Raw genomic sequence first — 144,179 nt, forward strand, 5'->3', positions numbered from 1 at the left:
TTGGTTAAGTTTATTTACTTCCTTGACCTTCAAATTTCTAATTTTGTAATGCCTTCTAAATTTGTGAAAATTCTCTGGGAACTGGAAAATTCTCTACAAATAGAATTTATCAATATTAACTAGGCTTGTGTAACTATTATTTGACCTGCCTGATGCTACAAATCCTTAGGGAAATAAGCACAATTTTCATATAAATAGTACTGACCAATATTTTATACAAAATATCATGATATACTGTCTAAGTTGAACAATAACAAAGAAAGCTTCCAATATTGTTTCTGTTTTACAACAATTGAAAAATATTATGAAATAATTTGATTGAATATTGTACCTTCAGGAAAATAGATTTTGAATATAAATAATAATCAAAATTTAGTTCACTAGAATGCTATAGATCATTTATAAATTGTTCCTCTCAAAGTGAAATGCTTCATTTGTAAGATAAAAAATAGAACACATCTAATGGACGAAGTCAGTCTGTGTGATACAAAATTTGTAAAAAAACAAAAACTCACAAAAATATTCCCTCTCTAATCAATATTTGTATGTAAGATACTCATTAACATTTAAAGTAGCTTCAAAAACTAAGTTATTGTTTGGCAGCTTTTTCTGAATTATTAAAAAGGGAGAACAGGGAAAGAAGTTGTACACTTTTATAAATCCTAATGGACAGTGGATTATCCAGCATTATTAATTTCTAATATGAACAGAAAATGATATATTTCCTTGGTGAACCATGTGCCAACCATCTACAAAAGCATGTGATAAAGAGTTTGAAGATGGTCCATTAACTTGATGGTTTATTTCTCTGTGCTGTATTGATGCTATAGTGATGCTTAAGAATTTTTTCTCTTTTTATATCCTACAAATAATTGCTCTCTGATTGTCAAGTAATTATATCTTTGGGGCATATCTACTTAAAATATACCCTAATCTGAGGGGCTTTGATAGCTCATTGACATGACGGAAGCTTGTGATACATGTTGCACACATGACTTCCTCCTCACTGTAACCTGGCCAGGTAGAGTTGTTCATCTGAATGACTTCCAAATCCTTCAGCCCTGGTCAACTGGTTCAGGTGAGTCAATTAACACACTTGAAAGCAATAAATGACGTGATAACCATATGGTTTTGCTCTACTTAACACAGAAATATTTTTATTATAAAAGGTAATATAAGCTCAATTTCTATGAGGCAATATAATTCAAGGCAATATAAGATCATTTCTATGTTAGCATATACCACCTAGGTACAAGGATCTGATGGTAAAATGTAATCATTTTAGTTTTTTGTACCTTAGGACCATTGTATGGAACCTAACACCTAAGTGGTGCTCACTGAAAAAGAAACAGACATGTTAACCAATAAACGAACAAAATAATGGATAGGACATTTAGTCTATTCTAATAACTCTAAACCACAAAGATCTTAAATATGGAAAAGCAATGCACACTTCTTGATGTAATTTATACTGTCAGAAGAAAAGTAAAATTAAAAGAAAAAAATCAACAGGGGCAGAACATTATGTTGGTCTGTAATTTAGAAGATGCTACTCACTGGGTGTGAACTAGCAGAGATATGGGATGTGTGGTCTAGCTGAGGGAAAAGGCCAACAAACAATTCTAGTTCATAAAGAGCTGAACTTACCTCTTTGTTTCTCCCAGCAGACTACTGTGACTCAGGCACCATTTGGATTTTACTGTTTACTCCCGGGTCATAATTGCCCAAGGAAAACATAGAGTAGCAATTCATAAACATTTGTTTAGTAAGTAGAAAGAGAGGCTTATTATTTTAAGATGCCACAATAAACACGTACTAACTTTAAAATGCCATTTATAAATAGGTGGTTTTATCAGTCATGTAAGCTTATGAGAGGTCTTATAAAAATGACTTTTCTGAAGTCCTTTAGGATCTTGTACCAAAGCATCTTCAAACCAATCATAAATATGAAAAGCCACTAGTATCATAAGGCTCTGACTCCATGGTAAGTATTTGACTATCCAACTTATCAGGCTATCTGAAAGCCTGGTAATGAATTCCCACTGAGTGACATTATTGCTAAATAAGTTTTCCAAAAGCTTATTTTACTGGCAAATAAAGGAATAGCACAAACATTTATGATGTCACAATTGCTTTCCAAAATAATTATGATCAGGGTCCCTGCGGTACACAGTGTATTAGAGAATGCAAGGGAGGGCAACACCACTATTAGTAATAGCTTTTTATTCAGAGTCCTCATTTTCCAGATAGGTCACATTAAACACAGCCATTAAACAATAGCGTTGAGATAAATCCATACAATGTATGCTGCTTTGTTGTTGTCCTTGTTCACCAATCACTGGGTGCAGCTAAGAACCTTATGGAGCAATGGGGCTGATAAACGGGGATAGCCAACCTACGAAACACTGGAGCCAGGAAAGTCAGACTTTATTCAGGTCTCATTCAATTACATTTCGAATCAACACATCTTGATAGCCAAAACTCTCATGTGAATTGATGCTCCGATAAGTGTTGTGTGTTGTCAAAAGAATATAATTAGACAATAATGAGTGGGCATATATTATGCCAAATCTCAGTCTACTTGTTGACCTCAGCAACTTCTACTCCATTAGGCAACAAACAGCTTTTAACCTGGTTCTAATAAAGCATACTGCTCCATCACGACATTACTTTTTTTTCTTTTTTATGGTATCATTTTTTAAATTGAGCAGTACCTAGATCCTTTAAAGGGAAGTCATGTTTTACAAGATCTCAGCTAATTTAGAAAAACAAAACAAGTCAATTTCCCAACCAGGAATTCAATTAATTTATGGAGTAGTGAGCCAATATTTGCATATTGCCTGCAGTAAGGATTAAGTATGCCAGGTTAAGAAATAAAATGAAAGCATTCTTTGAAATTGTGTGATACATCTCTTTTATGTTTACTTTGGTATAGGTACAACTAACACTGATTCTCACTACTTTTAATTTTAATGAAAAGATCTTTTATCATTAACACATTAACATTTAATGGAAACATTGCTTTGTTACCGGTACTTTTTTTAGTTCATCAGTAAACAATTTTTAGAACTTTGACTTTCTTATGAAAAAAATTCTATAGATTCTTTTTTTCTGTGCTTGATACAGTTATTCAAGGACTTAAAAGACAAAGTATTTTTATTTATTTTGAATGTAGGGGATTTTTTTGAGGGGCCAGTAATTGGAGCATATGAATTAAGATAATTTTTCACATTCTGAATTGCGACAAAAACCCCTTGAAATATCACTGCATCACCCCTTGGAGCAAGTTGCTCCCCAAAGGGGTAATTTTGGCATCTCAGAGACTTCCATGGAAGTCAAGCACCAGAGGTCTGTAATAAAGGCATTTGCCAGCCAAATGAATAAAAGCAAGATTCCCTTCAACTCAACTATAAAAGCTTAGAGTCCTGACTGCTGAATTACCACCAACTGGTAAATAAATAATCACTACTAAATACAGATAATGTGTTAAACAGCTAAGGCTAGTAAATCACTGGTGACAGAGAGCCTAAAGGTAATCCCTCACACACTGGCACAACCAATTCTTAAAATCTGATAGTGTTTTAATGTATTCAGACACTTTTAATAAATTGAACAACTGGTTACTCAGCATTAAGAACATTTTAAAAATAAACCCTACTCTCTTTGTTGATTTCATTTACATACTGCCTTAGATTTTACTACTTGGCTATTGTCTAGTAAGAGAGAGGCAACACTTGGTAAGACTAAATGGAAATCAGTTTTCCATCAAATCATAGCTATCAAGCTAAATCAACCTGTAGTCTCCTGGCAAAAAATAACATCATATAACAGAGAGGACACATTTCAGATACATAAATTGTCCAAAATATAGAGAGTCAATTAAGTTTCACATGTACAAGATCCTTTCTTTTCTAATTTAAACATTTATGAATAATAAAAACCAAGAGTAGAGCTTTGGAAAGGCTGTTACTAGGAACCAAATACAGTTCTCAAGAGAATAAGGCTGATGGGAGTTGTCCACTCTTCCCTTTCAAAGAAGTTCTGCAAACGAGGTACAGTCTCAAATCTTGACAGCATTGGACGGAAATCTTTTCAGTTGGATTTTTCGAGGTTTAAAATTACAAAACTGAATTCACCTCTGTGTTTGTTTTTGCTTTTGTTTTTGATATAAGGATTTTATGACATTTACGCTGTTACTACACTGGCTTGGTGGCCAGGAAAGAAGGCACAGAATTCTCCACCAGTTTGCAAATAATGCATTTTTCTGCTCCAGTGCACAAACAGCCTTTATTTAACTCAGCACCACATATTCTAAGGTATGGGCTGGAAACTGTTTGTCATGAAGCTGTAAAATGCCAGAATTTTTAAACGCTGAAGGAAAATGTCAATCAAGGCATTTTCCCATCTGCTGCTGCTTCTGCAAGTGCTAATTTTACTTTTTCCCAATTCCTGAAATTTGAGGTTTCCTAGCCTCATATGGAAGTAAGTTTGAAACTTGCTAAATGTCACAAGGAAAGGTGCAACAAAATGAAGGAAGAGAAGGTGTATTGTTCTCAAAGGACAGCGATAAAAAGAGGCAGAAGAGCACTGAAAAAAAAAAGGCAAACCTTTTGTTAAGACCAAGACCTCTTATAAAACACTACACAATGCAAGTAACCAGTGCTGGTACCACACATGCATTAAAGCATTTTGCATGGTTTTGAAATATAATGGGAACACACATCTTGAACCACTTAGGATACTTTTGAGAACCAATCAACAGTATGATATCTACATAGGCAGAAGCTGCAAGTTATTGAAAAACATGAAGAAGTTTCAGGTATTGGTACAAATGTAATTCTTGTGATTTAGCATGACTTTAATAAAAGCTTCCACAAAGGATTTGCACATAACCGTGACTGACAGATGTATTTTCTGACCTTTCAGTTAGCTCCATCAGCTCACTCAAACACATTTTGAACAGATTATGTACTGTAGTACTTGGTAGACTATACATTAAACAAGAGACTTTGCTCTGAGGCACTGCTTCCAACACTCCATGGGGAAAAGGAAGCAGGAAAAAACAAAACTCATAGAGTTCGACAGCTACTGAGGCAACACTTGCCATTTACAATATAAGCCCAAATATTTTTGCAACACAACTATATATTAATTTAATAAAATACACAATATAGCTCTTATACACTCAACAATTTGGCTCATATGCACTGAATCTGCAATAAATCAATAAAAATATGTCATTTGATGTAAACACATTTAATTTTCTTACATTTGCACATTTAAATGGTCATGTGATTTGTGTATGTCTAAAACATTTTCACGTTCCTGAGCTATTTTAGTGTCCACAAATGAATAAAACATATCAATCATGTTAATTGTCTCTGAATATCAGCACTCAACGGTAACTATTTTTCAGAACTTTTCTAGGGCAAATTTAAAACATATCCATTGTTATGTGTATGTTTGTTGGACACTAAAATGCTAAAGAGGCATTTTAAACCTTTAAATTTACTTCTCCTTTCATGAAGTGAATTAGGCTATGTGTGTGCAGGACAAAATGGAATATATCTTTTTACATTTAACTTTTATACGACATGAGGTGTTTTACAAATGACCCAGTTTTTAATTTTTTTTTCGACTAATGATACGGAATGTTCTCTGTGTTTATATGTGTGGCAGGTAACTTTATACAGAAATGTTTACCACAAATATGTGTTAATGTTTGGTGTAGCTTGGACTACTGCAAGGTCTTTTCGGGACGTTCAGTAGAAGCCTGTGGTGACTGCTAGAAATTCTACCACAGATCAAAAATTATGACCCTGCTTTGACTGGGGTTTATAGGTAAACAGTTAAGTCAGCATAAACCGTGGAGGACAGTCTTAGAGCAATCAGAAAAATTCTTCCATTCTCACTCTGCATACCTTCCTAACAGATTGTCAAAAGGTAACTTGCTTCATCATCCTTTTTTAACTCCTCTCCTTTTTCTTCTTTGTTTGTCTTTCCTCTTTGAGCATCATTAATTCTGTCCTAATATAAGTCTGGTCAGAAAAAACCATCGTTATCTCTGAAAAAGAAATAGCAGTGAAAAGAACGTACTCGTGGGCACTTCAGATGTTCACTAAGAGCCTGAAAGCAGCATCGGTCTTTCTTCATCCCTGTACAATGAGGTTGTCACCAGGAGGGATCACTTTTCAATCAAAAGAAGAAACAGGAAGATGCCAGTGCCTTTTGTTCTTTTTCACTTTCTCACAGCCACAGGGTCATTTCCCCGGCAGTCCTGCAGAAGCTTGTCGATTTCCCTCACAACCTCCTCTGCATCCACCGCCTCTCTGCCCAGATCCTGGCCGGGGTGGTCAAGTTGCTCCAGGACGGTGCCCATCTCGCTGGAATCCCGGCTGGCTCTTGAATGCACATCTGCAAAGACCCTTGCCATCTGCTCAGAAGCCAGGAAGGGAGGGTCTCTTGGTTGCTTGCTGGGGGACAGATACTGACTGTCAGTAGGCAAGTACTGGCTGCTCGCCTCAGCCAGGGCTCCTGGCTTTGCTTCGCAACCATCCAAGGAGCCTTTTGTGGAAGTGCAAGGCTCGATGCAGGCCTTGGTCGGGCTGCTTGATGCTGAAGGGACCTCTTGGAGGAGAGGGCTCAGGGCACGTTTGGCTTTTAAATAAGGTTTCACATTGGCAATGAGAATCGTGTGCTCTCGCTTGTCTTTTCCAAATGTACAAAAAGTCTTTTTCCCAGTGGGATTCACAGTTTCGTAAGTCTCAGTCTCAACATTAGCTTCAACTGTGGGTACAAAGAGATTTGTGCGGTAATCTGCATTTTCAGCCTGATTGGTTGCAGGGAACTGTGGCATCCAGCACCTGTCAGAATGACCAAGCACTCGGCATTCATCTGTGCAATTAACACACTCTTCCGGTTCTGCAAAACAAAAGAAAGACAGCAAAGCCAATCACTAGGGTCGCCTTTACATTTCTACCGAGACTGTGATCCACTCTCCCTGGGTTTGCTTGACCTCTGGTCTCTTAATTAAAAAGAAAAGAAAACAATAATTAAAACATTTCAGGATGGTTGCATAAACCTGCTGGTTGAGACAATGGTTTTATTTAAGTCTATTCTCTAGATATTAACGAATTCCCATAGCCTGGAAAGAAGTAAAAAGTGGCCATTGGAGAATCATTCTCAGTAGAATAGAACATCATTGTAAACTAATCTCCTGGGGATATCAGTTTGTCTTTGTTCTGTATAATCCATCCTGGAAACAGGGAACTTCAAAAAGGATTACCAGGATTAATTTTTCAAATCAAATAACAGTACAGAAACTGAATTGCAAACTTCCATACCAAGTCCTAACCTGATTTTTTTTTTTCATGTTTTATCCCTCTTTTGCTTGTAATTGTTATTTTGGTAACAGTCATGAAATAAAACTTTTCTTTTAAAAGCCTACTTTTCCTACTGAGAGTAACAAATAGAATTTTCTATCCAAATGTGTTATAAACAGTCTTGTCAAAAATGTACATAGTCCTATCATAGTAGATTTGCAGACGGATCACATAATCAGGTTTCCTCACTTCCATCTTTTTTGTTTGTTTTGTTTTTGGTGTAAGTGAAAATGGATTTAGTCAAGAGAAATAGTTCAGAATGAATGACAAATCTTGATTTCCTAAACATTAATGCTCTGGGAGAATTTCACTTCTCTTTCACGATAACATGTAGATAATCTAAATAAACCATTCTTTTAATTATGACTCTTTCAAAGATGCTGAACAAGAAAATATGAAAGAAAATTCCTTCACTATGACAACAGTGCATGAATTCAATATTTTAAGCTATAACTTTGAACTATATCTTCCCAGTTTTCCCTTTCATCAACAAATGATTGTCCTCCTTATGTTTAATGATCCTTTTTAAAACAGGGACTTTTTTTCAGGAGAGGATATTTACAATTTAACTCTATGTGATGGGAATAGAATTCCCTACACATTTGGGAACTCTTGGGATTACCATTTAATTGATGCAAGAGGATCTCTATAATGTATAGTGTCCTATGTGCAAGGGGAAAATCAGCAAATTTAATAGCACTGATACATTTATACAGTTGCATTTAAGTCATATACAAAATCTGTTTATATTTAGAACACATAAATCATTCCTTATCCAAAAAGAAAATAAATAAACCACAACTTAACTTACCTTAAAAGATTTTAGGATAAAATAATTTTCTATGAAACTAAACTCTTAGAAAGGAATCAAGATGGTGTTTTGACAGAACAAAAATTCTATGATATTTCATAGCATGTATCATGCACACAAGAAATGTTAAAAAGAAGTATCTAGGTGGCTTTTCCCTATTTTAATTGTCTTTCTTCTTAAAATACATTTACGTAAGCAGTGAAAAGAATATGTTAAGCTTATTATGTAAAGCAGTCAAGAATGCTGAAATGTAGTCTCAAAGTAAACTATCTACTATGTACTCACAAACTCAAATACTATCTATGATTTGAAAGGTTGTCAGACAGATGGACACAAACAGAAGCAGAAGAAGCTAGGAAATTTTCTGGAAAGCCTCCCTGTGCAGATTTAAAGTAGAGTAAGATTTAAACAATAGGATATCGAAAATGTTTAATATCAGGTGTCTGTTTATGTATTCTGAAAGTAAATCATCAATATTATACCTGTGTCAGTAAGTTTTAGAAAAAAAATACATATCATTTCACTCAACTAATTTTATTCTTCAAAGATCCAGTGAAAAACTTTACCATCCATTTCACTTGGTAATATTTCTGTATCTTTTAGAGTTGTGACTTTTAAAAACTATTTACAACTCATACGTTCTCTTTGAAATACACTAACATAGTTTTTTTTTTCAATATTGAATGGTCTCAGTTTCAGCAATTTGGATAGCCCAGCTCTGAATGAATTTAATATGAATTTAAGAAGAGAGTGAAAAAGATAGAATAATGCAGATGTATGAAAGTATAAATCAACCTTGGATTTGAAACCATCAACATAAACTCTGCAGTTCTACTACCCAACTTCATGTCACAACTGAGGGAGAAAATTTCGAGTACTGATTATGACACATTACATGCTGTTCACCTTGGGATTAGACTGTAATTTTGATAGCAGCCACTACCCTAAGGAAACCACAGCTCTGTGGTTTCCCCAGTTTAGTGGTTATCATGTTACCCTAACATGTGCAAGGTCTCCGTTTGGAAACTGGGTGGAAACAGCCTCACTTTTGGGCTTCCCTGGTGGCTCAGCTGGTAAAGAATCTGCGTTCTATGCAGGAGACCTGGGTTCAATCCTTGGTTTGGGAAGATTCTCTGGAGAAGGGAACCGCTACCCACTCCAGTGTTCTGACCTGAAAAATCCCATGGGCTGTATAGTCCATGGGGTCACAAAGAGTCGGACATGACTGAGCAATAGACTTGATAGCAGCAGTTCACAGATGGTGAAGAAAATTAAATGGACACTTTTGTATAAACAGCAGAAACTGTGAGCATAAAGTGAACTATAATTGCCAAGGGTCAAGTAATTTATAAAAAAGTCAAATTATTTCTGAAATAACACAAATAAATAGATGATTAGGTTGGTACATAAAAGAGACATTGGTAGTAAATAAAGAATGACCAGCTAGACCAAAAAAAGGAAAAAAAAAAAACAAAAACAAAAAACAAAAAACTGACCAGCAAGACAAAAAGAAATAGAGAGGAAAAAAGGAATGCTAAGTGAGAGGAGAGAGAGATGGAGGGAGGAATTAGAGGATTAAGGGAAGAGGAGTCATACTGGGAGGATTTTTCCTATGCACACCTTCTATTATAATTTTTTAAATCCCCTCAATAAACTAAGTGTGTATAATAAAGGATAATAACGTGGAGGATTTTCTCCAGCTCTAGAGCCTTAGAGGTAGATGATAAAACTTATTTCTGTACCGTGGGGAAATGAATTCCAGAATAGATATGTTGAATTATGAACTATAAAAATGAAAAAAGAAACAAGTTACATAGACAGCCACTATTTACAGAGTTTAGATATTTGCATCAAAAAAAAAAAAAAAATGTAGGCATCCTGGACAGAAAATAAACTTAGAGAACTTTGACCCAAGATTCACTTTTTCTTCTGGGCCAATCTGGTATTACAAAGAAATCATTTACCCTATTTTTGTCCTTTCCTCAATATAACATGATAACTCTTTCACAAAATCACCCTTTGCCAAGAAAGATCGGATAATCCAAAAGGTATACAAATGAAAATAAAAACCATATGATTATCTCAATAGATGCAGAGAAGGCCTTTGACAAAATTCAACATCCATTTATGATAAAAACTCTCCAGAAAGCAGGAATAGAAGGAACATACCTCAACATAATCAAAGCTATCTATGACAAACCCACAGCAAACATTATCCTCAATGGTGAAAAACTGAAAGCATTTCCCTAAAGTCAGGAACAAGACAAGGGTGTCCACTTTCACCACTACTATTCAACATAGTTCTGGAAGTTTTGGCCACAGCAATCAGAGCAGAAAAAGAAATAAAAGGAATCCAAGTTGGAAAAGAAGAAGTAAAACTCTCACTGTTTGCAGATGACATGATCCTCTACATGGAAAACCCTAAAGACTCCACCAGAAAATTACTAGAGCTAATCAATGAATATAGTAAAGTTGCAGAATATAAAATCAACACACAGAAATCCCTTGCATTCCTATACACTAATAATGAGAAAGTAGAAAAAGAAATTAAGGAAACAATTCCATTCACCATTGCAACGAAATGAATAAAATACTTAGGAATATATCTACCTAGAGAAACTAAAGACCCATATATAGAAAACTATAAAACACTGATGAAAGAAATCAAAGAGGACACTAATAGATGGAGAAATATACCATGTTCATGGATCGGAAGAACCAATATAGTGAAAATGAGTATACTACCCAAAGCAATTTACAAATTCAATGCAATCCGTATCAAGCTACCAGCCATATTTTTCACAGAACTAGAACAAATAATTTCAAGATTTGTATGGAAATACAAAAACCTCGAATTGCCAAAGCAATTTTGAGAAATAAGAATGGAACTGGAGGGATCAACTTGCCTGACTTCAGGCTCTACTACAAAGCCACAGTCATCAAGACAGTATGGTACTGGCACAAAGACAGACATATAGATCAATGGAACAAAATAGAAAGCCCAGAGATAAATCCACACACATATGGACACCTTATTTTTGACAAAGGAGGCAAGAATATACAATGGAGTAAAGACAATCTCTTTAACAAGTGGTGCTGGGAAAACTGGTCAACCACTTGTAAAAGAATGAAACTAGATCACTTTCTAACACCGCACACAAAAATAAACTCATAATGGATTAAAGATCTAAAGGTAAGACCAGAAACTATAAAACTCCTAGAGGAGAACATAGGCAAAACACTCTCAGACATAAATCACAGCAGGATCCTCTATGATCCACCTCCCAGAATTCTGGAAATAAAAGCAAAAATAAACAAATGGGATCTAATTAAAATTAAAAGCTTCTGCACAACAAAGGAAAATATAAGCAAGGTGAAAAGACAGCCTTCTGAATGGGAGAAAATAATAGCAAATGAAGCAACTGACAAACAACTAATCTCAAAAATATACAAGCAACTTATGCAGCTCAATTCCAGAAAAATAAACGACCCAATCAAAAAATGGGCCAAATAACTAAATAGACATTTCTCCAAAGAAGACATATGGATGGCTAACAAACACATGAAAAGATGCTCAACATCACTCATTATTAGAGAAATGCAAATCAAAACCACAATGAGGTACCACTTCACACCAGTCAGAATGGCTGCGACCCAAAAATCTGCAAGCAATAAATACTGGAGAGGGTGTGGAGAAAAGAGAACCCTCCTACACTGTTGGTGGGAATGCAAACTAGTACAGCCACTATGGAGAACAGTGTGGAGATTCCTTTAAAAATTGCAAATAGAACTACCTTATGACCCAGCAATCCCACTGCTGGGCATACACACCAAGGAAACCAGAATGGAAAGAGACACATGTACCCCAATGCTCATCACAGCACTGTTTATAATAGCCAGGACATGGAAACAACCTAGATGTCCATCAGCAGATGAATGCATAAGAAAGCTGTGGTACATATACACAATGGAGTATTACTCAGCCGTTAAAAAGAATTCATTTGAATCAGTTCTGATGAGATGGATGAAACTGGAGCCGATTATACAGAGTGAAGTAAGCCAGAAAGAAAAACACCAATACAGTATACTAACACATATATATGGAATTTAGAAAGATGGCAATGACGACCCTGTATGCAAGACAGGAAAAAAGACACAGATGTGTGTAACGGACTTTTGGACTCAGAGGGAGAAGGAGAGGGTGGGATGATTTGGGAGATTGGCATTCTAACATGCATACTATCATGTAAGAATGGAATCGCCAGTCTATGTCTGATGCAGAATACAGCATGCTTGGGGCTGGTGCATGGGGATGACCCAGAGAGATGTTATGGGGAGGGAGGTGGGAGGGGGTTCATGTTTGGGAATGCATGTAAGAATTAAAGATTTTTAAAATTAAAAAATAAATAAATAAATAAATGCCACATTAAAAAAAAGAGAGAGAGAGAGTAACCGAGAAGTAAACATGTTTCTATTGCAAAGTGAAAACAACTCTGAAGTCCAATCGCTGGAAATATGGGCAGTTCTGTCTGTAGAGCAAGTTTACAGCGTCTAATCTTTTAAATGAATAATTATCTGAAGGACTGTGTGACATCTGCAGAATTTAAATTCTTGTTTACTATTAAGAATCACTTTCTATACTACTATGGACTTCCCTAGTGGCTCAGATGGTAAAGGATCTACCTGCAGTGCAGGAGAACTGGGTTCAATCCCTGGATTGGGAAGATCCCCTGGAGAAGGGAAAGGCTATCCACTTTAGTATTCTTGCCTGGAGAATTTCATGCACAGAGGAGTCTAGTGGGCTACAGTCCATGAGGTCACAAAGAATTGGAAATGGCTGAGCAAGTAGCACTTTCTTTACCACTATAATCACATTTGCTATTATATAAGATCCCAAGGGGAGGGATCTAAACATAGTCATCTTAATTAGGTCAGTTTTAATGTATATTATTTTTTTTTTGCAAAAGATATAGTCACTCCAATTACTAGAAGTACTTGCAATTCAGCTGCCACCATAAACTACACACACAGACACACACACGCATACAAATCTCTATTTGTATGTGTGTAATAAAATGAGCTTACTCCAGCAGATAGTCCAAACAAAATTTTAAAACTCAAATGCATTTCCAATGTATTCCTAAAAATTAAAAATCAGTAACTACCATAAAAGAAATACAGATGAATGAATAAAATGGACAGAAAAGTTATATATTAGTAATATAAAAGTTATATATTAGTATTATAAAAGTTATGTATTAGTAATATAAAAGATATATATCTATAAGCATATATATGAACATTTTTATAACTTACAAAACTTTATATATAATTTACATGCATAAATCTTTTTATTTAAAATCACCAATAAACAATATTTTAATCTTTCTCTTTTCCCTTCAACTGAGTGTGAAATCTCTGACTGAATAAACAACTTGACTACTGATTTTAAAATTTTATATAATTCAAATTGATTTAGAAATAAAGATGCTTGAAATTTGCATGTTCACACTGGCTGACAAATCTGAAAGCTCTTTCGATCTTTTTTTAAACCTAGACTAAGCTGTTTAACAACTTAATCTTAAAGATATTAGGCAAGCAATCATTTTCTGCCAAAATATACCTTCAAAGGAACAGTCGCTGTGAAAGTTACATATGTGTGAGGAAAAAAGATTTAGGTAATACATGAAATTATCTGTTCCCAAAGTATTGGATTTTAGCAATCTTCCACAAAGGTTACCAGAACTTAATGTTCATAATGTGATCTTAACACTGTGATGTCACTACATCATTTAGAGCGCACAGCCATTTCAAGATGGGGAAGAGGTGTCAACAATCGCTATGTATAAGACTAAACTTTGAAGTCAAAACACTATTTAAGCCAGCAAGGATTATTAAAGATTAAGGGGCATATGTTGAATATAGTTATTTTGGTAAAAGTCAGAGGAAAAAAATACTTGCGTATTGTGACTCTATAGTGCTCACCGCAAAGGAAACATGTTAAGGAACCAGTCCATAAAATTTCTTCCTTCAGAGTAAATCTATCTCTTTATTTTAATCTGTATCACTCAAGAAGTAAATTATAAAATAAGCTTATTTTCCCTGTCTTCAAAGCATTATACCACACTGCCCAAAGAGAGATATTAGCAACTAATTTGTTAACACTTAGGGAAATATTAGAAAACATAAAAGGGTTTCCTCCCCTTAGTTTCAGCTTTGCCTGCTGCCTCTGGATCCCACATATTTGTACATCTGAAAACATGCATATTATTTCTGGAATAGGAGTCTCACATATGCATCTGATTTATTTTTTATAATGATAAAATAAAGTCTCTGTCATAGAAATCTGAAAACCAAAATCCATAAATCAGAACATTAAGTAAGGAAGCTCTGAAGGGCTGTGGTTGTGGGGGAAGGCCATTTGAAAGAGTTTTCTGTGCTTCATGACTGTCAACAGAATAGTTTTATTTCTGTTTTGTAAATAGCTTTAAATAGGAAAAGTGCTTCTTCTGTTAGTGTCGTGGTTGCTCCTGTTTCTAACAGCATCTTAAAATTAAAATTGTTTCCAAGTAGACAACTCTATAAATGGAAGTTCATTTTTCATTTGTTCTCAGTTTTCTTTTTTATTTCTAGTTTACCTTCTTTCGAAGGTGGCTGAGATGGTAAAGCGTCTGCCTGCAAGGCGGGTGACCTGGGTTCTACCCCTGGGTCGGGAAGATCCCCTGGAGAAGGAAATGGCAACCCACTCCAGTATTCTTGACTGGAAAATCCCATGGATGGAGAAACCTGATGGGCTACAGTCCAAGGGTCACAAAGAACTGGACAGGACTGAGAGACTTCACTTCTTACTTGACCTTCTTTCACCAATGTAAGCTTTTATAACAACTAATCAGTTGTCTGGGAAAGTAAGGAGCTGGCACCCATCTATATTTGTGGCTGGCCCAAGTGTTCTGAAGATGAACTCTGCAGAATCTAAACTGACCTCTCTCACAGATTATCTGCCAGTAAACAATGACAAAACAGAACCTGAGACAGACAGTTCACATATACCAGTTTTCTACTGAAAGTTTTTAATGATGTAACCACATCTTGCTTTGCTGTTTTTTTCTTTCTTCAGCACAAACACACATACACACACACACACATACACAAAATTTCACACAAGCAAGCACACTACTCTATGAACACAACAAATTACAATTAATCCAAATACATTCCAACAGAAAAAACACCAACACTAAAATACAAATACTGAATACCAATACAAAACACCAATACTAACTAAAATTCTAGTCAGAAAACAGTTCAATAACCTCAAATAAAATGTATCTTTCAGTAAATTGATACAATTCATAACATCCTGTGAACTGACAGCTTTCTACCATAAACCGTTCTCTCCTTTTTTGACAATGTTGATGATTATCCACTTATTTCCCTTTACCATCCTGTAAACTCCTTACACTTTTACAATGATAAGGTGAGTCATTCCATATAAATAGCACTTTAACAATCTATTCATTTGATTATTTTCATTTATGATTTCTATGTTCCATTTACTAGCACATTAGTTAAAAATAAACCTTCTGATTTCCCTCTATCTAACTATGAAGGGGCTAAAAATTCTACTTTGAATATTATTTCTCAAGACTGCTTTGGAAAGTTGTCTCAAAACATCTTTCTCTGTGTCGGGGGAAAAGAACGAGTATCCTAATAATTTTATCACACTTTTTTTTCTGCTAGTGTTCACATGACTGCCAGGATTAATTTTAGCACAATTTTTAATACGCTTGGTGTATCTCTTATGCACGGAAGAAAAGGGAAAAATGTGGCATCAGAGAACAGTCACTTTTCTTTATCTAAGTGATCTTTCATCCATTGCCTTGTATTTCCCGTGTTTCTCACTTGTGCACAATGATCTAGGTTGTTCTACTCATCAAATAACAATACACAAATACATAGATGTGGGATGTGTTTTTGTTTCTTTTACTTTTTAATGTAAGATCATGTATTTTATTACAACATGCTCATTTGCTCATTTCCTGAGGATGCTTGTTACATTTTGCCAGTGATATCATGATATAACATTGTGTATAGACTCCAGGAATTAAATTGTTTCCTAATAATTGGCCATAAGCGATCAGGATTTAGGAACATAGTTTACAAAATAAAAATACTATGAGATAAACATATATTTTAGGTGGGTGCACTGCCAATTTGGCTTCCAGATTTTACCTCAGTTGTGAAATGCCATTCATCTGCTTTTGATAGGCAGAGAGCACATTTTGAAGAGGAAGTTGGCATAATGCTATCAAATAGTCAAACCGCGATAGCTTTGAAGTACCAGTCCTCCGGTGAGCACTTGCATCACACAATGTTTCAGAATGTATTGTCCTGGCTTCATTCAGATACCAGAAACCACTGATCTATATCACATTCAACGGAATCCAATTGCAACTGGGTCTCTGGAGTGCCTGGAGCATTCATATTTACTATTCAAGGCACCTGCACACCTTCAAGGATGGTTTCGAGTGTTTGTGACCCTTTGGACATAATAATAGGTCTCCCAGAATGAATTTTCTGGTATAAATGTTGACAATCACAGATAATGCTCTGAGATGAAGAAAAAAGAAATTAAAGGGGAACATAAATTAAGGGATAAAAGCAAAAGAATTTTATTTCCTTATAGGAAATTTAATATGGAAGCACCAGAAATTAAAAAACAAAAAATGAGAGTCTAGACCATGCATCAGGAACCAATGTGACTGTGTCTTGTGGCACACTGTTCTGAAATTAACTTTCAAAACATAGCTGCTCCCCTCCCCTGATCCCATACTGCAGATGCAGTCATCACCTGGGGCAGAAGCAGAACCCTGGAAGTGAAGTTACAGATAAATGGGGCCATCTCTTTCTTAACAGGTACCCTGAGGAGAACTGACTCTGAAGCTCAATTCTATAGTAACTGGAACAAGGTGGGTTTTGTTTGTTTGTTTGTTTTTTGCTTTTGGTTTTGAATAAAGGACTCTGACATGACCTCACAAGGGAAAACAATACAACTCAAATGCTCCACAAGAATAAAGACAGATCAAATTCAATGAGAGTAGTAGATGTGTGTGATTCAGCAGTTTAAAAAAAAAAAGTATATTCAATCATTCATAAGGTAAGAATGAACTAAACACCAACTTTGTGCATTGGAAGTTTCTAAGCAAAGGCATCTTCGTTAGAATTTTGTGGAATAGGTGTTATGTCAAGAAAAGCTGTGTGCTAAATGAACTCATATTTATCCACCTCTAAAATTCACCAATCTGGAAGGCTGAATCTTTTCACCAAGGAGTTTACACTTTGACTGGAAGCTAGAAACTTGATTTGAAATTAGGATAGGAAAAATAATTCATGAGCAATTATAATTTAAACTATGTTATAGGAAGACATATATGTTATAGGAAGACAAGACTCTTGAGAGTCCCTTGGACTGCAAGGAGATCCAACAAGTCCATCCTAAAGGAGATCAGTCCTGGGTGTTCATTGGAAGGACTGATACTGAAGCTCAAACTCCAATACTTTGGCCACCTGAAGAGAAGAGCTGGCTCACTGGAAAAGACCCTAATGCTGGGAGGGATTGGGGGCAGGAGGAGAAGGGGACAAGAGAGGATGAGATGGTTGGAAGGCATCACCGACTCAATGGACATGAGTTTGGGTGAACTCTGGGAATTGGTGATGGATAGGGAGGCCTGGAGTACTGCAGTTCATGGGCTCTAAGAGTCAGACATGACTGAGCGACCGAACTGACTGAACTGATTGGAAAACAAACGACAGAAATGCAGAGAAAAGCATAGACTATAATATTGTGAAAGGCTTTGTACAAGAGATAGTGCTTGATCTGCAGCTCCAAAGATGATCATGGTTTCAACAGACGGTGGAGAGCAGGGAGAGGGTGATCTAGGTAAAGAGAGCAGAACGTGCAACAGTCAACACAGAGAAATGTGCGCTTCATGGGATAATGAGAGACCAGCTGCATAGGTGGAAGGACATAGACTGTAATACCAAAAATAAAATTACATAGGAAAAATTGGCTAGAATTTAAAAGAAAGTGGCAAAGCTGTGAATAAAGGACCAAATTTAGTGCAGCAGGCCATGGAGCACTAATGTACGTATCTGAGCAGTTTACTGCATGGATCGGAAGATTTCTAAAATACTTAGGAGCTCGATTGGAAAACTCCTGAGCAACACTTATGAATATAAAAAATTGGGATGGCCAGAGGGCAAGTAGTACTCAAATCAACACTATTTCTGGAAACAAATATATATCGTTTTGGCTGCAACCAGGATATGTTTCCAACAGAGCACCAAGGACCTGGCATGACTCTGGCACCATCATTCCAACTCCAGGGCTACCCCAATCTGCTTACATCCCACTTCTAAACTAAAGAAAGCCTTAATGTGTTATGAGTCAACAGATATTTATATTAACAACATAAATCCTGCATTTCATAATTCTGACTTAGAAAAATATCTTTTCCTTCCCACATCTACTTTATCTCTCTTCCTGCTTTCTCAAATTTGCTGTTATTATTTAGTTCAGTTCTTTCGCTCAGTCGTGTCTGACTCTGTGATCCCATAGACTGCAGCACGTCAGGCCTCCCTGTCCATCACCAGCTCCTGGAGTTTACTCAAACTCATGCCCATTGAGTTGGTGATGCCATCCAACCATCTCATCCTTTGTAGTCACCTTCTCCTCCCACCTTCAATCTTTCCCAGCATCAGAGTCTTTTCCAATAAGTCGGTTTTTCTCACCAGGTGGCCAAAGTATTGGAGTTTCAGCTTCAGCATCAATCCTCCCAGTGAATATTCAGGACTGATTTCCTTTAGGATTGACTGGTGATTTCCTTGTAGTCCAAGGGATTTCTCCAACACCACAGTTCAAAAGCATCAATACTTCAGCACTCAGCTTTCTTTATAGTCCAACTCTCACATCCATATATGACTATTGGAAAAACCATAGCTTTGAATAGGTGGACCTTTGTTGGTAAAGTAATGTCTCTGCTTTTTAATATGCTCTCTAGGATGGTCTTAGCTTTTCTTCCAAGGAGCAAGTGTCTTTTAATTTCACGGCTGCAGTCACCATCTGCAGTGATTTTGGAGCCCAAAAATATTAAGTCTGTCACTGTTTCCATTGTTTCCCCATTTATTTGCCATGAAGTGGTAGGACTGGATGCCATTATCTTAGTTTTCTGAATGTTGAGTTTTAAGCCAACTTTTTCACTCTTCTCTTCCACTTTCATCAAGAGGCTCTTTAGTTCTTCTTCACTTTTTTGCCATAAAGGTGGTGTCATCTGCATATCTGAGGTTATTGATATTTCTCCCTGCAATCTTGATTCCAGCTTGTGCTTTGTCCAGCCTGGCATTTTACTTGATGTACTCTGCATATAAGTTAAATAAGCAAGGTGACAATATACAGCCTTGATATACTCCTTTCCCAATTTGGAACCAGTCTGTTGTTCCATGTCCAGTTCTAACTGCTATTTATTAACCAACCATAAGATTGCATATGATCCCATATCAAGAAGACTAAATATTCTGGAAGGTCAGAAGATGGAAGGACTAGAAGAAATAAGATCATTATAGGTATCTAGGAGAGAAGTAATAATACTCCAACAAGGTAAGGAAAATGTTACAAATGAAGCAGATGTTAAATGTCTAAAACTTTTCAAAATTTATTCTGGCTACTTAGAAAATAAATAATGAAAATTTCTGAAAATATTTTCCAAAATACATTTCTCTTTTGGACAAAGATAATGACTCAATTTTCCTATTGTATTATTTTTTAAGCATTACTCCATGCCTCTTATATTTTAATCTATTTGCCTCATTGAGTTCCCTATACTCCTTGAGGATCAAGACTCTGAGGTCCTGGTATATTCTTTCACTCTCTATTCTTTAAAAACACACTCAACAGTCTCACTTCTGAATTTTAACAAAATGCTACCATGGATATAAAGGAAGATTAAATTGAAAAAGTATCAAATACTATTGGCTGTCTATAATACAAATGACCACTCCTTACAAATTACTCAGCTCATTTATGAGAATGTAATGTCAGTTTTCAGAACAATCCCAGGACCTAACAAAATTATGTATAATAGCTCTCTTCTGCTATGAGATACACAGTACTTAAAGTAACATCAGATCTGTTAAATACATATTTATATAAAATTCCAAAGGTCTCTATTTATTATTGAGAATTATCTTATTATTATTGGCACCATTTTCAATCCTATAAGCAAATCCTACCTGACATATATGCACTGAAACATGGAAGTCAGAATATTTTCCACTTAAGATAATTTTTTAAACTAGCGATACTGTTATTGACATTAAAATCTATATTTAAATAATCATCTCTTTAAATTTTAAATTACAAAAACAGTGAGTATTCTACAAAAACCTACATGTCAGCATCTATAAGTTTTCTTCTCTCCTATGTTCTCCTTTTGTCTTTTTTTTTTTTTTTTTCCTACTGCATGGTTGGATCAAATGTACCAGTTTCTCTTTTTTGATTTAAGGTGGATGCCTCAGTGTTTTATGGTGTATCTGATAGCTTCCATCAACATGAATTAATTAATAAGTCCTTGTAATGTTAGATTCTTAAAAGGGTTAATGCAACTTCCAAAATTCCTGATTTATATGCAGTGAGAAACCTACACTCTGGCATGCAGTAGTTAGTAAAAGCTGTTTGGTTTACAAGGACAAATTTAAATTTCTAGCAACTTAAATAATACTGTGAATTTCAGACCCAAGACTATTCAAATATACTACGATGGAAGAGACATTTTCCTTCTGTTTTATCACCTGTGTAACTAACCGTATCTCTGATAATGACACCACTGTTGATGACATGGATGAATACATCTAAAATTCAAGTCGTTCTCCTAGCAAAGTGGTAATTCTGCAAAGAAAGTCAATGAAAACATGCATGTTAAGCCAAACTCTTTGTAAGAAGCAAGCAAGATCGTCTTTGTAGTGTTTTTCTCTCCTGCCTGCTATCTGATTTCTGTTCAGATGAACACCTATTTACCAGTGTAAGTCTCACTGTTCATTGTTTCTATCATTGGTTTGTTTTTAATTGCTAGAGACAAATAAACAGAATTGGTATCATTTTTAACATTCTCAGAAAACAGTTAACTCAGATGCAACTAATCCTCTCCTACTTATTATTTAGTAATCAATGCCTGACAGTAGGATTTGGGCGCCCCAGAAGGTGGATTTTTTAAAAAAGATTTTAATACTGTTATATTTTAATGATGTTCTGATCTCCAAAAGCTATTCATTAAATTCTCAGAACTCTACTCTAGAGATAGAACTAAAGTTTCAATTTGGTTACCTTCAATTAGGTGGACATAGTTCCAAAAGAACAGATGAGGGTCTTGTTTAGGTCAATATTTTTTAAAATGTAATTTTTAAAAATAAATAAGTAATAAAAAACATGTTTTCTTTTAAGATTTAAAACTGGTGAAAATAGATGAAACTATGATTATCAATATATATAATTCCTATAAAATTACTTATTACAATCATTTAAAATAAATTGAATCTAAATATCCTCAATATGAATGTATCTAGATGCACAAATGACAATAAATATGTATTTTCACCAAAAAAGCGTACTATTAGAGAAATCTTTCTGAGAGAACTATTAAACTTGACAACGAGTCAAGGTAGATTCAGAAAAACAAACAGGTCTTTTGAATCAAAACAATTTGGCCCTCATCATACTAAAACAACTCCTACCACGAAGGTGCTAATACTACCGCTATAATTGCTACTATTATTATAGTTCAAAACATATAAACAGTAGGAAATGAGACAGTGACATTTTAATTGACATTTTAAATAAACCCTGTTCTCAGAATTACATCTCTAAAATCATTAAGTTAGTTCTTATTACCTTTATTATAACTGCAAGTTTACAAAGCTGGTGTTTTTTTACTCTGTAAGAGTAGGTAACCCCAAGAATGAATATATAAGCAAAGTCAATATACTCATATCCATGTTCTAGAGTAAATATACATAAATGCATGTTATCATGGGTTTTACTGGCAATAAGAGGCCATTTTTCTAGTAATAGCTTTAACATTTTGTAATCATTAAAACAGACTGAAGCAAAGATATCAGGGACAAAAGTATGAAACTCACATACAGAAAGAGAGGATACAGGGTCTTCTGGGTCACCCTGATATGTAATGAAACCGAGTGTCAAAACACTATTGGAAAAAGCTATTCTGTATCAGAACAAAGATTAAAACATGTTTTAAAAGGATATGAATATATGCACACATAATGCAGTATAAACATCAAAAGGTGTCTGTAGTGGTGTTTTAGGTACTTTTTTATCTTGGAGAGCATTTTCTGGTGTTTAATTAATAATCAACTAAACCCAAAGCATAGAACAGATGATAAACTTAAAGTGCCTGAGTAATAATAACAGGGAAATAACTGTAAGTATATGAGAACTTATTTTATTTTCAGACCCATAATCTAAGCAAATCTAAAAGGAAATCCATATTAAAATCATAGGAGAAATTCATAGAGACAGTCTTTTTTAAATTGAGCATACTATATTTGAGCTTTTCCCTTTAAAAATGCATATGCTCAGTCTCAGAAAGAAGCGATCCTTTGTACTGTCAAAGTCATTTTTGAGTAGCTGCTTAACAATTCCATGGTCATAATGAAAATAGTCATAATCTGAACTACTCAGTTTGTTGTTCAAAGCCCTCCTTAATCTGGCCCAAATACACTTGCTAGATAATTCTATCACAAAAAAAAAAAAGAAAGAAAGAAAGAAAAACAACAACAACAACAACAACAATACCACCACCACCAACAAACAAATTCTAACAAGTCTAATCTGCACACATTCTTTTTCAGCAAATCTCTGTAATCTTTAGGAAATGGCAGCGATTTTGTAACTGAACTCTAACATTCCTTTAGAGCATTATAGGATTTAAGTCAATTGGAAAATGTATTAATACAATCTGTCACTGACACATAGTCAGGAAGATAAACTGTCTGCTCAAAGGAGAGGAAACTTGAATTGAGAAAGCATGACTCTAATCTTAAATGTTTCAGTTCAGTTCAGTCGCTCAGTAGATTTCTACTCTTTGCGACCCCATGGACTGCAGCACGCCAGGCCTTCCTGTCCATCACCAACTCATGGAGTTTAGTCAAACTCATGTCCTTTGAGTCGGTGATGTCATCCAACCATCTCCTCCTCTGTCATCCCCTTCTCCTCCCACCTTCAATCTTTCCCAGCATCAGATTCTTTTCCAGTGAGTCAGCTCTTCACATCAGGTGGCCTAAGTATTGGAGCTTCCGCTTTAGCATCAGTCCTTCCAATGAACACTCAGGGCTGATTTCCTTTAGGATGGACTGGTTAGATCTCCTTGGTGTCCAAGGGACTCAAGAGTCTTCTCCAGCACCACAGTTCAAAAGCACTAATTCTTCAGCGCTTAGCTTTGTTTATAGTCCAACTCTCACATCCATACATGATTACTGAAAAACCCATAGCTTTGACTAGACAGACCTTTGTTGGCAAACTAATGTCTCTGCTTTTTAATAAGCTGTCTAAGTTGGTCATAACTTTCCTTCCAAGGAGCAAGTGTCTTTTAATTTCATGGCTGCAGTCACCATCTGCAGTGATTTTGGAGCCCCACCAAATAAAGTCTGACACTGTTTTCACTGTTTCCCCGTCTATTTGTCATAAAGTGATGGGCCCAGAGGCCATGATCTTAGTTTACTGAATATGGAGTTTTAAGTTAACATTTTCACTCTGCTCTTCCACTTTCATCAAGAGGCTCTTTAGTTCTTCTTCACTTTCTGCTATAAGGTGACTTAAATTTTTAGATGACTTGCTTTCATTTTTGAGGTTCAGATGAGTATGTTTCTCAACCTAATGTTACCTAGTATTAAAATATAAGGTCCAGGCTAAATTAAAACTAAATTTTTCTATTTAACTTGGCAAATTTCTAATAAAATGTTTTAATGTTTACTAACTGAATCAATAAAAATATACATGATCACAAAAGAAAATTATCTAGCTAATTATTATAAATATGATTATAGTGTTAAGTACTGTTACACACTGGGAAACTTCTAAATTAGGAGTATGCAGAAAAATAGAACTTTCCTACCTATTAGGTGGTCATTTTATTATTAAAAACATATATCTGTAAATAATTTTGCATAAAAATTCAAATATAAATGATGTGTTTTGAGATTAAGCATTTCTTTTAAAAGTATGCAGTCTAATGTTAGGTCACTGAACTACTTATTATCCGTAAACATAAGAGCTGTAGCTATAGAAACCACACACTTTCAGGACTTCCCCAGTGGTTCAGTGGTTAAAAATCTGCCTTGCTATGCAAGGGATGTAGGTTCAATTCCTGGTTGGGGAACTAGGATCCCACATGCCAGAGAGTAAATAAGTCTGTGCACTGTAACCAGAGTCTGTGAGTCACAATAAAAGGTCCCTCAGATCTGAGATCTGACACAGCCAAATAAATAAATATTTAAAAAAAGAGAGAAACCACACACTTTGGAGGTAGTAATTTAACAAAAAGAGAGTTATTCTGATTACTGAATAACTTACATATATATGATGATTCTATTACATATAATAATTGTAGTATAATAATAAAGGAAATATATATATTCTATGTAAAAGTAGAAAAGATTGCATTCAGTGAGCTCCAATAGTTGAGTTCTAAACTGAAGAATTTTATACTAGCTTCACTATTTTGATACTTTAAAAGAACTATATAAGTTAGAAAGAGTAAGATAACCCCAATATGTCTGATAATAATAAAAAAATAAATACAACTGAAAAGCAATTGTGCATACCATTATGCATGCACCCTTTGTACACACAATAAAGGAACGCATTCCTGTATCAGATGGAAATGAATGGGAGAAACCTTGCTTAAGGGCGCAAATCTTCAAGAATCATTTAGTGAATATTAAACAAAAACGGTCTAATCCAAGTAACATCACCTACTGGTTTTCCTGGTGCTCAGTCACAGTGCCCAGATGGCTGCATGTTTCAAGCTGGAAGCTGGCCATGGAAAGCACAGTTGCGTACGCACACATACAGTCACAGGGAGCACACCCACATACATGAACAGAAAGTGGGTCTCAGATTGAGACAGAAAGATTTTAAGAATATACAAAGTAACAAACAGAAATGTACATTTTACAAACTGAACTGCTGTATGGGTATAAATATTATCTTTGATTCAATTTTCACAGAATTGGAAAATAAAACTCTTTTACCTAAGTGGATAGCAATTTAATGAATGTGAAATCACAACTATTTAAGGGTAATAAAAAAGACTTTTTATAGACATGTGTATGTGTGTGTGTGAGAGAGAGAGTATGTCTGCACATCTACATTGTCAAACTTTCCAGTTCACCCTCCAAAATCAGGAACAAATATAACCTTTTGACTCTATAGTTTTGTGCCTAAGGTCTTTTTTATATTTTCTCTCCAAACTCCATTCATTTCCATGCAAAAATGATGCAATCTTTTTTCTGGCATCAGTCAAGCTACACAAATAAATACAACAGTGATAGTTAGACTGCTATAACATACACATATATTTTTCAAGCACAGCTATATATATATATATATATATATATACATATGTATAAAAATCTGTATTAGTGTGATGTGTAAACATTTTACAAGGTAAGATGTAAAGGAGCCTTTAAAGCATTTCTACAAAATAACACTTATCTAATACAAAATGAAATTGTCTTTCCAAAAGGAAACAAGAATTTGGGGATCCAGTGTCTCAGGTAAAGCATAATTCTTCAGTGCCAAACAATGAAAGTTTGCTCTATACCCACATATAACATCCAAAGAAAATAATCAGTTCCTTTTTCTTATCCCAATCTACTTTTCATTCCATCAATTTCTTACTTTGTTTTTCCTACCTACAGGCTTTCCTAAGTGAAATTAGTGCAAGTAGTAGATTTGTTTATATTAAATAATTAAGAATTGAGCCACTTAAACTCACATAAAAATAATAAATATGAACAACAATATAAACAAATATTTATATTCTTTTTCAATCCTTAATATTAGATACATTCTCCTGGTATACTAACAGTACCATTGCAGATATCACAGGATAAATTACTTATTTACTATGCTATTTTCATTTTAAAATAGTCTACAAGTTCTTCCTGGATATATATACATATATGTGTAAGCATATACGTATGTATATATATATACATATATATATATATATATAATGTAGGTGTGTCTAGTCCTCTGACTGCCATCATTTAACAAGTAAAATTCGGATTACAGAAAGAAAGCTAGCAGATGAAGAAATTGCTCACCTGGAGGAGGCAGATCAACAGACTGAAGTCTACTTGTGATGGTGTGTAGGGTGAGGATAGCAAAGGAAAGCAAAGTCGGGAATGCTTGAAAAATAAAATATTTTTAGTTAACAAATAGAAAAGCCAAGCTGGAAAATAGGGCCGATAGAATTACGAATCCTTCTCTACTGACTTCAAATTTTATATTACAATTCTCTAGATGGATCAGTCCTTATGGACATGGTTACTGGCATTTCCCCAAATACAAAAGACAGTCTTATTGGAAGGAAATTTCTTGTTTGGAGTATTTCAGTTTAGATGAGATAGAAACATGCAAATTAACTATATGAATGCCTAGGACAATAGGGAAAATAATCTTGTGATGCTGATAGAGTCATTTTTCCTAAATAAAATAAAAACTTTTCTTCAATAAAGAAGGTGTAAACAAGCAGAATCAAAATTAAACTTGCAAACTGTCCAATATCCCTAGAGAGTAAGGCTTTAATAGTTTTAACTGCATTTTTTTTCCTTAATGTTAGTTACACAATATATGTTGTTTGGTACTTGAAACAACAGACTGTGTAATATATTTAACACTTTACTCAGTTGCCTAGAAACTTTTGATTTTTAGAATGCACTGACAGTACTAATGATGAACATATGCATTTCTGTAACATTTTCTACTCTTTTTCCACACACCGTAAAAGAAGTTGTTAAATATAAAATTAAGGAAATGTGGTTTTGGGGGATTTTGTTTGCTTTTTCTGAACTTCTGCCTAACTTAGGTATATATTGATCAACTTAGACTAAAAAAAGAACATTTCATTTGCATTAATGTTATTGAAATGTGCAGTAAATATATGAAACTGATTGCTGCCTAAAAGTTCTGCCAAAAAAAAAAAAAAAGCCTGTCGGTGACCAAAGTAGCTTTATTTTCTAAATTGTCTCATTTTCTTATTTCAACCTTTATTCAACATCTGTTGTTCGCCCCTCCTCCACAACGTAATTATGCAGAATCCAATGTAAAACAGACTGAGTAGTTAATAATGGACAGCTCAAACACTTTTTTGCCCTGTTGCCCTACAGATGTTTCATTTTTTTCCCTTCTGTCTTCATGTTTAATTTGTATATGTTTCTCTCTTTTTCTTAAAGTATATTCCCACAACAGATGGAAACACCTGAAAATAAGTCTGCCTCATGCACATGTTTAATTAATGCCTATTGTGATTTTTAGCACAGTAAAGAGAATACACAATAGAGTATTTGTTTAGGGGAAGAAGAATTAATCTCTCAGTCATCTTGTTATGTACTCCATTGAAAATTCTGAAAAGACAGTTTAGTTCTTGCTGAAGATAGATGAGAAAAAGTTACAGTCTACAACCTTCATTTATTCTTACTTTGTTACCAGGTTCATTTGTCTTTTATAAAGTTGACGTGATTCTTTTAAATTTTCAGTCCTACCACAATCTTAACTTTTTTCTATCCACTGGCCATTTTACTGTGTAAAAGGCACTTTAATAATAATTGGAAAAAAAAAAGAAATCAACAGCTAACATTTTTCAGATATATTCAAAACATATTTTATATTTTTAAAATACTATAACCAAAGTCACATAAAGTATAGACTTTTTATTCAGAAAAATGCACCACATCCAAATTAGGGATAAAGAAGCTAAAGGTTATGCACTGGGTTGGATATTGTACCCCAAATATTCATTACCACCCAGAATCTATGACCTTTGGAAACAGGGTACTTGAAGATGTAATTAAAGATGAGGTCATACTGGATGATAGTTGGCCCTACTCCAAAATCTGCTATCTTTTTAGGAAAAAAAAATAAAAGACACAGAGACAATCACACAGGGGGGACAGTCACACAGGGTGCACACGGGGTGAAAATGGAAGCTAAGTTTGGAGTACTATGTCTAAGATTGCTGGCAATCACCAGAAGCTAGCTAGAGACAGTCTTCCTCCAGAGCCATCAGGGAGCAGGGCCCTGATGATACCGTGATTGGTTGGTTGGTTTAGTTGGTTTAGTCACTCAGTCGCATCTCACTCTTTGTGACCCCACAGACTGTAGAGAGCCAGGTTCCACTGTCCATGGGATTCTCCAGGCAAGAACACTGGAGTGGGTTGCCACTTCCTTCTTAAGATACCTTGATCTGGGACCACTAATCTCCAGAAATGGGAGAGAATAAATTTCTATTATTTTAAGCCACATAGTTTATGGTATTTTGTTATGGCAGCTTTAGGTAACTAATAATGATTTTGGTACCAGAAGTGAGGTGGTACTCTTAACACATAACCTAAAAATGTAAAAGCGACTTTGGAATTGGGTGACGGATAGAAGATGCAAGGTTTCGAAATTTATGTTTTTTAAAAAGCTTAAATTGCCTTAAGGAAACTACTGGAAGAAATATGGACATTAAAGGTGATTTTGCCGAGAGCTCAGGAAGAAGCCAAGGAGAGCTGTACAGAAAGCATCTGTCATCTTAGAGGAAATCTATGTGTTATCATGAACAGAATGTAGATAAAAGTACAAACAGTACAGTTGCTTCTTGTGAGAGCTCATATGGGAATTTACTGGACTCTGGAAGGCAATTGTTGTTATAAGTGGCAGAAAACCTGGCCAAATTATTCTGTGCGAAGTAGAATGTATAATCAATGAACTTGGATATTTAGCTGAGGAGATTTCCAAGCAAAGTGCATTAGGTGTGGTTTGGTTTTCTCCTTGCTGGTTATCATGCAATGTGAAAGAGATTAATAGGAATGGACTTTCAAGCAAAAAGAAACCACCACTTGATTTGGAAAAGTCTCTGTTTATCCAGATAGCATGCTCTGGAAATAAGGACAATGGTGGACAGTCATTTGCTACAGATATTTGGAATATAAGCGATGGATCCACTCAGTCATCTCAAGAGAAGTCAGAGTTAGGAATGAGATTATCAAGGAATAATCTATGGATGTGTATCTAATGGCATGGGTCCCATCAACATCCACAGAAGACAAATATTTTTGTCAATTACATTCCACAAGAAACACTGCAATTCGAACTGAAGGGGACAGATATGAGATAAAATGCAAGGACAGTGTGTCTGAGAATACAGATGCAGGGACCAGGAAGGGTGGGCTAATTGTAGAGGGTCAGAACAAAGCATTAAGATACACTAAAAACACAGGTGCTTACTTTCAGGCCTTGAAACCTAATGGAAATTCCCCTGCTGTGTTGTTAGCTTTCTTTAGATTCAGTTTAGTCACTCAGTCTGTCTGACTCTTTGTAACCCCATGGACTGCAGCACACCAGGCCTCCCTGTCCATTACCAGCTCCCAGAACTTGCTCAAACTCATATCCATCGAGCCAGTGATGCCATCCAACCATCTCATCTTCTGTTGTCCCTTCTCCTCCTGCCTTCAATCTTGCCCACCATCAGGGTTTTTATAAATGAGTCAGTTCTTCATATCAGGTGGCCAAAGTATTGGAGTTTCAGCTTCAGCATCAGTCCTTCCAACAAATATTCGTGACTGATTTCCTTTAGGATGGACTGGTTGGATCTCCTTGAAGTCCAAGGGACTCTCAAGAGTCTTCTCCAACACCACAGTTTAAAAGCATCGATTCTTCAGTGCTCAGCTTTCTTTATCGTCCACCTCTTACATCTGCACATGACTACTGGAGAAACCATAGCTTTGACCAGATGGATATTTGTCAGCAAAGTAATGTCTCTGCTTTTTAATATGCTGTCTAGGTTGGTCATAGCTTTTCTTCCAAGAAGCAAATATCTTTTAATTTCATGGCTGCAGTCAAAATCAGCAGTGATTTTGGAGCCCAAGAAAATAAAGTCTGTCACTGTTTCCATTGTTTCCCCAACTATTTGCCTTGAAGTGATGGGACCAGATGCCATGATCTTAGTTTTCTGAATGTTGAGTTTTAAGCCAACTTTTTCACTCTCCTCTTTCACTTTTATCAAGAGGCTGTACAGTTCTTCTTCACTTTCTGCCATAAAGAGTGGTGTCATCTGCATATCTGAGGTTATTAATATTTCTCCTGGCAATCTTGATTCCAGCTTGTGCTTCATCCAGCCTGGCATTTTGCATGATATACACTGCATATGAGCTAAATAAGCAGGGTGACAATATACAGCCTTGACATACTCCTTTCCCAATTTGGAACCGGTTTGTTGTTCCATGTCCAGGTCTAACTGTTGCTTCTTGACCTGCATACAGATTTCTTAGGATGCCGGTAAGGTGTTCTGGGATCCCCATCTCTTGAAGAATTTCCCACAGTTTGTTGTGATCTACACAGGTCCTTTAGATTAGTAACACCTTATTCTTTCCAATTTCTTTTTCAGAATGAGAATGTCTAGCCTATGCTTCTTCCACCACTATTTTAGAAGCAGACAACTTGTTTTCTACTTTGATAGGTATGTGGCAAGAAGTAAATATTGCCTCAGGATGGACCATGCCACACTTGATTTAGATGCTGATATTTGGACTTCTCAAGTTGATATCTAGAAAAGATTCAGGATTTAGAGTTCATCCTGGATAGGGTTATGACAGTGGGGTGAAGTTGAAAGGGGGTAGTGGATTTTCAAACTGGATAGACAGAGGGTAGACTGGGCTAAAAGAGCATTCTCCCAAATTCATGTCCCCCTAAAAAGTCAGAATGTGACCTAATTTAGAAACAGAATCTTTGCAGACATTATTACTTAAGATGATGTCCATTAATATTACGAACAGCCCTAATCCAATGACTGGTGTCCTTAATATAGGAAAAAAAAGAGAGAGAGAGAGATACAGAGACAGTCATACAAGGGGAAGACAATATGACCACGGAGGCAGACACAGGACTGATGTGTCTGGGTTTGCTAGCAGGCACCAGAAGCCAGGAAGAGGCAAGGCGTGGTCCTGCCCGAGGGCTCTGAGAGCATGGCCCTGCTGCCTTGAGTGTGGACTTCTGGTCTCCAGAACTGTATGAGAAATAATCTGTGTTTGAAGCCACCCAATCTGTAGCACTTTGTTATGTTTACCCTAGGAAACTAATACATAACGTCAAAAGAAAAAAAAGCCTATCAGTTCAGTTCAGTTCAGTCGCTCAGTCATGTCCGACTCTTTGTGACCCCATGAATCGCAGCACTCCAGGCCTCCCTGTCCATCACCAACTCCTGGATTTCACTCAGACTCACGTCCGAGTCAGTGATACCATCCAGTCATCTCATCCTCTGTCGTCCCCTTAACTTAAAAAAAATAGAAAAAAAAAAAAAAAGAATACTCAGATACCTGTCCAGAGTGACAATAGGGAAAATAAAATGTAGATTTTAGAAAAGTGAAACAAGATTGATATGAATAAATTAAAATGTTGTCTTCAATATTATGGCTTATAAATATGCTAAACTTAGTATCAGAGATTAGTACATAAATCACTAAAACTGATACCAGGAGTAGAAGTCTACACTGAAATTACCCAGGAAAAATATGTGTGTAAGATTGTTCTGCTGCTGCTGCTGCTAAGTCGCTTCAGTCGTGTTCCACTGTGTGCAACCTCATAGACGGCCTCCCACCTGGCTCTCCCATCCCTGGGATTCTCCAGGCAAGAACGCTGGAATTGGTTGCCATTTCATTCTCCAATGCGTGAGAGTGAAAAGCGAAAGTGAAGTCACTCAGTCTTATCCAACTCTTAGTGACCTCATGGACTGCAGCCTACCAGGCTCCTCGGTAGGGTTTTCCAGGCAAGAGTACTGGAGTTGGGTGCCATTGCCTTCTCCAAGATTGTTCTAAATGTTACCAAAAACTGTGAAACAGAATTTTTTGTAATGCTTGCTAAATAGCAACTCTTTGTCCTTATTTCCTCAGATTGTTAGCTTCTCAACTTATATTACTTTCAACTTTTTATATATAATAATCATATTTTAATGTCATCTGCATGGAAAATTTGCTTAAAATTCCCAGGTATACTAGGGACTATTATTCTGAGGGAGAGGGTGGGATGATTTGGGAGAATGGCATTGAAACATGTATACTATCATGTAAGAAACGAATCGCCAGTCTATGTTTGATGCAGGATACAGGATGCTTGGGGCTGGTGCACTGGGATGATCCAGAGAGATGTTATGGGGTGGGAGGTGGGAGGGGGGTTCATGTTTGGGAACTCATGTACACCCGTGGTGGATTCATGTCAATGTATGGCAAAACCAATACAGTATTGTAAAGTAAAATAAAATTAAAATTAAAATTAAGAAAATTAAAAAATAAAAAAAAAGATTCAAAACAAACAAAACAAAAAACGTGCACTTATGTACATGAGTGTTTGGATTAACAATGAAAAAAGAAATAGTCTCTTACAAGAAAGTATATCTCCATATGTGTAAATGTAGCTTCAAACACATGCATATTTTTAGTGAAAATATTTTTACTATAGATAGCTGGAATAGATGATTCAAATCCACAGATATTCAGCATTATCTCAAACCATGTATTAATGAATTTCCTACACCTTTGGAAAATGAATGTATTAACATTAAAATATTCAGTTTTTATACATGGATCAAAAGGCAGTTGACTACATTTTTCACCCAAATAGAAAAAATAAGGCAAACATATATTTCCTTTAAGAAACATGATACTGAATTTCACTAAAATATACTGTACATTAGCAGTAGGTATATGCATTGTTAGCAAAGGCATTTTTAAAGTTACTTCAGTATACACATACACATTGTGTTTCTTTAGGGCTTTATGTCTCAATATATTAAAATTAACTCATTTTTGGGGGGAATTCCCTGGTGATCCAGTGGTTAGGACTTAGCACTTTCACTGCTATAGGGAACTAAGCTGCAATCCCCGTTCAGTGAACTAAGATTCCGCAAGCAGCACGGCATCCCGCCAAGAAAAGAATTAAAAATAAATAAATAAATCGTTTGTATAAGGCACTTGTCCTAGTCTGTTTGGGCTGCTATAACCAACTGCTACAGACTGAAAGCTAATAAGCAATAGAAACTTATGTATCACAGTTCTGGAAGCTTAGAAAATGTCTAAGATCAAGGTACCTGCAGATTCAGAGTCTGAAGAGGATCCAGCTTTTGGTGCAGGGAAGGTGTTTTTTTTCTCTGTGTCCTCACATGGATGAAGGAGGCCTCCATTACAAGAGCATTAATCCCATTCATGAGGGCTCCAACTTCATGATCTAACACCTCCCAAAGACCTCACCTCAAAATACCATCAGCTTGGTGATTAGGTTTCAAAGAAAGAATTTGGCAGTGGGATACAAACAAACGTTCAGTACATAGCAGCATTCTACTTCATGAAATAAAATCAATATTGTGGGAGGGGAGAAGACTGAAAGTCATAGATCTAAGAAGAAATTGAATATATTTTTCAATTGATCTGTTGTGGAACTAATAAATAATAATAATAAAAACTTGATACATTTTTGTATGCTGTGTTAGTAGCTCAGTCATGTCTGATTCTTCGCAGCCCCATGAACAGTAAACCACCAGGCTCCTCTGTCCATGGGATTCTCTAAGCAAGAATACTGGAGTGGATTTCCATGCCCTCCTCCAGGGGATCTTCTCAACCCTGGGATCAAACCCAGGTCTCCTGCATGGCAGGCAGATTCTTTAACATCTGAGCCACCACAGAAGCCTTCACATACATATGCACATATACACAAACACATATATATGTTAATTACTGGGATTTATGGTTTCCTTTGCAATTTCAAAGCCTAAGTATCAATCCATCCAAGTTACATAAGTTCTGTAAAAGTGACTGAATCTAAGGATGTATTAAAAAGTGACATTGGTGTCTTACACACAATGCAAGAAAATATATCTTTTGTTTTCTGATATTTTTCACAGTAGACTCTTTTTGCTGTGTTATTTCAGTTTCTTTAAATGAAAATCAATGCATGTTTTTTTGTAGCATAGTAAATTACCCCCTGTCACTTTGTTTCAAATAATGTCTTTTAAGTACCATGCCACATTTAGGTTTCAGTGGGTTCTTGGTAGAAACTTTAGTCACTGAGCCAGGCTTTACAATAGGAAACAGCTATACAATTAAATTTTATCCTGCTATTTGGTTCTCAATTATTATACAGATATGGAAATATGATGTAAAATTAGTTTTTAAAAGCAGATTTATATTATCAGAATAGTAATCAATGGAGAAAAACTCTCAATACACTTTGGGTTTTCTACAGAATTTCTATTGACTCCATGACAGCTCCAGTGAGTAAATTTTGTAATCTGTAATGCCTTCCAAAATGTCAGGAGAGCATAACAGCCATACTATCATAATTATGCTTGACAAATGCTACAGAAAAGAGAGAGTGCATTTAATTCATATTACTATGATGATAAAACAAAATGGCACAAGGACAGTTACAGGCTGAGTTGTGATTAAATCACAGAGACCACAAACCTGCATGACTGAATTCTCATTCTTTTAGTCTTTAAATTAGAAGACAGGTATCTAAAACCATTCAAACATCCAACTAAAACAGAATAGATCTTATCTGAAAGTTTCTCTGTGAATTTCCTCCACTCAAATACAATCGGTTCAGTTCAGTCGCTCAGTCGTGTCTGACTCTGCAACCCCATGGACTGCAGCACAGCAGGCCTCCCTGTCTATCACCAACTCCTGGAGTTTACTCAAACTTAGGTCCATTGAGTAGGTGATGCTATCCAACCATCTCATCCTCTGTCGTCCCCTTCTCCTCCCACCTTCAATCTTTCTGAGCATCAGAGCTTTTTCCTGTGAGTCAGTTCTTCACATCAGGTGGCGAAAGTATTGGAATTTCAGCTTCAGCATCAGTCCTTCCAATGAATATTCAGGATTGATTTCCTTTAGTATGGACTGGTTTCATATCCTTGCAGTCCAAGGGACTCCCAAGAGTCTTCCAACACCACAGTTCAAAAGCATCAATTCTTTGGTGCTCAGGCTTCTTCACAGTCCAAATCTCACATCCATACATGACCACTGGAAAAACCATAGCCTTGACTAGATGGATCTTTGTTGTCAAAATAATGTATCTGCTTTTCAATATGCTGTCTAGGTTGGTCGTAACTTTTCTACCAAGGAGCAAGCATCTTTTAATTTCATGACTGCAATCACCATGTGCAGTGATTTTTGAGCCCCCCCAAAATAAAGTCTGTCACTGTTTCCACTGTTTTCCCACCATTTGCCATGAAGTAATGGGACAAGATGCCATAATCTTAACTTTCTGAGCATTGACTTTTAAGCCACCTTTTTCACTCTCCTCTTTCATTTTCATCAAGGGGCACTTTCTGCCATAAGGGTGGTGTCATCTGCATATCTGAGGTTATTGATATTTCTCCCAGAAATCTTGATTTCAGCTTGTGCTTCTTCCAGCCCAGTGTTTCTCATGATGTACTCTGCATATAAGTTAAATAAGCGGGGTGACATTATCCTTCACGTACTCCTTCTCCTATTTGGAAACAGTCTGTTGTTCCATGTCCAGTTCTAACTGTTGCTTCCTGATCTGCATACAGATTTCTTAAGAGTCAGGTCAGGTGGTCCAGTATTCCCACCTCTTGAAGAATTTTCCACAGTTCGTTGTGATCCACACAGTCAAAGGCTTTGGCGTTATCAATAAAGCAGAAGTAGATGTTTTTCTGGAACTTTCTTGCTTTTTCGATGATTCAACGGATGTTGGCAATTTACATCTGGTTCCTCTGCCTTTTCTAAATCCAGCTTGAACAACTGGAGTTCACAGTTCATGTACTATTGAAGCTAGGCTTGGAGAATTTTGAGCATTACTTTGCTAGAGTGTGAGATGAGTGCAACTGTGCGGTAGTTTGAATATTCTTTGGCAGTGCCTTTCTTTAGGATTGGAATGAAAACTAGAAAAGGATGACCTTTTCTAGTCCTATGGCCACTGCTGAGTTTTCCAAATTTGCTGGCATATTGAGTGCACCACTTTCACAGCATCATCTTTTAACATTTGAAATAGCTCACCTGGAATTACATCACCTCCACTAGCTTTGTTCATAGTGATGCTTCCTAAGGCCCACTTAACTTTGTATTCCAGGATGTCTGGCTCTAGGTGAGTGATCATACCATCGTGATTATCTGGGTCATGAAGATCTTTTGTGTACAGTTCTTCTGTGTATTCTTGCCACCTCTTGTTTATATCTTCTGCTTCTGTTAACTCCATAGCATTTATGTCCTTTATTGTGCCTATCTTTGCATGAAATGTTCCTTTGGTATCTTTAAATTTCTTATTGAGATCTCTAGTCTTTCCCACTCTATTATTTTCCTCTATTTCTTTGCACTGATCACCGAGGAAGTCTTTCTTATCTATCCTTGCTATTCTTTGGAACTCTGCATGTAAATGAGTATATCTTTCTTTTTTTGCTTTGCCTTTAGCTTCTCTTTTCACAGTATTTGTAAGGCCTCCTCAGACAACCATTTTGCCTTTTTGCTTTTCTTTTTCTTATATGTGCCTCCTGTACAATGTCACGAACCTCTGTCCATAGTTCATCAGGCACTCTGTCTATCAGATCTAATCACTTGAATCTATTTCTCACTTCTACTGTATAATCATAAGAGATTTGATTTAGGTCATACCTGGATGGTCTATTGGTTTTCCTTACATTCTTCAATTTAAATCTGAATTTGGCCATAAAGAGTTTATGATCTGAGCCACAGTCAGCTCCTGGTCTTGTTTTGCTGACTGTATAGAGCTTCTCCATCTTTGGCTGCAAAGAATATAATCAATTTGATTTCAGTATTGACCATCTGGTGATGTCCATGTGTAGAGTCTTCTCTTGTGTTGTTAGAAGAGGGTGTTTGCTATGACTAGTGCATTCTTGTGGCAAAATTATATTAGCCTTTGCCCTGCTTCATTCTGTACACCAAGGCCAAATTTGCCTGTTACTCCAGGTATTTCTTGACTTCGTACTTTTGCATTCTATTCCCCTATAATGAAAAGGACATCTTTTTTGGGTGTTAGTTCTAAAAGGTTTTATAGGTCTTCATAGAACCGTTCAACTTTGGCTTTTTCAGCATTACTGGTCGGGGCATAGACTTGGATTACTATGATATTGAATGGTTTGCTTTGGAAACGAACAGAGATCATTCTGTCATTTTTGAGATTGCATCCAAGTACTGCTTTTTGGACTCTTTGTTGACTATGAGGGCTACTTCATTTCTTCTAAGGGATTCCTGTCCACAGTAGTAGATATAATGGTCAACTGAGTTGAATTCGCCCTTTCTAGTCCATTTTAGTTCGCTGATTCCTAGAATATTGACGTTCACTCTTGCCATCTCCTGTTTGACTGCTTCCAATTTGCCTTGATTTGTGGACCTAACATTCCTGGTTCCTATGCAATATTTCTCTTTACAGCATTGGACCTTGCTTCCATCACCAGTCATATCCACAACTGGGTGTTGTTTTGCTTTGGTGCCATCCCTTCATCCTTTCTGGAGTTATTTCTCCACATATTAGGCACCTACTGACCTGGGGAGTTCATCTTTCAGCATCCTATCTTTTTGCCTTTTCATACTGCATACTGCAGCTAGGGCAATCACATGCGGCAGCTGGAGCAATCACGTGCGGCAGGCAAAATCATTGAAGTGGTTTGCCATTCCCTTCTTCAGTGAAGACAATAATGATAACATTAAAACAATAATAATAACAGTAAAAAGAACAAGATGAGTCAGCATTCTTATGACAGAAAGCAAGCAACACTAGTGAATATCCATGCAACTGAAAATACTGAGTGTATACACAGACACACACACACACACACACACACACATATTCCACAATTGCTAATGAGCTATATTCTGAAAATTTATTCATTATACTTACTTGGGAATTCAAAATATACTTTACTATATTTAAAAGTCATAATAAAATAGATTTTTGGTTTAGTTTACAAAAACTAAAACTGCTAAAGCTACAGTGGTTGGACAATAATACCATGACTAACCTTGGCTTTAATTTTAAGTTCTTGCAATAGGGAGCACTAGAATATAACAAGAAGTGGAGAAAGAACACCTAATTCCCTTCTTCGAAGACACAGAAGTGATTCCGTGAAGATAAATGAAGTGAGCTGCATTTACTTCCCTTTCCTTATCTTTTCTCCATTTAACACACTTTCTCTTATCCCTAAATTTATTTGACTTCCTTCATTTTCCCAATTGGGAGTATCACCTTAGCCAATTTACTCTCCCCATAAGTTCACTACTCCCCCACATTACCTATAGATTTTTCCTTTCTCAAGAGAACTTTCTTTCATGCCAAGCAGTTGATATCCGGCATATGTTATACCTAAAAACAATCTGATTAAATACATTCAAATTCATTTGATTTACTGCTAATTCTCTCAAAATTTAGGGGGAAAAAAGCGAGGGGGTTTTACTGAACTTTTTGGTAGCTTCTTGGCCAAAGAGATCACATCTTTACAAAAATGGGAACACTTATACACTTATAAAACTGTGCTAAATGTCTTAATTGTGAAATATTCATAAAAGTAAATTGATGATATAAAAACCAAATAAAGACAGACTACACACATTCACATGTGCACTTGCACGCACATGCACATGCAGTTTTGCAGAGACACAGAAAAGCAATGTCACACGAGAGTCTGCTGGCATCCGCAGCCACACCTAATCTCTTTTTGGCTCTCTGAATGCAAACAGCAGCAGGGGTTCAGAATGTGGCAAAGACAGTGAGGAAGGGAGAGTGTCCTTCCATGCATGTGGGAAATTTATAGGTCAGGGAAGGCCTGTCTTGCTACACACAACTGCATATGCATAACTGAGCCCATTCAGTACTCGGAGAGCATAACTGAGGCCATGAGGGAATACTCACACCATCCCTTAGGGCCATGAAAATTTCAGTCTCTAGAGCTGGATTCTTACAAGTGTCAATTGTGTTTATCAACTGGACTATTAAGGAAGGGCAGAACTTGAAATTGGCAAACCCAGGAGCTGGATCTGAAAACTTACTACATGTGTTCTGGGTCAAATCCCTTAAATTCTCTTCTCTTTCACTTTCTCATCTATAAAATGGGGATATCCTCATAGGATTATTATGGGAGTCAAATGAGCAGATGCAGGCAAAGCACTTAGTTCACAGAACCACTGACTGAACACTAGAATTAGGTTACAACACTATGGCAGGATCAGCAAGCCAAGGAAATTATAACACAATTTGGACACCTAAGTTTGAAGGCAGAGCCTTTTTCAAGTAAGAGCTACTCATTTTTAGACTCTTTTTGAATCACAAACCAAAACATATAATTGGTGCTTTTAATATGTTCACTATAATATTACTTACCATCTCAATTTAAGCACTGAATGAACAGAACACATAATCTTCTGCAAGTGAAAGTGCAAATCGATCAGTCATGTCCAACTCTTTATGACCCCATGGACTATACAGTCCATGGAATTCTGTAGGCCAGAATACTGGAGTAAGTAGCCTTTCCTTTCTCCAGGGGAGATCCCAACCCAGGGATCAAACTCAGAGTCACCCACACTGCAGGCAGATCCTTTACCAGCTGAACCACAAGGGAAGCCCAAGAATACTAGGGTGGGTAACCTATCCCTTCTCCAGTGGATCTTCCCAACCCAGGAATTGAACCAGTGTCTCCTGCATTGCAGGCAGATTCTTTACCAATTGAGCTATCAGGGAAGTCCCTAGTCTTCTGAGGGTGATATTAGTTTATAGTTGACGTGAAAAGATCATAAATGCACAGTACTCTTTTGCTTTTAATGATTTTTGAAATGATGGAATCAGAATCCCAGAGCTGTATCTCTGTGCTTCTCTAACAGAAAAGTGTGTTCAAATACACAAAAGCAGAAATAGGCAAGATACATATTCCCAAAGAAAAATATTAATAGATGGAAAATCATTTAAATCATGACTGCTCTGTAAAAAAATATTGTCATAAAACAGCAAAATGATGGGTATTTTAAAATTAGAACATGAGAATCAAACACCTCTAATAGTCACTTGACGACTCATAATCATACATTTACTATCTTTCAGTGGAAACATCTGAGAAATACCAGAAAGGTGAAGAATGTGACATGGGCCACATGCAAATTAGAAGCAGACCTTCTGGAGGTCAGATGGAATGCCCCACGTCTACAATATAGGTTTTTTTCCCCACCCTCCACTTTTACAATTTATGTGACAAAAATCAGAGAGTCAAAAGAGATAAAGCAATACTGAGATATGGTAATTTGATCAACTACAGAAAAAGTGATGCTTTCTTTGATATTTTTAGTAAACTAAATTCCATTTTAATAATTCTTTTCCATTATATCTTTACTATTAGAAGAAAATAATGAGGAAGGTTTATTTTTAGTTGGGCCTTCTATTCATTATTTACTTATGGTTTTATTGCCATTCAAAGAAATGATGACACAGGAAAAGTACATCTTATTTAACTGTTATTGAACATTGTAGAAATAACTGTCTTTATAGAACTGCTTGGCCTGAACTTTTTCTTGGGTCTAGTTCAGGTTTCCATGTGTATGACTGACTGCTCACATACAGAATGATGGTTACATTATTAAATAAATTTGTTTTATATTTTCCAAAGGTATTTGGGCAATATCAACAAAGGTCTAAGCAAAAGAAAGCAAATATTCACTCCTACAATCAGGCCATCTCTTAAATCAAACATATTCATCTAAGCTTCATCCCTTGTACCTATTTTTATATGTATACTCCATTTTTGTGCAGTTTAAATCTCAAAAGAGGTGCAATTAGGTGTGATAATTTATATTTTAGGAATGAGAGGGATACTAGAGCTCATTCAAGAAAAAAATGTCTTCATTTTATAGGCAGGAAAACAGCTTCAGAGTAGACAGTGGCAAAATAAAAATTATTCTCCTGATCCCAGGTAGAGTTCTTTCCCCATATTTCTATATCAAAGTATTTTTCTTCTTGTTTTACTGTAGTCACCTATACTATGGCCACCACATAATCTGTTATCCAAACAAGAGTGTTTTTGAAAGTGATAGAGGCCACTATTAATAATTATGCCTGGACAATAGGTATAGACAGAGATTTTTTTTTGAGGAAACCATGACCTACCCAGAGTGTAGATAAAGAACAAGTTTAGAAATCTTTGATTTGCTCCAAGATCATTTAAAAATAAAACAAAAATTTCATTTGGGATCCACATTTTGTCTAGAAAATAATATAAATCTTTATCTTTTAAAATTGGAAAATAACTGTGTATTTATTGACTGCATTAAAATACGTTTCATCCATATACACAGAAAAATGCAGTAGGGAAATTATTTACTGCTTATTTGAGAAACAATACGCACCACCATGAACAAACATAGGGGAATGGTTAATAAAATCATATAAAATAGTAACCTAATCAAAAAACTTCAAATCAGTTAAAAGCTATAAAAAGTAGTAATGAAAATGTCTTATAAAAATCTAATAGAGAAAGTAGCAAGGAAAGTACAGTATATAAACATAAAAGGATAAAAAGGCATTAGATGCAGAAGAAAAATGTAAGTATGTAAAGAGAAGGAGTCAACTAATCATACAAAGAAAGATATGTAATGTACAAATTTGATGAAGGAATTCTGATGGTGCTCACTTGAGTAATCAAAGAATGACAGATCAATAATGAAATTAGAAAGATAGCTAAGAGAATAGCTTCTCAAAAATTCAGAAAATTAATAGAAAGAAATTTTTGGCATTTTTAAATTTGAGGATGAAACAAGCCAGAGATATGAATTATTTCACATACACACATTTTTAAAACCCAAATCAATGAAACATAACTAAATATAGAACTCTAATATCTCTTTTGACACAACTTCAATGCCTGCAAGGGAATGCATGCATTACAATCATACAAGCTGAAACCATTCGGATGTACCATGGCCAGTAATTATCTAGGACACTAAGAGATGCTGGCAAAAGTTAATCTAATAAATCTACCATTATCTCTAATGCTTCAAATCTGTGCCTTGAGCTAAACAGTTGTCAAAATGGGGCTCTGTTTACATAGAAATGAATCAGAGTGGGGGACAAAGATGTCAAGGCTTTTTAAATTTTTTTTCCTTTCAATTGTTGGCAAAAAAATGGTTAGCTGCTATATCTCATATTGATTTTCTACAAGGTGCCAAAGGTCATTGTTTTTCCTCAGAAATATATGCTCTGTAACATGAGGTTGAACCTTCATTTGAGTTCTCTAGCTCTGAAAGTTGGGTTTGGTGGTGTTCAAGGCATTTCTACAAGGCAACATCTCTGATAATTTTCTCTCTATGGCCTGAAAGAATCAGCTTCAGAATGAAAGACAATATGTAATATTTTTCAAGAGCATCATATTACTCAAAGATTTCTGTACACTAGATACATTCAATTCACTACACAGTGCTCAAAATTACTAATTGAAATTATGCAAAACATAACACTCTGTCAGTATTTCCAATTTCATGGGGAGGAATAATTACCAGAATCCTGTAATCAGCATCTGTTTATCAATAAAAATAAAGAGAAAGAAGTAGGATATATATGAACCACTAAAGACCAACATTTCAACTTTGATTTTACTTCAAAACTGTGTCAGAACTGTGACTCTATACATATGCTGTGTAGCTTAAATTTCTCTATCAGGTCAGTAAGAAAAGTTTGTTCCCATAAGAATCTATCTTCCAGTAAAGGCACCAAAAATAAGTGCATGAACAAAGAATCTTCTGTTATTAAAAAATAAACAAAGCATCCTCTCCTCTTTTTATATGTATTCCTTTATACATTCTCCCCATATTTATATACTGAAAAGCAATAATTCAATCCAGAACATTTATTGGGCTATGATGTCACAAAGAACATCAGGTCAAGGTAAAAATTCACTTGATGAAATCTATGTGAACACGTTTATTCCCAAATCTACATTTTACTTCCTTACCAAGATTACAGACGTTTAGTGTCATTAAATTTAGATGCCTCGTTGCTATGACTTGTTTATACATGTAAGGAACCAAGAATATCTGGGATACTATGCTATACTTTTTTAACTTCCCAGGTGGCACTAGTGGTAAAGATTCCTCCTGCCAATGCAGGAGACACAAGAGCCATGGGTTCAATTCCTGGATTGGGATGACCCCCTGGAGAAGGAAGTGTCAACCCACTCCAGTATTCCTGACTGAAAAATTACATGGACAGAGGAACCTGGCAGGCTGCAGTCCATGGGGTCACAAAGAGTCGGACACAACTGAGTCTGCACCCACAAGCATACTATATTTTAACATTTTTAAAAGAATGATGAAAACCCCAAATAGAATTAAGATCTATATGATTTCATATAACAAAAAATATTTTAAATTAATTTAATGTGAAGTACTCCAGAATTAAAGTCTTGTTCGTTTTGATTCTGACCCCTTTTCCAACTTTCTTTGTAGATTAACAACAACAAAAAACACTTTTGTTATGCATTACAGGATAAGGATGCCAATAAGCATATAGACTCCAGGGTTCAGGGTTTCATTACATTATTAGTATTCACAGTGCTCAGTCGCTTAGTTTTGTCTGACTCTTTGCAATCGCTTGGAATGCAGTCCACAAGTCTTTGTCAGTGGAATTCTCCAAGCAAGAATACTAGAGTGGGTAGCCATTTCCTTCTCCAGAGGATCTTCCCAACCCAGGGATTGAACCACATCTTTTGCATCTCCTGCATTGGCAGGCAGATTCTTTACAACTGAGCCACCTGGGAAGCTCATTTGCGATCTTTTAAAACACTGAACTTTCTAGAATATTTGACTTTTAATACTATATAAGAGGATATAAAGACAATCATTCTCATCTCATCTTGCAATTTGGTAACAACATTTTTATAGTTCACTTTTAGTAGAAACATGTCATAGTAAACCTAAATAAATAACAGAGAAGAATATAACTGAGCTATTCATGTTGGATATAAGGGACAGCTAGCTTTTTAACATAATTTCCTATTTTGCTTATTTGGCAAGATATTTGCATTTTTTTTCTGTGTGAGTTGTACACAGTGGATGTTAAACACATTAACCAACACAAATGTAAATGTTGGGTTAAAAAACCTAGCATCTTGTCAAGGATAAGTTATTTTAGATTTCTGGCACAAAACACTCATGCAAAAATTTGCTAAACTGCACTTCTGCAACATGGCTAATATGCATTAAAAACACTTTATTTTATGAATAAATAAGAACTATTCTGTATAGCATAAAGTTCTAGAAAGAGTGGAAAACCAGTCTGTATTCATAGGGTTTTCACTTAATAAAAACAAGTACATAGAGCTCAATGGAGAGAGAATCATCTGAAAATGTAAGCAGGTGCCTAAAAAAACTATAAGGATGTCTCCTTAGAAGATGGATTTCCCCACTTTAGAATAAAACAGCAAATCATTGCTCTAAAAAAGTAAAATGCTAATAAATAAATAAATAAGATCATAGACAAATGATTACCCTTGATGCAAGTATTTCCTAATGATTTCTTCAAGTCTACTTGAAAATTCAAAAAAATTAAGAATTATTTAAACAAATCAAGTGGGCTATTATCAGTTTCTTGAGAACGTCAGTTAACTGTGAATGTGGGAGAATTTAAGTAGATAAAAATATTGCCAACATTCATATATGATTCCTTTCTCATATTAACACTTATAAAAACTTTAGCAGTTTCATTACCACTCAGAAGGAAAATATTTTTTTTCTCATCATGAATTTCAATTTATAAACCCTACCTAATTTTTATTGTTAATGCTCAAAATGTGTAAAATCATATTTTGTTTGTAATAGAGAACTACTAACTTCCATTTTCCAGTATAAATGATAAAAATAAATTTAAATATCACTATTAATGCTTTGAAATATGTAGTATATTTTGCTGAATACAGTTTAAAACTGTAAATAATTATTTTCATGTTCCTTGCAAAAAGTATTATGTATGTTTTCCTTTGTTAAAATAATCTATTTAAAGTAACACTGACATTTTTATTGATATTCTATTTTAATATGTTTATCATTTGTTTGGTTTATTTCTTAAAATTTTAGGACTAAATACAATTAGTTTATATAAAATTGCAAGTCCACTCTTTTTAAAGTGACTTATCTTGTATGTTTTTACTTAAAAACCCTGTTTCTGGCAGCATGTCATAGCCAGGGAATTAGGCTAGAATTGCTAAAGGAGAGGTTACGATTTAGAAACAAACTAAATGTGACATGTCCCTCTTTTTTATGAATTAGTTTTTTAAGATGTAAAATAAGGACAATTTGACGAAAACTGAAGATTTAAATAATTTTATACGATCTGATCTCTTTTTTGCTTTCTAGGATCAAGATAGTATTTTCATCAAATGCTGACTGGTTTGGAAAACCAAAATAATAATTACAAATAAAATATTAAGATCAACCTATTCCTATTTCCTACTAAGAACAGCTATTACAATAACATTGTGTATAGAGAGAGTTTAAATCGTGTTTACAGATAACAGTACACTTAAACTTCATCTTTAAAGGAGAATTTCAAAAGACAATCCAGAGTTAAAGGGACAAGGGGCAGAAATGAACCAGCACCTGGGCTTTCTGCTTCATGTCCATTTCTTCAGGAAACAATGAAGATAATTTGAGCAGTCTTAACTACAAGAATATTTGCTGATTCATAGTCTCTTCTTTGGTAACCTGCAACCAACTTAAATTACAGAGCTTTTTTCTGTGAGGACAGTGCTGATGTATATAAAGGGTTGGATACAAAGTAGAGAAGGTGGTAAATGGCAGATACATACTCCACTGCATTGGTCCATAATTTTTAATTCAACCTCACTTTTCTAACCAAAATTTACCATGCTGCAGACAAGATTATTTTGATGGGAGAAATAACAGACTATAATTTAAAAAATGGGTTATTTTCATCAAAATCATTTCAGTAAATATAATTTCGCCTGAAGACATAATTTACTTTTAGAAACCAATCTTCACCCTTCCTTTCCCCTTTTATTTCCTTCCTTCTTTCCTTTCTTTTTCTTTCTTTTCTTTGCTTCCATTTGTAATCTCAACCTATCTTGTATGTTTTTACATAAAAACCCTGTTTCTGGCAGCATGTCATAGCCAAGGAATTAGGCTGGAATTCCTAAATGAGAGGCTATGATTTACAAACAAACTAAATGTAATCATGTCTCTGTTTTTTTATGAATTTGTTTTTTAAGATGCAAATTATCAACATACTTGAGCCATTGTTTTATACCAGATATTCAGATATTCTATGATAGAGAAAAACCCACTCAATTCCTTTCTCTCCCATACCCTTGATTTTAATTTATTTGGAAAGGGAAAACATAGTTTATTTCATTTCTTGCAGCCAGTGGGGAACTTTTCTAAAAATTACATTCAACCATACACTGAGACTTTCACTTATTGGAACAAAAGTGTGTCCTACTTAGCAGGTACACTGAGCAGTAATCAAGCGGTTAATAAAATAGAAAACACTGAAGTCTATATAGCGCAAAAGGCCAATATCTTTCTACTCCTCATCAGGGAGTTATAGAAACATCCTGACCCAGCTCTTTGGACACACAGGAGTTGCCATCCGATTCAGATCCTTGATTAATATACTCTAGAATGATGCATCTGGCAATGGCCTACATAGGATTTCTCTGAGGACTGGGGGAAAAAATAGACACTATTAAAATGGAACAATTACACTACCATATATTGCTACTGTTTTATAATTTGTGGTAAATTTTTCTAAACAAAAGGTTTTTTTTTTTTAAATAATCAAATGCTGATTTCAAGAGGAGAGATTTCAATACAGGATATGTAAAAGTAAACATAAAATGTTTCATGATATTGATTTTAGGTAGTGAAACTAGTATTAAATGTGTTTATTCAACAACAAATGAACTCACATAGATTTTATTTTGGAAGATTAAACATTTGTTTCTCACTTCTGAGTTAGCTAATGCTTCATAACACTTTTCCTAATGCTAAACTTGCTCCTTTTCACAGGATAAAGCCCAGCATATAAGAGACTGAATAGGAAAAAAAGTCCTTCATTCTCATTGAATCCTTTTCATATTCATTACTTACTGGATACTAACAATTGCTCTCTATGGTGAGAATGCAAAATATTGCTGACATAATTCCACAGATAAGCAGGTAGCTCTCATAACGTAGCAATTAGAATGTGCCCTAAAATTTACAAATAGACAACCCCTATGGAGAGACAATCCTTCTCTATCAGGCATTTTTAACAACGAACACCTTTTGCTGAAAAAACACAGCATATAACTTATATACATAGGCTGGTTTATCTACTTACTGCATTCTTATCTCAATAAATGAGTCAACTTTTGCCACATCAAGGTAGGCTTGATTTCATTTTGCATATAGCTTGATCTGGGAAAAAACCATAAAACTTGTGTATGAAATATCCACAACCTACTGCCATCAATTATCTGGGCCTCCTTGATATGCCATTCTTTATGTAGATTGCCTTAAGAAAGTCATTGAATGCTGTAATATGAACTCTATAATTCATTCATCTACAGTTTATACATTGGAAGCGTTCTTACAAACTATTTTGACTTTAACTGGTTTCTGAAGACATGATTTGAATTATTTGTTATAAAAGAATATAGGACATAAAACTACAAAAACTCAATACACTGTTTTTTATATTCTTCTTAAATCAAGGATTTATAAAACTGTATTAGTTTGTCTCTGACAACATGTACACTCTCCAAAAACAAAAAAGAGATTATAAAATGTGAAAAAAGCAACATAAAGTACTTTATATAATTTTAAAAAGTACTATTTGGGGTAAAGTGCTATGTAATAGTTTAACCCTTCTTAAAATATATTTCTTTGTAGCTGAAAACTTAAAATTAAGGCAGTTACCAATGCTGAATTATTATATTTAAAATAATAAATACAAGTGATTTTATGCAATTTTATTTCATTCACTATTACCAAATAAAATATACATAATCTACTTTCACTCTGATCTACCTGTAGTTCTTCTAATAATATGCTGAAGCTTTAAAAAATTAACCATGAAAAAGCAAAACAAAAATTTTAGTAGATCTGAATCTTGAAATTTGAACATTATTTGAGAAAATATAAAAGTGAATGTATGTTTCCTTTTTAAAAATTTGAATATTTGAATATTTCAATTCTCAATGAATTATTGAAATAGAAAAAAATGTTAATCTGTATTCCATTGTATGTGAGAAATTAACATAAAATAATTTGATTGTAAAATAAACTCATATAATCCAGACTGCATCACACAGATTAAATTACTGCCAAATATATACATTTTTATAAATATGTGTGTATACATATTTTTAATTTGAAACAGTCATTTTGAAAATGAAATTTACTTTTATAATCAAAATTGGAAAAATTAAACAAATTTTTCCTCTTTGAATAGAAATCTAAAATAGGGGAAAAAACAGAAAGAAAAATAATCATCTAGAATTAATGAATTTTAAAATACACGTTACTCTGTGTTCTTCCCCACCATTCTAGATTAGTTCATCTAATACTGCTACTTTTAGAAATGTCCCAAAGATATGTGAAATACATACATCATTTGGTAGAATGCCCAGAAGTAAATTTTCTTTATGAAGTAAAATATGTAAGTTGCTATAGAGGTAGCTAAACCAGTTTATGGTTTATTTTAACTCATTTTAATAAAAGACTTATAAAATTACCACATATCAGCCTAGCTAACCTCAAAAGGTATTACAATATTAAAAATGTAAAAAGCGAAAGTAAACTGACACAGATAAATTTAACTGCTGATAAACCAAGAGAGAAGCTAGTTAAAAGCAGCATTCAGTTGATGTATGGAAGTGAAAACTGCCAGCATGCTTCCTGGATATGGCTGAGAAATGGAGGAACTCTCATTTATTAATTCACAAAATTGCAGACAACTTAACAATAAGCATAGAACTGTTTCTCAACGCATGAAAATGCTAAATATCAATGCCTATACACCAGGAAATAGTGAATGAATGATAACAGAAAGTGGTACTAGTCTTCCTTGTGAAACATTATCAAGTTGAAATTATCTTCCTGAATTCTATAAGCCTTTAAACTTCCTGTTCTCACTGGCATTTATTAAACCATAAGTCACCTTAAATAGGTTTATCTGTATTAAAAATTAATAAACTCTAGTATATATTCAAAGAAAGACACAGTCTAATAAGCATTCATATTAGGATTTGCCTTTAATTCAAAAATAAATTACCTTTATTAGTTGCCATAATATTAATATATTTATTGATTTAGGCAAAGGCAACATATGTAAGGGCAATACACTTTCACTTTGGTAGCAACTAAATTTATTCTAGACATGTTGTTTTATCTATAATTTAAATTTTAAATATTTTTTTTCTCATGGATTCCATTTCAAATCACCCATTTTCACTTCTAAACACACAGGGAAATGGGTAAAGCTATTAAACTTTTAATTGATGTATATACATTCTACGTCTAAGAGTAACAAATAAAGCTAGCATTCTTTTTAAAAATTAAAATTCAAATGTTGAAAACTTTAACACTTAAAAAAATCATCATAGAGGAGCCAAATAGAAAAATATCTATCTTTACTTCTCATTTTTTAAATCTCTCCATTCTACTTATATTTTGATTTTTTGCATAATCATTTTTATCCCATTATTAAAAATAAAATTCCTGTACATCACTCCTATAAATTCAGATTTATCTTAAAAAATCTACTTCAATTGAAGTACAAAAAAGCCCCTTGCATCCTAAAAAAATGAACCATTTTGGATAACAAATAGTGTAGTCATCCCACTAAATTCTGCCATGAATCAATGAATGAATGAAGTTAATTTCAAATGAAAAAAATGTTTGTTTCATTTTTTTCCATTTTTTCATTTAACATAATTTAAATATTTGCCCATAATTGTTAGTATTCAATTTAGGAAACATTTTTGATTAATGACTTGGCAAATAGCCATGAAAAATGATTAATTTATTATAATTCAAATAAGAAAGGAAAGACAGAAATTAAAAGTATATTGTAGACATTTTTCAGAAACTATAGTTTTTAACTCAAATGAATTGAACTCAAATGTCTATGAAATGATTCAGCATTTAAGAATCTCAGGAGACACGATTTTCAAAGGTTATATAGCTACACTGTGTGATGAAGGACATATAATAGAAATGCAATTAGTGAACATGCTCTTGTTAGATTATTTTGAAATTTGTACCTGGCAAGAGGTAACGACTTCACATTTTATACATTACACATCATCACACATAAATGATGCTATCTGGACACTTACTGTAAAGATTTGTACTATGACTCATGTATTGAATCATTTTTCGCTCATGAAGATTTTCAGTTTTATTCAGAAGTCAAATTATCTGATAATAGATATATACTAACTATATTTTTCACCTACTAAAAATTCATGATTTTAGTAATCTTCACCTTTTTCATTTGAGTTCAGCTAAATAATTTGATAAAATAAGGTATATTCCTTCATGAATATTATGGCAATATGTTTAAGTTTTCTAAACTGCAGTATCTAAAAACAAAAGTCCTTTATTTCATTAAATGATCTCTTTTCATTCTAATAGTATAAAGAGACTTTGAACACAATCCACTAAACTCTATTACATTAAGCTGATATACAGTAATAATTAAAACTAATTTGTGAAAACATTTTTGTCCAAATAAGACAAACAATATAATAAAAACTCAGCATGAATAGTTAAAGTGCTGGTTTAAAAATTCAAATAATTATTTTTTTCATACATGATTTTTGAAGTCTAGTGAAATATGACAAACTAATTATATTTCCTCCAGAATATTTCCTCTGTGGACATAATGGACAATGGGCTTGTTTTGAATGTGAAAAATTTGAGAAATCTATAGCTTATTTATTTTATTTTAAATTCTATGAAGTTTTAGTTTTTAAATCAAGAAAGTTTAAGAAAAGTTATGTTCTTTGAAACAGTAATTTGCTCCTAGGACCACTTCTTAGGAAAATAATAAAATATATTATTATAAAAGTTATCTTCAACAGTACACTGCCTGTAAGAGTAATTAGAATAGTGCATTAAATATCAAAATAATTATAAAGTATATGTATATATGTATTAATGTATTATATACAATTTGCCAAATAGAATTGTGCTTCAGTAAAGAATTGTTCAATCAAAGATTTGAATTTTGACTTTAAATATGGAGCTGAATTAGACTACTACTTTGGAAGAAATTAAGGGATCAGGGATTTGTTCAAGACATATTGCTAAGTGTTAAAGGGAATGTACAAATTATATATTGGATGAATCCAATTGTGATATATACAATTATAGATCAGACACAGATATATAGATAGATATATTCAAAGACACCTATCGGCAAACTATACAAATAGGTCCAGGCAGGTTTGATTTACTCTATAATCTCCACAAAAATCTTATATTTTAATATAAGAAAACCCTATTTCAATGATTCTTTCAGTAAACAGGTTATAAGCATCATCAGTAAGATAAAAAAGCATGAATTGTGTCTTTTCCCTACGGCCCTAATATTATCGATTTACCACTTTCTATCCTCCTCATCTGACAACATCTTTGCCTCAAAGTCACCTCCTCTGCCCTAGCAGCGTTGGACTTGGTCCCTTTTATTCCATACACCAGGCTAACAGGAACTGCACAGGTCACTCTCTGCTTGGAACTCTTCCCTAGAGAGCCACCTGGCTGTATCACTTCCTTCATGGCTCTATTGCCCCATTCCTTCCATATGGTGGCTAGAAAGCCATATTTTCCATGAGGACTTATGTCTGCTCTTTCTAAAATGTACCTGGCTTATTGCTCAGTTGTAGACACACAATAAAAACATGCTACATGAATGAACCTTCAGTTCAGTTTAGTTGCTCAGTCATATCCAACTCTTTGCGACCCCATGGACAGACTTCCCTGTCCTTCATCAACTCCCGGAGCTTGCTCAAACTCACGTCCATTCAGTTGGTGATACCATCCAACCATGTCATCCTCGGTCATCCGCTTCTTCTCCTGCCTTCAATCTTTCCCAGCATCAGTATCTTTTCCAATCAGTCAGTTCTTTGCATTAGGTGGCCAAAGTATTGGAGCTTCAGCTTTAGCATCAGTCCTTCCAATGAGCATCCAGGACTGATTTCCTTTAGGATGGACTGGTTGGATCTCCTTGCTGTCCAAAGGACTCTCAAGAGTCTTCTCCAACATCACAGTTCAAAAGTATCAATTCTTCGGTGCTCAGCATTTTTTACAGTCCAACTCTCACATCCATACATGACCACTGGAAAAACCACAGCTTTGACTAGACAGACCTTTGTTGGCAAAGTAATATCTCTGCTTTTTAATATGCTGTCTAGGTTGGTCATAGCTTTTTTTCCAAGAAGCAAGCATTTTTTAATTTCATGGCTACAGTCACCATCTGCAGTGATTTTTGAGCCTAAGAAAATGAACCTTACTGTCTAGAAATATTTATTAATATATTATCATCCTTATCGTTAGCAGCAATAGGTTTTTGAAAATTTGGTTGGTACAAATGAATTCCCTCTCTAATGGATGCTTATTGTTATTACCTATGTAGAATTAATCATATTTCTGCACTGAGAAAATAATCAGCAGATTTCAAGTTGAGCTTTCATTACTTTTCAGTTTTCTTATGTCGGTATGTAATACAGCATTGTAAGGTGGTAAGAAGGGATTGGTTATCCACTTCAGAATTCTTGGGCTTCCCTTGTGGCTCAGCTGGTAAAGAATCCACCTGCAATGTGGGAGACCATCGGTTTGATCCCTGGGTTGGGAAGATCCCCCGGAGAAGGGAAAGTCTACCCACTCCAGTATTCTGGCTTAGAGAATTCTATGGACTGTACAGTCCATGCGGTAGCAAAGAGTCAGACATGACTGAGTGACATTCACTTTCACTTTCAAGTTAAGGTCATAGTTCAAGACACAGATATGCAACTAGTATTATTACTGAACCAGTACTAGAACTAAAGTCTACTGATTCCTGGTCCAACATTCATTACGATGTTTTTAAAAGTGTCAAGTCATCTTCTGTGTATTTGATGATAAAATAAAACAATATTATTTAGTATATGGCATTTCTGCAAATACTTAGGCAATTGTAGCTGATAATTAAATGTCAAAGTATATATTTGCAAACTATAAAAATAAATTTTGATTTAAAGAGTAAGATCAGTCTCAATATAATAGTCAATAACCTTGCTTTTATTAAACGAAAAAATAGATAAATACAAAGAGTTCGTATATGTTGTCTAGTATAAAAATGGACATTTTATTACACTTGCTGTATAAAATACAATTTTCTCCATAGAATTTTTAAATACACTAACTACCTAACTGTGAAGGAAGATAAGTCCATGACCTCTAATGATTTCAGAGTAAATGGAAGGAGTGGTGGTGAATGAACCAAGCTTTTTCAGCAAAGGAAATATTTCTAAGCTGTTTGGAACCCACTGCTCTCTAAGTGATTTAAATGGACAATCTCTCTCTACCCAGCTTATCCTGAACAAGTGCTCTCACAAGATTTCAACCATTCTGATTATATTTGCATCTGATTAAGGAAAATAATCTAGAATACTCCAGGATCGCCTCCTGCACAAGAGAGTGCAATTCACAGCTTTGGTATCTGTAACTCTTCTTCTTTTGTGTGAACAAAAGTCCCATTACTCTTTTCATGCATTCATGGTGAAATTAGTGTCCAAAAGTATACATCTTTTATCCATTTCAATCATAAAATTATGCCACATTTTTCTGAATTTAAATGTAAAGCACTATACAGATCAACATCACCAGATGGCCAACAACAAAATCAGATTGATTATATTCTTTGCAGCCAAAGATGAAGGAGCTCTATACAGTCAGCAAAAACAAGATTGAGAGCTAACTGTGGCTCAGATCATGAACCCCTTATTGCCAAATTCAGACATAGATTGAAGAAAGTAGGGAGAACCACTAGACCATTCAGGAATGACCTAAATCAAATCCCTTATGATTATAAAGTAGAAGTGAGAAACAGATTTAAGGGAATAGATCTGATAGAGTGCCTGATGAACAATGGACAGAGGCTTGTGACATTGTATAGGAGGCAGGGATCAAGACCTTCCTCAGGAAAAAGAAATGCAAAAAAGCAAAATGGCTGTCTGAGGAGGCCTTACAAATAGCTGTGAAAAGAAGAGAACTAAAGGCAAGGAAGAAAAGGAAAGATATACCCATTTGAATGCAGAGTCCCAAAGAATAGCAAGGATAGATAAGAAAGCCTTCCTCAGTGATCAATGCAAAGAAATAGAGGAAAATAATAGAATGGGAAAGACTAGAGATCTCTTCAAGAAGATTAGAAATATCAAGGGAACATTTCATGCAAAGATGGGCTCAATAAAGGACAAAAATGGTATGGACCTGACGGAAGCAGAAGATATTAAGAAGAGATGGCAAGAATACATAGAAGAATTGTACAAAAAAGATCTTCACGACCCAGATAATCATGATGATGTGCTCACTCACCTAGAGCCAGAATCCTGGAATGTGAAGTCAAGTGGGCCTTAGAAGGCATCACTACAAACAAAGCTAGTAGAGGTGATGTAATTCCAGTTGAGCTATTTCAAATCCTGAAAGATGATGCTGTGAAAATGCTTCCCTCAATATGTCAGCAAATTTGGAAAACTCAGCACTGGCCACAGGACTGGGAAAGGTCATTTTTCACTCTGGTCCCAAAGAAAGGAAATGCCAGAGATTGCTCAAACTACCACACAATTGCATTCATCTCACACACTAGCAAAGTAATACTTAAAATTCTCCAAGCCAGGCTTCAGCAATATGTGAACCGTCAACTTCCAGATATGCAACCTGGTTTTAGGAAAGGCAGAGGAAGCAGAGATCAAATTGCCAACATCCGCTGGATCATCGAAAAAACGAAAGTTCCAGAAAAATATCTATTTCTGCTTTATTGACAATGCCAAAGCCTTTGACTGTGTGGATCACAATAAACTGGAAAATTCTGAAAGAGACGGTAATACCGTACCACCTGACCTGCCTCTTGAGAAACCTGTATGCAGGTCAGGAAGCAACAGTTAGAACTGGACATGGAACAGACTGATTCTAAATAGGAAAAGAAGTACATCAAGGCTGTATATTGTCACCCTGCTTATTTAACTTATATGCACAGTACATCATGAGAAACGGGCTGGAGGAAGCACAAGCTGGAATCAAGATTGCAGGGAGAAATATCAACAACTTCAAATATGCAGACGATACCACCCTTATAGCAGAAAGTGAAGAAGAACTAAAGAGTCTCTTGATGAAAGTGAAAGTGGAGAATGAAAAAGTTGGTTTAAAGCTCAACATTCAGAAAACGAAGATCATGGCATCCGGTCCCATCACTTCATGGCAAATAGATGAGGAAACAGTGGAAACAGTGGCTGACTTTATTTTGAGGGGGCTCCAAAATCACTGCAGATGGTACCTGTAGCCATGAAATTAAAACATGCTTACTCTTTAGAAGGAAAGTTATGAGCAACCTAGACAGCATATTAAAAAGCAGAGACATTACATTGCTGACAAAGTTCCATCTAGTCAAGGCTATGGTTTTTCCAGTAGTCTTGTGTGCATGTGAGAGCTGGACTATAAAGCTGAGTGCCGAAGAATTGATGATTTTGAACTGTGGTGTTGGAGAAGACTCTTGAGAGTCCCTTGGACTGCAAGGAGATCTAAACATTCCATCCTAAATGAGATCAGTCCTGAGTGTTCATTGGAAGGACTGATGCTGAAGCTGAAACTCCAATACTTTGGCCACCTGATGCAAAGAGCAGACTTATTTGAGAAGACCCTGATGCTGGGAAAGACTGAGGGCAAGAGGAGAAGGGGATGACAGAGGATGAGGTTGGATGGCATCACCAACTCAATGGACATAAGTTTGTATAGACTCTGGCAGTTGGTGATGGACAGGGAGGCCTGGAGTGCTGCGGTTCATGGGGTCGCGAAGAGTCAGACATGACTGAGAGACTGAACGGAACTGAACTGAACTGATACAGAGCAACAATGAATGTGAGGCCCTTTCCCCTACCCAGACTATCATTTTTTTCCTTTTTTTTTTTTTTGTTTTGTTTTTAAATTTTATTTTTCTTCATTTTGTCTTATTCCATTTATTCTTTTTTTATTATATTATTTTTTTACTTTACAATACTGTATTGGTTTTGCCATACATCAACATGAATCCGCCACAGGTGCACATAAGTTCCCACTCCTGAATCCCCTTCCCACCTCCCTCCCTATACCATCCCTCTGGGTTATCCCAGTGCACCAGACCCAAGCATCCTATATCCTGTATCGAACCTAGACTGGTGAAAAAATTGTCAAAGTCATCAGGTAATGTTTTCTAAACATCATAACACCTGAGATTCCCAGACCATTCTCTGAAGATTTAGTTCAGTAGATTGGAGCCAGGCCTGAGAATTTACATTTAGGCTTTTCACACAATTCTTAATATTACCTAGCATTTGGAATCTATGTCATACACAAAAGCCAAAATGAAACAAACAAAAAAGCTCCCATTGTTATGTGGTGGTTGTTTAAAAATTATTATTAAATACTTTCAAAATTTTGAAAATAGCACAAAGAACTCCCACATGTCCTTCACGGTATTTCCCAGTTTTAACAATTTGTTCCATTTGCTTTATTATTCAGAGAATCATTTTATAGCTATTCTTTTGGTGATGCTACTTTAGAATTTTTGTTAATGAAGAGTTGGTTTCTTTCATAAGAATGACCCTAAAGAGCCAGTCAAGTCTATAAAACACAAATTTAAATCCATTTGAGACTGTGTTTAATCAAAATTTATTTCTAACTTGAAGACTTTAAATGGTCTACAAAAACATTCTGGGAAACTTGGTAGACATCAAACAATATTGACATCAAACAATTCCTATTGTTCCAAACAATAAGAATATAAGTTTCAGTGCCCTCTCTCAAGTCATTACTGGTGTTTTGTGGGTCAATTTCAAATTCGATTAATTCCAAACCATTTTCCTTTCTTTAAAAGTTTCAGAAGTAATTTATTTTCCACTTGTGAAATACAGAACATAAAATTACTTTTAATAATCAAAGGTAGAAATGTAAATGAGAATAAAATAAAAGTTAACGACCTAAAATTTCATTTCATCAAATGAATTTGGAATTGGAGCAGTGTGCCATTCTTAGACTTCTTATAACCATTAATTAATATTCTGAATATGTATTAGAGATTACTGATTAAGAGATGTGTGGCAACTGGAAATTTTCCTATTTTACTCCTCATTCTTAGTTTATGCATTAAGAGGTATGGTTCATGATGCACTTATGAGGAAATATGAATATTTAAAATAAAAGACCAATCATTATCATAACAAAAAAAAAAGTTGTAAAACAGACCACAGTGACATTCTAGGCTCAAAAATTCCAAACATTCTTTGTTCATTGCTCAAGAGATTTCAAATTATTTAACCAAAGGATATTCCTGTAGGAAATGATTAAATTTTCATTTAATCTTGGGAACTCAAATTTATCTTCCTTTACTTTAACCAATATAACACTATCAGCAATTGTAATTTCTAAGTCTAAAATTACATTTTAGTTTTATTCTATATGCAGTTTATTATGTCATACATCTCTCCTCTAAATCACCCACACTTTGTTTCTCTGATAGGTTTCATATCTAATAAACTGACAAATACTGTTAATTACTTGATTGTATTGTGTCAAATCTTTATCTTTCCAGTCATACTGACTACCACATTAATTCTGCCTTTATCACTTTGTATGGAAATTACTGAATCAGATTGATCTTTTGGAAATCACCACTCCCTTCCTACAATTTGTCTGTGCAGTAGTAGGAAATGGTGTCTCTAAATGATTGCATTAATTACACTAGTCTCCTGCCCACACATTTTCAATGTCCCCCTACTTGTCATTAAAAATGCTAAAATACTTCAGTTAATATCTAAAGTTCTGCACAATTTGGTATCCTCATTTTTTTCCTCTTCCAAAGTTAATAATTTTTAAAATAATTTCAAAATTTCACAAGTTTTAGATTTACAGAACAATGGCGAGGATACTAGAGAGTTGCATGGATCTCTCACAAAATGGGCCTATCTTAACATCATTATTTTACTGATAAAATAATGTCCATACTTTATTCAGATTTTACCTCATGCCATTTTTCTCTTCAAGGATTCCATGCAGGATATCATTCTTCACTATTTTTATTGATTTGAAGGGAATATAAATTCCATCCTACAACTTTCCCAGGTGTAGGTAAGATATACTTTTATCTCACCTAAGTTTTAAAGCTTATTTCCACATAGCTGCTGATTTTTCACATGGTAGATCTAAGTTGTGTATTCAGACTGATATGTCTCAGTAACAAAAAGTCAAATTAGATGTTCCAAGAACTTTTAATAGCACAAACATCTACTGAGGTGAGCAACAAAAGATCAGGACTTAGGTTTGTTTTGTGTATAATGTCTTTCCCTAGTGCCATGTATGGTTTCTGGAACAAATAAATGTTTAATCCTTTAATATAAACTATATTTGAGAAGATAGAAAAAATATGCATCACTTTGAGGTGTCAGTTTAATTTATACATCAATATAATTATTACCAGTGTACATTAATATAATTATTACTAAGTAGGTTTATTTACCTTTTTGAATATTTTAATGGATATTGAACATTAAGAACAGAAGCAGAACTATAAAAGGGTACTTATAGTTGTAAAGGAACAAACTACTTTTAGTCTCCCTTAAATTAGACACAAATTATAGATAACACACTAATTACTATCTATCACATCTACTTATCTTTGAAGATGTTAATAAGGATTTATATAGCAACATACTATTGACTCATTTGAATTTCAGTACATCTTTGAATTAAAACAAGATAGAAATCTATCTTCTTTTAAAGTAATTCATGATACAGATAGGTTCCTCCCCCATATAGAATTACTGACTGTACTGTGTTATTATTAAAGGGAAATTGAGTAGTTTAACATTATTGAATTAATACCAGAGAAAAACTGGTTATATCTGAAGGAAATGATAGCAAATCACTCAAACGCTGATTTAATGGTATTAATAAAAGTATACAGTGTTAAAATTAACGGATATAATAAATATACTGAAATGAATGTACATATTTATATTCAAAACACAATTCCAAAAGCAAATTAAGAAAAACATGTAACCTCTATTCATAAAAACATAGTACTCAAAACGTAAAAGGGCCTCCCTGATGGCTCAGAACGTAAAGAATCTGTCTGCAATATAGGAGACACAGGAGATATGGGTTTGATCCCCGGGTTGGGAATATCCACTGGAGGAGGAAAATGGCAACTCATCTAGTATTCTTGCCTGAAAAACTCCCATGGACAGAGGAGCCTGGCAACCTATAGTCCATGGGGTCGCAAAGAGTCAGACTCAACTGAGCAACTAATGTACATTCATAACCTAAAAATCAGTAAATTGCCCTATGGCTTTTTAATAAGCTTCTCTTTTTATTCTTTTCCACATTCAAAATTTTGTAAATGATGGTTAATAAAATATTGTCATGTGGACATAGAAATAATTAGGTTGTTAATGGCTTTTGAATACTCTTGTGCTAATAAATCTATTTGAAGACACATTATATATTGTTCGTACATTTTGTAATTTCAAGGACAAGTCTCTAGTAACCTGATATAATTTCCAAGCACAATTGCAATACATTGGAGAAGTTAATGATATTCTCATGGATATAGGCTAAGTGTAATTTTAAAAAAAATAAGCTTTGGTCATTTAAATATTGAAGATAAATATATGTGAACACAAACTCGCCTATGTTTTCATACAAACATGTGTGGGTATAAAACAGAAAATAAATTTGTGTAGGTATAAAACAGAAAATAAATATTAATCAAAAGATAGAAAGTCACAGTTACATCCCATAAAAAAAACCTAGTAGTAAGTGTATTTCCTAACCTCTGGAGTCTTATGTAGCCTAGTTTTTAAAAATCTCAATATTTTATAGAAGCAAAGAGAGAGCAAAAACATACTATTGGTGTTCTCAGTAAAATGCAAGGAAGAAATCTAGAAAACTTTGGCTTTCAGAGTGTTGTTTCTTTAAACTTTATTATTTTAAATATATGTTCTTGTATGAATTCAAGGGGATCTCTCATCATGCCCTGAAGAACTACACTTTCTCTTCTTTTTAGTAACTATTCAATGTATGAGTACTTTCATGCCTTTTCTTAGTATCATCTATTATCACTTTTGGCAAAGCCTTCATTTCCACTATTATTTTTACCACATCTCTATTACTTTAGGTGGATTTATATAAACTGACACTATTAAAAATCAGTACATGTATTTTCACCAACAATGTATTTTCACCCCAGGATATAATCCATGGGGTCGCAAAGAGTGGGATACGACTAACATGTATGCATGCATGCACACATCAGCATTTCACAAATAAATGAACACTACCTGCTGGGATTAAAATCTAGTTATTTTACTGCAAATGTAGCTCTGGGCCCAGTGACATGAAGGAGCACTTCTAAGCCCTATGGAATCTTTACCTGCCCAACCTTGGTCTGGTTGCTGCACTCACTCACAAGATAAGCTTTCATTTTGCTAATTTGTCTCCAGTATTTCATAGAATTTGTTCCATTTTTGCTCCATTTTAATTGAACAAAAACTTTGATCAAATATCTAGAGAACTGTGACATTTCTTAAGAATGTATATGGACTCAAGTGTTTAACAAATTATGGATTGTGAATAAAGCAGAATTAAATTCGTGTCTATAATAGATAACTTGAAGTAGTCTGTCATAGGCTTAAAAGTAAACTAATGCTAGAGCTTGATATAGATAGCACTTTAAAAACAAAATGTATTTTATTACTCAAAAATAGTAAAATTATCTTTTTTATCAAACGATGGAAATGAATGGGGAGGTAGAACACATATCTGGAACTATCTTGTTATATTCTTTGTTTAACAGCAATTACACATTGATAAAAAAAAAAAAAATAGCCCTCACAGATGAAGGTGATTTTTCAAAGTATATGCAAAGTATTTTTCAAATAGTATCAAAATGTTAGCATGGTAAGTGTTGTGTCTTTTTTCTAATGACTAGGTTAACTGCAGGATCTGTAGAGCTGAAATAAATGTTATTTGGGATAAAGACAAACAGTGTATATAAGGATGAAAAAACAATCATCTCACTATCAGATACCACTGCAGAGGAAGTCATAATGATGATAATAATAAAATGATGGCAAAGAGATGACTTTATGTGCTACTGAAGAGCCGCTCATATCTCTGTATACTTAGACATATATCATCAGATTCAACTCTACTTTCAAAAGTAAGATATCCTATTTTCAATTTAGAAATACTAGTATAACTTCCCTGTGAACTCTGCTTTGCACATTGTTATTGAAGACTATAAATAAGCAAAAAGGACCAGAATGAAGAGAGCACATGACATCAGGGCGACAAGGGCTACACTGCTGAGGGCATCAACCACGGGTAAGCTACTTCAGTCCTTTATGCTCAGGTTTTTCATCTATTAGAGATAACAGTCATTTCACCAACTTGCCATAAGGACAAACTTGCATAAAGGTGCTTGGTGCAGTCCTTGACATATAGTAGCTGTTTATTTTCTTTTTAGTGACCTGTAACTATTAGCTGTTCTTTTGTTATCTGATTGGATAAGTCTATACAGTTTGTTATACATTTATAATCTTTTAAGGGTTTCATTAAGATCGATATTTAAGGTAGAGTGTTCAGCTCTGCTATAAATAAAAATGAAAGAGAAAAATCAACTTTGTTCATAGCTGACAGATACAAATAGATGGTCCTTTGAAGTGAATAATCTGTATTTTGAGTTACATTTATTGCTCAGAATGATTTCAATGAAAACTCTTGAGCTCAGCAATTAAATTACATTATAATACACAAAAATTAGAAAATATTAAACATGCTACTGTCCCTTTGAAATTTGATGAATGATTAGTCTTGGCCTTTGATTTCCAACCCTTCTCTGGTATAATATTAATTGAATCATCTACAACAAAATTCTGATCAAGTAACTCTACTCAAAGTTTTTAATGGCCAATATAAGTAGATTCAAAATTCTTAGTATAGCATTTAAGGTGTTCATAATCTGACCCTAGTCCCTTTATTGGGTCCAACTACTCTCCATTATAACTCTATACACCAAACTCCAATAAAAATATCCCTATTTATCTGCCACTCCTGGATCATGCTATGAAAGAAATTGAAAGGGAAGTTGCTCAGTCATGTCCGACTCTTTGCAACCCATTGGACAGTAGCCCACCAGGCTTCTCCGTCCATGGGATTCTCCACGCAAGAATACTTGAGTGGACTGCCATTTCCTTCTCCAGGGGATCTTCCCAACCCAGGAATCAAACCCAGGTCTCCTGCATTGCAAACAGAAGCTTTACTGTCTGAGCCACCAGGGAAACCTGGATCATGCTATGACTTGTGACATTTCTAGCATGATCTTGGATCTTGCTATTATCCTATCTTCAGACATTCAATTCACCTATATCCTGCAATCCTACTCTACTTACAAGACACTATTAGAGGCTCATCTAATTCATGAAGTAGTTCTCTATTCATTTCTCCAGCAGAATTAATTTTATTTTTACTTATTACATATATTACGTATTTAACAAATGGAACTATACCTAGATGGACAGAGGAATGACAACTTCAAAAACTAAACACCTTGAAGGCACAGTCATATACATGGGTACTGAAACAAAATGTATGGAATTAATTCATTCATATATTAATGCTAATGAGAGTCATTCCTGAACAGGAGTCACAACTCAAAGAGTGAAAAATAAAGTTATCAGGTATATTTACTTAAGATTCAATATGTTGTCTATTGTTTTCCAACCGTGTGGAGGAACACATGTCATGAAGGCATTCTGCACGTATTAAAATTTTCTGAAGTTTTCGTGCCATCCTTATTTTAAATATCTTTAAAAATGTCAGCTTTTAGAGGTAAAAGCTCAGATGGCTATAAAAGGATATTATGTAATAAACACAGTAATTAAAATTAGGAAGGAAATGACTCAGGGCAAAAACAAAACAGTTTCATCTCTCAGTATGAATTTTCAAAACCTCAAAAAAACAAAAAATCCAGGGCAGAGGAATCAATCTCCATGAAATATATATTTTGTTTCAAAAGTATATCCTGTATCAGAGGTAGGAGGGCTTTTGTTATCTGTCTACAAATCCTAAAAGTACTACTCAAAATCTTCTTATGATATGATTAAACATTTAAGTGTCCTTCCCAAAGTAAGTATTTATCACATGAAAATAATTACAGAATATTTTAATCTCCATTTGATCTTAAGACTCCCCCCACTGCAGATTTCGATTATGACTTAATAGGAAACTCGATTAAATAGTTTCTCTTGTTAATATATATATTTATCATCATGTTACTACTGGGATCATCATCAATACTATTAGTTATCAAGAGTTTAAAGAATGAAAAGCTCCAATATGCAAATTGAGTACAAGCCTACAATTTCTTGCCCATTTTGAAATCAGAAAACCATTTCAGGTCTGGATATTATTTTGCTACTCATTTGGTGGAAAAAACTAACTTAAATTGACATAGGCTTATCTATATTATTCATTTATTCCATTTAGTGTGAATATTTAAGGCTTTTGACTGCAAAACTGAAAATGTGTTTAATTGCAAGTACTGGCACAGATTGCAGTGGGGCTAAAACATAAAATATGGTATACGCAATATATCATCTTTCTAAGTGGAACTTGAAACAATATAATTCTAGAAAAATCTAGACTGTAGGCTTACACATCAAAACATCTTTCTGGAAAACTCCAAGCAAGCTATAAAATTGAAAAGTACATGAGGAGATAATTTAAATATGGTAATGCCTTCGGGTTGGTATAATATATATTCTTATTTTTTCAACAATTACAAATATGAAATAATAGCAGTATCTGTTTTTGACAGATGTTCATCTTGCAATAGATTATGTCTGAACTCCTCTAGCTTTCCACAAATCCGAGTGTCATCTATATTATACAAGTGTTTCTGTGAAATAATGAGCTTAATGAAATCTGCTTTCCACTTTATAGAGAAGATCAGAACCAACAATTACTTTACTTTTGCCTCTACATTCCTGTTTATCTTTTCAAGTCTTCTGTTATCTTTCCCTTACAGAAAAAGAGTTTATCTTCACTTTAAAGCTAGCCTCCCCTTTTATGCTCGAATAATATCTATTTAATTCAATTCTTCAATAATTCCTTCTAGGTGGATTATTTATTTCAGTATATTGATACTCAGTTACCTTGAATACTTAAAGCAATTTCCATCTATAATACCACCTTCTTTAGATATTTTCCCCCCTTTCTTTCTCTTATTCCATTATTATCTTGGAATAAGAAAAATGTCTATCCCCATTTCCTGATGATGCTTCAGTGGTATAATCTTTAAAAATCTGTTTCCCTTTTTCATTACCCCATCATAACTTCTTTCATGGAAACCTAGATAGACCTGTAGTAATCAGATTGAATAGGTGTCCGTGAGCCTCTTTTTTTTTTTTTTTAATTTCTCTAGAGTCAACACGCTTCTTGTCTCTCTGACCACTGTGACACTATCACTGCCTATTTCCCCTTCTTTACTGGCCACTCTTTCCTGTTTCCATTTGCATATTTTCTTCCTTCTACAAGTTTTCCTCTAGATACACTGAACTATTCATTATCCCCTAAATATTACTTCTGAATCCTATGGCTTTTTTATGGATTTGTTCTATTTCTTCTATCTCAGAGTAAAAACTTTGTTCATTCCTTAAACCCTAGCTCAAATTTCATCTTATGTATGGAGTCATCCTGGAATAATGATCAGTATTCTATCCCTTCTTTTGAAACTTTCACACTTTTATTTATACCTAATCAATAGCATGTTACTTTCTACATTTTATATTTTCTGACTATAAGTTCTATGAGAATTGGGGTCATGACTCTGAAGAGGGTTCATCTGAGAATCACATTCTCATTCATATATAAGGTTCATGTGAACAAGAATATTTATTCTGCTTATTATTCCATCCTCAGCATTTGGAGAAGTTCCTGACACATCCCAAAAACCTAACAAATATTTGTTGAATAAATATTCAGCAGAGCATCTAAGACAGTGTCATATACTATATATACTAAGTCACTGCAGTCATGTCCAACTCTGCAACCCCATGGACTGTAATCCCTCAGGCTCTTGGGATTCTCCAAGGGATTCTCCAAGCAAGAAGGAGCCTATTATACAGAGTGAAGTAGTCAGAAAGAAAAACACCAACACAGTATACTAATGCATATATATATGGAATTTAGAAAGATGGTAACAATGACCCTATATGCGAGACAGCAAAAGAGACACAGATGTAAAGGATAGTCTTTTGGTCTGCTTTGGTGGGAGAAGGCAAGGGTGTGATGATTTGAGAGAATAGCACTGAAACATGTAAATTACCATATGTGAAACAGATCACCAGTCCAGGCTCGATGCATGAGACAGGGTGCTCGGGGCTGGTACACTGGGATGACCCTGAGGGATGGGATGGGGAGGGAGGTTGGAGGCGGGATTCAGGATGGGGAACACATGTACAACCATGGTTGATTCATGTCAATGTATGGCAAAAACCACTACAATACTGTAAAATAATTAGCCTCCAATTAAAATAAATTAATTATTTTTTAATTTTTTTTAGTTTTTATTTTTAAATTTTAAAATCTTTAATTCTTACATGCGTTCCCAAACATGAACCCCCCCTCCCACCTCCCTCCCCACAACATCTCTCTGGGTCATCCCCATGCACCAGCCCCAAGCATGCTGCACCCTGCGTCAGACATAGACTGGCGATTCAATTCTTACATGATAGTATACATGTTAGAATTCCCATTTAAAAGAATACTGGAGTGGGTGGCCATCCCCTTCTCCAGGGGATCTCCCCATATACTATACACATACACATAATAAATAAGAAATGCATAATAAATATACACAATAAATACACAAAAAATACTGAGTTACAGTAAAAATTCAAAATATATGATTTCAGGTAAATGTTCCTTTTTTTTTAAGTGGTGAGTTCTGGAATCATACATTTATGCCAGTGATGTGAGATCATGCATTCGGAACTGTCCTCAGATTTTGTTTTGAATAAAATCAGACTTGTCTAGATTGGCTTGATGAATTGATTTAATTTGGCTCTCGATTATGATGGTTGGAAATGAAATCTAAAAACTCTTGGCTTCAGTCAAATAATTCATGTAGCTGTCCTCCAGATTTTGCCTTGTCATAGAACATACAGATTATGCCTTGTCTCTTTGCTGATTGAACAACTGTTGAACTTTACTCTTTCCCCACTTCTTACTGTTGTTTTAGCCAGATTCTAGCATGGATCCTATTGTCTTTTCTCTCAATAATCCTTGTCATCGGTTTACTTTAAGTATGATACTATATCAATGGTTTCTGTGTTTATATCGCCAACCTCTCCTCTCATTCAGCTCAGTTCAGTCGCTCAGTCATGTCCAACTCTTTGAGACCCCATGGACCGCAGCACGCCAGGCTTCCCTGTCCATCACCAGCTCCAGGAGTTTACTCAAACTCATGTCTATAGGTCGGTGATGCCATCCAGCCATCTCATCCTCTGCCGTCCCCTTCTCCTCCCACCCCTAATCTTTCCCAGCATCAGGGTCTTTTCCTCTCATTACCAAATGGTAATTTAAGTCGTCTCTCTGTTAATCTTCTAAATGGTTTTGACTTTCCAAATGCTTTCCCCATGATACTCTCACCCTGTGTCTACCACTTTACTAAAACTCAGTTACCCAAGTCACAATCCTAAAATTCATTATCACACCAAGTTGTATACTACCTCACTGCTTTCTGAAACTTTTCTCAAAGATCTATCAAACTGAAGTTTTCTCCTTGTTTGTTTTCTCTCTAGCATTCTTGAATGGTAAATTTCTTTATTAAATTGATTCCTATGTACAAATAAACATTGATCTTTTAGAGAAAAAGCTAACATCTCAAATATTTATGTGTTAATTTACTATATGTGGTATATACTACATAAGACTTACTTAAATGCATTAAAATGCACTAAATAATTCAAGTGATATTCCATTTACTTGGGCATCAAATTATTTTTTCCTTTACAAATCCTTATATCAAAATCAATTTCAAGTGAATACTAAGCAATTCATTATAATCATAAAAGTAATGACGTATACTAAAACTTTTGAATCTTCCACTTTGTTCCATTTCTTTCTTTACCACTCTAGGCCTCATACTGTCTTGCGTTGTGTTACTTGCTCAGCTTTCTAATTGTATTCCTATTTCCCAAGACACTGCCATAACTAGCATACCGTTACCTCCTAGGGCTGCGTTTCAGTGGTCCCATCATTGGGCTTCTACTCACCTCCCCAGGCTCTATTCTGCATTTCTATTCTCACACATCTCTACTCACATGCCTCTAAGCAGCCTGCCAAACTCTGCTTCCTTTCCTGTGTTTCTGAGAGTGCCTGTCATGTTCCCACCCACCCCAACTTCACTCTGCCAAATGAGCTAAACATATGCTAAAGAATCAGCTCTGATGTCTTCTTCTCCAGGAATGTTCTTTGATCCTCCAAATCCGGGCAGGGTTTCCATTCTCCTGACTCCATTAATACTCAGGGGAAACATCTCAGTGCACCAATCTCATGATTGTATGTCAGATTCCCTTAATACAGTGTGAACTTCTTGAGGACCCAGCCTGTGTTTTCATATATCTTTGCATCCCTGACACAATCATTTATTAAAATACTGAATGAATGAATGAAAATCTCTTTTGGCACCACCATTCCTTAGCATGCTAAGAAGGTATCAAGGACCCACAGTTAGGAGAGATATAGGTAATATATCCAGATTGAAAATAATATTTATTTCAGAATGCCTGGTGACAAAAAATCCAGAAGCATCAATATATAGCTTAAGGAATGATACATTTAATTGATCTTTTGGAACTTTAATTCAATATCTTTATTCAATATATATAAGATATATGAATATGTGAAGTATTTATTCAATATCTATGAAAGAATCAAGCTCTGGAGCATGGCAGTTGACTTCTTCAGATTAATAAGGAAAGAAGTATGATGATGAATCTGAAGGGCCTCTTCAGAGGTTTTGAGGTGTCTATTAATGTGACACAGGAGTGACACAGAAGAATGGAAAGGGCTCTAGACAGAAAATTATAAACCTGGAACGAGTACTACCTCTTCGGCTAGCTTGACGACCCCATGGAAGTCAATCTATTTTCTTATCTACACAATAGAGGAGTTATACTTCAAGGATTCCTACCATGAAGTTTTGTAATATGGCTTTCAAAAGAATAGAGAACCTTCAATATTAGAACATGTTATTAAAGTGAAATAACAGGAAATTACTGGGAGGTTTTAGATCAAATGACATGATTTTCTTGCAGTTCTTAATTAACAAAGGAGCTGATAACCATTTTATATTTTTAGCATTTATGGGCATACTCCTGCTTTCATAAAAATGCATATGACTCGTATAGAATTTTATTTATAAAAATTAAAAAAAATACATTGGGATTATTTATAAATATTATTTAAAAATTTAAAATCCTCTAGTTGATTGGGAATATTTGAGAGTGTGTAATTCTAAGGCTGGGGAGGGTTCCATTGCCCCTAGTATACGGCAAAACTAGTTTCAAAAGTTTGGGAAATACTCTCCCAACATTTCCTAATTGGGATGTTTCAGCAAAAGTCATTGCTGTGCTTATTAAAAGCAAGAGAATCTCAAAATCACATTGAGTCTATAGTAAATCATGCAACACTTGTTAGAAAGGCTTTACGACGAGCAACAAATGTGAGGGTGATAAAATCTCTCTATTTTCATGATACCAGATGCTGAATTCTAGAAGCAGATGTTTGCACATGAGAAAAAGAGATGTCATTGAAACTATTAAAGTTAGGTGAACTATGGGACAGTTGCAAAGCCTGGTAAGCAAAAATAAAGTGAAGCTGCTCACAGTTTGAGAAACATTTTTTCTAGTAAAATTTAAAGCCAGATGAATTTGGAAGGTCCTAAAAGACAGCACAGGGAGGTGGCGAAAATGATATTACAGTGTTCTTGGATAGATGCAGCCTAATAAAAACTCACAGGGCTTGAAAATAATATGAATTCTTGGCAAATAATACAATTTCTTAAACACCATGTATGCAAATCATAAAGCAAAAGTTCCTCTAAAATTTCGTAAATTATTTCTCTCTGGCATTAAATATTTAACAGTTCCTTCCTGTCCCCTATATATGGCTGTAATTTTCCATTCCCTTCCTAAGACAAATTTCCTATTGTTTATGGCAATATTTCTTTTAAAAATTATTTTCAGGGACTGCCAGATGGCTGCTGAGAAGATGGACACAGTCACCATCTTCATGTTCTTACTTCTGTAGAAGTAGATTTGCTGTTGCCTGTTCTGGGTAGGCCTGGGAAAATACACTGCTTGATTCAAAGGTAACCATAATGCAGAAGAGAAAACAGAGCAGAAGCTTGAGCATATAGAAGTACTGTGCTGCTGCTGCTGCTGCTAAGTCGCTTCAGTCGTGTCTGACTCTGTGTGACCCCATAGACGGCAGCCCACCAGGCTCCCCCATCCCTGGGATTCTCCAGGCAAGAACACTGAAGTGGGCGCCATTTCCTTCTCCAATGCATGAAAGTGAAAAGTGAAAGTGAAGTCACTCAGTCGTGTCCGATTCTTAGCGACCCCACGGACTGCAGCTCACCAGGCTCCTCTGTCCATGGGATTTTCCAGGCAAGAGTACTGGAGTGGGGTGCCACTGCCTTCTCCAACTACTATGCTAGCACTTTTCTAATCAGGGTCAGTTCTAGGGGAAATTGTAACATAGGTCACTTTGGTGTCTGGCCTCCCAACCCTCTGTCTCAATAAGCTCCCCCCAGATCCTGAATGCATGGCTCCCCATTCACTCGCATGAACAAGGATCTCAACCTCTACTCTCCTGTTTCCCTACTACTGCTTTCTGAAATAGCTCCTTCGTGGTAAAACAGAGGTTGTGGAAACTGTTTCCTTTCCAGACATAATTAGAAATATGGTGCCATTGCAATCATTATGCAGTGAATTAGGGAGGGAGATTAAAAGGAGTGGACCTCAGAGTCTCACCAAACTCTGAAATCATGTAACAAATACTGCAGTCACTGAAACTAGTATAAACCTGCTATGAAATATGGGGTCCAGAAGCAACATTTAAACACTAACTTAAAGAAAAAAAGGAACAGCTACCAAAAAAAAAAAAAATCCCTTAACTTTAGTTTTGTAGTTTTCTAGAATGTCCTCTGAAAAAAAGAAAGGCAACCCTTAAGAATGCGATTCGTTTTAAAACTGAATTCACTGAAGCAAATCTACTTTATTTGGTATTTCATTTATTCTCCATTTTCTGCTGGTTATATTTTTATTAGATTATAATCAAGGATTCCATTGTGAAATGTTTTGAATTCAGAACATAATTTAAGAAGTCAGATTTTTCTGGCAGCAGAGAGAACAGGGGAGACATAGACTTGAACAGAATAAAAGAAATCATAAGGCAATTAAATAAAATAAACAAAAAAGAATGTGAAAGGAACAACTCCTGAAATGTTCTGGAGTCCAGTCATCAGGGAGCGGATCAACAATCTGGCCCCCACAGGGTATTACATTCCATGTGGGTGGTGTTCCATTGCAGTCTCTAGCACAAGCCAGGCCATCAGTACTCAGGATGAACAATGCTACTCCACTAGCATTAGACTTCAATTCAAGGAGTTGGTTTCAGTGAACTATAAAGATATCAGAAGACCGATTATCCTTGAAAAATTGAGAACAGTCACTGAGCTATCAATAAGAAGCTCAGAGAAATTGCTGGTCAGCATTTATAAAAACGCACATTTATTATTTGGGAATCAATAGCGACTACTGAATTTTAGGGAAAGCTTATTACATCTTTTAAAAGAAAAAAAAAAGCAATTATTGCTACCAATCAAAATACTTTACAGGGTTTTTGATGGATAGAAATTCAAGGGCACTGTACTTCCTTGAAGTCAAAGTATAAATGGTATTCTGAGGTATAAGCTGTAAATTACCTTCACAAATTTTTGAAAAAGTTTTTCTTCTTTGTAAAATTGTGACTCTTGTTTACAGAAGTAACATTATACATTTTTATTAGTTCTTGATATAAATTAGTTTTTCTCATTCCAAAATATAAAATCAGCAGAATAAGATCAAATGTATTTTAATCAATTTTCTGTATCATTTTCCGATAATGACTTATTAAATAATATGTGTGTGTGTGAACGTGCTAGTATGGGCAGTATATGAATTCCAAAACATTCAGATTGTTTTACTATTATCTCCCTCCTCTTTCTATCTAACAACTAACCTACCTATCTACATTCAATATTTGATGGAGAATATATGGGGAAAAATCTAATTGACAGAGAGGCAGACAGAAAACTGAACTCAAATAGTAAGAAACTAAGTACATTCTTTGAGAGGTGGTTTTTTTTTTTTTTTAATCACACTAAGAGAAACTAAAATAACTTCTTTCTATTAGAGGATTTATTAACATAAAGTCCTTAAAGCTATCTTCAGCTATATACCATCAATTAGCTACTGAATCAATTTTTTTTTTTTCTAAAATAATGGGCAACACATACTAGTGCTGTATATCTGGGATGCTTAAACTGATGGTAGTAAAAGTACAAATAACAGGAATAAAACAAATGGAAAAAAATCTAATGGTACAAAAGAGAAAATAAAATAGCAACAGTTGAGTTAATGAAATAAAATTTCAAGTGTACTAAGCTATTTGCAAAGGGAAATTATTATTAGCATAGAAAATGTCCATTGAAAATATGGAGATTATTTTTTAAATTGATTTTAATTTCTAACTTAAAATAGTATTTTAAGTTAGAAATAGAACATCATTTTTCTTAATAGAGATAATGTAAGCAGGGAAAGAAGCCAACTAAATGAATATAAAATATGAAATATAACATGATACAACTTTTTAAAAACTATTAAGGCACTACTATAAATATTTTAGAATGAGCAAAAATGATAAATAGGTTTCTTTTTGTTTCATTTCTGTTTTAAAGGAAATTTATCTCTATTTTCTAGGAGATTTTTTAAGATATTAAAAATTAGTGTTTAACATATGAAACTTGGACATGAGATAATTATTTGAATACTGCTGTCATCTTCTTTCATCTGTAAAGGAAATTACTCTTTATAGGTGTGCATTAAATTAATTTAGCATTGGTGCTTGTAATGCTTTTCAAATAAATTAACAGAGTACAATGACCAAGACAATGGCTGATTGCTTCTTCAAACATTTATTTATTTATTTATTTTTCTGAGTAAGCCATTCGTTATATGAATAGTATAAAGCATTGGTTAAGAGGACAAACCCTGGAGGGATGCTATTTTAGTTCTAATGCTGACTTCACTACTTACATCATGGAACATTGACAAAGTTTCTTAACATCTATAAATGTTAGGGGAACTATATTCATCTATTTATAAATGCAATGAATACCAAAAAGAATATGTTTTAGCCACTAATAATTCAATGCATATAAGTAATTTTGATATTGTCCCCCAAGGTTCATATACATGAACTCAAGTTTTAACTTAACCTTCAAAGTTTACTTGATATCTAGTCATAGCAATGAATCACAATGTATATTTGAGCAAATTTGACTATTTGGAGATAAAGTTCTATAGAAAAGATATAAATTTTGGTCAGATCTAGATCTAAGATAAAATTCCAAACTGCTCTGCAAGTTAACAAGTTCCCCATAGCCCAGTTTTTTTAAATGTAAGATACAAATGCTAGCGATTTTAGAGTTTTCAGGTTAAATAAGCTAATGTTAAAATGAATTTAGCATAGTTTACGGTAAGTAGTAAAAACAATAGAAGTAATAACAATAGTAGTAAAACAATAGTAGTAAAAATGCCTCCTCTGCGTCTAGATAGGTAGGTAGATAGGTGTATACATAAGATACATAGATAGGAAAAAGACAAAACTTAAAGGAAGGGAGCCAGGGAGACAAAAAGATGATCTAGGTGATGGACAGAAAAAGACAGATTGGAGGTAGATAGAGAGATAGGTAGGGAGACAGATAAGAGATACAGGTAAATGAGAGAGGAGATGGGAGAGAGACACAGAGAGAGTCCCCATCTCTACCACAGTTACATACAGTTTCTTGAAGGCAGGCTGGAAATCAAATTTATTTTGATGTCCCAAAAGTATCTAATTTTCCTTACTATTGAACGCATTTAATAGATATTTATTAAATGAATTAATGAGCCAAATCCATCAATCATTCAATCAATGAAATACTTTTTTAGTTAATCCTTCAAAAATCATGTTTAAAGTACAAGTCAGTCTCCTATGTAATTCAGAGATTATCTTCTAAGTGTGGCTTTCAGATTCATAATTTTCTCATGTTTGTTAATAAGGATACATGAAAACTACTTTTTTTTTTTTACAGGAGACATCTCTATTGGCATTCTTACTTGTAGACTAGAAGTTATTTTATGTGTAATATTAATTAAAATATACATCAACTATATGTTCTTTTAAGAACAAAAGCCATCCTTCTAAGACATTACTTTTTGATACCAAAATAGGAAAAAATAACAGGTTTTCAGTATAAACTATATTTTCAGACATAAATGTCCTTACCTTACAGGTTTTTTTTTTTTTTCATTCTTATCAATTATATTGCTCATTCAGAGTATGGAAAGGAATTAAGAAGTTCATAGTAAGCAGCAGGCTGGTTTTAATTAACAAATTTTCTCATGAAGCTATGACAGTAAATGTAAACGCTTTACTTACTCTATACAGCTTTACAAACAGTAGCCAATGAATTACCTGCAAACCACTTTATCACAGACGTAGATTAGTCTGTTAGGCTATGTATTCACATACCAAAATCCAAACATTCATTATCTAAAATGTGCCTAAAATATTTATATGACATTGTATAGTCAAACCCATAAAGACCACATATGTCACATCAAATAATCATTCAAATTTGCAAGAACTGCAAATGTTAGGTAAGTATTCAAATAACTTTTGTTAAAAGTAACTTTTAAAACAATATTGCCTTGTTATGCAAAAACTTGCTACAATATATCTGGCACTTATTACTTAGAAAAGAAGGCTTTGGAGAGGGTCATTCTTAAAATAGGGCCAGCGTAATTATATTGAGTGCAGAAACTTAAATATATATATTAATTAATTTCTGTATTGAATGTATATATATGTGTATATGTGCATATTTGAATCAAAATTTCAACATGATTAGAGAAATTAAAAAGCATGCTATCTGCTGATGTGTATGTGATAGGAGAGATTACACTAGAGGCAAAAATTTAATTTCTATGAATCATCTATCATTAAATGACTTAGAAGAATAAATAAGTAAATTCAAATAGTTTAAATATAGCTCCTCAAAACTTAAATATCAAACATACTTGCATATCATCAATATTTTGAAAACTAATATTAACTAATATAATATGCATTTATAACTCTGAAATTCAATTTATGCAACAGTTCTTTTTACTTTTTATAATTGGATATAAAAAAGGTTTTTCACAGCATCTAAGTCTTACACAAAAGAGTAGCTTAATTTTCTTTGGGTGAATCATTAATAAACATACTGTGTTTAAAACAATAAAAATATTGCTATTAATAAAAAGACATATCGAGCTAATGAATTGAAGTTAGACTTTTATAAAAGACATATATTCATGAAGAAGCGTTTCTTTTTACCTCCATCAGAGTAAACAAGTTCATGTTTATTTGATATCCAGGAAGACTTAGATGTAAATCAAAAGAAGGAGCCAGAACTCTGGCTTAGCTGTTATTTGACTCTTGAAAAACGACTTTGGAGCTAAAACCCACACTAAAAATAATACCAACCTTGCTAAGAGCTATACAATTTCAATCAAGTTTTCATTTCACCTAAATATATTAAATTTATTCATTTAATCTTTATATTAATATATTAAAATGTGCATATCTAGTTAACATATATCATATTTTCCTTTACTAAAATACAAAACAGCAAAGGTTAGTAAATGTTCATAAAAATAAGTATAATCTAGTGACTTTGGAAAAGTTCTCATTCCAGGAAGATTTCAGGCTAGAATCCATGAACTTCATCTTTCTGTGGTTACTGAAGTATTGAAAAATTGCTTTTTGTGTGAGGCAACCTTGGGATTTACTGCTTGTTTTGCTGTATTATAAAAGTTCCATTCGAAGGTGATAAACTACAACTAGTATTCTGAGGTTTAATATTGCTTAAGCTTTATACTTGGTAAGCATTGGAAGGCTTCACTCACCTTGTTCAAGTGGTTGGCTTTTAGTTGAAGTCGTTTTCATCTTGAGCGCCTCCCTAACAGACATGTCACAGCAGGAGCCTTTGTTAGTGTCTTGGTCACTGTCAGCCTGATCACTGTCCCCGTGCCCACTGTCTCTCAGGCTGGCTCTTTCTGGGTCCTTAAACGTGGAGCTACTGAAATACATATAAAGAAAAAGAAGAGAAAGTATTGTCTCTACGAGTTTGAACCTGAAGTGTAGACTCTTGCAAAGCAATTTTGACACGAATGCAAATGGGGAAGCTGAGAAAGTTATTTAATAGGCCTTACCTTTGAACAAACTGCTGCCTGCTGCCCATGTAATTGGGCTCTGCGGGAAAATTGTCTGTCTGCGGAAAAGAAGGAAAAAAATACGTATAGTTGTACACTGGACAAATCTCCTGCAGAGCAACAAGATTTCCTAGTGGAAAAATGATTAATAATTCAAAAATTCCCTTAATCTTCAGATTTGTACATTTTAATTAAATTGGAAATTGCTGACATGTAATTATGTACTCAGAACAATTAAATGATTCCAGTCCACAAATTACCTGTTAAAGTAAACAATGAGCCTGTCATAACTGGCATTCTCTGTTAGTACCAGGATGGATAACACTCTGTATTGTTTCATTACTTAGATATTAAGATTGAACATTTGTGGGAGGAGTGGAAAAATGACCTAATTTCTCTATATTAAAAACATGAATTATTTAATAATACTCATTTTGAAACAAATTTGCATCATCTGCTGGGGTTCTTTGCCCTCCTTGATGTAACATCGTTTAAAGTCATCCCCGCCTTAATTAAGAGATATAGGGCCTTTCCTTCAAATTGTACCAGTGACAAACACACGCATAGCACCTATGACTGGACTCATCTCTGTAATTCATTCTTCGCTGCATCTTTACACTGGAAATTGTACTCAATACAAGGGAGAGGGGTGTTAGCTCTTGATTATTAAAACAAAGTGAAATCAAAATGAGAATTAAAATGTTACTTAAAACATGGAGAATTAAAGACACTGAGAAATGAGACTTGTTTTTGTGGTTGTTTTTACTGCTTCCAAACTGACATGGAGGTCTGCCAAATAGAACTGAATTCTCCTTGTACCATGGAACAGAGTCTTTTGGGAGAAAGAGAGTAGATCTTTCATAGATCTCCCCATACTGTACATTCATACACATTACTTCTTCTTGCAGCTGACTCAGTGACAAAGGTTCTCCTGTTTCCTGCCTCACTTCATATCACACCATTGTGCTCTGAAGCAGCTATGGGTTCCTACAAGATCATCAAGCATACAAGTATCCGTGACACAGAAGCGCATAATTCATGAAGCAGAGGACCCAAGGTAAGGCTTAATGTAGAGCAATGTGTTTTCCTTATAAATAAGGCTAATTTAAACTAATAAGACTCTTTTCTTGTCCCATGTTAATAATATATTTGGCCTTTTAAACTATTACTGGAAAAAAATTGTTGAGAGTAATAGCTTAGATACTCTCTAAGGTTCACTGTCTGCTAGAAGTTGGGGGACAGGAAAAACTTCCACAGATTTCTTAATCTGTTTCTTGTTGTGATTCTAATGACCTTTGTCAAGATAAATGCAAAGATGATGGTAAACAAGGTAGATTAATTTCTCACTCCTAATCTATTTTAACTAGTAGTGGTGGCAGATATATTTTATTAGTATGTTTTACAAATTTCCAGATTCTGTGAAGCACCTTAATTGCTTCCATAACTAGCTATCCATCTTTAAAAGATAAATATCTTCCATTAAAGTAGTAATGGAAACCAACACCAAGAGCAAAAATGTTTGCAAAATAATCTTGCCAATTTTAAAACTAAAATTACTTAGAAACTCCACATATAAACTTAAAATCATTTTTTTGAATTGGCTGAAAATGAATCAACCCATTATTGCTGTCAGCTGAAAGCTAAGCCTGAGTATTTAGATCAGAAACAGAATCCAGGGTATTAGGGAGAGTGTGTGCCCAGTTCTGTCTGACTCTGTGTGAACCTATGGACCATAGCCAGTCAGGCTGTTCTGTCCATGGGATTCCAGGCAAGAATATTGGAGTGGGTTGCCATTTCCTTCTTCGGGGGATCTTCCTGATCGAGTGATCAAACCCACATCTCCTGGGTTTCCTGTGTGTCCTACATGACAGGCAGATTCTTTACTACTGATCCACCAGGGAAGCCCATTACGGAAAGAGTAAAATGTAAAGTGAAAAGTGGAAACCCCTAATATTTGCTATATCAGGGCTATTACAGCTAATCTTATAATGTTAATGGCTTTGGTTATGTGGAACTTCATACAATATGGATCCTATTTAGTTAGACACAGGGAGATAGACTAGGAAAACTTTTCTTCCCCTGATATAATAGAGACAGTAACTAAAAACTTTTGCATAATATCAAAGTTCTAAGCAATTCTAATAAGAGACTTAAACTAAGAGATAAAATACATTTTCCAAGTGAAGGGTTATTTTAAATTATGTGCTAGTGTGTGTGCAGACATGTCTTTGTATGTTTGTATGTATGTCTCAGAGTGTTTGTGACAACTGGGCAATGGTAATACTTCCAAATATTGTTTTGATGAAAATAAAAACAAACAAGAGACAGTTAGAAAAGAAAGAATTTTGGAAAGGAAAGAAGAGAGAAAAATAAAGGCAGGGAGAAAGACAAGAGAAAAATAGAGAGAGGAGGAAAAGTAAAATAGAAAGATACATACAGGAGGAGAAATGAGGGTAGTTTAAAAAAAAGGCAAAAAAAAGTTGGCTTATTATTATTATTATTATGGAATTTCACAAAGTACAATGTTAGAAGTCTGAAACTTAGTAGTAGCAGAGTATCAGAAGTTTACTAATAATGTCTGTCTGCATTTTTCCATTAAAATAGGTAGGAATGTGAGAGATAGAGTGTGTTTATAATTACCATAATGAAATAGCCATTTAGCCTTTAACAAACTTATGACTAATGCACTATAAAAACCACACTGATTTTAATATAGAAATAACATTTTCATTATCCAGTCTCCAAGGGTATCTGAAAACTCATTAAAATTAATCCAAATATAAAATAACAGTATTTACAGAGTAAAACAAGCAAACAAAAAAGACAAAAAGCCATATATATATCAAGGGCTAAATTTAGAAAGAGAAGGGCTTTTAGCTATTTTCCAACAGTGTATTCTAAAAATTGAGTTCCACATTGTACATTTAAAATTCTTAAATTTTAAGTTTAGAAAGAAAGTAAAATTTGAAGTCAAAGACATACATTTTTAGGTCTCAGCAGAGTAATTAAATTATGAATATATTTAACTCTTGAAAACTTCATTATTTTCCATAAAAATGAATCATTAGAATGTTTTCCCTTCAAATGCAACTTGAACACAGCAAGTTTTACCATTTATTTTTAAAGCATATAATTTGTTTATTATTAAAAAATGGATCCATGGAATTGATGAGTAGTAACAGAAAAGTTCTAAAGTAAACATTTTGAATTAAACTGTAGGATATGATGATTATTTTAAACTATTTCACTCAGAAATAAAATGGCAAATGTTTGGTACTTTTTTAAAAAATGATCATTTGCTCAGAATGATAACTTAAAACAAATCTAAACTAATTTTAAAAACTGCTTGACCCTCCTAATTTGATTTTTTTGGTTTCTTGTATTGATTTTTGATGAAGATAAAAATTTAGGTATTCTTTACATTCTTTTTTATAGAAAACATAAACAAATAAAAAATAATCAAGTAAACAAAGCAGATAAAGTCTGTATGATACAAATGGTTTCTTTGATATTTGTCAATCTTCTAGTGCTCAGGAAATTGTAGTGAATTATAAATGATACTTGAAATCATATTTTTTATTAGCAGTAAGTGGTGATTAACTATTCCTAAGATATACTATTTTCTACTACTTGCTCATCAGTTAGAACTATAAAAATAAATCTATAATATACCAATTTAAAAAATTTGTATCTTTAAAAAAAAAAAAAGAAAGAAAGCACCTACTAAAGCTGAACCATGTTGCCTGAAATTGGGAAAACATTTTATTTGTGGAAGTAGATTAATTTGATATGACCACTTATATGCACATAAAAAAGTTGAGCTGAAAATAGCAAAAGGAGTCAAAATAGATTTTAACTATTAGAAGCATACAAATAGAAATTTTAAAAAATGTCCAACATTTGACACAACTTAACATCTATTAATGATAAAAATTCTCAGCAAACAGGAATAGAAAGAAACTTCTTCAGTTGTATAAACAGCATCTATCAAAAAAGAGTATAACTAACACGACTATGAGAAACCTAGACAGCATATTAAAGAGCAGAAATATCACTTTGCTGAAAAAGGTCTGTCTAGTCAAAGCTATGGTTTTTCCAGTAGTCACGTATGGATGTGAGAACTGGACCACAAAGGTTGAGCACTGAAGAACTGATGCTTTTGAATTCAGGTGCTAGAGAAGACTTCTGAGAGTACCTTGGACTGCAAGGAAATCAAACCAGTCAATCCTAAAAGAAATCAACCCTGAATATTCACTGAAGGACTGATGCTGAAGCTGAAGCTCCAATACTTTGGCCACCTCATATGAAGAACTGACTCACTGGGAAAGACTCTGATGACAGGAAAGATTGCAGACAACAGGAGAAGGGGGCAGCAGAAGATGACTGGTTAGATACCACCATGGACACAATAGACAGGAATTTTAGATAGTGGAGGATAGGGGAGCCTGGTATGCTGCAGTTCACAGGGCTGCGATGAATTGAACATGACTTAGCGACTTGAACATAACAAACACCAAACTTGAAAGACTGAAATCATTCACCACTTCTATTCACCACTGCACGAAAGCCATAGTATGGTCAATAAGGCAAGAAAAAATAAAAGAAGGACACACAAACTGGAAAAGGAGGAAAAATTTTTCTCACAGTGTTGTTGTATACTCAGGTAATAGTATTGCTCAAGCAGAAAATAAGAATCAAGACAAATGAAAACAAACAAAACTTCTCAAAGTCAACAAATAAATTAAGCAATGTTGCCATATTCAAAGTCACCACACAAAAATCAATCATATTTCTATATTATAGCAATGACCTATTTGGAAACTTAAATATCTGAAGCAACAGATTTATAATATTTTCCTGAGAATCAAATACCTAAATAAATAGATAATTTATAAAAATGAAAATAAAAACAAGTACAGAATCTGTATGTGGCACATTACAAAAAGTGATGGAATAAGTTAAAGGCCTAAATAAATGGAAAGATATATCATGTTTATGGATTAAAAATTCAACATAATCAAAACATCAAAGTTCCTCAAATAATCTATACATGTAATATAATTCCATTCATATTCTTTGCATGACTTTCTGTAGCTATAGATAAGAGGATTCTAGAATTTAAAACAAAAAACTATAATATTTAAATATTTAAAAAAAAAGATTAAATTTGAAGGAATCACATTACCCTATTTTAAGAGATACTGTGAAGCTACACTAATGAAGACAGTGTAGTATTGTCAATGGAAAAGACACATACATCAATGTGACAGGGGAGACTATTCAGAAGTAACCAACAAAGATATTCAACTGATTTTCTACCAGGTTGCAAAAGGCAATTCAATAGAAATAAACAACTTATTAAAATGAAACAAAAACACTTTAAAAACTTTAAATTGATCACAGGTCTAAATGAAAATATAAAACTTAAGAAAACGCTGCAGAAAATCTATGTGACCTGGTGTTAGGCAGAATTCTTTGACATAATAACAAAAATATGATCCATAGGGGAAAGAAAAGACCAAAATTAACCCAATAACTTGGTATTTACCTTAAATAAATGAAAACTATGATCACACAGATATCTGTACATTTTTCAAGAGCTCTCTTTGCCAAAACTGGAATCAGCCCAAATAACTTTCAACTGGTGAACAGACTGTGGTATATATATAGAATGAAAACTATAAACAACAACAACAAAAATGAACAATTGATCCAACAACTTGGATGAATCACAAAAGCATTATGCTGAGTGAAGGAAGCCAATCTCAAAAGAATTGTACACTGTATGATTCTATTTATAAGACTTTGCAAAAAAGCAAAAACTGTTATGACAAAGAATAGATCAGTGGATGCCAGGGTTAAGAGTGACTATAGAGATAGAGCATAAGGAAGCTTTTTATGGTGATAGAACTCTTTAGTATGCTGACTGTGGTGTTAGTTTCATGAAGTTATACATGAAAACACACACACACACATTCAAAAAAGGTTCATTTTACTGGATGCTAATAACAGGTAATTCTAAGTATAAATGTATATGGTGATCATCTGCATCTCATACACACTGAAGCTACTTCTGTCTCACAGAGAATTATAAAACTAAAATTGTTTTCATTAAATAGTCTCAATAAAGACTATTTCTGAACTTTGTCTTTAAAATCTATACAGTTAACTTTCAAAACCCTGTGTAGAGATCCCATGTTTATTTGGACAGGCTACAAAGGGATTTGAGATATAAAACTCTATATAGCCACACTAACAAACCCAAGCAACACTCTATAAGACAGTCATCTTAAATATGAATTATTTTAGCTTAATTTTCATTTTTTTCAAAGATCATTTTCTTGTGTGTAGTTCTTGTTTACCCAGCCATAAAATACATACTTTAAATAAATAAAGATTTCAGACTGCATTTATGGCAAAGAAGCTTTTCCTTTCAATGCATGAAAAAACGTAGCTATAGCATGAAGAAGTAGGAACCAGCCTTAGAAATGGTGAGTCTTTTAATTTAGAAAATACCTCATGAAAGTGACTCTATATTTGTAAATAAGTGAATCTTTGTAAAAACTAAAGACACTGAATATGAAATTATTAGCATCTAAGATGCCCCAAAGTGTATGAAAAATTGTCAAAATAATTTTACAACTTTGATGGTATCAAAGGATAAAACAACCTAAAATGTGTGGTTTTATATTTTATATGAGATAATATGTGAAAATTCTTAGTTGTATAATAGCTTTCCTGTTATAACTTTTTAACTTTTTATTTTTTGACTGTACTTCACAGCTTGCAGGATCTTAGTTCCCCAACCAGGAACTGAACCCAGTCTCCCTGCAGTGGAAGCGCAGAATTCTAACTACTGGACAACTAGGGAATTCCCAATTTTCAAATTTTTTAATCCTATAAACACCACTGTAATCTCGAAATGATGATAACTGGATGAAAGTCCAGTAAATTGTAAAACACTACCGAATTTCTAGAAAATGGGAAAACTGTGGAATGAGAAAAATAAAATCCCCATCATTTTGAGTCTCATTTCAAAAGAACTTGAAGAAAAAATCAGAGTACTATTCTCCAATTGTATCCCTACAAAAGGAGGAGAGAAAAAAACATTGTGAGCATTAGGAAAGCAGACTCTAGAGTTATTTTTCACCATCATAGATACTATTTAAGTAAATGATGCTAGAACTCAATCAATGATTAGTGCAATAACTATATGATAAATATATACACAAAACCTTGGTGCTAATTTACCAGCAATATCTTACATTTCCCGTTATAGAGTCATGAGGCAGTCAGGAAACTTCCTATGGAGAGATCAATTTTGACAAACCAAACAGCTCTGGCATTTCCAGAATCATTGTTGTGGAAACACAGAAGACAGTGGTTTAAAAACTGCTGGCATTTTTTTGATATTATTTTGTGTTTCTATGTCTGTTTCTTACCAAAGAGGAGGCCATTGGGACAGAGGTTCAGTAGGTAAACTGAAGCATACGGTTAGCTCAAACTATGCACAATATAAAAATCTAGCATTCAACAATGTAAAATCTGCAATATCTGAGATTCAATCAAGAATGACAAGGCATGCAATAAACCAGGAAAATATAAACCATACCTAGGAGAAAGATCAATCAATAAAACGAGACCCTGGCATGAAAAAGATGACAGAATTAACCAACAAGGACCTTAAAATATCTTAGAATATTGGAAATATGGCCAGGAATGTAAAAGCATGACCCTGAGAGTAAGTGCCTCAAGTTTTGAGCCCTAAGAACCTCTCTTGCGGTATCCTCGTCTTAAAGACAAGAAACAGGGTCAAAATGAAAGTTCTAAAATGGAAAAATTAAAACTAAAATTCAAAACTATAATATTTGAAAATAAAGATACAATAAATAATATTGACAACAGATTAGACAATGAGGGACAAAAGATGTAGTATTTTGCACCAAGTTCTAGAAGCATCTACCTCACCAATTATATATATATATACACACACATATACATATATATGTGTATATAATATAAATGTTTTATGTTTATCTGAATAAACTTTATATATCTGTGCCAGCAGCCTGTTTATAATTTTGTAACATATGAGAGCAGACAGATATATCAAATACAAAAAGATTATTTCAAAGGCTGCAATACAAATATAAAGAAAGCTTTCATTCTAGTGTTATTGATCTAGAATTGGAATTATTGAAGAAAAGCAAAAGTGTGTACATGACTCTTTGAAGTCATCATTAAGAGAAAACTTCTCACAAGTGAATGTTCAGTTGGATGTGTAGTTATAGTTTCAGTTATACTTAGATGATCAGTGTTTTCCTAATTCAGAGGAACGGGGGAGTGAAATTTTAAAAGTACCTTTGAATTAAGGACAAAAGATTGATAGTATGTATTGATGCCACTGGGTTGCAAACAAAATGAGACAAGTTGAACTTTTCCCTTAATTCAAAGGCACTGCTTTTCACATTGATAACAAGCATTCTCTTTGCAGCAGTCTGAACACAAGGGAGTGTTAAGAGGTGAATAATTCACTTTAAGCCTTTTCATACTGACATTGCTTCTGATAGCTCTGCCTTCAACAGAATATATGGTGTGGTTCTCTACACATTGCTGAAGTAGGCAACAACATTTTAAGCCACCACTTATAAAGTTATCTGACAGCACCTATAGCTTTGAAATTTCTAAAGTGCATGAGGTATGGCAATAACTGTATTTATCAGTGATTTCCAAAATAATACATTTTATACAAATACAGTGTGGTCCACACTTGTGTTATGTTACTAAAAGCACAAGGGAAAAAAAAGAGAAATTCTTACCACATTGAGCAAAAACTAACATTACTTTAAATTTAAAAATGGGGGGACAAGCTATATCCTGTAAGTGAGAATTCTAAGTCCACTATTCAACTCGGATGACTTAGATGAATTTTTGAAGTGATGTGGCTATATCTGAAAAACTCTTGAAAATGTTAACCGTTTTATAAATGGCATTGATAACTTTAATAATAGCTGGCATGCCAGAATTTAATTATGCAATTTGTGATCTTAAAGTCATCTTTGATAAGAAAGAAGAAAATTGAAATACTCAGAAGATAAAATGAGAGCTATTTGTTATTTGCTGAAAGTTGGAGCCCAGAGACCACTGGGATCCACCAAATGCTAACTGTGCTATTCCACTGGCAAGGGCAGCACATTAGGCCATGAGTTGATGTCTTAGGAAAGGAATCCAAACAAGTTTACTGAAAGATTGCTAATTTCAACATCCCTAATTAATCCATTCTCTTCAGGATGCTAAGCATCTCCATCTCAGCCCTATGTAATATGCAGTTCCCTTTTTCTTCCAAGCACCAGAGGAAGTTTGATATTCTTTTGTTTTCTTTTTAACTCTTTATCAGACATTTATTCTTAAGAAACTCTCCTCTGCTTTCCTCCTATTGTACTCTTTTTCCATCTCTATGAAGAATATGGAAAGATTTTTCCCCCGGAGGGAATATCTGAAACTAAATTCTCTACAATTGGGCCTCCAAGAAACTAACAACACAAATATATATCCCCAACAAAAATTCATTATAAGCCTGAACTTCTAGAATGCTCCACATGAGAAGATAAAAACAAAAAGGGAGGGAGAAAAATTAGTGACACATTATTTGACTTCTTATCACTATGAATGCTGTCTTTCTGCAGAATACATGTCTTTAAAATCGAATTTTATTAATTTTGAGAAACTTGCTCATAACCAAATGGAAATTTTAAAAAATTGAGGAGGAGAGAGGGGGGTTCAGGATGGGGAACACGTGTATACCTGTAGCAGATTCATGTCGATGTGTGGCAAAACCAATACAATATTGTAAAGTAATTAACCTCCAATTAAAATAAATAAATATATATTAAAAAATTGGATTATTTGATTCAAACCAACTTTTAGTCCAATTAACTTAGCTAATATGGAAATGCTTTGAAACTCTACCTCACTGCATCTAAATGCATGTAGATGGTATCACAGCACTATTATCACTATTCTATACTTAGAGATTTGCAGTATGCTGCTGGAGAAGGCAATGGCACCCCACTCCAGTACTCTTGCCTGGAAAATTCCATGGACAGAGGAGCCTGGTGGGCTGCAGTCCATGGGGTCACTAAGAGTTAGACACGACTGAAGCGACTTAGCAGCAGCAGCAGCAGCCCTACAGTAGGATCTACAAAATAGTATTATTAATATTTACTATTCATTCTTTTCAGTTGTCCTAGGAGACACAATATAGTCACTGTACACATTTTTTTTTTTTAAACAGAAAAACTACAGCTGACTTTCCTAGGGTCACTTGTCATATGCCTAATTCATTGCAGGACAGTAACACTTGCCAAAGACTGCCAGGAACCGTCGGTTGATGTACTGCCTCTCTGAGAAATAGAGAAAAATAATGCTTCATCCTCCAATATTTTCAGAAATAACTTAATGAGACATTAATGTGAATTGCCTTGAAATGATTTTAAAAATTATTGTTACATACTAAGCAAAATAGTACTACTGTTACCCCTGATAACAAGATGGCTCTTTGGGCATTTGTACCTTTCTTTTATACTTTCATATTAAATTATTTTAATATGCTTAATATTATACTTAATTCTAATGACTAGATTTTTCCAGTCACTCAGTCATATCTGACTCTTTGTGACCCCATGGACACAGGCTCCTCTGTCCATGGAATTCTCCAGACAAGAATACTGGAGTGGGTTGCCATTCCTTTCTCCAGGGGATATTTCCAATCCAGGGATCAAGTCCAGGTATCCTGCATTGAAGGCAGATTCTTTACCATCTGAGCTACCAGGGAAGCCCTAAAAAGGTAATAATGGCATCTATTATCAAATATATAATGCATACTGTAAGCTTAACTGTATAATTACCATCATTATAGTCATATATTATCAATTGTCAAAATAGGTACTTCTGAACCCTTTAAAGTGCAAATTTAAGGTATTATATTTAGTCAATCACTAGGTAAAATTCCTAAAAAGTAAATAACTAACCTAAAAAGTAAAACAATCTGTATGGCTGTTATCTGTTTCATTAGTATATTTTTTCACAATACACTAAAATTTAAAACTTTATGCATGCAGTGATTTGGTAAGCACAATTCACCAGTCTTGCACCTCAAAATATTGACAGTCAATTATTTTTAAAATGTTGATTATATTCACAAATGCAAGAAAAAGTTATCAACAAGATCAGTTTCTGATATGATTTTGCATCAGCCTTTCAAGTCATTGGCCGTATAGGTGCATTCCAATTCTTTTTTTTTTTTTTTTTTAGGGGAAGAAAAAAGTAGGAGGAATTCAAGATGAAATTAAATGGTGTAGCACCTTTCTCACATTTCCTTCCTCTAACACTTGATAGGCATAGAGAATTTTTAACTCTTTATAAGTAAGGATTCAGCCAACCAGCTAAACAGACAATGTATTTTACAGTATTTAGTATATACTTTTGAGAAATTCTGAGTTTTCAACATTTTGCAAGTATTTAAGGATAATTTACTAACTCCTTCCAAAGAACAAAAATTATGTAAAAATGTAAATTAAAAAATATCCATTGGATTTGAATTTCTGGCTTAAAAACAAAAGAGTAATTTGAAAGCACAATTATGGAAATTAGAAGATAACATACAGGAATCTGGAAGACTTGTCCTCAGAAATGAACATTACAAAGAAAAAAGCATTCCTATATTTGAGGAAAAATTAATTATTAACCAAATTTATGAGTATTAGATTATCAGAATATTTTTCAATTCCCTCTGAAATATAAGAATAAGTATCACATTTAAAATGCATGAGTCAAAGGAAATAGTCTATTTTAGATTAGTGTTCTTACCTGAAATTAAAATAAAGGTAAGTGTCTTTACTAACGTTAACATATTTTTAATTAAACATTAGCACAAAATGAAATGAAATATCTCTACTCTCTATCAGGTCGTCACTTAATTCCTAATTCAAGCACACACACCCCCATTCTTTCTTTGCTTGAAGACTTTAATTCTAAGAATTTTTCTTCTCTAGTATTCTTTCCTAGAGAATCACTTCATGACGTAATAAGAAAGCATTCTTCCAATATATCAAATATCTAGTTTTGAAGTAACAGTCATTTTTATTTTGTTAGAAACCATTTAAAGTCTGGGCTTCCCTGGTAGTTCAGTAGTAAAGAACCTGCCTGTCAAAGCAGTAAACTCAGGTTCTATCACTGGGTTAGGAAGATCCCCTGGAGAAGGAAATGGCAACCGAATCCAGTAGTCTTGCCTGGGAAATCCCATGGACAGAGGAGTCTAGCAGGCTACAGTCCATGGGGTGGCAAAAGAGTTAGACATGACTTGGTGACTACAACAACAATAATTTAAAGTCTAAATAGTACAGTTTTTTAACAGACACTCAAATAGAAAAAAAATAAATATTTTAATAGGTATGACTTACAAAATTGGTTGGTGAACTCTGGGTGGTTATGGGACTCATTCTCTATTTTTGAAAATAAAGTTTTATTGAAACTCAACCATTCCCTTTCACTTATATGTTGTCTTTGGCTGCTTTCATCCTTCAATGGCAAAGTTCAGTAGTTGTGACAGAGTCCATATTGCCCCTGAACTTTAGAATAGACCCAGAGGGATGTTGTGGGGAGGGAGGTGGGAGGGGGTTCATGTTTGGGATCGCATGTACACCCGTGGTGGATTCATGTCAATGTATGGCAAAACCAATACAGTATTGTAAAGTAAAATAAAGTAAAAATAAAAATTTAAAAAAAAAGAAAAAAGAAAAAGTTGAAGGCTCCTGACTTAGAAAGACTCAGTTCAGTTCTTAACATACAATTAACATTTTTTACTCTACTCAATTCTGTATATGAAATATCAATAGTAATGAGGCATTTTCACATATGTGATTACTTGCTTACTCATGTCTGACTCTTTGCAACCCTTTGGACTGTAGTCTACCCGGCTCCTCTGTCCAGGGTATTTTTCAGGCATGAATACTGGAGTAGGTAGCCATTCCCTTCTCCAGGGGATTCCTGACCCAAGGATCAAATTGTGTCTCCTTTGCCTCCTGCATTGCACGTGGATTCTTTATCTGCTAAGCCATCAGGTCATGATTTAGAAGTCATTTTCATCCTCTGTGCGACACAGACTTTCTCACAGAGTATGCATTTAGAAAGTACCTGATTGAAAAATGAATCATACTTTTAAGTGGATTTAGGCCTTAGGTGATTTACGGCATGTTTATATTCAATTCCAAACAATTTAAAACTGCAGAAACAGTACCACCATGGGAACACTTGAAAGCAAAATGCACTTAGATGCATGAAGTTTCCTGAACTGTATTGTAAGTTCTTCTAGAGTGTTCTTAAGGATAACAATAACCCATTCCTTCCCAAAGGAAAGAATTCTTCAGTTTGCTGAGCTTTGTCTCCTGTGCTTCTTTACATTTTAGAGGTTGATGTCATCACAGTATTTCAACTCTTCCAAGTCTATTATTTCCTTTCAGCCTGACTGACTGGTGCTATTATAATTATTTCTGTTTTATGGATGGAGAAACTGATGCCTGTGGACTTCATGAAAGAGTAGCCAGAGGTTTCAGTATGAGTAAGTAATATGAAGAAGTTCTTTTGACTCCAAATTTTGCACTCTTTCAAATAAAAATCCTTCAAGTTCTATATGATTCATCTTGCTTTTGTGTGTATTATCCTTTTCTTTCTATTCTATTCTATTTATCATTGTCTGACACATCTCACAGATTATTTTCATTCTAAGCATGCTTGTTAACCAACACTCTCTACAGACTTCTAATACCAGGTCACATCTAGTTGAATGGCTTTATGCCTATAATTGGTCAGCCCTGAAATCGAACACAAATAAAAATAATGATGTCTACTAGACAATTTTTGATGAGAATAAAAGAATCAAAGCCAGTTCTATGATTAAATATGAGACTCCAGGGCTGCTTCTAGAGTCTCCAAAATTTGAAAGTATTTTCAGTGTTTAGGAACAAGTAGAGAGCCTCTTGACACTACTGCTGGTTTCCCATTGGAGAGACCCTGTGACAACATGCTGTACATGGGCTCCAGTGGAGTGTTTGACGTTTACTATGTGGAAGCCTTAAATAATTCTCTTTTAAATTGACCTGCAGTTTAGGAAGTAAGTTGTATTACTTCATAGCAGCAATTTTCATGCTATAAGATGTTCTCATACTCTACAGATACCTCAATAGAAATGCATGTCAAATATGATATCCCAACTGGTGTAGGAGTAAACATCCTAAACTCTGAGTCAGATGACATTAGTTCTCTATTCCTGGCAAGCTGTGGTAACATTTCTGTGCTTCGATTTTCTCACATGAAAAGAAGTGCAAATGAAATCAGATGCTGTCATATGTCTCTAACTTTCTAATGTTCATTGCCTACAATTCTTGCATGGAAACTTCTCTTCAGTTTCTACCCAGTGTGAGCTTTATTTCTCACAAGGTCTCCCTGAATAAAGAGCACAATTCTAAGGAAGACTTAATAATATCTCTCCCCTTCAGAGTTTACTTTGGTGGTTTAAGAAGTTTTAGACATCTAGAAACAAATTTTCACAAGATAAATTCTATCAAAAATCAATCACATTTTAAAATGTCTAACATTAAAACAAAAGTGATCACTCTTAGTTTAGAGAGGTCAAAATAGAAATTTACAGTAAAACAAATTTGCATTCCAGTAAAATTACATTTTTATAATCATAAATAATCTAGGATTGAGGCCTACTGAAATTTTGTTTCTGCAGGAAATATGTCTACATATTAAAAGCCCAAAGTTTAACTGCTCCAGAATGTTTTCTGTCTTTTGCTGTTAACAAAAATACTAATACGGGTTAATATTTATTTGGAATTTAGTATCATTAACATTATTTTTCAGCACAATCATATTTCACTCTTAACACTTATGACAGCATGATGAGTAACAAATATCATTATTACACTTGGTAAGAAAACAGGAAAAAAGAAGTTAAGCCACTTGCTCTGGACTGAAAAGTAAGTTTTATTTGCTTTTAAAAGCCAAGGCCTTGAAACTAGAATCTCATTGTAAGGAATCTGCCAATCATGTGGATATGGAGAGAGTGGAATGAACTGAGAGAATAACACTGACGCATATACAACACCATGTGTAAAATGCATAGCTAGTGGGAAGCGACTGTATAGCCCAAAGAGCTCAGCTCTGCAGTGACCTCCAGGAGGGAGGTGGGGGGATAGGGGTGACCTAGAGTGAGACAGAGGAGTGAGATGGGGAGGCCCAAGAGAGGGAGACCTATGTATACATATAGCTGACTCACTTTGTACAGCCGGAACTAGCACACATTGTAAAGCAATTATATATCAATAAGTAAATAAATAAATAAAAACTAAAAATAAATAAATAAAAACAAATTTGGATAAATAAAGAGTCTGTCAATGAGAGTAAGATTAAATGAATTGTAAAATGTTCATAATTGGCCAAGAATTCCATCATATAAAATGAAAATACATCATGGATATAGAAAGATATTTATGCTATATTTATATAAATTTGAGTAAAAAGCAGTTTTAATATATTGTTTTGAATATATAAGATTTTAAAATTGAAATACAGCTGCCTACAATATTATAAAGTAAAAATCTGGTTGTGTGTGTGTGTGCACATATGTGTATGTGTGTGTATGTCATGTATTGCCCATCCCAGCAGGGACTGGTACAACAACTCAAAATTAAACATATTAATATTTCTTTGAATTTTTGCATATCAGGGTTTTGTAATAGTTGTTGTTCCCAAGAGTAAACTCTCTTCTTATGGAAACTAGTGACTTGCTAAAAATCAAACAGGAAGGAAGTAACTTTTCCTGTGGTGAAATATAGCCCCTAGAAGCTGACTACAGATTCCCAGTTTGATGATCAGTTCAGTTCAGTTGCTCAGTCTTGTCCAACTCTTTGTGATCCTATGGACCGCAGCACACCAGGCCTCCCTGTCCATCACCAACTCCCAGAGTTTACTCAAACTCATGTCCATTGAATAATGCCATCCAACCATTTCATCCTCTCTTGTCCACTTCTCCTTCCGCCTTCAATCTTTCCCAGCATCAGGGTCTTTTCAAATGAGTCAGTTGTGCACATCACGTGACCAAAGTATTGGAGTTTTAGCTTCAGCATCAGTCCTTCTAATGAATATTCAGGACTCATTTCCCTTAGGACGGACTGGTTGGATCTCCTTGCAGTCCATGGGACTCTCAAGAGTCTTCTCCAACACCACAGTTCAAAAGCATCAATTCTAAAGCCGTTGAAATCCAAAAGGCAGTTGACCAGCCGTGCCTGGGTCTTAACCACACAGATATAGAGGCACAGTCTCAATGAAGAAACATATTTTTTAATATGTCACACACACAAAAATAATGGTCCAAAGACTTTATTATTCAACATGTATTTACATATCCATTGTCCTTGAAGAATTCTTCTTTATAGGTTACCTAATTCTATATGGGATTTTTGGTCAGTATTTGCACACTTATTTTATTAAAATATATAATTAATCTTGAAACTTTATTTAAAGTCATTATCTGAATATTTTCTGGGTATGCCAGGTCTTCTGGACAAATATTCTCTAGTTTACTTGCAAATACTTAACTTTTCAGAAAAATCTGTTTTCAGACCTGTGCCAATTAATATGGAAATTAGCTTTTAATATCTTTGGCCATGAAAGATAGCTAGGTGCCTCTCCTTGTAAAAATAGAGATTTTCTTTTTTTCCAAGCAATTTTGATTATTTTTAGAGCTGTACGAATTTTTTAAGAAAAATTTTAAAGGTCACTTTCCATTTAAAATAACTGCACTATTTCCCATTCTTGAACATCTCTTACACCCAACAGATTGTACTCCCACCCCGATCTTGCCCCTCTGTCCACTGGTTACTACGAGTTTGCCCTCTGTATCTACAAATTTGTTTCTTTTTATGCTGATTTTCACTAGTTTGCTATATTTGTAAGATTCCACATATAAGTGCTATTATACAGAGTTTATATTTCTCTGACTTATTTCATTTAGCATAATGCCTTCCAAGTTCATGCATGTTGCTGCAAATTGCAAAATTTCATTCATTTTTATGGCTAAGTAGTATTCCATTGTGTATATATACAATACATGTTACACATCTTTATTCATTTATATGTTGATAGACACTTAGGTTGCTTTCAAATCTTGGCAATATTAAATAATGCTGCTATGATCTATAAACAATGAGGTGTATATATATATTCAAATTAGTGGGTTTTTAAAAAAAATTTTTTTGCAGATATATAGCCAGGAGTGGAATTGCTAGGCCATGTGGTAGTTCTAGTCTTAGTTTTTTGTGAGCCCTCCATACTGCCTTTCACAGTGGCTGCACCGAGTTTACATTCACATCCACAGTGTATAGGGTTCCCTTTTCTCCACGTTCTTGCAAACGTGTTATTTGTATTCTTTTTGATGGTAGCCATTCTGACAGCTGTGAGGTGAAGGGTTTTGATTTGCCTTTTCTTGATGAGTAGCAATGTTAAGAATATTATGTCTCTTTATTTTTGTTTCATTAGACACATTTTTTATAAATATAAGATGCAAAATAGATAAATTTCCCGAGAGATAAAAAGCTGAAGAATTGTTCTAGTCACTGATGGTCTGTTTCCTTTTTCCTACTTTATGAAATAGGGAATTGGGTGGTCTCATATAGTTTGAAAAACAGGTTCTTCCTCTCTCTGAAGGAGCATGAGTTTATTATTCAAGCAGAGTCAGGTAGTTTATAAAAGCTATGCACTTAGTATAAAAAAAGACAAAGGAAGCTGTGGTACATATACACAATGGAGTATTACTCAGCCATTAAAAAGAATACATTTGAATCAGTTCTAATGAGATGGATGAACCTGGAGCCAATTATACAGAGTGAATTAAGCCAGAAAGAAAAACACCAATACAGTATACTAACACATATATATAGAATTTAGAAAGATGGTAATGATAACCCTGTATGCGAGACAGCAAAAGAGACACAGATGTATAGAACAGACTTTTGGACTCTGAGGGAGAGGGAGAGGGTGGGATGATTTGGGAGAATGGCACTGAAACATGTATACTATCATGTAAGAAACGAATCACCAGTCTATGTTCGATGCAGGATACAGGATGCTTGGGGCTGGTGCACGGGGATGATACAGAGAGATGATATGGGGTGGAAGGTGGGAGGGGGATTCAGGATTGGGAGCTTGTATACACCTGTGGTGGATTCATGTCAATGTATGGCAAAACCAATACAGTATTGTAAAGTAAAATAAAGTAAAAAAAGAAAAGAAAAGACAAAGTATAAAACTCTTCCTAGTCTAATTTGATTTAAGAATCTTGATACTCTTTTCTTGAGAGGACAGAATGTCACAAATACGAAATGGCGCACCTAGTTGCATGGTGCATAAACAGCTCAAACTGAAAGCATAACAATAACTTCTCCATCTACTATTGCAGAACCAATAAATAAGCAAAATGAAAATCATGACACATTATTACATTACTGTCTGTTGCCTCTATTCATTAAAAAAGCATAAGTGCATTTAAAATAATTTCACATGTCAAATGACACGCAAGGCTTTACAACTGAGATGATGCTGAAGGGGATATTTGCAAAGGGCGGATGCATTGTCATATTTGGTATATATCAAGATTATGATAAAAGTATGAGAAATCAGATTAATAGTTGCTTCACACCAAAGTAGTAGCATAGTACCTAAAACACTTACTTCATTCACCTGTACCATGTGTTTTCTAACAGAAGTTAATTAAAAAAAAAAAAAAAACCACAATAAAAAGAGCTTTAGAGAAACCCTTCCCTGTCAGTGAACCCTTAAATGGATTCTTTTTCAGTTTCCATGTCAACTTAATATACTAGATTACATTAACAGCGCTCGCTTGTAAATAAGGAAGATCTGAATCCTATTAACGGAACTATGCTGCCAAAATAATCAGCTTCATACTTAACAAGTTTCCAAGTATTTGGAAAAGCTGCAAAATGGGATTATAAGGTTAAGCTTTGTACATCTGGCTCATCACTATATAAATATTTCAGAAATTTGATCTCAAAGGCTGAAGAAACACCTGTTTAATCGTGATTCTTTTCCAAGTTACATGAACTTCAGTGAACAGAGCAGTGTACAAACACTGACAAGAAATCATGATCAATTTACATAATTATTTTTTCTGTTAGGCATGTAATTTTATTACATTTCACTCTTCTGAGTGAAGTGTAAGAAATATTTTAGGAGGGTTCTGTAGCATCATATTTATGTTGGCATAAGGGGCTTGAGAAGTGCCAATTTTTTTTTAATTAAGGATAATCACCTGTTTTACTAAATACTGTTTTTTCATATGTCATGGTAGGTAATTTTAGTGTAATTGGATGTTGTAACTATACATTAGTGTAATATAGATCTGGAGAATAATTAATGAGAAGTAGGAGTTTGTGAATAAAGCAACATAAAAAGTTTGTCAGTTCTTTCAGTTAAGAGAAACCTTAATGAAGTTGAACATCAGTTGCTTTAACCAGATCCAGAATTAAACAACTATGCTGATGCTACTGTCAAATACACACCAGCCATTAAGCCTGATTTTATTTTTTGAAATTTTGTTCAAAAAGGTAATTGAGTTAAAAATGTACTGAGTATGGTTCTGATCAAATTAACTTCAAATATCCAACTTGAAAACATCGACTTTGGAACTATGATCCAAAATGGCAGCTAAAGGTCAATGAATCGAATTTCCAATTATATTTCCTGGGAGCAGATGGGTGCAATAAAACCTAATGATTAAATTTTAAATGCTTTCATGCACCTTTTATCTATTTCCCAACATGTTGATTCTACTTTAATCCTCTAACAAGATAATAGGTTTATTACAATTAACCAACTGAAATGATATCTCCATTTGCCAATTATTATATCATATTACCTGGGGATACTGAATTAGAGCCCCTTTTCTTTTCCAACCCCTAGCACCTTTGCATCCCACACTTTCACCAAACAAAACCCAACCTATAATATCATTAAATAACAGATGTGTCCTTGGAGATTAAATTTCTCTAGTTAAACGATGACTATTTAAATAAAGCAGTTCACTGAAGCTTAACAGGAAATTTTAAATGAAAATAACTTTAAAGAATTTGTTGACAAAGTTTAACTATAAATTTCCTTTCTTTATGTTAGGAACTGATATGTTAGTCTATTTCTCTGACTTGTACAGTCATAAATAAATAAAGAAGATTTATCAAGAGGTAAATAGCTAAGCATTCTATTTTCAGGAGTGGCAGATGGAGAATCCTTTCTCTACTATATCTCAATAGAGCACACTCTTGCCTGAAGAACAAAATGAGGGAGTCATGTGGAGAGGTTCATTTTATCATTTTTATATAAAAAGAATATCAACACTTTACTTCTTAAAATATACACTCAAGTCTAGATTAAAGGAAATAAGCTTTTTAGTTTTAACTAAATAAATGTATCTTGTCTATGAGGTGCATTTTAATGATGCCAAACATAGTACTTTGAATCCAACCCATCTGAAATTCAATGTGCCCCTGTACAGCTCCACTATGTAAAATCAACTACATGATCTTAAGTCCAAATGTACATATGGTCAGCTCTTCATATCATCGGGTCACACATCCTCAGATTCAACCAATCTCAAACAAAAAGCATTTGGGGGAAAAAAATTCCAGTAAGTTCCAAAAAACAAAACCTGAATTTGCTGTAAGCTCCAACTATTAACCAAGCATTTACATTATATTTACAACTATTTTCATAGGATTTACATTGCCTTTGGTATTGTGAGTAATCTAGAGATAATTTAAAGTACATGGAAGGATATGTGTAGGCTACATGTAATTACTAAACCATTTTATATATGAGACTTGAGCATCTTTAAATTTTGGAATTCAAGATGTCCTAGAATACACCCCCCACAGATACTGATGGGCAACTGTACAGTTAAGTAGTAATTTGGTGAGAAATTCCACCATGGTCTCTTCAACCTATATACATACATACATACATACATATATATATATATATATACATATATATATATTCTTTAAAATATATATACATATTTAAAAATATTTAAGTTGTACATAAATGTAGAAGGTTCTTAAGCTATCTATGTAAAAATATGTTTTCTGAATAGATATCACAGAAAAGATACCAGAGGGCAAAGATAGGAAGAAAAAAATTAGAACAGATCAGTATAAAATATAAGCAATAATTTCTTTCCATTTGCTTCACTCAAATTATGTGCTTTGATGATACTTTTCAGTTATTTAAACAACTTTTTGAGAAATTTATAAACAGATGACACATGTGTTTAGATTATTTGGTTTATGTGAAAAGAAATTAAACTCATGAAAACTAGTATATTTGCAAAACATTCACATTCTACCAACATTATTTGGAAGTCACCTTTCCAGAAGATTTCTCAGCTGCATTCTTAAAAAAAAAAAAAAAAAAAACAAACAAAAAAAAAACCACGTATGATAGTTCAAGAACAAGCACATTCTGGAAAGAAGTAAAATTCAGACAGATTATGAAATATTAATATTTCAGGTCCAGCTTGGATCCACTGTGTAGGAGAAGGTCTGCCCTAGATACATGGGCCTTTGATATCTAATAGTGCCATGAATCAAGACCCAGCCCGACTGCTCATCTGGATAGAAGAGCACTGACTGATGATGGGCCTTCTTTCCCTCAAATAACAAATATTCCAGGGTGAATTTACAGATGGACTTGAACTATAATGTTTATATAATTGTGAATATGAATATCCCCACTGAGAACTTATTATTCATAGGCTACTTGATGTAATATTTGACACTGTTAGTTTACCCTTTATGAAAGTCTTTTGCTTTTTCATAAATGAGATTTGACAGTGAATTCTGAACTTCCTAAATGTATATTTCTATGCTCCTTTCCATTGTTTTTTTCCTTAACTTTGAATCTCGACTCTTCTGTCAAATAAGGATAATTAAATTTGTAATATGGTGTGAAAGCTCATTCTGCTTGAAGCCTTTATTCCACCAAGCCTCCTAACTGTTTGACCTGAATTTTCCATCAAAGTTTAAAATTTAGATACATAGTAATTAAGTCCTGTAGTAGTTTAAAAGCAACATGTGTATGCATGTGTGCGTTTAGTCTGTCTGACTCTGCAGCTCTACGGACTGTAACCTACCAGGCTCTTCTGTCCAAGGATTTTCCAGGCAAGAATAGTGGAATGGGTTGCCATTTCCTACTCCAAAGGATCTTCCCAACACAGGGATTAAACCTGCGTCTCTTGTATCTCCTGCATTGGCAGTAAAGTATTTCAATTAAGAGCTCTTTAAAATATTTCATGACTTACTCTTGAATTAATGAATATGGCTTGAACAACTCTGAAGAGTGTGGATGCATTTTAAACAACACTACTGAAATGGGAAAATATTGTGTACATGAATGTGTAGTTTATGTTTCCCCAATATGTGAACTGAAATATCATATCACCTACATAAGATAGATTCTGAAATTTTAAGAAATGTTTTGTAAATTGGGTTATTATTACTACATGAATTTGATAACTGCCTGTAGTGATTTTCTTCTCCCATTTATAAATGGCAAATGGCTGGTATGAAAATGATTAACTCATAAAATTAGATGTCAATAAATACAAATAAATTTAATCAAAATGTACTAGTTACCATTTATCTATAATTTCATTTTATTAAAATTAATTTAGAAAATAAGTATATTTTATGGAGTCTATATATATAATTATCTTAAAATTAAAACATAGAAAAAAGGATCACATTAATTTCTTTTTTTAGTCTTTATTAAGTTTATTTATCTGGTGTGGTACACAGGCTTCGCTGCTCCATAGTGTGCGGGACCTAAGTTTCTCAGCTAGGGATAGAACCCGCGTCCCCTACATTATAGCATGGATTCTTCACCACTGTACTGACAGGAAAATCTCTACTTTCTTAGTTTACTACAGATGTGGGGTTTTCAAAGCCTTAAAATATATAACATATAACATCTGAATTGTATAGTTTCGATATTTTATAAACCACACCAAGTAATAGAAGAAAAGAAAGATATTCTGACCAATACTGTTTCTGTTGATATGACGTAAATTAGAGATAACATATACATATATATTTATATTTACGTATGCCAGTATACTAAGTCACCCCTGTCATGTCTGACTCTTTGCCACTCTATGGACTGTAGACCACCAGGTTCCTCCATCCATGGGATGCTCCAGGCAAGAACACTGGAGTGGGTTGCCATGTCTTCCTCCAGGAGATCTTCCCGACCCAGGAATTGAACTTTCATCTCTTGTCTCCTTCATTGGCAAGTGGGTTCTTTACCACTAGTGCCACCTGAGAAGCCCATATTGATAAACCTACACACGTAAATATAAACATATTATGGAAATTGTGAACCTTGACCACCTGTTTTATTTCCCATGGACTGGCAATATTATCAGTATAACTTATAGAGATTTTCATTGCAGTTATTAAAAATGTAATAACTGTGAATAAAAATTATCAAATAGGCCACCTTTAAATACACTATTTACCAACAGATCAATATTTCAGCATGTTTCTATGAACAACCTTAGCTTTGACCTGAATAACTTTTAGGTTTGAATCCAAGCCCCAGCTCACATCTGATCAGTGATCATATGACATCACAAATAAGTCATATTTTAAGTGCCTACTATGTATTAAACTATGTTAAGGTCTGTCAACTACAAAGACAAACAAGATGGATGTGATCACTGTCTTCAACTATTCTCCTATCTAGACTACTTTGTGATAAATTAACTTTCAGTTCAGTTCAGTTCAGTCGCTCAGTCGTGTCCGACTCTTTGCGACCTCATGCATCGCAGCGGTTGAATAGAGTTATAACACTGAGCCAGAGATTCAAAACTATTCAAACTTAATAACATTAGTTATTTTGTGTGTAAATCAATTAGGTCTTTATTAAGAATATACTTGACACATCTCAGGGCTTCCCTGGTGGTTCAGATAGTATAGAATCTGCTTGCAATGCTGGAGTCCAGGATTTGATCTCTGGGTAGGGAAGATCCCTTGGAGAAGGGAATAGCAACCCATTCCAGTCTTCTTGCCTGGTAAATTCCACGGACAGAGACTGGTGGGCTACTACAGTCCATGGGGTTGCAGAGCCGGACATAACTGAGTGTCTAACAATTTCACTTAATACATCATAATGAAGGAATGAATGGAAATTGATGGAGTATTAAATCTCTTGTTAGCTATCCAGCCTCAATATTTTTATTGCGGCTGTTTAAAAATCTTATACATTAAGTAGCTAGAGATGAAGTACAGAATTAAAATACTTCCATCAGCTTCTGTTGATTAGATATTATTTCATAGGTCAAAAGGCTGCACTTTTCTTTTTGCCTGCTAGTCTAAGTCCTACTTTTTCAACACTGCCAAATGGTCCTGCTACCATTTACTTCAAACTTAACCCAGCAACAGAGTGTGATGGAAAATAATAACTACTCCTTTGCTGAGACGTTACATGTCAACTTTTCACCTAAGGCAAAATTTAATGGCTGACTTGTGAATCTTCATTTCTAGAGATTTATTATGGAAACACTGACATAACCTTTAACCAGACCAAACAGAGCCACTCTAATAAGCAGGCAACACCAAAACTAAAAATGTGCAAGGAAAAGAAAGATCCTGGCAGGAATTAATCTGCCATTTTCACACATCTGCCCAAGGGAAGCATTGTAATTGCAAAATTTACTCTAAGACTGCTGAGACTCATAGTAATTATGTTTCTTTTTTTTTTAATAGAAATAGCCACAGGTGGTAACAAATTGGGTTTTGAAACAGGGAACTGGGCAGGCATTCTAACCCAAATTACTATGTAATTATCTCAATTATATATAAAAAAAAAATCATGGAAAACCTATTGCTCAAAATCAGAAAAAAAAAAAAAGTCTCCTTAAATGTATTCCCTGTCTTCTTTCTCCCAGCTTAGTCATTTTGCTTCATTTGTTGGTATTAGAACAGCTGATGTGAGGGCCACACTGCGAGGGTACTTTTGTCAGTAACCTTATCTTGACTGGGAGTGGGATTTGTTTACTAAGATAGTTCACTTATTTTTGGCCTTATTATCATCTAAGAATAAATACTGTCTTCCTAGAAGGTCAGGATCTGGAAATTTATCTAATAATTACTATCCGTGCATCTGCCAACACTTAAAGTATAAGGTCATAAACTATTTTTTCAACCTATGTATTGTATCAAAATATTTCCTATTTTTCATATAATATCTTCTCTCAATAAAATGTATTTATCCTACATTTAGATTCATGCATTAGCACCAATATATTGCTCCTAAAATGACAAATGCACTCTGTGCCTATGCCATGCCAACTAAGAGTCACCTATATCTCCAAACATTTCTTATCAATCAGAAATTTCTGATTTAATCAATCAAGATTAAAGTAAGAGAGTAAGGGTTGGTCTAAAACAAAAAGAAAAAACAATTCATTAATGTTACACAAGGTCTTCCAAAGCTAAAATAATAAACATAAAGCAATCAAGCGTCTTGCCTTAAAACTATGTGAAGGCAAATTTGCACAGAATCTTTAATTCTGTCTTAATGGGAATGCTTGTAATGATAGATGGTTGATTTATCTTTCATTTTTCATGGTTTATAGCTCCTCTTATTCACATTCTTAGTGCATTAAGTTGATTTGGGATAAACTATTTTAAAACAGATGCAAAACTGCCAAAGCAAAATAGAAATTGTGTGTCTTAAGAAGACACAGTAATAGAAGTCACCAATATCAAGCAATTTCCTGGTTTTTGCTGATAGAATATTGAAATCAAAACTAATTATTTTTCAAGTTGCCCAGAAATTTTTATAACTAATATTTATATAAAGATGTATAACTAAGCAATTGCCAAATTTGAAATGGAAAAGATTCCCTTTTTGAAGCTATCTTTTTTTTTTTTTTCAAAAATACTAAAGGATAGCATTTTTTCTAGCAAGTTTTTCTAAGATTTTAAACATATTCTCTCTCAAACATTCTAACTTCTTACTGTTACCTATAATAGGGACATCAGTAAAAGTGCATTTTGGTAACCTCATACTGTGGATGGATAATCCTTCTTGTGGCAATTATAAGTGAGTTGTTTACATATATATATATCAGTTCTGCATATGCAGTTTCTCTGATGTTGTGGAAAAATAGCAAAAATCTATCAAACATTCAGTCCTAAAATAATCTCAGTATATTCTGTTAAAATATACTGTGTGCAAAATAAAATGAAGAGCTTTTAGCAAAGGTTTTTACATGGGAATCTGTGAAAATAAAAGGAATAATATATCGTAAGGGTGAAAACCATAGCTTTGCATTTTGAAACAGATACAGATGTTTGTTCTGAACATAAATAAAAATTAAAAATTTTTCTAAGACATCGATTGTCTAAAATTGGATAATATAAATAAAAATGAAATTTTGACCCTGTGAACATTTCTTCCTATAATAAAATAATTATGATTCTGCTTTATAAAAGCTATCAAAATTTGGGATATATGTATATATTTTAATTTGAGTTTTACTGAATTGGAGGACCTGAAAATTCTAGGTATAAGTATGATCCAATCATTGCTTAACAATGATTACTGACTCAGGTAGAAATATTGTAAAAGTATACCAGTTGATGACTTATGCTTAAATTACCTTTTTAATGTTACCACCAAGTAAAGCTTAAGAAAGCATACCTAAGCACGACAGTTGCTGGAAATTTACAAACATGTATCCAGTGTTTCTTGAAAACAGCATATATCTATGAAATGATTATGAATATATAGCTTTGAAAACATGAAATAGAGCTTTAATATTCACACTTTCGTATTCTACAAAGGCTGCTTCTAGTTGATAAAAGTAGTAAACAAGAAATTTTCCTTTAAATGTGCCCTTTAATATGCTTAACTAATTAAAAATCAATCAAAAATATTACAAGCCTAAAAAATAAATATTTTTCTTACATCGTGTATTCTACTAAATAAGTTTACAAGATAATAGCCATCTTTACCTTGCCTGTTTTTCACTCAACACAAATATGGTTCATGACCATTTCAGAGAACAGAAATATAAAGAAAATAACTCAAATCTTTAAATATTTCATAATGTATGAAATAAAATGCATTTCTTATCCCATTAAATTATTTTAATATATTCCATTCCCCTAATCAGAACAAAGTCTATTTATGTAGATTAGTTACATCTAAAGTCTAATTTATCCAACCTGTATTTATCCTTTGATCACAAAGCTTGTTAACTTAAATGGTCTTTTATTGTTATGATTCATTTTCCCATAATTATGCTGTTTAACTGTCTTATTTTTTGAATAAATATATGCAAACGTGCCAATCATATTTAGCACAGTTACGCTAGATGCTCAATGAACTGTAAGAGTCATTTCACTACAATAGAACTCCTTGGAATAGATCCAGGGCAGAGCCTACAAATACCAGTAATCAGAACAAATAGAAGTATGTCACATGTGTATCAATAGATTCTCTCAAACACTGTCTGAAACCGATTTTACAGTCTACCACTGGAAGAACACAGTGCACGAGAGTGAAAAGTGCCACCCACACTCCACAACTTTGCATCTGTATTTTGTTACATCTTTTTTTTTTTTCTTTACCTTAAAAATATTGAATTTATACTTCTGCAGTAGCAAGGATGCAAGAACAGGCTTCTGCTTAGTCATAGGACAGAATGTTGATGCCATTAAGAACTTCTTTATTATGAGATAATTTATTTCAGGAGACCAAAGGATAGCAATACATCACTGTCAAAGCTAGTGGTGAAAGCTATGACTAACTGTAAAATACTGTGTGCCTTTGAAGGGAATTCTTGTCAACATCTCCTTTGCTAAAACGGGTTGACAATAGGTTAGTGTAGGTCCAATGAAGATTTAAAAGTGTTTTGTAGATGGGTGTCAGAAGTCAACACTATCTTCAAATTGATAGGCAAGATGACCATTATGTTAGTCTCTAGCAAATAGACAGTCATTGATTGAAGGAATTCAATAGAAAAAAAAAAAAAAATACCCTCTCCCCAGTGACTTTACTAAAAGATGGCTTAGCCCAGTGGGATTTATTAAACAGAAGCATCACTGAGGGGAATACATTCTGAAGCAATGACTAAAATCACAATTAGCAGGTGCATTTGTAAAAATTTACGCACTATTGAGTGTATTGCAAGACTTCTCAGCATAGGGGAGTTAAGTTTCACCTCCTGACTGGCATGAGACCAGTTCCAGTGGCTTCACTTTCCTCTCTGGTTTCATCAGCAGGCTCCCAGCATATACTCTCACAGTGCCTCTAGACACCCCACCACACTACCTGGAGAATCAGAAAACTTGGGTTTCCCACATTGCAGGCAGATTCTTTACCATCTGAGCCACCAGGGAAGCCCCAATCTACGTAAACTCCAACCTACTGTCCACTGAAAGCCAGTTGTTCCTGAACTACTCTGGAATAACTGCCTCTATTTTAAGGAACTTCAAAATGTTTGAAGCTTTAAACAGTGAGATTATCAAGTTTAAAAATATTTTCAAGGAAAAAGAAAGGTTTGAGTTCATCCTAGAAAAGAAAACTACCTTTGAAATAAAAAAGTATTAAAATGGGCTAATGTTTGTGCTTGACCCTTTATATACATTATACTGAAAATGTAAGGACATATACACATGTACATGCATACATTAATTTTGCCAGGAAGTTTGATTGTTCACATTTTCATAAATATGAGCAGAGCCAGCCTTCACTGAATTAAGGCATGTAAACCTTTATTAACCTTAAACTTTTTAAAATATTTTCTTAATTTACATCTCTTACTTATATAGATGTATTTCTACCGCATTTAATACATAAGCAGCACTAACAGTGAAAAATTTGAAACCGGACAATAGTAGTGAAACATGATGAAGTATAAATATTACCCTTTTCAACAATATTAAATATTTATCCTCAGATTTAAATATGTATATTTCTTAGTCTTTTAAGAGATAATATTTGGGATTATTTTTAAAATAACATTTAGTTTAACCTCATATATAAATGTGTATCTATGCGTCATAAAAAAGTAAATAAAATGTACTATAAGAGCAACTTTATAAAGAAAAGGTTTTAGAAAATATGTTCTTGTTTTATTTTTTGACTTTGACTTGACCAATATGGTGATAGGCAACAGATAATGCTTTAGAACATGTAAATTTATTTTCTTGACTAAAAATATGTTCAAGTAGTTGAAATAGGAATTTTAGAGCATGCTTTTCTATGGCCTGCTATATCTCATGATTGCACACAGCCTTAAATAACAAGATGATGCCAAGAATAAAATCCTCTGTGTAGACTTCTATATAATAGCATTTATTGATATTACAAAATTCACTCATAGAATTCAAGAAAAATTATAGAAGTCACTCAAAGAACTGAAATAAAATTAAAAATCATCTTACTTTTACATTTTAAAAGACTGATAAAGATGTAAGAATAAGACCTTAAAGATAATAAACTACTATCTAGTTAATATTTTGAAAATGTTTTTGAAAACTAAAAAATATTGGTTAAAGAAACTATTACCTCATGAGCAGTTAGATCAGCTGATACTAAAAGTGAGCTTTGGGGTTCTAGTTCATGTAGTAAAAATGTTATGACTTTTTAAAAAAAAAATTATTATAAAATAGAGAAATGTACACAGATTTACACTGCAGCTGAGATTTTCAAAAGCAAACACAAAACTAAGAAAAAAAATAATAACATATTAAGAATGATAATAATTTGTATTTTAAACTCTTCTCCAAAGAAACTCAAACTGCTGCGATCCACCTTAACTGCTGAGTAACTTTTAAAGTTTACTCCTACTTTATTCATACTATTTTTAATATATAGTAAAAACAGGAAGCCAGCTTCCCTGGTGGCTCAGATGGTAAAGAATCTGCCTATAATGCAGGTGACCCAGGTTCAAACTCTGGTTTGGGAAGATCCCCTGAGGAAGGGAATAGCAACCCGCTCCAATATTCTTGCCCGGAGAATGCCATGGACAGAGGAACCTGGTGAGCTACAATCCGTGGGGTTGCAGAGTCAGACATGACGGAGAGACTAACACTTCAACTTCAAAAACAGAAAGATATGCTTTATGATTGTGTATTCACGTGAATTTGAAATAGAACGTAAACCTATCTTTTAGAAAAAACTTCAAAAAATGAAACTGGACAAGATAATTCTAGAGGCATGCAGTAAGATAGGGATATTCCGTTCTTACGCAGCCCATCACAAACCCTAGAAATAGAGACGTATATCAAGTTTATGGAAATAACTGCATGTAACTAATAAAACGGTTTTGTCTTGGAACAACACTGCAAAAGATTCTTTAAAATCATGAATAAAAAAAAGTTATTCACATATTTTGTGCTTGTTACTGAAATGCCTACCATACCAGAGTATGAAGTTTTGAAAATTGTGGTCTTGAGAACTCATCCGGGCCCCAAGCCAAAAATCTCTTAGAGAACTAGGAATAAGACAGACAACGGTTAATGTTGCTAGGAAAGATGTATTTTGTCTTTCACCCTTTCATTCTAAGATACTGACTTTATTATCTACATTATGATACTAGAGTCCTATATGCTTCAATCTCATTTTTATATATTTGGATTGACTGAAGGTATTTTCATATGTTTAATTCACTTTTATTGAAAAGGCCATCCAGGTATATCAAAAGGATTTCCTTTTCTAGGATAAAAGTCTAAAGTCAACCAGAATGTGAATCTTTTAAAATTGAACTGTAAAACACTGTATAAGAATGTATTCCTTTCAAAAATTTATTTTAGTATATCTTATTCTGTTGGCTCAACATATTTTCTTCTATGACAGCATATTAAGATGACTACATTTTATGCGCTACCAAAAAAAAAAAAAAAAAAACAACAACTGAAAACACAGATGTTTAAACAAAACTGGAAATTCTCCCACCAGTGAGACGTCCCTAGCCTCCTTCCTCTTCGCAACCAGGCCATCACTGAAAATATCTGTGGAAAATTTACCTGGTTACCTAATAAATAATTCTTGATAAGTCACGATTACCAGTAACTCGTGACAATTAGTAATGACCTCCACTTGATTTTAGATTCTCATACTAAACTATGAAATAATTCACATGAAAACTGCTCCGATGAAGAGTGCTTTTATAAATTTGTCTAATAATCTATTTGTCTAACTGACCATAAAATCTGTGTTCCTGTTTTATTCCAAATTACTTTTGTGGCTTTAAAGTTAATAAGATATTTCACTATAATAATATTGTATTCTGACCACACTACTGAGGATGTTTTAATCACTAGCCAATTGTTTGAACACTTTATAAACTGACTTTACATGGGCTGAGCAACTTGAAGAAAATCTGCAATACAATACTTTTTCACAAACCACTGTTTTACACCAGCTTACATGATTTTTCGGCATCTATTCTCAATAAAAATTCATGCTGAAAAATCTATAGATATTAATCCTAAAATTTTAGAGCCTGCAACTCACACAAAATCTTTTGACAAATTTTAATTTGAGTTGTAACATGAGTCTTATAAATCCCAAAGTTACTAAATTTCATTTCACCACCCTTTAACAGTGTATCTCAAAACAGTATGATTTTTTTTTTTCATTTCATCAATAGAAATACACTGGGAATATTCTAAACAGCACCCAAGATGCTGGAAAATAAAGATAAACCAGACCCAATAGTTCCTACTTCATCTTTATTCTGTGGATTAAAATTCTTCCTTCAGAAATACACGGGTTTAATAGTATGTTTCCTCAGCAGGTTGTGTTAAATAAATACACACTAATAAATGAACTTGAAACAAGAATATGGGATGCCTGAACACTTTAATTTGAGCTTGTCACTTCAGCACAAAGTGTTTGCAGCACACTAGTTTAAAAAAGAAAGAAAAAAAGCAAGGTCACTGTACTCAGTTTGCTCTGTTCCCCATAATAGGCACTGAGAAAAACCTGACAGGCTTGAAAGGAAATTAACATATTAGGAACTTAAAAGGCATCCCTTATAAGACTGCAAAAACTACCAAGGTAGAAACAATATGGGCAACTGAGCCAGTCTGGAAATCATTTCAAGAACTTAAACTTATCCTGTGTCTTTATATCATGAAGTAAGATTCTAGAAGAAAGGGAATAGCAGGAAAACAAGGAAGTTTGCCTCCTTTGTTTTCTGTTTAAACTCTCTCCCCAGCCTTGTGTATGTGTGTGTGTGTGTGTGTGTGTGTGTGTGTGTGTGTGTGTGGTGTCTGTATGTGATTTGCTCTGGCTCAAGTTTTACAGCTAATGAGAGGAATCATCATCATCTCTCCCTCGGGCAATGGCCAGATTCAAGAACAGTATGGTGTAAACACTGCACAGGGACCCCTGTCCATCAAAGCCTCCTGGGTACTTCCACCCAAGATTGCTCCTCCCTAAACTGATCAGGAATCAGGCTTGCTGAGGATTTCACTGCACAAACTTCATTCTTATTGGACATTGAGTAAGAATTCAACTCATAGTACTTGAAGTGGAAGATTAAGTATTAATCCTCTGTGATATCTCTTTAACTGTCAATGGTAAAACTATAAGAAAAGTATATAACAAGTGTATTTATAGAAATTATCATAAATACCAGTTTTACACACAGACTTTCATAGAAACTATTTTTCATGGGAGAAATTTCTTGTTCAGTTTTATAGAGATCTCCAAAAATCATAATTACAAGTGTATAGTAAACACTGTAAGAAATGGGATTTAAAATTACAGTGGACACTCTAGTATTCAGTAGTGTTCAGTATGAGTCTGATTTACAAGGACATTAAAATATTATAAGACACTGTTTTGCTGAATTTTACTATTTGTTATACTTCTGTTTAAAATGATAAAATTATGAAATTCTACTACTCTGTTTTATAATAAATGTTTTTAATAATAAAAACATTACTGAGTCAAGTGTCACTAAAAGGTATTTGTTTTTTCAAAGCACAAAATTTTGAGTAAATTATTTTCATTTGCCCCAAACTAATTTTCCTCCCAAAATGTCACTTTCAGTAAACTCAATTTCAAATTGCAAGTATTGCTCATCCAGAGTAATCTTTAGCAACACACACTGATAAGCAAAAATTAAGTTTGTTTTGTGGCACAACTCAATAGTAGATAAAGAAACTAGGCAGTAACTAAACACAGTACAATCAACCGCGTTTGTTAGGCTAGCGCCCATGCTGGGTCAGTTAGTTTTTTTCATATACCAATAATGTGAATCTACTATCTGATATATATTAAATATCACTTAGATATACTGAAAATATGCAGTAGGCAAACTAAATGCATCCTGGAATTCTTTTTGGTACAGGTGCCTTTAGTGCAACTTTGCTTCCTGTTTTCACAGCAAAGAATGAGACCACCCCTCTAGTGTACTCTGCTCATCTCTCAAGGACTTTAAGGAAACAGATCAGGAAAATCACAGGACAAAGTAAATATAAACTTTTCATAGGTATATATAAGTCATATTTAGAGCCTATACTTTTTCAAGTTTCTCAAAGATCTTCAGAGCATAATTCACATTTCTAAGCTTAAGCTACACTAATGCACTGTCTGCAGTTTCAGCTGAAGAATTAATAAGATTTGTGTCCTTTAGAATACCTTTTAAATAGAAACACTGATCTGGGAGGTGGTGGTTAAAACTGATACTGATTCAGGCTCTGAAAATTCTGATGGCTTGTTGGTTGATATGCTGTACTTAAGTAGCTTCTTTTAAAAAGTAGTTAACTACTTAATATTGGGAAGTATGTTTCTTTCTTATGCCATCAGATTTTTTTAATGAAATGCAAAAATTTTAAGTGAATTAACTGAAAAAAATATTCTACTCTAGTAATCCTCTGTTGTGGAGAGAAATGCAGACCAGCAAAGTAAAATAAACTGTGAACACTGAACCCGGGTAACATTTTAAAACTTATTAAAAAAAATAAACGTTTAAAATGCAACAAAAGTAAGACATTTTACATCTTATAAATTTTCGACTATTCACATGGGAGGGGTTATGTGTAGACTATGCTGTGCAGGCAGTGGCCAAAGTGGAAATCCTTTTCAGTAAGTGCCCCTCTCACAGCTGCTGGCAGTGTGGCTCTTCCTGTTTCAAAGGTTTCAGGATAGCTCCCCAAGCCAGCAAGAAAGTGAAGTCCCAGAGATGCTAAAAGTCTCCTACCTGAATTATGGACATCCGCGTGGCTGGGGTCTCGCTCGCGTTAGTCCCTTGTCCGGTAAAGCTGGTGTGGCAGCCCGCGTGGCCCTGGGGAACAGTCAGGTTGTTGGAGGCCGGTTTGAGATACATCACCTCGGACCGAGGCGAGCTGAGCGGCAGGCGCGTCTGGTAGTCGAAGTACATGGGGGAGGTGGCCAGGGAGGGGCTGCTCACCACATTCATGACGTTCATGGCGTTCCTTTCCTCCACCTCGCTCTGCACCAGCATGATATCGTTTTTGTTGATCTTCTTCTTCTTGCCCTTGCCCCCGCCCAGCTGCGGGTGGCTGTACTCGGCGATGCGGCAGTTATAAGTGCGAATCTCCTTGTTCTCGCGCTTGCACTTGACAGCGATGGTGATCATGGCCGCTAGGAGGATGATGGAGATGGTGCTCAGGGTCACGATGAGCGGCAGCGACATGTCCCAGTGGCGCTGCTCGCCGTTCACCCGGGGAACGCCCTCGGGCAAGGAGCCGCTCACCGAGCGGATGATGAGCTTGGCCACCGCCGACAGGGTGGGCTTGCCATGGTCCGTCACCTTCACTACCAGCTCCACCACTGGCGTCACGTCCTCCCAGAAGGGGTGCAGCGTGCGGATCTCACCGCTGGATGGGTCGATTTCAAACAGGTGGTCGTCGTTCCCGTCCACGATCTCGTAGGTGAGGCGCCCGCTCTCGCCAAAATCGCTGTCGAGGGCGCGCACGGTGCTCACCAGGTAGCCCAGACCGGCGTTGCGCGGCACCTGCAGCTCGGCTGTGTCGTTCTGCAGCGTGGGCAGCACGATCACCGGAGCGTTGTCATTCACGTCTAGCACTGTCACCCTCACCGTGGCGTTGCTCTCCAAGTGCGCGGGCGCCCCGGAGTCCTTAGCAAGCACCTTGAACTCAAACGCCTTGGTCTGCTCATAGTTAAAGGAGCGCAGGGCGTAGATGGCCCCGTTGGTGGGGTTCACGGACACGTAGGTGTAGATGGACACGTCGCCGATGTGCGAGGGCAGGATGGAATAGGACACCGTGCCGTTTTGGCCCAGGTCAGGGTCCTGGGCCAGCACCGAGCCCAGATACTCTCCTGGGATGTTGTTTTCGTGCACCTGGAGCACGTAGAGCCCCTTCGTGAAACGAGGCGGGTTGTCATTCTCGTCCAGAATCTTGACCGCGAACGACTTGGTAGAGTTGAGTGGAGGCGAGCCCCCGTCCCGCGCCACGATCGTCACGTTGTACTCGTCCTGGGTCTCGCGGTCCAGCGGGCGGTCGGTCACCACCGTGAAGAAGTTGTCATAGTTCTCCTCCAGCTTGAAGGGCACGGAGCCTCCCGGGCCGCCAAGGCCGCCGCCGCCGCCCGGTCCGCCTCCTCCCAGGACTCGGCACTGAAGCTGCCCGTTCTTGCCCGAGTCTCGGTCGGTGACCCGCACCAGGGCTATGACGGTGCCGGGCGGGGCCGCCTCGCTCAGCGCCCCCTGGCGCACGGAGACGAAACCGATGGACGGCGCGTTGTCGTTGCGGTCGATGAGCTTGACCGTGACCTTGCAGTGGGCCGGGATGGGGTTGGGACCCAGGTCTCGGGCCTGCACGTCAATCTCCAGCATCCCGTTCTCCTCATAGTCCAGGTTGCCCTTGACCCGGATCAGGCCGGTCTTGGGGTCGATGGAGAAGAGCTCCCGCACGCGGTCGGGCACGTAGCTGCTGAAAGAGTAGAGCACTTCGCCATTGGGACCCTCGTCGGCGTCGGTGGCGTTCAGATCAATGACCACGGTGCCCAGCGGGGCGTTTTCGGGCAGCTCCACCAGGTAGGAGGGCGCCTCGAAGACCGGGCTGTTGTCGTTCGAGTCAATCACCTTCACGTTGATCTGCACCGTGGCGGAGCGCGGCGGCTCGCCGCCGTCCAGGGCGGTCAGCACCAGAGTGTGATGGTTCTGCTGCTCGCGGTCTAGCGCCTTCTGGATAACCAGCTCTGGGAACTTGGAGCCGTCGCCGCGGGACTTGACGTCCAGCGCGAACAGGCCGTGGTCATCGCGCGTCAGCAGGTAGGTACGGAGCCCGTTCTCGCCGGCGTCGGGGTCGTGTGCACTGGTGAGCGGGAAGCGGGTGCCCGGGGCTGCGTTCTCTGAGATGTCCATCTCAATCTGGTCCGAGGGGAAGGAGGGAGCGTTGTCGTTGATGTCCTGGATCTCTACCTTGATCATACAGATTTCCTTGTCATTGGCGAACACCTCGAGGGACAGCTGGCACTTGGCGTTGTGGCGGCACAGAGACTCGCGGTCAATGCGCTGTTTAGTGTAGAGGAGCCCGCTGTCCGCTTCCACGTCCAGCAGGTGCGGCGCCGAGTTCTCTAGCACCCGATAGCTGCTAGACTTGCTTCGCCCGCCACCACCGCCGCCTCGCTCTGAGGGCGGAAGCCCGGGCTGCAGTCGAGCATCCTTGCCGATGTTGCCGATCACCGTGCCGGCGCCTTGCTCCTCCGGCACGGAGTAGTTCAGGTTTTTGAGCGTCAGGGCAGGAGCCCAGAGGAGGAAACAGCAACAGATGGAAAGGTACATCCCAGACCGGCGGGGTGTTGGCAGAAGCAGCCGGACTGGAGGGGCTAGTGGATGAGTGCGCGCCAGCTTGGGGCCCGGGGCGCAGCTTATGCGCCCGACGCGAGCCACAAGTCTCTGGATCCTCTCTTCCTTCCGCTCCCGGGATGCGGCACCCGGCGGTCTCTCCTTATTCCGCACAAGTTCCCCGAACCTGTTGATCTACAGCATCCGCACTGGGCTGGGAGCAGCGGTGCAGCGTAGCTGCAGGGGCACTGAGCAAGGCGGAGGCTCCCTGCGGCTGGGGCCGAGCCTGGGGCTTTGTCTCTCCCTCCTGGACTTCGGGCGACTCAAACTTGAGCGATGAGACCAGCGATAAGAAGGAAATCGCGTCTGGGGAGGATGGTAATAAGCTGAAGAATCCGTAGGTTTTCCTCACTCCCGCTAGGGCGCTGCAAATCCACTCCAGCTTTTTGCCTCCGGAATACTCTTCACACCGGGTGGGGGAGGGAGCTGGGAGGTGTGTCTCTAGGCAGATCAGAAAGTGAAATCCTTACTTGTTTCTCTTCTCCTGTGATAAAATTGATGGGAATAAGGAACAACGAAGAAAGAGTCAGATATATTGAAGCTTCCCCGAAGCCTTGTGAAATGTCTGCTTGCTTCTCGGGTTGGTCTGTTTTCAGGCAGTGTTTTGCTGCATTTAGAGATCTAATCTTGCATTGGCGGCTGAGGCAGCGGTGGCGGCAGACTGCATCTCCAAGCCAAGGGTGTTTCTTTCTTTTTTTCTTTTTTCCCTCCTTCTCTCTCTCCGTTTCGAGCAGCCGAAGGGAGGGGAGGAAATGCAGCGCAAAGAACTAGTGTCCGGATTTGTAGTTTCCTCCCTCCACGAGGCTCCTCCCTCTCTTCCTCGGAAAAGGCTCTCCCCCAAGTCCAGGAAGACACAGGCTGATCTGCGTTTGCGGTTTGAGTCTGTTGGGAGGGGGAAAATGTAGAGACGTATCTCCGCCTCTGTTGGTAGAACGCACTCTGATTTCCCTACGCTGAGCCAGTAGCCGCAGCTACCATCCCATTCTCTGCCCGCGAGCAAGGACTTCTCTCCCTGCAGTTTAATTCCAGTTTGCTTTTCTTCCCAGGCGAAAGGAAATCAACAGGCAACTCATGGTTGGATGTGCAGATTTGAAGGGGGAGGGAGAGGCGGAATAAAAAGGAAGGGGGAGCCACCCTCCCAGTCCCCGCACACACACTCTCCCTGTCTCTCGCTAGAAGGGAAACAGTCTCTGCATTCACAGGGTTGGGCTGTCAAGTGCCTCTCTTTTCTTTCTATTCAGCATCTCCTTCCAATGGCCCTGCCTCCCAGTCCTGTTCATCTAGAAAGGAAAACCTTGGCGAGGAATAAAAGTAGTGAATATTTGAAGCGAATAAAGTGCGGGCTTTTTCTTTTTCCTTCAATTTTTTTTCCTATAGTAGGAGTGGGCTGGATGAAAGGAACACATCAAGGTTTGGCGTGATGCATTCTGCAGTCTCGCTCTCGCAGTCTCTCTGGGCGAGTCGCGAGGGCAGCGGACGAAGAGCTGCGGCCGCGGCGGTCCAGCCAGGGCACCCGCCCCGGGGAGCTAACGCCCAGGGGATGCTAGGCACGGGTCTGTCTACACATTATCGGATTCTCGAGGCGCCTCGACAAACGGGAATGACACATCCAGAAATGCAGGTGTTCCGATCTGCCGGATGAGTCAGAAGCAGCGGAACGAATCGAATTCACTCTCGCCTCATGGTCCTCCCTTCATAGACATTAGTTGTGGCTTCTTCCTAACGCTTTCTCTGACTCACTCTACAGAAAGAAAAGCCAGATTCATGTTTTGGGGGAAAAACAAGAAAAAGCGAGAGAAAGGGAGGGAGAGGAGGAGGGAGGTAAAGCTGAATCCAGCAGCACTTTTACTCTACCTCTTTCTGCCGGAGTCCGAGGCTCTGGAAAGCAAGGCGTCTGTTTTGCTAGGTGTTTTTATTTTAAAAATAAAGGCGTAAAGGAACCCCCAAATCTTTCAATCTTGGGTGAGGAAAAAAGAGAAAAATAAATCTGGATTAGAGAGACTGTTCACAGCTTAGCTCCGCATCACAGTTCACGATTTTCCTGTCAGTGTTTTCTATTCACAAAGTCCAGTACTGGTGTGCGTAGTTAATTGTGCAGTCCGTTGTGGAGGCTTTTTTTTTTTTTTTCCTCCTTTTCTGTCACGGGTGGTCTCTCTCAATCTGGTGCCTGACAGGATCAGCTCACAGCCTGGGAAAGACGTGCGGATTTCAAACCAAATAAATCCATGTCCGCAGGCACAGCACCGGTGGAAAGGAAAGGTGAAAATTCAACAGTTGGAGCGGCGTCCCCCCGGCCGCCCTCAGCTGCCGCATCCGCCGGGCTCGCAGTCCCCGCTCTCTCCCCAGCGCCTCTCGCTGACTGACTCTATTCACCTCACGCCGCCGCTTAAACATTGATACTGATTCCCCGCCAGCCAATAGGCGCGAGGCCCCAGGCCCGGCCTCCCCAGCCCGCGTCCAATGGGAGAGCCGGACAGACGGCGGGGGCGGGGCCTGTGGCCCCGGCGCCTCAGAGCCATTGATCAGAGCCGCGAGACCGGGCCCGGCCGGGCTGGCCCAGCCCCGCGCTCTCCGCGGCGGGGGCGCCCTGGGCCTCGCCGCAGGGTCCCCCGAGTCTTAAACTACCGGGAGAAAGCCTCCTCCGTCTTCCTCTGGAAAAAAAGAGAATCTGGAAAAAAAAAAGTTTGACAGCGATTGATTTATTGTTTTATCCGATGTACACGGAAGCCGTAATCGCAGAGTGCTTGCAGAATAAGATAGCTGCGGTCTTCCTGTTGGGCTTCTCTCTGTTTCTCTCTCTCTCTCTCTCTCTCTCTCTCACACACACACACACACACACACACACACACACGAACGCACGCACCGTACACTCACCCATACCAAGGGAGGCGTAGATCTTCCGGCTGCGCGTGGACCCATCTAAATGAGGTGCAGAGGGGTGTGTACGTGTTTCTGAGGCAGGGTGTGTGCGTTGTGTATTTCAGTGTGTGTGTAAATGCGAGGGTGCTGGCGCGCCCGCTTCTGCCCGCGCCGGTGCAAACAAACCGCGAGCAACAGCAATCAATATGTAACTTTCTGCATCCTCAGAAAAATCAGCGGTCCCCCGGTCCCCCGGTAAGGAAAGTCACTTGATTATGAAAGTGCTTCAGAAGAAAAGCAGAATGAAAGAGAGGCCATGTCTCCCCAGAGGAAGAAGCGCCTCTCCTTTAAGGAGAAAGGCTCATGGTCAGCCCAAGCTTGGAGCTTGTTAAAACCCAAATCTGGCTAAATAATACTTAGAGCTTTACCCTTTTCAGTCGCCAGCATCTCAGCCCAGATTCAAAGTAAAGCGGACATCCATATACTCACTCATAATAGTTTTCAAGGTGTTCTGTTTACCGAGATCTTGTTATTAAAGTTGCATGTGGAAATTTGAATGCTGTATCCTTAAGACCAAGTAGATGTTGATGACCGTATTTGCCAAAGCCTCTACGCGTAGAAACTGAAACATAACCCTTAAGACAGATCAGTGGGAAATCTGGTAAGATTCGTACTTTCTAAGTAACAGCACCACCACTACCACTACACACACACACAATACATAAACACACACACACACAAATACACTCCTGATTCATCTACGTTTTCTACAAATTTACTTCCTAATCTCAGAGATTCTTTCTCCCCAAACTATTATCACAAACATCCATAAGGGAGGACTTCTTTGTTCATGATCCAGTCATGGGAAAGAGTTAAGAATGCAAAAGAAAACTGAAGTATTGAAATAGAAAAGGTGAGTGTTTTGATTGCTAGAGTATTGATGGCAATTCATAAATACTAAAGTAAAGTTGCCATTTATAAATTGTGAATGACTATCATACAACTCTGTAATATGAATCATTCAAGTTTCAAATAAATCAAATCCAGACCAATTACAAGAAAGTTCTGATGACTGTTGTTGGGATAATTGCTTAAAGATTCAGGTAAAGGAGCTATTATTTCTCAGAGGATTCAGTGAGATAACCTATAGTATGAATTTGCAAATGATTGGATCCAAAGTTCACCAGTTCTTTAAAAGACTATCTTTCAGAGTTTTTTTTTTTTTTCCCCCCAGAGTTTAAAAATGCAAAAGGGAATCTTTTACAGCCATTCCTTCAAATCCTAAAATGTCTTTGCATTTTGTGAATAGGTAGTTTGTCATGCACATTCATTTGCTAGACAGGAGAGCTAGAGCTTTGTTGAAAGCTAGGTTATTTTGCCAACTGGGTGCCTAACCACACTGCTCTGTGAAACATTTCTCAAGCAGGGGTTAGTAACTCTATCCTAACGTGTGTATCTTGAAATCTGAGGTGTAGAGGCTTTAAAAGCAGCCACTAACTTACCTCGAGTAGAGGTTACACATTCATTTATTAATCATTACTTTTTTAAATATGAAAAATCTGGTTTTTTTTTTGCATTTCTTACTCATTCAAGGAAACTCATAAAATATTCTTACTTGAGGCTTACAATAAAGCAAACACAAGAGAATGAAAAACTTCCTAGGAAATGGTAATATGATTTATTGATTATTCTTAATTTGATGTTAAGGGGAAACCAACAATGTCTCAGAAAGACCAGCACATCCTCATAGACACCAACTTTCCCATCACCTCTCCAGAGTAATTGTGTCACACCTCCGCCTAGCGTATAGAAAGAGAACTACCATGCTTATGGTGACTACCCCAGGGTTTCAGCCAAGGGGAGCAAAACAAAACTACTGCATATCAGGTATCTTCTTGTCGTTTTTGTTGCTAAGTTCTTTACCGCTGAGCCACTAGGGGAGCCCTTAAGTCTAATCTTTGTCTTATCCCTATTTCATTTTTACAGGAAATTGAATCAAATGATACTTCCCATTGTTTGACTTCCCTTTAACCAGATACAATTTTTAAAACTATGAGTGAGTGAAGTCGCTCAGTCGTGTCCGACTCTTTGCGACCCCATGGACTGTAGCCCACCAGGCTCCTCCGTCCATGGGATTCTCCAGGCAAGAATACTGGAGTGGGTTGCCATTTCCTCTCTTAATTTGTAACACAAATTCTATTTTTCCTAAAAAATTTTTTTTCTGTTTTCAATATCGTTTTGAATAATTTCTTTTTAACTATTCTTAAAATATTGAGCTCAATTTAAACAAAAAGAGATTGTGTAAGTATTGTTAACATTTCAAAGATCCTCTTGGTTTTTATATCATAGGAGGCTATGAACCTATGAGATTTAATAAGAAATCCAGAGGACCATAAAGTTGAGCATAGCTCATGATATCTAGAATCTCATATCTCTCAAGAAAAGACTGGTTGATAATCATGATTTGAAATTAAAATTGATAGTCTTAACCTTAAACCAAAATCATATTATTCTTTTGTTGTTGTTTAATCCTTAAATCGTCTGACTCTTTTGTGACCCCGTGGACGGTATAGCCCGCCAGGCTCCTCTATCCATGGAATTTTCCTGGCAAGACTACTAGAGTGGGTTGCCATTTCCTTCTCCAATGGATCTTCCTGACCCAGGGATCGAACCTGCGTCTTCATTGCAGGCAGATTCCTTACCGCTGAGCCACCAGGGAAGCCCCATGTACTCTTCTTTTATTATCACTTATATTGAACATCCAAAGCTTTTGTGTGATTCAAGCAAAATATAGATGCATGATAAATCATTAAGAAAGAGTACTGAGAAATACTCACATAGACATAGCATTATTTAATTAATAAGATAACATATTGTAGGTGAGTTTTAAAATAAATTGATCAGGTTGGAAAGCTTCAAACAAATATTAAGGTCTATTTTTATAGACTGATAAAGGATGATGAATACCGCTATGTTAAATCAGTAATTAAATATCATTATTATTCATGATTTTTAATTACAGAAGATACTTAATTGTGCCTCCAAGAGACTCTTTAACGTTTATATTGACTAGCTTTAGCTATAGTTCCAAGAATTTATGCATGTTGTCAAAATGGCAGCAATTTAACATTCTTCCAAAACTTGTCCTACTTGCTACATTCTTGAATTCAGTAAAACACAGTTCTTAAGAGAACTCTTTGCTGCTGCTGTTTTCAAATGTTTATATGACTGAAAAATTCTCTTCCTACTATTTCCTTTTCTGTCATTTTTACCATTATTTCACTACCTGATTTCATATATTTTTATTTAACAGAGAATTTTCAAAAATGACTTTAACAGCTAAACTGTTTTAGATTTAAAAGTATCAGAAATTGCCATATCATATTTAAAATTACAAGTGACTTTTTTATTTACAGCTAGCTCTAGTTCTCATTGTCTGTTAGACATACTTGAGGTTCACCTCTACATACAGCCATTGATAAATTGCTAACTTTTAATCAAAGCTTCCCCTTTTAATAAATAACAAATTTATCCTACTAGTAGAACAATGACTAAAACATCTTTCTCCTTTATGAATGTGAATAAAGATAAGTAAAATATGATTTTAATAAAATAATAAATATTAAGTATAATTTTTAAGTTTCAAGAGAAACATTTTATAATTAAAATATTTTGATTATTAAATCTTTCCTCTACAATAAATTAGAAAAGAGTAAAGCATATCTATAAATAGTACAATAGATTGAATGTTAAATTTTTTTTCATTTTAATTAAAATGATTAAATCTTGCTATAAAAATTTGTCAGGAAATGATATATATTGAATCTGTTCTATATGATATGTATGTTATGTTACAATATAATATAATATAGTCACATACAGTACCTTTCTCCTGTACACAGAACGTAAGTTCCCAAAGAACAGTCAAATTAAAGTTACAGGATTAACCTTACAAAAACTTGGAATTTCTAGTAATTTGAAATTCACACAATAATAAACTAAATTTCCAACTAGTGCTACATATTTTATATACATATATACATTGTTTTATATACATATAAATCAGAAGTGGACATTCATAAATTAGTCACCAGTGATCAACTTTTGAATACATTTTAGTCTGTTTATTTTAAAATATTGAGACAAATTTAAGAAGGTAATTTAAACTTTTTATATGTAAGTTTTACAGTTGCAAACTATTTGAAGTGGTTTAAACAAAATGTGTGCATGTACTTGTGTGTAGAGTACCTGAGAGAGAGGTCATACAGAAAACAGGAATTGTCACACGAATGTTACAGTGTGTCTAATGTATTAATTAGCATACATTAAAAAGGAGAGTTGGATTACATGTAAAATGTAAGTCTGAGAAAAGTTATCTTGAACTTCATAAATTGCTAATGGCATTATTTATATCTTCTTATGCCTTAGCCAGAAATAAGAGTTCAGTTAATTGGGAAACCGCCACTCTCCTGCCCCATAAGAAATTGCATGCTAGCTCCCCCTTGTGGCCATTTTGACAATAAAAAAGACAGGCATTTGTTTAGGAAATTCCCTGCGTTAAAGAACAGAGATTTCTTCAATCATTCTTTGTGTACTAGTTTTCAAAACAAATAAAAAAGTTTTTGAATGAAATGGTTAATTTACGGATGTAACTGATGATTTGTTAAGATAAAATGACTGAAGCTGAAAACAAAAATAATTATTTCATCAGTGGTGCAACAATCCCATGCTGAGTTAAGCATGTTAGGACAATTTTAAACCTTATAGTTAAGCATGTTAGGAGAATTCTAAAACTGAGAGACCAGCCCTTGGAGGGAACCGGGGCAATTTGATTCAGTAGGTGGCACTCTTTCCTCAGAGTCAGTTTTGCTATGATGACCTGAAATGATGTTTCAAAAAGCTATGTCATTGGAGGTCCTGCCTTTCAGGTAAGGCAAAACCCAAAAGCTTATAATCACTTATTATTATAACAGGTCAGATGTTTCTTTCCATTATTCTGAGGTATTTAAAGATCCTTTCGTATAGCTATCGCACAGAGATCAATGAAAAGAATAGAAAATATAATAAGTACACTGAGCTCTTCAGAAAGCAAATAAGTACTCTACAAATCCTCTGCATTTTAATTGTCATCATAATCATTAACCCTCCCAAGTCTCAGTGACAAGGTCTTACTTGGATAATTAGGTCCTACTTATGCAAATTTCTCTTTTCAGTGAGCTAGACATATTATTTCCCCTTATCTTTTAAAAATTCAGAGCAGTTCAATTCAAAACCGAACACTGTTAAACAGCTATTGTCTGTCACCCTGGAAATAGCACTTTTGTTTTAGGTAGAAAAACTGTTTAGCTTTTCCCTTCTAAACATACACAAACAAGTACATATCTAATAACATTATTTCTGCTTTCAAGTGATGAAGTGATGTTTTCAAAATCATGTTAAATGTTAAATAAATGAAATCACTCGAATGAATCATCTTTAAAATACTATGGCTGGATGGATTTTTGGAGCTGCTGAAACCTAATTTCTAACATCAGCCTCTCAGAGAGTGTCCACATCTTTCCAAGTCAGTGTTAACTGTTTCTAGAAAAGAGAGAAAAAAGGCCATGGTCACTTATAAATTACCAATACTAAAAAAGAAATATAATGAAGTATTGTATTTTAATTAAATACTGAAAAACTTAAATCCAACTTTGGTGGTAAAAGAGCAATGTGTCATTTCTCACTAAAATTAGTTACTGCAGTGTAAGTTTGTTATGTGACAACCATAAATATAATATTAAACAAAAGAAATTTGAAGGCTTGAGTACTTGTTTAAATATTGGCCTGCTCAACTTCAAAAATGGACAAATTAAATCCTGAAATGTATTGGCTATAATAAGTAGATGAGTTAGGATTATCTATGTTTTTATTCTAAATGATTTGATTGAGGCATATGAACCAGAAGAAAGCATAAAAAAGAATTTAAAATTATGGCACTGTTCAGTCATTTATACAAATAAAATGAATAATATTCTGAAAGTGTATCAATAACATACAGTGTTAATTAAACTCTTTTGTGACAAGGATCCTTTCGAGAATCTGCTAAATGCTGCAGAACCTCTTTCCAAAAAATCTTATGGTGATCTATAAATTCTGTTTGTACAAATATTTTCACAAATACTTTTAGAAATTTTATATACTTCATTAGCATACTCACTGTGTACAAATATTGAAATAACTCTTTTAGAAAATGTTACAAAAGCAGCTTTGCTCTGCTAATATTAAAATTTTAAGAGAAATGATAGGAATTTGTGTGATGCACTGCACTTTATGAGATATATTTTAATAATTGAAAAATCAATTTTTTAAAAGAAAAAGCTTCCTGTACTTTGATCAGAAACCTCACATGCAGTGGGAAGCTTAATTGACTGTAACTATTGTGCTACAAACGATCCTCACAAGCAGCAGGGAAGTAAAAGATTACCCAGGGAGCAGCCTCTTCATTTTACTACTCAGGTTTAACAGCCAAAAGACCATTGAGATATAGAAATCTTCCTCACTCTGACCGCTGAAAGATGGACATGTAATTCTGCCTAGTTAGGGGTAAAGGGCCCTGTTACTGTGAACAGACAAAAGCAATTAGAGAAGGACATTCTCATGGTGAGGATTTAAATGTTTATTTTATGACTCAGCCATTTCAACAAATATAAATTAGCAATATGCTAAAAGTGGTCACTAGATTGTTAAGTTATGGACCTTTTCAGAAATCTGCTGAATGCTTTAGAAACAATTTCCAACACATTTTCATATAAAAACATACATAGAAAATAGTACATAGTTTGTAAGGGAGCATTTATAAAGATGAAACCCATAGAATTCCTTGTGCTCCATGGACTCTGGATTAGAAGACTCTTGAGCACTGTGGACAGTATAGTGTATCCTTCCAAGTTGTTTCAGTCAAGAGTGAAAGCATTTAAGAAAAGAAAATCAAAGTACTTTGAAATGCATGCATACATTAAAAGGGGGAAATATTTCTGATTAATCTAAGTCTAAAATTTTGTTTAATTGGAAATATTAGTTTCAAAGTGAATTGATAACATGTGTTGATGTAACCTATTCCTCCCTTGCCTCAAATCTTCCTAAATTATGATTGACAATATCATTAGAAAAATAAGGGAAAAGTAAAGAAAAGTGTGCATCTTGTGAAAAAGGCAACAATGACATAATTGAATAACAAAGAATATTTTGTGGATACAGTTGAGATGGAGCTAGATGGAAGGAAACTTCTGAAATCTTAGCTTCCCAGAGTCATGTACCTGGGTGTAAGAGGCAGAGATTTGGAAAAATATAAATATTGTGCTCACTGGAGAGAAAAAGCTGAAAGAGCAGGTGATGGGGAGAGGGTGGTTGCATATTTTATCAGTAGTTCTGGGAATTGCAGCAGATGACTGAGCCTTTGCTTTTGTCTGGATCTGATCAAAATCTGCACAGTCTCTTAGGGAGCTGTCTACCTGTCTTCACCCTCTGTGAAGATGAACCAGGTAAATGTATCATTCTTAAAGACAGGTACTGCAGAGGGGAGTTTCAGAATGACATTCAGGAAGCATATATTCTCTTGTGAAGTGGAACTAATGCAGAAAGTCTTTCCAAAATTTTGGTTCATAGTCTCAAAAAATATTTTTGGTTATAGTGAATCCAAGATATTTGAAGAAGTAGCCATGTAAGGGAAACAGTACAACATTTGAAAAGTCATGACTGCAATTTGTAAAACTACAGTAGGTTCAGTCAACAGCAGAAAGAATACTGAAAAAAAAAAAAAATAGAGAACTATATGAAAAAGATCAGCGTTTTTTCCCTGTAACTCAGAGGAGAGAAGCCAATGTAGAGAAATTAACTCAGAGGAAAAACAAATAGAATGACAGGTGTAGGGTATCCATTAATAAAACACAATAGTAAATAACAGAAATTGTAAGAGACAAAGAATAGCATGGGAAAATGAGGAAGATCAACAACCTTGAAAATATGAGGGAAAAGGTTTTGGGGCTAAACAAATAACCAGTTTTATTAATTGAAATATTTTATTGACTACCAGGTGAACTGTAAAAGTCAAGTCAGAAATAGTCCTTGAATTTTTGAATTTCAAGGATGATAAGCATTATTGTTGTGTTATCTCCAAGTGATGCCCCCCAGTGCAGCTCTGTGTGGGCTCCGCCCTGTGGGCAGAGAGAGCAAATGAGCAGCAGTGGCTACATTTGTTCAAGTCCCAAGCCCACTGGTCCCAAGGGTGGGCTTCTACTATGTAGGATAAGTGACGTTTTCAGAGAGCAAGCTGATGGGAAAAGGAGCAAGACAGCCTGGAAGTTGAATTGCTTGCTGCTGCTAAGTCACTTCAGTCGTGTCCGACTCTGTGCGATCCCGTAGACAGCAGCCCACCAGGCTCCCCCGTCCCTGGGATTCTCCAGGCAAGAAAACCAGAGTGGGTTGCCATTTCCTTCTCCAATGCATGAAAGTGAAAAGTGAAAGTGAAGTCACTCAGTCGTGTCCGACTCTTGGCAACCCCATGGACTGCAGTCTACCAGGCTCCTCCATCCATGGGATTTTCTAGGCAAGAGTACTGGAGTGGGGTGCCATTGAATTTCTTGACTCATAGGCAAATATCAGAGCTAAACCATAGTAGAAAACAGAGCTCTACAGTACCCCAGAAGCTCCTTAGCATTTGGACTCAATTTAAGATTTTTATAAATAATGCACATTTCTCCTCTCATGACTGCCTTTATTAGATAGACTCATTCTACACTCCTCCCTGTAACCAGCCAGTGACATTCAGTCTTAAATAAACCTTGACTGCATATACTCAAAGTCCTACCTTCTCTTTTCTTTTCTCCTGTATCAGAGTAAAAATGCAATGTCCACAGTTTCTTCTCCCTATTTTGTTTCTTTTATTTGAGGTTAGCTGAACAATTCGTTTCTTGATTTTAACAAATTATTATTATTATTATTTTATTTCTAGTAACTAACTTTGGTGCATTTTTTTTCTCCTACAAGATAGATTCTTCTTCTAAATTTCTCATCCTAACAATACTACATCTTTAATGCAGAACTTCTGGCTCCTTCAAATCAAGAAAAATGGAATCATCACATGAGACCAAAAAAAAAAGAAAAAAGAAGAAGAAAAAACAAACAAACAAACAAACGCCTGTACAAGTGACATTAAAGAACAATCTACACATGCAGAAATATAATTCATTCACTGATTTAGTAAATGAGATGTACATTTTAGGTCCTGGAATTATAATAGTTAACAACGCAGACAAGAAAATTTGTCTGTCTGTGATTCAGTGTTATTGGCCAAGTTCACATCTATGTGACCAGAAGAATGAGGTTTCCACTTTTTAGCCAGGAATCTCCCTCAGTCCCCTAAGACTGTCTGCATCGCTCGTCACGTTGTCCTCTCCATCTTCAAAGCAGCAGAGCCCGTTTCTTCTCAGGCTTTGAACCTCTCTGACTTCCCTATCTGTTGCATCTTTTTGCCTCCAACTGGAGAAAATCCTCCGCTTCTAAGGGCTCATGCTGTTAGATTGAGTCCACTCAAATAACTCAGGCAATCTCCCCAAACTGAAGTCTGTAATCTTATTTACGGGCCTCCCTGATGGCTCAGATGGTAAACAATCTGCCTGCAATGCAAGAGACCTAGGTTCCATCCTTGGGTCTGGAAGATCCTCTGGAGAAGGCAATGGCAACCTACTCCAGTATTCTTGCCTCGAGAATCCCATGGACAGAGGAGCCTGGCGGGCTATAGTCCAAGGGGTCACAAAAGTCAGACATACTGAGCAACTAAGCACAATCTTATTTACACCAGTGAAGTCCCCCTGTCCATATACTGCAACATATTTGCAGATTCCAGGGATTAGAATGTGGACATCGTTGGGAGTGGCATTTTGCCACAGGGCTTTACACAAAGAGGTTGGATAAATAAGTTACAGAACAGCTGTATGTTAGCATTCTACTCCAAAGTTCATATAAGAAAAAGTAATGAAATGTAACAGCCCAGAAATTTACATTAAACTGCATTTAATAAAGCAGTGTGTACAATATTACAACTTTCTCAACACTTGTATATACGTACTTGTACATAAAAATTGTGGGAGATAAGCAACAAACACTTGTAAGGATATTCCATAAACATTTATGTCTGGGTGGTAGGCAGTGGGTAACTTCTTACCATTGTTGATTATACACATTTTCTGTTTTGAACACAACACAATTTATGTTAAAGAAAATACACTATATCTTCTTTGGAGAAATGTCTGCTTAGTTCTTTGGCCTATTTTTTGATTGGGTCATTTATATTTTCTGGTATTGGGCTGCATGAGCTGCTTGTATATTTTTGAGATTAATTCTGTGTCAGTTGCTTCATTTGCTATTACTTTTTTCCATTCTGAAGGCTGTCTTTTCACCTTGCTTATAGTTTCCTTCATTGTGCAAAGGCTTTTAAGTTTAATTAGGTCCCATTTGTTTATTTTTGCTTTTATTTCCATTACTCTGGGAGGTGGGTCATAGAGGATCCTGCTGTGATTTATGTCAGAGTGTTTTGCAGACATTTCTCCAAAGAAAACATATAGGTGGCTAACAAACACATGAAAAGATGCTCAACATCATTCATTAACAGAGAAATGCAAATCAAAGCCACAATGAGGTACCATCTCTTGCTGGTCAGAATGACTGCTATCAAAAAGTCTACAAACAATAAATGCTGGTGAGAGTGTGGAGAAAAGGGAACCCTCTTACACTGTTGTTGGGAATGCAGACTAGTACAGCCACTGTGGAGAACAGTGTGGAGATTTCTTAAAACCTGGAAATAGAACTGCCATATGACACAACAATCCCACTGCTGGGCATACACACCAAGGAAACCAGAATTGAAAGAGACATGTGCACCCCAATGTTCATCGCAGCACTGTTTACAATAGCCAGGACATGGAAGCAACCTAGATGTCCATCAGCACATGAATGGATAAAAAAGCTGTGGTACATATACACAATGGAGTATTACTCAACCATTAAAAAGAATGCATTTGAATCAGTTCTAATGAGGTGGCTGAAACTGGACCCTATTATACAGAGTGAAGTAAGCCAGAAGGAAAACCACCAATACAGTATAATAATGCATATATATGGAATTTAGAAAGATGGTAACAGTGACCCTATATGTGAGACAGAAAAAAAACACAGATATAAAGAATAGACTTTTGGACTCTGGGAGAAGGCGAGGGTTGGATGATCTGAGAGAATAGCATTGAAACATGTATATTATCATATGTGAAGTGGATTGTCAGTCCAGGTTTGATCCATGAGACGGGGTGCTCTGGGCTAGTGCACTGGGACAACCCTGACAGATGGGATGGGGAGGGAGATAGGAGGGGGGTTCAAGATGGGGAACACATGTACACCCATGGCTGATTCATGTCAATGTATGGCAAAACCCACTACAATATTGTAAATAATTAGCCTCCAATTAAAATAAATAAATTTTTTAAAAGAATATACACTAATAACCTAGTAGTACTATTTCCCCTCACCAATGCTTTAATTCCAATCACTTTAGTTTTGTGGCACAGTGATTAAGAATCTGCCTACAATATAGAGAATCTGCCTACAATATAGGAGACACGGGTTTCATTCTTGGGTCAGGAAGATCCCCTGGAGGAGGGTATGGCAACCCACTCCAGCATTCTAACCTGGAGAATCCTATGGATGGAGAAGTCTGGCTGGCTATAGTCCACAGGCAAAGAGTCAGACACAACTGAAGTGACTGAGCATGTACCCTTGTTCATATAAACAATGTTAATTTCCATGTTTGCTTTTATTCTTCTCACCTGGCAAGTCTTTTCTTTGCAGAAATTATTCAGTTTCCTGAAACACTAGAATTCTACAGGAAACAACTGACTGCTAGTAATTAATTTCTCTTGTTTTCTATTGTAGCATTCATCATAAATAATTTTTTCCTCTAAGTAGAAAAGCAGCATCCTTGGGATAGGCCCTTGACTAATATTCTGTTTTATTTTAGTGCATTGTTGGGAAACCAGTCAACATTAAAGAGAAGAATTAATATATATGAACATGAAATAATAACCCTTGATTTGGTATACTGTAACATGAGATTTCAAAGTGAAAAAAAATCAATACTTTTCACTGTTATTTATGTAGCTTAAGTTTTCAAATAAGGCATCCTAATTGTTATGACTCAGTATTGCTATTTGTGTAAGGTCCAATATTTGATAGATTTATTTTAATGAATCAATTAGATGAGTGCCACATTAATAAGTTGTTATTTTTCTTATAAAAGTGAGAATTAAATCATTAAAATTCAGTTTTCTGCATTTCATTCCTATTGAATACACTTATTCATCGTTTTGGGGTGAAGGTATTTATGACAAAAGAATTAAACAACACTAATCACCTGATGTGGTCTTAGTGAGCATTTTCAACAAAAGCTTTAATCGATACATTTATTCAGCAAAACACTCATTCATAAATATAACCATATTTAATAATAAATTACACAGAGTCATTGGCAGTCTTAACTGTGCCTAAAAGTTTCTAACAGCATTGGTGTGGGGTCCGGTGGACTGTTCAGCATAGACTGCATCACTAATGATGCTGAAAATGTTACTGGGAGACTGGTTTCATCTGGTCCAGTAAGCAAATCAGTTAACTTCTCGAGACTAAATTTTATCATCTCAGAAATACTAATAAAGTATCTGATGTTCCTCTGTCCCAAATTTTTGGGGACCAGATATTTGATATTCTGTAAAAAATACAGGATTGTATTTTTAAAATTTATTGTTATTTTGTATAACAGTATAGTTTATTTAACAATATTGTATTAGTTTCAGATGTACAGTAAAGTGCCTCAGTTATACATGTTCATGTATCTATTCTTTTTCAAATTATTTTCCCAGTTAAGTTGTTACATAGTATTGGGCAGAGGTCCATGTATTATGCTGTAGGTCCTTGTTGGCATCCATTTAAAATATACCAATGTGTACATGTCAGTCTCAAACTCACTCACTATCCCTCCCCTGCACCCTCCCCCCAGGTAACAGTAAGTTCCTTCTCTAACTCTGTGAGTCTGTTTCTGTTTTGTAAAGAATTTCATTTGTATCCTTTTTTTAAAAATTGTTATTTTTAGATTCAGCATACAAGCAATGTCATATGATATTTTTGTTTCTCTGTCTGACCTACTTAACTCAGTATAACAATCTCTAAATCCATCCATGTCACTGAACATGGGGTTATTTCATTCTTTTTAATGGCCAAGTAATATTCCATTGTGTATATATGCTGTTCTGTGCTGTGCTCAGTGTCTTCAGTCGTGTCTGACTCTTTGCAACCTCTGGACTGTAGCTGCCAGACTCCTCTGTCCATGGGATTCTCCAGGCAAAGAGTACTGGATTGGGTTGCCATGTCTTCCTCCAGGGAATCTTCCCAACCCAGGAATCACACCTATATCTCCAGCATCTCCCGCATTGCAGTCAGATTCTTTAACTACTGAGCCACCTGGGAAGCCCTGAATATGTACTGTATCTTCTTTATTCATTCTTCTGTCAATGGACATTTAGGGTGCTTCCATGTCTTGGCTACTGTAAGCAGTGCTGCAGTGAACACTGGAGTGCTTGTATCCTTTTAGACCATGCTTTTCTCTCTGACTATATGCCCAGAAGTGAGATTGCAGACTCATACATAACTCTACTTTTAATTTCTTAAGGAATCTCCACATTGTTTTCCATAGTGGTGTCACCAATTTACATTCCCATCAACCATATAGAAGGGATCTCTTCTCCCCACATCCTCTTTAGCATTTATGGTTTGTGAATTTTTTGATGATAGCCATTCTGACTGGTGTAAGGTGATATCTCACTGCAGTTTTGATTTGTAATTCTCTAATAATTAACAATGCTGAACATCTTTTCATGTGCTTCTTAGCCATCTGTATGTCTTCTTTGAAGAAATGTCTATCTAGGTCTTCAGCCCATCTTTTAATTTTAATTGTTTCTTTTGGTGATATAAAGCTGCATGAGCTGTTTGTAAATTCTGGAGACTAATCCTTGTCAGTCATGACATTTGCAAAGATTTCTCCCATTTGGTGGGCTGTTTTTTAGTTTTGTTTGTGTTTTGTTTTATTGTGCAAAAGCTTTTGAGTTGAATCAGTTCCCATTTATTTCCATTACTCTAGGAACCTGATTAAAAAATATATTATTGTGATTTATGTCAGAAATAGTTCTGCCCCTGTTTTCCTCTAAAAGTTTTATAGTATCTGGTTTCCTAGTTAGGTCTTTAATTCATTTTGAGCTCATTTTTGTGTGTATGGTGTTAAAGAATGTTCTAATTTCATTTTTATGGGTAGCTGTCCAGTTTTCCCAACACTATTTGTTGAAGAGACTGTCTTTCCTCCATTTTATACTCTTTATTACTTTGTCATAGATTAATTGACCATAGGTACGTGGATTTATTTCTGGGCTTTCGGTCCTGTTTCACTGATCTATATTTCTATTTTTATGCCAGTGCCATACTGTTTTGATGATTATAGATTTGTAATATAGTCTGAAACCTGTGAGCCTGATTTCTCCAGCTCCATTTTCTTTCTCAAGATTGCTTTGACCATTCAGAGTCTTTTGTGGCTTCATACACATTTTAAGATTTTTTTTTTTTTTTGGTTCTAGTTTTGTGAAAAATGCCATTGGAAATTTGATAGGGATGGCATTCAGTCTGTACCTAAGATTGCCTTATATATTATAGCTATTTTGACAATATTGATTCTTCCAATCCAAGAACATATCTTTCCATCTGTTTATGTTGTCTTTGATTTCTTTCATCACCATGCATTTGGAAGCTTTATTTCTAGGTGTTTTTTTTTTTTAATGTGATGGTAAATGGGGTTGTTTCTTATATTTCTCTTTTGATCTTTTGTTGTGAGTATAGAAATCCAATAGATTTCTGTGTATTAATTTTGTAACTTGAAACTATCAACTTCATTGATGAGCCCTAGTGGTGTTTTGGTAGCATCTTTAGGATTTTTGATGTATAGTATGTTATCTGAAAACAGTGACAGTTTAACTTCTTCTTTTCCAGTTTGGATTTCTACTATTTATTTTTCATTTCTGATTGCCATAGCTAGGAATTCCAAAACTATGTTGAATAAGTGATTGTAGTGGGCATCCTTGATTTGTTCATGATCTTAGAGGAATTGCTTTTGGCTTTTCACTGTTAAGTTTATTAGCTGTACATTTGTTGTATATGGCCTTTATTATGTTGAGATATGTTCCATCTCAGAGAAGGCAATGGCACCCCACTCCAGTGTTCTTGCCTGGAGAATCCCAGGGACGGGAGAGCCTGGTGGGCTGCCATCTATGGGGTCAGGCAGAGTCGGACACAACTGAAGTGACTTAGCAGCAGCAGCAGCATATTCCCTCTATGCCCAATCTGGAGAGCTTTTATCATAAATGGGTATTAAAATTTGTCAAAATCTTTTTCTGAATTTGTTGAGATCATCATATGATTTTTATTATTTAATTTGCTTATGTGATATATCACATTGATTGATTTCCAGATGCTAAAAAATCCTTGCATCACTGGGATAAATCCCACTTTATCATGATGTATAATCATGGTATATGCTGGATTAGGATTGCTAATATTTTGTTGAGGATTTTGTGTCTCTGTCCATTAGTGTTATTGGACTGCAATTTTCTTTTTTTGTGGTATCTTTGTCTGGTTTGAGTATCAGGCTAATGTTGGCCTCATAGAATGATTGTGGGAGTGTTTCTTTCTCTGCAATCATTTGGAACAGTTTAAAGTGGATAGGTGTTGGTTCTTCCCTACATATTTGATAGAGTTCACCTGTGAAGCCATCTGCTCCTAGACTTCTGTGTTGACAGTTTTCTAATCACAGTTTCAGTTTCAGTACTTATGACTGATCTGTGCTTTTTTTTCCTATTTCTTCCTAATTCTTTCTAAGAATTTGTCCATTTCTTTCAAGTTTTCCATTTTATTGGCATACAGTTGCTTGTAATAATCTAGAATTGTATTTGTTTATAATTGCTAATTTTCTGATAATCCTACAGGTCATTTGTTCTCCAGTGTTCCAAATGTTTAGAAATGTGCTTTCTAGGTCAATATTTTATTAGATTATCTACTAAATATTTTACGTATTTGAAAGTAACTGGCTTTTGATTTATGATTATCTGCGGAGAGCTAAGTAGGTCACAGTCTTACTTTTGGTTACTTTTTCATTGTTTGCTCCTGCATGTGTAGAAGCATAAACACAACTGTAAAGAGCACAGATAAGCTCTCAAAATGTTACATGGCATTTTACCCAAACATCTGTCAAGTAAAAGGTTAGAATTTTCACTTTGAGAAGAAAAACATATACTAATTAACAACAATATTCTGCTCCTATTGCATGACTCTTTCTGGGGGGTGGGGATTGATGTGTTTCTTGATTATATAGAGGGCATTTCTACACGGAGCTTGCTTTGCTTAATATCTGTAAGTTGATTCAAAAGATAACTTTTACATATTGTTTTAACATTTAGCACATAGACATTTATCTTCAGCATGCAATTTGCGCTATACACTGGACATGTTATTAAAAATTATCAGTTAGATTAATTAATAATAACCTTACATATTCCAAAACACTAGTTAATACATTTTTTTTCTGAATTTGTAAGAAGAATTACTATCAGAAATCCTTTGTTGATTCAAGTACTTGAGGTTATGATAATATTAATATTTTTAGATGTCACTAAAATTCTTAGAGGTATCTAATGTCAGAAAACTGCTAAATAGTAAAATTTCTAAAGTTTTTAATGAGAAGTTTTAATTATTTAGATTGGAATTAAAATTTAATTTGAAAAATATTCTACATTTGTGTGTTTGATATGAAATAGTATTTAGAACACAATAATATCAATATAAAATATTTTGAAATGTAATTCAGTCATAGTATTTATAAAAGCAGCAACACCATACCACATTGGTAAGGTATACCATATAGATAGGATTGTTGTCGTTCAGTCACTCAGTCATGTCCGACTCTTTGTGACCCTGGACTGCAGCACACTAAGCTTCCCTGTCCTTCACCATCTCCCAGAGCTTGCTCAAACTCATGCCCATTGAGTCAGTGATGCCATCCAACCATCTCGTCCTCTGTCATTCCCTTCTCCTTCCATCTTCAATCTTTCTCAGTATCAGGGTCTTTGCTAATGAGACTTTTCAAGTGAGTATTTTCATTTTCTCAAATGAACATCAGGGTCTTTTCAAATAATAGGTAGGGTAGATATGTGATTACAGTACTAATCACACTTTTATATCACTTATTTTTCTCTCAGTAATGATAAATCAGGCACATCTTTCCATAGCAGAACATTGTTTTATTGTATGACACATCATCATGTGTTATTAGAGTATAACTAATTCTTAGTAGGTATAAGATTGCTTTTGATGTTTTAAAGCATTGAAATTTACACAACTATTAATAACTATTAATATATTTTTCTATACATGTGGAAATATTTTCACACAAAATATATTTATGAGAAGTTAATTAGCTATGTCTAAAGGGATGTATTTATATGCAGAGTACATCATGAGAAATGCTGGGCTGGAAGAAACACAAGCTGGAATCAAGACTGTAGGGAGAAATATCAATAAACTCAGATATGCAGATGACACCACCCTTATGGCAGAAAGTGAAGAGGAACTCAAAAGCCTCTTGATGAAAGTGAAAGAGGAGAGTGAAAAAGTTAGCTTAAAGCTCAACATTCAGAAAATGAAGATTATGGCATCCAGTCCCATCACTTCATGGGAAATAGATGGGGAAACAGTGAAAACAGTGTCAGACTTTATTTTTTGGGGCTCCAAAATCACTGCAGATTGTGATTGAAGCCATGAAATTAAAAGACGCTTACTCCTTGGAGGAAAAGTTATGACCAACCTAGACAGCATATTCAAAAGCAGAGACATTACTTTGCCGACTAAGGTCCGTCTAGTCAAGGCTATGGTTTTTCCAGTGGTCATGTATGGATGTGAGAGTTGGACTGTGAAGAAGGCTGAGCATCGAAGAATTGATGCTTTTGAACTGTGGTATTGGAGAAAACTCTTGAGAGTCCCTTGGACTGCAAGGAGGTCCAACCAGTCCATTCTGAAGGAGATCAACCCTGGGATTTCTTTGGAAGGAATGATGCTAAAGCTGAAACTCCAGGACTTTGGCCACCTCATGCGAAGAGTTGACTCATTGGAAAAGACTCTGATGCTGGGAGGGATTGGGGGCAGGAGGAAAAGGGGACAACAGAGGATGAGATGGCTGGATGGCATCACCGACTCGATGGATGTGAGTCTGAATGAACTCCGGGAGCTGGTGATGGACAGGGAGGCCTGGCGTGCTGCAATTCATGGGGTCCAAAAGAGTCGGACATGACTGAGTGACTGAACTGAACTGAAAGGGATGTATATTTTAATTAAAATATATATAATGTACTAGAAAGATAGGTGGCTTCCTAGGTGGCACAGTGGTAAAGATTTTGCCTACAAATGCAGGAGATGCAGGAACTACAGGTTAAATCCTTGGTCAGAAAGATCCCCTAGATGAGGAAATGGCAATTCATTTCAGTATTCTTGCCTGCAAAATTCCAACAGGGAAGCCTGGCAGGCTACAGTCCATGCAAAAAGAAAGAGTCAGATAAGACTGCAACTAAGCACACACACTAAAAAGTTAGGAGAACTATATTCTTCACAAATGTCAATGTCATACATGACAAAGAAAGTCTTTGGAAATAATTCAGATTAAAGGAAACTAAAGAGACATGACAATTAATTGTAATACCTGGTTCTGATTCTAGACAGAATTCTGATTCTGTACTGAATTTTAAAAATGTTATAAAAGCTATTATTGAACAAAGTGACAAATCTGGAATCCATATAGTCAATTAGACAAAAAAGTATCAATGTTACATTTTTTTCATGCCAATAACTGTACTAGGGTTATGTAAGGCAATATTCTTATTTTGAGAAAAGATACATAAAAATATTCAGAAAATAAATGTCTATGGTATATAAAACTTCCAAATGATTTGGAAAGAAAAAGTGTGTGTATACACAGATTGTATACACATGTGTATATAAAATACATATATGCTTATATAGATGAATTTGTTTGCACTGATGTGCCATATAAAGAAGATAAGAAAACAAATATTGTAAAATATTTATAAAAGGGAAATCTAGTAAACAATATATAAGTATTCTTTGTACCACTGTTATTGTTGCAATGTTTCTGTAAGTTTGAAATTATTTCTAAGTAAACATTTATAAAAATCAATAGATATTAACAAACAGCTCTCCCAAAAGCAAGATAGATTGTTCTTGTTCCTCTTTTGTTCCCCCTCCCTCTCTTTAAACAGCATTTCCCACTTACATCACTCTATCTTTTTCTCTCCTTGCTTCCCTCCTTTCTTCCACTGTCAGTGTTTCCTGATGCATACTCAAATGAGGTAGGCAGCCCTGGGCAAGGCAGGCTGAAGTCAACATAGGAGCCACCCTTTGTGAGGTGTTGGAGCCCCGCATCAGTGAAAGACTGGCTACACTCAAAAGGCCTGAAATAACGGGAATTCCATTTCTCAGTCCAGCAAGGAAACCATAAATTTGGAAGTGGGTAAAGGCAATGTGACCTCTGTAGTTTTGCAGTGAAATTGTAAGTACTGATTTAATGGTTATCAGCATATAAGCATAGATACATATTCATTTTCTGACTTTTCCATCAAAAGAGCTGGGGGCATATGACACTTTAGTATCAATGAGCTCTTCTAGTTCCTACTTGTTCTTCAGGTATCACTCTCCAATTAAGAAATCATTGAAGAAAGGGTTGATTCTAGGTCTAGGGTAGAGACAAATATCTGAAACAAATTTTGTTTTGTAAGAAAGTAAAGAAATGACCAAGGAATGATAGGGATATAGTAAAGTTAAGTTGAATAGATTCCTACTGGCCAAACTGATAGGTTAGAGTATCAAAATAATGTTAGCAGTAGATTATAAAGACCAGCCTTGCAGGGTGGCTCAGGCAGTAAAGAATCCTCCTGCAATTCAGGAGACCTGGGTTCAATGCCTGGATCAGGAAAATCCCCTGGAGAAGGAATATAACATAATCTCACAAAGGTAGTTATTACCGTTAATAAGTAACATTACAGTGGCAAAATCTATTATCAGCATTAATGTTATCCATTAACAAAATCGCTAAAATTAACAAAATCTATTAATATTACAGTGGCTAATCTATTATCAGCAAATGATTAATATTAATACCACTAATAAAGTAACAAATAGATATTGTGTGCTGTGCATTGATGTGCAATAAAGTGAAGCAGCATATGTGATATCCCTACTGAAAATATTCCAGAAAATACTGGAAAAACCCCAAATGAGAGGCTGTGGTAAAAAGAATAATGTCCATATCCCCAGAATGTCAATATTTTTGGCTATATGGCAAAGGAAAATTAAGTTTACAAATGGAACAAAGGTTGCTAATCAGATGACCTTAAAATAGACTATCCTGGATTATTTCAGTGGTTACAATGTAATAATAAAGGTTCTTATAAGTGAAAAAAGAGTCAACAGAGAGAGAATCATAGAGACATCAGTGTGTAAGAAGACTCAGCCCAATGTTGCTGACTTCAAACAGGGAGGAACAGGATCACAAGCCAGGCAAGCTCTTTACCACTGAGCCACCTGGGAAGCACTCATCGCTTTAACTAAATGCAAATGCAACATCTTTTAAAGATGAAACTTAATCAGTTTTCAAAACAGAAGTTTCTTTAAATGTGGTTCATTGCAAAGATATAAATTATTAATTTGAATTCAATGTAGAATGACTAAGAACAGAATGGGATCAAGGAGAAACCTGACAACAGAAAAAACTGCCAGTGAATTTGCTGATACATTTGTTGGTTTGAAAGTGAAAGTGAAGGTCGCTCAGTTTGTGTCTGACTCTTTGCAACCCCATGGGCTATACAGTCCATGGAATTTTCCAGGCCAGAATACTGGAGTGGGTAGCCTTTCCCTTCTCCGGGGGATCTTTCCAACCCAGGGATCAAACCCAGTTCTCCCACATTGCAGGTGATTCTTTACCAGCTGAGACACAAGGGAAGCCAGAATTTTGCAGTCTCATGAGTTGATACTTTTCCAATTTATCCCTTTAGGTTGCCTGTCAGCCCAGTGCAGGAGGGCTCAGAGTTCCTGCTGAGAAGCCATCCCCACCTGGAGACGTTCAGGGTAATAAGGCACAAGACCTGTGAGAAGACGTGTTCAGTTTGGGAAGCTACCCAGAAGAGGGCAATTTTCTAGATCTAGAAGAGAAGGACCTGTGTTGATAAAATGTTGATTCATGAAGAGGTAGTTGGAATGGTTAGATCATGCATGAGAGAAAGGAAACAGTAAAAGATGAGACCAATAAAGTAAGGAGAATCTTGTGAAAAATTTGCTGTACCATGCCAGGGTGTTGAATGCTGAAGCATATTGTGTAGGGATGTGATTTGTAAGTCCACATTTTAAAAAAGATCACCCCTAGCAGCTATAAGGATGGATTTACAGAAAGGCAAAATGAGAGGCTGAGATATCAGTAGGCTTTTATGCTGGAGAGGGAAGGGGATGGTTAAGAAAACAGTTATAATGATGTGGAATGTGGCACAGAAGTATAAAGGAATATGACATACTGTAATATGGACCCTACACTTACGGCAGACCCCATGACCCCTGTAAATTAAAAATCCCCTTAATATCTTGCTGATGCTACAGTAGAAGTTAACACACTCTGCTTTTTGAGCCATCATCTCCCTTTCTGTTGTGAAAATCTGAGTTTCCAGTTACTCTCACGACTTATCCTCCATCTTGTAATCTTTTGGTCCATGTTAAGTATTGGTCTAACTGCATACCTTGTGTAAATCTTCAAGACCTAAAGGATTTTTTTTTCCAAAGGCATAAAAGGGAATTAATTTTCTAGTAGTCGTGTATGGATGTGAGAGTCCATATAGAAGGCTGAGTGCCAAAGAATTAATGATTTTTTGAGAGTCCCTTGGACTACAAAGAGATCAAACCAGTCAATCCTAAAGGAAATCAGTCCTGAATATTCATTGGAAGGACTGATGCTGAAGCTGAAACTGCAAAACTTTGTCACCTGATGCAAAAAGCCAATTCATTAGATAAACCCTAATGCTGGGAAAGACTGAAGGCAGGAGGAGAAGACAGAAGATGAGATAGTTCAATGGCATCACTGACTCAATGGACACGAGTTTGAGTAAGCTCCAGGAGACAGTGAGGGACAGGGAAGCCCTGCATTCTGTGTTCGATGGGGTCGCAGAGTCCGACACATCTGAGCAACTGAACAACTATGAATGATAAATACATGCATTTCTAAATATAAATTATATGCTTGACTTGTCTTTTTTTAGTAAAAACTTTTGTCTGTGTAAGACTGGGTACCTTGATAAAGCCGCAAATCTTTATCAAGAAGATCTAAATCTTCCCGATCCAGAGATCAAACCCAGATCTCCCACATTACAGGCAGATGCTTTACTGTCTGAGCCACCAGGGAAGTCCAAAGGAAAAAAAAACAGCTTAAATCACATGCTCTGCTTATACAATACTCAATGCATTGAATTAAATAAATTTATTGAGCTTAAACACCTGAAATAAATGTGAGAAAACTTTAAATAATGCAAAAATAGTTTTTTTAGCCTTAAATATATATTTAAATGCACTTATTCACTTTTTAAGGCCAAAATGAAGCATTTCTTCCCCACTGAAAATTGAGGGGTGAAGTTGTAACTTTCTGGGCCTATTGGACTAATTTTTACTTTTATTTATGTGTTTATGTTTGGAGGGGACAATAATGGTAAATATGATATCAACTAGAACTCGAATTCTATCACTTTATAAAACACTTTATACTCGTCTGAAATAGATACATCAGAAATTATTATTCTCATTTTTCAAAGAGGAAACTGAGGATCGGAGAGATCAAATAACTTTCCCAGTGTCACAGAGCTATCAGATGTATAACCAAAGGATTCATGACATTTTGAATCTATTTTGTAATTTTTCCTTTTTTGTTGCTGTTTTGTTGTTGAGTCGCTAAATCGTGTCTGACTCTTTGAGACTCCATGGATTGTAGGCCACCATCCATGGGATTTTCCAGGCAAGAATACTGGAGTGAGTTGCCATTTCCTTTTCCAGGGGATCTTCCTGACCCAGGGATTGAACTCGCCTCTTCTACATTGACAGCAGGTTCTTTCCTGATGAGCCACCTAGGACGCCCTTTATTTTTCCTTACTTTATGTTAAGAATGTAACAGGGGGAATGCTGGATGAGACAGCTGAGCTTATGCTTCAGGCTGAAGGTTATGAGGCCAGTTTTCCCCCACGTGAACCCTGTTCTCACCATTCACGTGCTCTGTTACTGCAGGCCACTTTCTCGTTCTGTCTGTGCCTTTGTGTTCCTTAAGTAGCTAATGACCTATCAGATATGAAAACCTTGATGCAAGTCTTGACAAGTAATGTGAGAGATAAATGTTTTTTATTATTATTATTATTAGAATATAAAATGGAAGTAAGTGGTATTGATCTAATAAAATAAACCAACACTATTAAAAAAAAAAAACTCAGGATATATCAGTTTTAAATCAGCTACTGAATGCAAATTACCTAGCTCAGAAGCTGTAATAATAAAGTTCAGTATTTATCATCATCATCATCATTATCATAATCATCCTATAAGGAAAAGATACATGATGTGACCTAATGTAATATGTCAAATCAATACAAAGGAAAAATCTAAATTCAAATAGTGCTATATAGATTTTTCTGTTTTCTCTTTTCAAATGCACAGAAACAAAAGCCCTATTGTTTTTTAATTGACATATAGTTGCTTTAGAGTATTATATTAGTTTCAGGCGTGCTACATAGTGATATAATATTTTATAGATTATATTTCATTTAAAGTTATAAAATAATGACTATCTTTACTTGTGTTGTGAAATAGACACATATTATCTTGTTTACTTTGTACATTGCAGTTTATGTCTCAGGCCCAAACTCCTATTTCATCCCTTCCCACTATCTACTCCCTGTTAAATTCAGGTCAGTTGAGTCGCTTAGTCGTGTCCGACTTTTTGCGACCCCATGAATTGCAGCAGGCCAAGCCTCCCTGTCTATCACCAACTCCCGGAGTTCAATCAGACTCACATCCATTGAGTCAGTGATGCCATCCAGCCATCTCATCCTCTGTCATCCCCTTCTCCTCCTTCCCCCAATCCCTCCCAGCATCAGAGTCTTTTCCAATGAGTCAACTCTTCTCTTGAGGTGGCCAAAGTATTGGAGTTTCAGCTTTAGCATCATTCCTTCCAAAGAAATCCCAGGGCTGATCTTCAGAAGGGACTGGTTGGATCTCCTTGCAGTCCAAGGGACTCTCAAGAGTCTTCTCCAACACCACAGTTCAAAAGCATCAATTCTTCGGTGCTCAGCTTTCTTCACAGTCCAACTCTCACATCCATACATGACCACTGGAAAAACCATAGCCTTGACTACACGGACCTTTGTTGGCAAAGTAATGTCTTTGCTTTTTAACATGTTATCTAAGTTAGTCATAACTTTCCTTCCAAGAAGTAAAAGTCTTAATTTCATGGCTGCAATAACCCAAAATAAAGTCTGACATTGTTTCCACTGTTTGCCCATCTATTTGCCATGAAGCAATGGGACCAGATGCCATGATCTTCGTTTTCTGAATGTTGAGCTTTAAGTCATCTTTTTCACTCTCCACTTTCAGTTTCATCAAGAGGCTTTTAGTTCCTCTTCACTTTCTGCCATAAGGGTGGTGTCATCTGCATATCTGAGGTTACTGATATTTCTCCCGGCAGTCTGGACTCCAGCTTGTGCTTCTTCCAGCCCAGCGTTTCTCCTGATGTACTCTTCATAGAAGTTAAATAAGCAGGGTGACAATATACAGCCTTGACGTACTCCTTTTCCTATTTGGATCCAGTCTGTTGTTCTATGCCCAGTTCTAACTGTTGCTTCTTGACCTGCATGCAGGTGTCTCAAGAGGCAGGTCAGGTGGTCTGGTATTCCCATCTCTTTCAGAATTTTCCATAGTTTCTTGTGATCCACACAGTCAAAGGCTTTGGCATAGTCAATAAAGTAGAAATAGATGTTTTTTCTGGAACTCTCTTACTTTTCCATGATCCAGCGGATGTCAGCAATTTGATCTCTCGTTCCTCTGCCTTTTCTAAAACCAGCTTGAACACCTGGAAGTGCATGGTTCATGTATTGCTGAAGCCTGGCTTGTAGAGTTTTGAGCAATACTTTAGTAGCATGTGAGATGAGTACAATTGTGCGGTAGTTAGAACAATCTTTGGCATAGCTTTTCTTTGGGATTGGAATGAAAACTGACCTTTTCCAGTCCTGTGGCCTCTGCTGAGTTTTCCAATTTTACTGCCATATTGAGTGTAGAACTTTCACAGCACTATCTTTCAGGATTCGAAACAGCTTAACTGGAATTGCATCACCTCCACTAGGCTTGTTTGGCTTCACATTCCAGGATATCTGGCTCTAGGTGAGTGATCACACCATCATGATTATCTGGGTCATGAAGGTCTTTTTTGTACAGTTCTTCTGTGTATTCTTGCCATCTCTTCTTAATATCTTGTGCTTCTCTTAGGTTCATACCATTTCTGTCCTTTATCGAGCCCATCTTTGCATAAAACGTTTCCTTGGTATCTGTAATTTTCTTGAAGAGATCTCTAGTCTTTCCCATTCTGTTGTTTTCCTCTCTTTCTTTGAATTGATCACTGAGGAAAGCTTTCTTATCTCTTCTTGCTATTCTTTGGGAATCTGCATTCAAATGAGTATATCTTTCCTTTTCTGCTTTTCTTTTAACTTCTCTTCTTTTCACAGCTATTTGTAAGGCCTCCTCAGAGAGCCATTTTGCTTTTTGCATTTCTTTTCCATGGTGTTGGTCTTGATCCTTGTCTCCTGTGCAATGTCATGAATCTCCTTCCATAGCTCATCAGGCACTCTGTCTATCAGATCTAGTCCCTTAAATCTACTTCTCAGTTCCAGAAGCACACTGGCTGTGATGGACCATGCAGAAGCATGGCCAAGAGGAGCTACCTCTCACCCATGGTCAGGGGTGGCAGCCCAGAGGAGCTATCCCATGTATAAGGAGTGGCAGCTGCACTGGCGCAGGAGGGCCGAGAGGAGCTACTCCACGTTCAAGGTCAGGAGGGGCGGCCATGAGAAGATACCCCTCATCCAAGGTAAGGAGCAGCGGCTGTGCTTTGCTGGAACAACTGTGAAGAGATATCCCACATCCAAGTAAGATAAATCCAAATAAGACGGTAGCTGTTGTGAGAAGACAGAAACACTGAAACCATAATCACAGAAAACTAGTCAATCTGATTATGCAATGAAACTAAGCCATGCCATGTGGGGCCACCCAAGACGGGTGGGTCATGGTGGAAAGGTCTGACAGAATGTGGTCCACTGGAGAAAGGAAAGGCAAACCATTTCAGTATTCTTGCCTTGAGAACCCCTTGAACAGTATGAAAAGCCAAAATGATAGGATACTGAAAGAGGAACTCCACAGGTCAGTAGATGCCCAATATGCTACTGGAGATCAGTGGAGAAATAACTCCAGAAAGAATGAAGGGATAGAGCCAAAGCAAAAATAACACCCAGTTGTGGATGTGACTGGTCATAGAAGCAAGGTCCAATGCTGTAAAGAGCAATATTGAATAGGAATCTGGAATGTTAGGTCCATGAATCAAGGCAAATTGCAAGTGGTCAAATAGGAGATGGCAAGAGTGAACATCGACATTCTAAGAATCAGCTAACTAAAATGGACTGGAATGGGTGAATTTAACTCAGATTACCGTTATATCTACTACTGTGGGCAGGAACACCTTAGAAGAAATGGAGTAGCCATCATGGTCAAAAAAAGAGTCCAAAATGCAGTACTTGGATGTAATTTCAAGAATGACAGAATGATCTCTGTTCATTTCCAAGGCAAAGCATTCAATATCACAGTAATCCAAGCCTATTCCTCAACCAGTAACGCTGAAGAAGCTGAAGTTGAATGGTGCTATGAAGACCTACAAGACCTTTTAGAACTAACACCCCAAAAAGATGTCCTTTTCATTATAGGGGACTGAAATGCAAAAGTAGGAAGTCAAGAAACACCTGGAGTAACAGGCAAATTTGGCCTTGGAAGGGCAAGGCAGGGCAAAGACTAATAGAGTTTTGCCAAGAAAATGCACTGGTCATAGCAAACACCCTCTTCCAACAACAGAAGAGAAGACTCTACACATGGACATCACCAGATGATCAACACCAAAATCCAATTGATTATATAGTTTGCAGCCAAATATGGAGAAGCTCTATAGAGTCAACAAAAACAAGACCAGGAGCTGACTGTGGCTAAGATCATGAGCTCCTTATTGCCAAATTCAGACATAAATTGAAGAAAGTAAGGAAAACCACTAGACCATTCAGGTATGACCTAAATCAAATCCCTTATGATTATACAGTGGAAGTGAGAAATTATAATACTAGTACAATGTAAATGCTCTGTAGATAGTTGTGAACAGAATATAAATGTCATGTGAATAGTTCCTGGCATGCAGTAAATTCAAGTTCTGCAGTTTGCAATTTTTTTTGGTAATATTTTCTATTCTCAGTTGGTTGTATCCATGGATGTGAAACCAGGGATACGATTTCAATTAGCTAAAGCTTTGACTCTTGACATTTGCCCCAATTCTATGCTGAATTCTCCTCTGCTCAAGTTCCTCCATGAGTATGTTAGGTAGTTAGAGTAGGACAAAGGTGTTCAGAAATGGCAGTGGCTAAAAGACA

At 35.6% G+C, this 144,179-nt stretch overlaps 1 protein-coding gene across 3 annotated transcripts; it reads right to left on the reverse strand.

Moving 5' to 3' along the window:
- Positions 1-2,206: 2,206 nt before the first annotated feature.
- Positions 2,207-115,749, reverse strand: PCDH17 (protocadherin 17). Of its 3 annotated transcripts, none has more exons than XM_042254620.1 (4): positions 110,755-115,749; positions 76,395-76,453; positions 76,089-76,258; positions 2,207-6,921 (listed from the first exon to the last, which is right to left on the reverse strand). In XM_042254620.1, the coding sequence occupies exons 1-4, from the start codon at positions 113,323-113,325 to the stop codon at positions 6,239-6,241; spliced, it is 3,483 nt and encodes a 1,160-aa protein (XP_042110554.1). In that variant the 5' UTR covers positions 113,326-115,749; the 3' UTR covers positions 2,207-6,238. The 3 variants fall into 3 exon arrangements, with proteins under 3 accessions (XP_042110554.1, XP_004012089.2, XP_060250013.1); XM_004012040.4 differs by having other exon boundaries at positions 76,089-76,261; XM_060394030.1 differs by lacking the exon at positions 2,207-6,921 and adding an exon at positions 66,375-71,512 and having other exon boundaries at positions 76,089-76,261.
- Between the last annotated feature and the right edge of the window lie 28,430 nt (positions 115,750-144,179).

This window comes from Ovis aries, chromosome 10 (genome assembly GCF_016772045.2).
Source record: "Ovis aries strain OAR_USU_Benz2616 breed Rambouillet chromosome 10, ARS-UI_Ramb_v3.0, whole genome shotgun sequence".
Lineage (NCBI taxonomy): Eukaryota > Metazoa > Chordata > Mammalia > Artiodactyla > Bovidae > Ovis > Ovis aries.

Excerpts from the sequence above, each read along its gene's own strand:
- PCDH17 (XM_004012040.4), bottom strand. The coding sequence starts at position 113,325 with ATGTACCTTTCCATCTGTTGCTGTTTCCTCCTCTGGGCTCCTGCCCTG. Across the intron at positions 76,262-76,394 it reads AGGCAGCAGTTTGTTCAAAG|TAGCTCCACGTTTAAGGACC; the intron begins GTAAGGCCTATT and ends TATGTATTTCAG. Across the intron at positions 6,922-76,088 it reads AAGCCAACCACTTGAACAAG|AACCGGAAGAGTGTGTTAAT; the intron begins GTGAGTGAAGCC and ends TTTGTTTTGCAG.